We start from the raw sequence: 121,896 nt of genomic DNA on the forward strand, positions 1-121,896 counted from the left end.
ACCCATGCATCATAAAAGCAGGGGTTTAGTGTGAGATGAATAATCTCGCTCCAGCATGCCTCTCTTCTGCTGCTTCCCTTCACACCATAATCAGAAGGCAAGCCAGCTTAGTCAACCCTGTGCTACGGGCCAGGATAATAATTGCTGTATTAATTGGTGTTGTCCAGGCTAGACAGAATATAAGAGATCCCACTGGGGCTAAGAATTAATGTTTTTTCACCCTCTCTTTCTCTCTTCCTGCTCTACTTCCACCAGCACCTGCACACACACACTCACACACACACTCACACAATCTCTGCCTGTGTTTGCTGTATCATTAAGAAAGCAGCTCCTCCAATCGGAGCAGCAGGATGACATATCACAGAGTATTTTTAGGTAAAGCCTGGGCTGATTGTGTTCATTTAGCTGTTTTAATCTCTAAACCATGGAGGTATCATGTGTTTCTCTCTGTTCAGAGTGCATCATGGGGATGAAAGGTCATGCTCAGGGCTGATACAGAAGCTGAACTGAGAGGATCTGGCTTGATGAGAGTGTGAGAGTGCACGTCCAACACTTCACTTAAATGAATGAGTAAAAAGAGCACAGGTTTGTACAGTCAGTCATCGCTCCTCCGCTGCTCTTTGTTCTCCTAACCAGATGTCTGCTTCACGACTGCCCCTCTTAATATGAACCTGCTCCTCGTCCAAGCCCAGTGAGTCAGTCTGCGCCAGTGATTGCCAAAGAGGGGGGAAAGCGTTTTCTGAAGAAGCACAGAGGAGCTCGTGGCAGTTTTACACGGCCCTCTACCTGCAGGAAACAGATAATTACAGGCTGCATTATGTGCTGTAGTATCATGTCAGAGAGTACAGAGACTGCACAGACTGCACAGACTGCTGAATGTGCTGTTACGGCATGTGTTCCGATTGTAAAACGATGATTATACTCTATGATCCCTGTAATGACAGATATGGGGATTTTTTTTCTCTCAGCTGGTACTTAGCACATTTCTCAGTGTGGTGCTTTTAAACACATCTCATAGTTTGAGGAGGAGGGAGCCTAAATTTGGAGGCAGTTAAGAGGAAAATACTCTAATAGGAATCTCACTTTGTTATTTCAAATAAAAGGGCAGACGCACGCTAACTCACAGCTCTGTTAGGACTTTGATTTAGTGACCTCCCATGGTGCACTGCTCTGTCAGTGAGAATTAAAACCATGGAGGAGTTAACCCTCTCTCTTCTTGGAGCTGTGATGGTTATAAACACCAGTGTTGCCAGATCATGATAGAAACAAGCAACCAGCTCAAAAAACAAGACCCAAAAAGCCAAAAAGGTGACCTACTACATAGATAAACAAAAAACCTATTAGTAAAAGAATGAATATTTTCGTTTGTTTATGTTTGTAGTCAATTTATAGTAAACGCAGTTGACATAAAAAGTTTTAATAACTTTTTTTTTTTTTTAACTTTGATCCACAAAAAATACATATGCACTAATAACAGGAAAATTGGGAACAAACAGTCAACAAAAAAATTCAAGTAACATTTTTTTAACTTTTAAAAATAATTAATAAAATGGTTCAATTAAATACAGTAAACAAAAAAAATGATATTTACCTTTCTGTCACTGGCTCTAAGGCCAGGTTAAACTTTTCACACAAACATGATGTACTGAAATGAGACTCATGGAATCAACATGAGACAATGTGTGTGGCTTTTATACTTTTTACATGCTGTGCAGCGTCCATTACCAAACTGCAGGGGGGCAGTGTGTCACAAATCCACATCTACCACAGTACTAAATTAGAGTAGAGCAAGTTGTTTACACCATGTACAACTTGGCTGTTTTCCAAACCTCCTACTACACTAGCAGTAACTTCTATTTTGGCTGGTATTCAGTCTGTAGTAGCCAGTATGCAAAAACTTGCAAAATCTGCAGTATACTACTAAAAATCCCCAGATGTCCTACTGATCCAGAAAAATTCCTTAGTATGCAACAGACCAGTCTACCTGGTATACTGTTTCCCACAATGCACGGCGCTAACATTGTCTGTCTATGCGGGTGGTAGGTTTTGGTGAATTACTGCAATCTACTGTAATGAGTCAGCATTACAACTACAACACAACAACACTAACGTTAGACGGTCCGTGAGATAGAAGTGAAGTAATGAGAAAGAAGCACCCGTAAATCTTGTCACTTCAAGTCGTAAAAGAGGTGTTTACTTCGACAAATTCATTAAAGCCCATATAAAAGACTAATTATCGCTTTTTAACCATACATGGATTATATGGAAGTGGTTTTTCTGTCCGCTGTAAAAATAAAAATCCAGATTTATTTTCAGGCAATTATATAAATTTTGGTGTAAGATTAGAAATCAAGAATGATGATTCTGCTATGATATGATGAACAAAATAACTAAAGCCCGAGATCTGCCCATAGCTTGTTTTGTATATTCATATTAAAGGCAAAAAAACCCAACATCATCTGTAGCTCCGCCTTCTGAGACTGGAAACCAGAGTAGTACACTACAAATAGCCTCAACAGAACAGTCATACATACTACAAGAAAAAGCAGCAGGCAGTACACAGTGTCTACTACAGACTACATTCACATGCAGCGTTTGGAAAACACCCCCTGTTATTTTGGGAATTGTAGCCATATTGGTAGTGGCAACGGCTTCCCGTACAGCTATAGGGCAACCGTCAGTCAGGTGACCTGAGCTGTGCCTCTGATTGGGCAAGATCGCGATCTCAATATCCTCTGAACGGCTGAGTTAGAAAAAAATTCACCCCTTGCACAGTGTGTGCTGATAGTAAACTTAGTGGCTCAGACAGGAGACGTTTTTTTGAACCAGGCTGTAAATTTGTGAATTTCTGCGTTGAAAACATCTTTTTTTGGCTTGGTGTGAATGTGACTCCTGGTAATTCTGGAGCCAGCCTCAAGTGGACACTGGAGAAACAGCAGATTTTAGCACTTGAGCATTGTCTCATATTCTTAGACCGGAGGTTGCCGCTTGGTTGAATCCTATAAACGCCAATATTTTTTGTACTTCAGACGCTAGGCGCTCCTGTTTGTCTGCACGTCTCCTTGCGGAAGTTAAAATTTTGGGAGGTGCATGACAAGGGAATTTTTCACTTGAAAATGACCATGTTAAGAGGCAAGGCTGCCAAAATGATGTCATTCTTCTGCATGAAGCTGCGTGGACCCTACTCAAGGGTCAAGCACAAACCAAGCTTTAGTCATTGATGTGCATGTGAGTGTGGGTGTGGACGGTAACCAGGAAACAGGTGTGTGGACAGGTCTATCTATGGCCGTGCTGCATTTGTATTTCTTGTTGTGAAGAGCTGGGAGAGAATCAGACGGGAGGCAGCAAAGCAAGCTCAAATAAGAAACTGCACTTTAGAAACAAACATCAAAAACCTGCAACTGACAATTTGCAAGCAACTTTACAGAAAAATAAAGCCCAAGGTTGCTTATAATAGGTAGACTTGGCAACTCTGATGCAGTTGTACTATAAGTGCTGCTGAAATCAAGCAGCTTGGTTACCAGACTTCATGTTACGTCCAGACTGTTGCCTAAACATCCACTCTGCTGTCCTCCAACAAGTGGATTTGCTGTGTGCTTTATTTGCAGCCACAGCTTTAATAAGCCCCAACCAAATGAAAAAACAACTCCTCTGTAACGACATGTTGAGGGAATTGGCAGAGGTGTAGCTGAGCTCGACAAACAGGGGAGGGCATTAGCAGCACGTAGAGGCACTACTTTGTTAACAGTCCTGACAGGGTTATTTGACCATCTGCTTTAATTACAGGTACCAACACACTCACCGGCTAATGCCTAAGTGTCACCCGTGTGAAGGTGCAAATTAGTTTCCACTCAGGAACCTGCAGTAGGTGTGCCACAAATCAAACTAACGACTTCACGGCTGACCTCGGGCTGAAGCACAATCAGCTAAAGAGCTGGTGAAAATATTACGTTCCAGTCTTGTGATTCTCTCCGTTGACCATAAATAAAAGAAAAACTGATCTTCTTCTAACTTCTTTGAACTCTACTTTCATCCAGAGGCTCATACTGTGAGAATAGATGTTGCATGAGATCTTCTTTACATGCGTCCACATGTAGGACAGAGTGCTGCCACCATGGTTGCTGTTTAATAGGCAAAGGTTTATGAAGCCTGCAGGGCAAAATCCAACAGCTGCACTCACAACATGCCGTGTTTTGCACCACACAGGCAGTTCGCCCAAAGGAAGCCTCGCATTTGATTCAGTTTGGACCACTTTCTCATGTCGTTTGGTCAGATTGCAAAGTTAGACTCCAGTCGGAGTTGTAATTTCAGCCCCCCTCCTCCTCCTCTGCCGCCTCTTCAACATCTGTAGCAGGCCAGCGCCTGGAAGAGGGCACGACTCCAGGGAAACCTACAGTATTACTTTTCACTTTTCACCCGCTCTCACCTCTGACTCATGGGTGTTACCGGAGCAAACTATCAACTAATCAGCTTTCCACACATATCTGCCCAATGTCGACAGTTTGCCTGTAAGTCTGCGCTCGTATGAATCTGCGGGGAAAGAAGGGAAGCATGTGGCACTTAAATCAGGCTGTCATTAGTCGAAGAACAGATTGTCTTTTCTTCCACTGCCCCTGTCTCTCAGATAAACAGGCCTGAGTGCTGACACATGATCCCTTCCACTAACACGGCCCATCCTGACCAACTGTTGGGAGGAATTGTAATCAGGCAGTCGGTCACATGCGAGACACACTACACCACACACAAGGTGCAAACTTTCTGGTTTGACTGGAGGGGATAACACAGCGCTATAAGCGTTGATCTTTGATGTGATTTAATGTGAATCTGCTGAGACTGTCAGTAAAACATCCCAACAAAGAGGTAAAGTAGACGTTTGGATTAAAACAACATGTTCTGTATTCTCCACACGGCTGTAAGATGTGATTGTTAATCTTCTGAGGAAGGCTGACGGAACAAAAAATCAAAAAGGAGTGGCTCTCATTCCTGGGTAAGCTTCCTAATGGTGTGTTTTCATCCAAGCTAAACGGCTGTCTTTGTGATCTCTTCCTGCAGGAGCCTGGTGTTCTGTCAGCCCCAACCCAGGCAGTAACTGTCATTAATTAGTCTGATAAATTACGTCCAAAACAATGATGTGTTTAAATGGTCCAATTTGGCTCAAATCTGAAATGAGATATTACATCAAAAGACAGCAGTTTCTCTCTTTGAGCCCATTTAAAGAGGCATACTGCCTTCCTGAAAGCGTTTTAAAGGTTACGATTTCCCGAGATGATAAAGCAGTACCTTTTAATGAAATTCTAATTAGTAATTTCATGGACTTTGTTACCAAGCATATCTGATTAGTGCACATTTTCACAGCCCACTTTAATTAAGCACACTAACAGTACAGTTTCAAACATTCACCACTTGAAGATGGAGCTCAGCACAATCATACAACTTACTTTGTAAACAGAAATGTCGCATTTTCCTTTTTTAAATTAGATTACATTTGAATAATACATTTCTGTCTGTGTGTTTAGTCACTTCAGTGGAAGTGCTTTGAAAACATAGAAAATCTGGTCATGATAAGGTTCTCATTATGTATTCTGCTCACCACGATTTTCAGTTATTATTTACTGTGACAACAAAACGAGATGACTGCAGCTTTTTCTGTTATTCTCTGGAACTTTCCATCTAAGCTTAACATTAACCTTATACAAATGGATGCATTTACTTTCCCCAAATCAGTACTGCTAAAGACATCACCTTACATTTATCAGTTTGGTTAAATATATGGACTAAATGGACATTACAGATCAGTGCTGCAGCTTGTATCTGATTATATTAATCATAATAACATAATGTTTTCGCACTGGATGCAAAAAAAAAAAAAAAAAAAAAAGAAGCTTTATTTGCACATGAACCAGAATCTTTTGTTTGTTGTTTCACATAAATAAGTTGCTCTGTTCTTGCGCAAGTGTATGAGTACCCACAGGCGCTTAGCTAGCTATGCTAACTTGCTGATTCAACCAATTACTACATTAGCTAAAACAACCAGCTAATAAAATGTAAGTTAACAGAAAAAGAAAAAAGGAGAAAGTGGGGCCCAGCAGTGATGTGTGGTAAGGTTCATGGCTGGTGAGGCTCTGATGTTAGATTTACATATTCATGAACCAAACAGAGTGGCTTATTTGCCATTGGATTAGCAGCCTGACAATAAAAACTGGGAAAAATCCATATCATCATTCTTTTCACACACGAGTAGCGTACATATTTGGTCATAAGGAGCATTACATTTCCAGCAGCTTGGACAAGAAATATTTTCCACCCCAGTTTCTTACTTATTCAACACTTATCAAATTGCTAAATGTGCAAAGAGTGCTACTTTTGGACCTGATGTTTGAAGCAGACATTCAAGCTCAGGTCATGGCAAATGATATCTTCTATGTATTGCAGCTGTGCACTTGATTTTGGAATTGCAGCTAGTAACATATAAAGACGGTGTAAACTTACTTGCTCATTTACTTTCCATTTCAGTGAGACTGTCTTCCTTAGCTTGCACTTATTACACTGCTGTTTTATTGGATCAGTCCAGTTTGGTTTGTGTCGGCATTTTGTGGCGTTTCCACTGACTTATCCCGGGACAGATCCCCAAATAACCGAGATGAGCCGTCACACTTTTTGGGACCCTTTCGTATGGGTGCCAGACTAAACCAATCTGAACTCGAAAGGTGGAGCAACAACACTGCAGACTGTTGATTTGTCGAAAGAATCGCCACTTACCGTGCAATAGCAGCTGCATTTCTCCTGGTGGCACACAGTCTTCTCTGAAACAAAGCTTGATTGCACTTTGTATCAAAGAGCTACCTGTCAATCACAGAGAGGACGAAATGCTGGATGTCTTCCATCTTTGCTCTTTGTTTACTGTGTCACATTTTTCTACTTCATTGGATTTATTAGTGGGGTACACTGTGTTGCGCTGCTACGGCGTCACACCACATGCAGCTGTCGGCATCCAGCTTATTGTTGCCTTCCACAAGGGGGCACAGTCTGCTGTAGAAATGTGAACAAGACCAAGCTTAACCAAGCCAACACTTTCCAAACCATACTGATCTGAACCGGACTCCTTGGTGGAAACACGGCTAAAATATGTAGCAAAAAAATATTAAATACATTCATCAGACTATGGAAACTCAGTATGTTCATTAAAAGTGTCTAAAAAAAACTATATTGGAGACGTAAAGAGAGACAGAAACTGGCGTGTGTCAATAATGAGCCTCAAACTAGTTTGTGAGGTTTTGTGCAATCTGAGGTGAGGTAAGGCTGCTGCACTTTGTGTCTTCCCATCTGTTTGAACAAGGAATATGCAAATTCAGCATATTGAAATTATGGACATTTTTGGAAAGAAAAAGGAAATAAATTTAAAGCACGGAGCAGAAAACTATTATATATATATATATATATATATATATATATATATATATATATATACAAATACAAATATACAAACTGTTATATATATACAAATTTCTTTGCATCCAGTTAGTGTCCAATGTCGACCGTTAGTGTCCTCGAGGTGACTTACCTAATCTGATAGAGTCACTGACGTTTGTTTTCAGTAAGCTAACTCTGTTATGTAACTGTTGCTTTAATACACTGTGAACGTCAGCCAAACTGCAGAGTAGCTCAATGCTAACACCACATTTTTCAGTTCTCAGGAACAAGCAAATTAAGAGAGAAACAAATCACCATGCAGCTTGTGCCATTTATAGTATCCTTAGAAATCTTGTTTGGTCATGTGTTTAATTATATGTTTAATAACTGTGTATATATTTCACCAGCGAGAGTAATTTTATTAAAGTTTGTTAAATTGAAGTTGCACTAATACACATTGTACTGTATTTATACACAAAAAATGCTACTGCTAACATGCTAACACATCCCAAACAGAGGGTTTGACAAGTCCCACCTCTGACCAAGAAAGTAGCCAATCATAGCGTAGGACTCTGGGGTGGCATCTGGAATGGCCAATCAAATTTCAGCAGGGCATTTCCACCCCTGGCCACCCAGCTGAGCACACCCCTGGGTTAGATGTCTCCTTCCCCAGTCAGACCCCATCCATCATCCCTGGAGTGCAGCTGAATGCGCAGGATGTTGACCAAGAACTCAACAATTACATAATCTGATTTCACTTCCATTTAGATTGATCTCCACTCTGAGATCTAATCCAGGCTTTAAAAAAAGAACTCTGACCCTGAGTGTCACCTGGACCGCTCATGGTATTAGACGCTCATCAGAGCATTGTGGGAGTCTTCCCCTCACAGCGGAGTGCTTTTGACACAGCCTTCAGCCTGGCCCCCAGCACAGGGCCCCAGCAGGCCCTCTCAGGTCCCTAACCACACAAGTGTTTCCACGGTGGCGAAACTGTTTCAGTCTGACTGACATCCCACTGTTGGTGAACACAGTTATAAAAGTGCACGAGGCGTGACAGACCACCTTGGCCCTACCTCCTTACCCCATCTCTGCTCTTAAACATGGAGTCCACCCTGTCAAGTCACATGCCAGAGCCGTAATTTAGACTAATAATTACCAGACATCACCACAATGAAACATCAGTGTCTGAACTTCTTTGGACCAAACTGAATTTTAATACATTTGGAAAAGGTTGGCCGGAGGCAGGAACCCCTCACACTGGGAAAGTCAGTGCACATGTGGAAGCACTTTGGGAAGTGATAAATGATTTGAAATCCACAGCGTCCCCGAAAATGGAAATTAGGGCGAACAGGTGTTAAATGGGAACCACTGGTCCATTTTAAAAAAGGGGGAAAGAAAACGTCCCGGGTCGTTGGGGCCAGATGTGATGGGGCAGCCGGGGATGGGGAGGGCACCGCTGAGTGGCCGTGGCCCGGGGTGTGTGCTTTGTGAAGGCACCCTGTGTGTGACCCCCCTTCATGAAATAACAGATCACTTGTGTCAGCTGCTCTGGAGGGAAAGCTCCACGTACACAGGGCCTCTCTGCTGGGCATGAAATAGAAGAATCATCAGGATTTGTTCATCAAACTTATCTCATGGTAGATACGTTACTTGTGATAATGCATCTAAAGTTATTTTGAGCCGTGATCTTCTGTGACTTCAGCTTCCACCTCCTCAACACCTCTCGCTCTGTTGCTAATGTGTACTGTGCCATCTTTAACATGGATAATTGCTGTAAATGAGAGTTTATTCTCAGCAGGTCAGGAAATGGCCAAGTTTAACAGTCCTCGAGCCAGGAAGAGTAATTTTCCCTCTGCTTTTCCTTCTCCTCTGACCGGGGTTTGTATCCAAGGAAGCAAAGCACAAATGATCATGTCTTCATTCATGTGATTTCAGGAGGTCTGCTCACCTCAGGGGGACATTTCAGATGTGATCATTACATTACACTGTGAGAGAATCACTCATGCTTTCTTTAGTGTGAGACAAAAAACAGCAGCAAACTGTTACTTGTAATATGCAGTTTAAAAAAAAGGATCATTACCTGTTTTTTATTCTTTTAATTTAAAGCTTCAATTAAAAATGGAAAACTCCTGGTCTAAAAAATATGAAGCTCACGCAGAAGTGCTAAAAACTGCAGTTCTTCAAGTGTCCACTTGAGGCTTACTGCAGAAATACCTGAAACACACACACACCAAGATTGAAAAAGCTACAGCAAAGCTGGTTTAAAAAAACAAAAACAAAAACATGTTTAGGGTCTGAGTAGCTCATGATGAGTGAGTTGTCTCATGACTTCACTGAGGGTATAGCTAACTTACTGTTGACTGTTGAGAGGCTAAAAGCCCACCTCTTTGCCACATACAAACTCAAACAACCCAGCTTGAGTTCAGTATTTCCAATAAGACTAGTGCAGACGGGGTTCAAAACTCTGTATCGGTATCAAAGTAGACGGGACTGCCTGAGCAGGGACAGACACTGAGCAGCCTGCACAGTCCTACAATCCTGCTGAGCGGAGGTTTACTTACCACAGTTCAAAAATGAAACCAGCACACTAAGTGTCCTTTAACAAGTGAGAGTGAAACAAGTGAGTGATGTCACAGAAACTTTGTCCCTTTATTATACAAAATCCAGGCACATCCTAGCTAACATGCACAGTCAAAAAACCCAGTAAGATAATTGCACAAGCATAACAATTATTTTAAAAATGCCAGTTAAAAAATGTACAAGTTTCATGTTGGTGTCTCTTTTTGTATCTGAAAAAAAAAAAAAAAAAATGTATGAATTTTGGGAGACAGACGCTGGTGTTATGGTTTAAAGAGTGATCCATTTAACTTGGTGCTTTCAGCCTGTTACAACAGACACCTTCAGTTGGACTAAAAGTCGCCAATAAATGGGATCATTCATAAACACCAGTGGTTTTAATATTAGAAATTTTACTTATGAAGTGGAAATTTCTCTTAAACAAATAGACAAATTAACTCAACAATAGTGAAAAAAGGATTTAACAGCAAAATAAGGAACTGGTTTGTTTTTAAATGAGACCTCCATATAATACAATCATGTTGTTGTTCATGTTGTCATGGGGCTCAATGGGACTCTACCATAAACATAAGACTGACCGCAGAGTGTCAATTATAGAGGTTTACTTCTCCAATGACCTGGAAAATAGGATTAATAACATGTTAAGACAATAACTTTACACCCTGATTGTGACGTCACAAGAGCATGAGCCCTATTAAGTCCTCTGATGGATAAATTATGAACGCCTGTTTCAAGATTGTTTTTCCTAATGAGTTTAAATTTTCCTTTGGATATAAAAAAAATGTTTTCATTTTTGTTTTTTATTTCAAATGTTTTTTTTTTTTTTTTTTTTCAAATATTAGATTTTTTCATAGATTTACAGACATGTCCACTCCAGGACACGTTGTCCACTTCAGACACCGTTATGCATCAGAGATCTAAAAAATAAATAGATAAATAGAATTAAAAAAAAAAAACTGAAAAAAAGGAAAATATGGGATCTGAGTGCCTTTTGTTTGTTAATTGTTTTAGATTTAATTTGAGCACAAAATCAGACATGGATCATTCTAGGTTTTTATAGTTTTAGATATTATAACTGACAATACAAGTGTATTTCCCTGTTCTTTGTTCTTGTCATCATATTGAAAACTGAATGAACCAATGGTACACAGATTTTAGAGGATCCTAATGCAAGTCCAACTAAAGACACTCACTTCTTTCCTCCTACATGCAGATCTTCAAGTCTTCATACTTTCTCTTCATAACTGTGCCACTTTCTTTTTCACTCCCTCCTGTCAGTCTCACCTTCTCTACTGTTTTCATCCAAACTTTCTCAGACTCGGCTGAAACTCTCAGATTGTTTTGTCCCAGCTGTCAAAACACGAGGAGTCAACATTGGTGAAGTTTGCAGTCTCCAGCAATGTCTTTCCTTTGGTCTCCATCATTTGGACCGTCAAAGATTCCTAAATTTCTCGTCCTGCAGACGGACGGCTGTTGAGACACTGTGGCACTCTGCCCAGATGGAGCCTAATCCTATCTTTACATCAGCATAAATTAACCATCTCTTAAAGCCAGCTGCACTAACCAGTGCTGCAGCGCTGCATTGTTTTGCCATGACACCACTGTATGGGAGTTTAATTGGCTATTCCATTAATAACACGGGCAAGCTTATTTAGTAGAACCTGTCGTCTTTAAACCACAGGAACAAAGAGTAGGAGGGTGGAAATCAATCTCAGCTTTGTGCCTGAGCTACTGACCCGTTCATGCTTTGAAGATTGCTGCTTTAAAAAAAGCATCTAAGAAGTTATTTAACTACAAACAGAGCCTACCTTTCCCATTCCAGCTGCATAATCAGGCATAATAAGTGACTGCAAAGGTCCACTTAATGTATTTCTAACACTGGAGACCTGCTAATCCTGTCAGGGGGAATAAAATGGAGGGGGGAACCGTGCAGAAGCCCAGCCATGGAGCTGAGCATTTAACTCCATAACCATGCAGGCAAATGCCTGGGCGCCTTTCACACAAAAAGAGAAAGAGAGGGAGAATAAGCCCAGCTTCATATTTCAACCCAAAGTGGGGATCCATTTTTCCGCTTTAGTGGTCATCGAGGAACAGTGGGAATAACAACAACAGCAGCCGCGGCAGTAACAGCCTGTCTCACCGGGCTGAGTCCTCATAAACCTGTGCCATTATCACTCTCTTTATGGGCCTTTAAATAGAGAGCCAGATCAGCCATGTGTGCTCCCCGAGGTGAACATCAGCCCTTGCTCCTTTCCTTTTTGATATTTTTTTGGCTGTTTTTAGTTAGTCAGCCTTTGGATTTAGCTTCCTGTCAGTTTTTCTTTAACGCTTTTTTAACGACATTGTGCACAGTTACACTACATTTTTATATTTGTGTTGTGCATGAGCAAACTCTTATCTTTCATTTTTTCATTTGCTCTGTCTTCAGATTTATGACATTTAAGGGAAAAGCCCATTTGAGATCATTATGCTTTCAGCCAATAGAATCTGACTTAACGCGAGGGAAACACTGGGGAGCCTGTCACCGTGAATGTGCTGTGAATAATGGAAAATTTCTAAAGGGTTGAATACAAACACGAGTCCCAAATCAACAAACACTCAGAGACTTATCAGATGTGGTGTTTTCCCCAGCTCTGTTTGTCATAACACCTTTTATGGAAGTCTTTGAAATTCAGGGGCCCCCATCAACAGTTCAAGCATATAATCACATCTCCGTAATGAGGTAATAATTAAGCAAGGGGCATCTATTGGCCCGCTAAACAGCCTCATAAACAATTGACAGGAGATTTGTGAATTTTGACTCCCTGACACCATTAAACAAATCAATATTGAGTTTTGCAGACATGCTCTCCGGCTGGCTCTCTCTGGTCTTTGCCAATCAGCTCTGTGGAATACTAATGAGGGAATTAACTGCCTCATATTCCGCATGTGTCCCATCAAACAGATCCTTATCGAGGGAGTCTCATTTGCATGGAGGAAGGCTCTGCTTTGTAGGTAAAGATTTCACAATATGTCACTCATTATGCCAGCCCACCCCAACCAAACTCAGTCTCTTTTTCCACCACTCATCCCTTTTTTTTCCTTTTTTCTTCTCAGACTCTTAAATACCCCCGAGAGCACCGCCACACACACAAAAACTCACACAGGAGCACGCACACATACAAGCACAAGCACATCCAGTCTTGGCATTTTGAAACTCCTGCAGAGACTTAATGATGTAACATAATAAACAGAATAATAGGTTTGAAGTGGCGTGTTTCTTCTCACTGTTTCTGCTGAAGTTTTCTCCCCCCGTCGCCTATTGTGCTCTTCTTTGAAATGACTGGCTGTTTGTTGTCGTTGTCGCTTGCCGTTGCGCCTCTTTCGAGTGCCACACTAATCTTACTTGATGTATATTGCGCTCAGAGTGCTTAATGATGTTTGCTGTTCAAATTGCATGCTAAATCGTCCAAACCTGCTTTCCCGTTGAGTTTTACACCGTCTATTATAACGTCACATGCTCCTGCCAGCTTTTGTTCCATTTGGAAGCAGACACCTGTGTTTAAAACAAGTCTGCAGAGAGATTCTGGGAACCAGAGAATAATGTTTTGTTTGGCTTTCTTAATGAGAATTAAAGGAGATTTTGACCACTGGTAGCACGATGGAGCAATGTTTTAATGAGCAGGTCTTTATTTTATTGGTGTGTTTGGGAGGATGTGTGCACGAGTGATCCAAGATCTTAAGATCTTCCAGTTGTTGGTGCTGCAGCTATGAACACGCCAAAATGTTCAGTGATGCAGATCACCGCAAAGCAAACCAAGATCAGGGAGGCAAATAAGGAACATTTGGAAATATTCTTAAATCAACTTGGCAAAGAGTACGGTCATTCAGGGAAACAACCTGTCGGTTAATTTAGACATTAAGTAAACAATCTGTTTATATTATTGAGTTTAATACCACAATATATGATTTGTTTCCAATTAAAGACAAAGAAACTGTGCAGACTTATGGTAGTTCATAACCTCAGACTGTATTACATGAGGATGTAGTATCTGTGATGTCATCCATTTGTTTCTGATACAGAGTTTTGAGAACTGTCGTTAATGGGGCCATATTCAAAAAGCTCAACTCAACCCAGCTTTAGGCTGAGGTGAGGAAGCCAGCCTTTTGCCTCTTTACAGACAGAGTAACCACCCATCAGTCAAGTAAGTCATGTCCTAATAGGAAACTTTAAAAATAGAGATTTATTAAAAGCATTTTCCCTTCTGTGTCTGTGCAGTTTGTGCTGAAAGAGAAATGAGATATCCAAACCCAAACTCACTTTGTGACCCAGGCTCTAAACATGTATATTTCTGCTTTTTTGAATTGGTGCATGTGTGGTTTCTGGTGTTTCTGCAGTCAGCCTCAAGTGGACACCCAAAGAACTGCACATATGTAGCACTTTCACAAAGGTTTTTTTTTTATTTTTTTTATTTATTTATTTTTATTTATTTTTTTATTTTTTTTAAACAGACCAGTGTTTTGTCACTTGTTCTAAATATTTTTTTGTTTGATTGTTTTGTTAGTGTTACTGTTCTGAATTGATTATCTATTGTTTATTGTAAAAAGGGTCTGGGATATCTTTTAAGCAAAGCCAGTCTTATAAACCATGTTTCATTAGTTCCCTACTTTCTGTAGGATACAGGGTGATTACTGAGGTGAGTCTAGATTTTTTTTTCGTCTTTCTTTTTCTTCTTCTTTGTGTTTTTTTTTCCATAGGGTCACAGACAGTGGAAGGGGGGCACACTGAATTGACCTTTTTCCTTTTCAGATGTCACCTAAAGATCATAACAAAATCTGTGGGCTAAGGTATGATTAAGATAGCTATTTACATTACTTTGCAGTCTTCAACACTAGATTGGAGATAAATTAGCAAAAAACCCTTGGGGTGGCCAACCAGAGTAGCCAATGCCACCTCACAGCTGGAGAGTTTGGGAGCAGAACAGGTAGCAGCGGCATACACCATCAGGTTGGCTAATTTTCTCTTGACCAGTTAAATCAAATTTCTTGCTCTTACAGCCTGATTAAAACTCACCCATAGAAAATAAAGTTTCTTTTAACCTCCTTAAAACTGTTTGACAATAACATTATTATTGCATGGCTGTTGTAGAATTGCGTTGTCTTATTCTGGATTAGCTTGCATGTACTTAATGTAAGCACCGTTGAATCACTTACAGAGACTGTAGGGGTCATGAATTAACTGCAAAAAGTCACAACAAAGTAACTTTTTTTTTCTTATATCTAGTAAATTAGCCTATTAAAATAAATATGATCAGCTTACAGTTCTATAAAAAAAAATCTTTTTTAATCTAGTACAAGCCAAAAATAAAGACTGAGTGCTTTAACATGCAAAAAAAAAAAAAAAAAAATTAGCCAGCGGGGAGAACTTAGAGAATTTTTTATTTTTTCTTACTCCATTGGCAGATTTTTTTAAAACTCATATTAAGCAAATTATGCCTTATTTTTGTATTGTAGTATTTAAAAAAAGACGTTCTAAGACCTCTAAGGTGAACTTGGCTTATATTACGTCTAATAAGACACTTCCATGAAAAATAAGACAAAGTATTCACTGAGTTTGAGGTTTTACAGTATCTGTCTCTGTTTTGTTTTGGGGGTCATGGACTGAAAATGAAACCACAGGTTACAGAAAACTATCAAGAAGCGAGGCGACTCCAAGTAAGTATGCAAATCTGTCTGTGAAATGATCAAATGTGAGACAGAGAAAGACATTTGTTCCAGAGTTTCCACACAACATTACATTCTCCAAGTTGAGGTCTCACCAGGTGAGCCCAGGAAGACAGAGCACCTCATTGAATCTATTCTGGGTGTGCTCTGTGCACGGCTCACCCGAGGAGGATGAGTGACAGGAGATGGCCTGTTGTCTTTGTGCTGTGTGTGTGGCCAAGGGGCGGTGAGTTAATGCAGGAGATTGACTCTTAATTGCAGTGGGGAACGCTCATCTTTTCTCATTAATGAGATGGAGCCAGAGCCTGGAGATTTTCTGCTCACACAAATACTGTCCCCCACCCGGCAGGTTAAGTGCTGTTTAGAATATTGCCTTCCTTGCATATGATTTTTTTTTCCTTTTCCTGAGCACTATGTCTCAGATTGTGAACACAAACAGGAGATGAGATGAGTGTGAAAGCAGGGCTGAGTGTGTGTGTGTGAGTGTGTTTGCTGAGGGGGAGTCTCTGAAGTGAGGCAGTCACATCTGTGCTACACGTCCAGAGGAGGCAGGGCTCAGTCCGAGGGGCTGGTGAAACCTCTTCATAGGGACTAACAAGGCAGATGAGAAGGCCATTTATGGGATCATGTTTCGTTTGCATTTTGTTCAGCCTCCAGATCAAAAAGCAATCTTAATTTTAGGGCTGCACTTATAGAAAGTGAGTGTTTCCTGATGGGTACAGATGTTGTGGGTAAAGCAGAACAGAGGCAGCAGGGGAGAGGAGTGGAGCGGTGCTGCAGGTCTGTCCGTCTGCCTGTCTGTGTGTCTCGAGGTGGGGGTTAACCTCCGCCTAAAGAACGACCCCTGGCTCCCTATGATGCATAACCGTGAGGGATTAGAGAGCACAAAGCAGCAGACTGTTTGGTTGAGCACTAAAATGTGCTCCTCTGGGGCTCATTGAAAAATGATTGCCGATTAAGTGTTTGAAGTCTGCCAAAGACGAGTGTGCGTTTTCAGTGGGATGACGATGAAACTCTATCTTTCCTGCTTATGCAGGCAATTTTCCCTCTCTTTTTCCTCTAACTGTGCCATGATGTGTGTTCTCTTGTCGCGTCTGGAGTTGGGGTTGCCAAACTCATTTCACCTCTTGGACCCCAGCTTGACTGGAAGCCAGACAACCAAAAGTGATAAGAGTGAATTAAGCTGTTACTCTCCAGCGGGAATGGTATTATACCACTGCAGAGCCGCGTTGATTTCCTTTTGAGAACAACAGGTGAGCTTGTTGAAAAAACCTCAGAGTCTGTGTTAAAAGCAGGTAAAGCCGCTCTTTAGAGATATGTTCCCATAAAGGGAGGATAAGGCTCGATATCTAAATATACACATGATAAATATCCTCGTGACACATGGAGGACGCTGCAGCAGTAATTAGACAAGTCTTTTATAGGGCGTCTGTTTCAGGAGGAGTTAGGATGATTTCATGTTTAAACTGTGTTTTTCCAACATGAGTTACAGCTTTCTCTTTTGTTCTCTAAAAGCAGCAAATTGAAGCATTAAGACACACCGACACAGAACATGAAGGATAGCTTGAAGTCCGCAGCGATGCCGTGGTCAGCTCAAACCGCCTCAGAGGCTTGGATCTGTGCCTCATTTGATTAATTGAAACCCTAAGAAGACTAATACTCTGAAGTGAAGTGGGGGGAAATAATATGTGCAAGAGACAATGTCGAGAGTGATGACAAACATAGCTTAGTGTTTCCCTGGTTGCACCTTAATTCCCCGCGATGTCAGCTTTGAAACTGCAGCACTCCTCGATATATTATCATGTTACACTCATTTGTTTTCATTATTGCATCAAAGGGGATCTGGTCATGCAAGAGCCATTTTCTGCTGTACAGAGGGCTCGAGAACAAATGTGACTCTGGAGTCACTTTGGGGTTAGACAAACAGAGAGGAATCTGCAGTTTAATAAAGGGTTAGACTCACATTCTTATGTTACTACCTAAAGAGAGCACAAGCCACTGGACTTCAGGGTGAAAACGTGCCTGGTTTTGACTTCATGTTGTACGGTTTGAGTGTTTGGTGCTGTTTTCACACTCTTACCTGCTGAAAGAAAAAAACAGCGCTCAGCTTAAAGCAGCGTGTTGTCCCTGGTGTGTTGATAAACTGTGGCACTGTTTAGTTAAAATGCTGTAAAAGGAGCTGAGCTGGGTATGTTAAGTAGCCTCACAGAGAGGCTGGAGGTCGCAGGGTGAGGGGAGACGCTGGCCTTGGCGGACAGGTGGAGGTAAGCTGAGAGCCGTACCACCCAAGGGGAGGATGAACTTGAGACGTGTCCCTCACCGTCCTGTGAAGGTGGAGGTCAGCAGACAGCCAAGATGCCCCCGTCAGGAGGGAAGGAGCGGACTCTTCTTCCCTCAGATGAAATGAAGCCACCGGCGGGCCAGGTCAGTCACAATTAGGACTCATAAAATATAATCAAACGCTGGGCTGCGGTGCTCTGGTGGTCAGAGGAGAACACAGAACATCTTTGTCCTGCCGGGGCTTTAACTCAAGCGTGAAACAGACACACCTTGTTCCAACCACTGATTTCTTTCCTCTCAGAGAAGACTTTGAAAACAATCAGCTTTAAGTAAGTGCAGACTTGTGCTTAAAAAGCAAGAACTGATTGACCATAGTGGAGTACGCGTCTTACATACTTCAGGTGACACAACCTCCGCGCAGGCCGGTTTCGACAATGAGCTTTCGTTTTAATCTTCCCGAGGCATCGAAATGTAACGATAACGCTCTGTAAGGTTGTTTGTTTTCCATCAGCAGCTCTGTCTAAGGCAGATTCATTGTTTGTTTTATAAATCTGGTAATTGAGGCAGCTGCAAATGTGTATTTCTGTTGTCTGAAGCCTGGGGCCAGGATTAACAGCATTTAGCATTGTAGGGTGTACCCTGCCCCCTGCAAACAGAGCAGATACTCTCGGAGAGGAGTCAGGGTAATGAGAACAGAGGAATAGGATGATGGAAGTTTATGTAATTCAAAAATGAGTCATTTATTTATTTGTTTGATATCTTTTTGAAAATTCATCCAGAACAGCTGGCTGAAAATTTCTATTTGCGCTTTCCTACAACAGTGTTCACCCTCTGTAATATTCCTCGCTCTGCACGGCTCACCTGACATAAATCACACTTTCTCAAGTGAAACAATTACAGCTCCGCCCAAATATGGCTTTTAGTTTTGACACCGTCGTGACGTACAACGCCCAGAGGTATTTGGAACGGCTATTGCTTTTTGACACTCATTACCTCGACATTACAAGAGCACGTCAACCATGAACATATTTCCCATTGCTGCGGTGAAACTTTAACAAAGAGTTACATTATAGCCCAGGAATCCTTCGACGCTCACTAGGCCTTATTTGCCCTAGGCTGCACCCATGGGTGACATCTCAACTCCCTGGCTTATTACATCTGCCTGTCAAAGCTGGCTCTTGCGCAATAAGAGACATGATTGGAGCTGTCAGAGGGAACGACCCGCTGTTCAAAGTTTGCGAGAGGAAGTTTTTGAAAGCAGATCAAGGTGAGGATCTAGATCGAGCAGGTGATAAGTCATTTTGACTGAGTGATCATTAAACTCATCCTGACGTGTTAATATCTGCGCTGATAAGATCTGCAACAAATTATAGCCCATGAAAAGGTTGACTTTACAGGTTCACTGATGTGCATTTAGGAAGATTTGGCCTGGAGATAACAAACCTCGACAACGCCTTCGCCCAAACCTGAAGTTTACAAAGGACAATAATTCATATTCATCCGCCTCAGTTTGATGCTGGACAGGAACAAAGTACATATACATCACTTGATGCTCTTCTTTTTTGCTTCTGCGTTTGTGTTATTCAAACTCTACTCTATGTTGTATCAACATTTTATATAAAAATAGCTACCACGACCATCTCCACCATTCTCCACCTGAGTATCTGCGACCTCATCTTCAGCTCATGTTTGAAGTCTCTGAAACAAAGAATGACTCAAAAAGCTCGCTCTGCATAAACATCATCTCAGCATAAATTCACCATCCAACCTGAGAAAGCAGGTCGAGCTCGGCAGCTTTAGGTTTGTTTCACCATAAACGAACATTTAAAGAAGCCGTCTGTGCTTGGAGGAACTTAGCTCACACTTTTATCCAATGGTTCAGTTGTTCCTGTTATTTTTGAAGCTTCAAATCTGGAAATTTGCAGCATGTAAACACATGTTTGACAGCAGCATCAACCATACCAATGCTTTGTGAAGATACAACATTGCTCATAGATTTTTTATAAGATAGTTTAGAAAATACTGACGCACTTTTAAAAGAAAAAACTGCACTACTTAGAGTTAAGTTTAATAACCCCACTGAGTTACTTTCACTTTTACTGACGTAATATCTAAGAAAAAGAATCTAAAGTTTAAAACAGGGGTTCCAAAATGTTCAGAGAGTTTGATCTGTTTTTCCACATTTCTTTCTCATGTAGTCTGACTTTCTGTCTTTTTCATATGTTTTGTCTGGTTTTGGATTGTTCTATTAGTTTATTACACGTCAGGGGTCACTGGTCTCCAGCTCCACTACTTTGGGGGTCACTGCGAGAAAAGTTTGGGATCCCAGCCTTAAGATAAGATAAGACATTTAATTGATCTTCCATTGGGGGAAAAGCTTTTATTTTGGCAGGAGACAAAAGCCACGTTTCCACCAAGCAGACCAGTTCAGTTCAGTACGGCTCACATTTTGTGGCGTTTCCACTGCAGACCGTTGATTGGTCGAAAGAATTGTCACTTGCAGCGGCTGTATTTCTCCTGTCGGCACACAGACTTCTCTGAAACAAAGCTTGATTGCACTTTGTATCAAAGAGCTACATGCTAATCACAGAGAGCACGAAATGTTGCATGGCGTTTCTCTTCTTCGTTGAATTTGTGTGACGGCGTCACGCTATTATTTAACAGCTGCGGCTTTTGGCATCTGGCTTACAAGCTGCCTAACACGAGAGGGCACAGTTTGCTGTGGGAATGCAAATGGGATCAGGCTTAACTGTACCAAACCATGCCAAACCGTACTGAATCGAACCAGACTGCTTGTTGGAAAAGGGGCTAAAAAAATGAGGTCTGACTTCCAAAATTTAACGAGATTAGAACAGAATTTTATTGAAGGGTAATATTAAGTAATACAGAGTGTAATATAGAATATAGTAAGTATGTGTGTACACCATGCAAAATGTCCTAAATAATTCATATGTAAGAGTTGAAAAGGATAAAAATCTACATAAAATAAAAAAAAATAAACTAAAATAAAATTGCATTTTATTGCTAATAAATTTCACCAGGTTGATAAACAAACAGTTTGTACAATAACATCATGAAAGCTATGAATACAAGAAGGTTAGAGGAGGTACAGTAGTTTATTACTTACTGGATGCAAGTAATAAAGTTGGGTATTTTAAAATAAAAGATAAAAGGCAAATTAAACATCATGATTCATGAGTTTATTTTTCTTCCTCTTCATGTTGTCAGGTACAGACTTGAATATTTCAGACTCCTGATTCCTGATTGTGAAGTAACATCTGGCCAGTGTGACTTGTCAGAAAACTTTAATTAATCCTCACTTTCAGCTGTAGTCTGTGGAAAAATACACTTTGAATCAAAGAAAAAAAAAACTTAAAACAAGTTTGAAGTAACTCTGCAACCTTCTTGAATCTATAACACTTTGCATAAACAGAAATCTAAGCAAGTTCTTGTGGTGAATTTCTGGTACATAACTGTAATGTTAGACTTAATACGAGCCTCATTCACTCAAAAAGTCCAGAAAATTGTCTTATTTCAGGACACTAAAGGACAAAAATGACCCTGAATTGCTTGTAAAGGGTAAAAATGTGCAGCTCTAAAGGCTTTAAGTGTGTCCTCTGATTTATGATTCACAGGTAACTGTATTCTTTATCTCACTTTAACAAATATGAAGACTTATTTACTCTAGTACGAGCACACACAGAGACAGGTTACATAGTGAATCTGCAGCAGAGGAGCCTGTGTGCTGGAGGAAAAGTGTATTTCTCTCTCATACATTCCTCCACCATAGCTTTGTCATAAGTTATTTTCTGCTCCACTGCAAACCCTAATTGATCGAGCTCAATCTTAGCTTTACATTACATGGGCAGATGACATCATTTGATACCAATATTTCCTCAGCGCTCTCACAAGGTGAGGTTGTTTTCCTTCCTTTAAGGCAACGCGCTGTCTAGACAAAGGTGTATGTACACAAAAATCAGGCGTAGAAATGTTTAGACAATCATTATTTTAATTTAAAAATTTGAAGCTTGACTTCCCTCGCTGTAAAGGTGCCAGACACTGTTGGATGGCTCGTGTTGTGCTAAGGCCTCCAGTGCTTTTGGCTCTTTCAGGCTCACTTGCTTCAGGAGGCTTAGCGGAGAGTGACGAGACAATAGTGTTATTTATTAGATAGCTGAAGATCTGGCTCTGCTGTCAATCCGGGCTTGTCTCAAAGGTTAAACTCCACACCTCTTTATTGTTTCAGTCAGAGGGCGATGATGGAAGTCATTCTGCCTCTTCTCATCTGTGTCTGTCATTTCTGACTGTCAGCATTCTGCTTTAATAACTCCCTATAATCCCCCTCCGTGTAGACACATGACATTTGAATAAACGATGGGGATAGTTTCTGGAAGGAAAATATTGTAGTTGAGTGAAAAGTAAGAGATATCCTGTTTATCTTTTCTTCTTTGGGTTTATCTGCTGTGATGTTATCCAGGTCTTCTTTTAAAGTTAAAATATGGTGCCAGTGCATTAAAGATGCTGTAAGGATGATCTGTTTTAATTGCACTCCCTCGCCACCTTCTGGCCCGGGGTCTCACACACTGTCGTGAATTTCTTTAAGTGAGGTGTGTGCTTGTTTTGGAATTTATTGAAGATCGGATCGAAGCAAATCTTCTTCGTTCAAGACAACTTTTTACTGGATAGAGCCATAGACTGTTTATAGAGTGGAAATTGTGGCTCCACCATTTACCATTGTACGGTTTTGACAGCCATTGAAACAGTTGTGCAGCCAGAGTCTGCGCAGTAGAGGTATTCTGGGAGAATCTGAGTGGAGCTGGGTGACAAAACTTTTTTTTTTTTTTTTCTTTCGAGAGTCTAATCACTTCTTGGCTCTACCCTCCGACATATTTTAAAGTCTCTAATAAAAATACACAAGAACAGCGGCTGTCAATCATCGTTAAACGTGACGTAAAACCTTGTTTTTAACCTTGTATAACAAACGAAAACAAAACTTTTCAGAAAAAAGAGGACTTGAATTCAAGACAGCCAAATGGTATCTTCAAATCACCACAACAATTGGATGTGAGATACATTTCTACGAGGTGTACTAATTTTTTCAAAGTTTGACCACAGCCCATACTGCAGCCAGCCACCAGGGGGAGCAGTTTCTGTGGTGACCTCACTTCGAGCCAAGTAAGATGACGTCCATTTTTTTTATAGTCTATGGATTCAGCACGGCAAGGTAAGGTATTTATCAGTAGTTATGTTGCGCTACAGTTTGAAACGTGACAACAAGCAAACATTGTAGCAGCCGGCTATATGTTAGCCCGGTGCTACAACGTATCTGTAGGCTAACGTGACGACAAGTTAACACTGTCAGTTTATTTGTAGTTTAGTAGCTGTTTATATTTAGCACAGCTGACAGCTCAGTGCTCTGAGACGTGTCTGTAATGTGTAACGTTAGTGAATCCTGGTTATGTCCTGCCAGTCATCTACCAAGCAGAGCTAACGTAACCTCACTCTTCATTTTATTGATAGACTCAAGTTTGAACAGACCACTGCAGAATAACTGCTGACTGTGGGTTGGAATAATTATAGCACAAACAGTTTAGCTCCTGTGTTAGCCTCTAGCTCGTGCTCTATCACTCTCCTGTTTATCTTTCTTCTGCTCTTCTGTCCTTTTTCTGTCTGACAGTTGGGCTCCAGTGTCCACCATCACTACAAAATTAATCACAGAAATTGAAAATTCAGCAGAGGAAAAAAAAAAAACAGATCTTTGTGTTTCATCTCTTCTCACTTCTAAACTTCATCAGGTGTTGTCATAGAGACCTAGACGTGCCGTAAATCAATCCAGTCCTGGTCAACCTGAAGTGGATGCTAAGAAGTAGCAATTTGAAATAACCTGTAACCTGTAATACTGGCACAAATAATCTCATTTTAAAGTGTGACTTACAATCAGGCATATGTCTAGAAGGGAAACTTTTTCAAGATTGCTTTCAAACTCCTCACAGCTCCTTTAAACAAGCAACATGTTGCCGTTTGGTCTGTTTCACATCTCACCTTTCTGTCTCAGTAATGAGGGGAAATGATGAGACAATGTAATGTCTTCATGACGCTTTAATAAGCCGTTTGTTTTTCCATCAGCATGAGTTTTTTTTACCCCCGCACACCTTCGTCTTTCATTTTAACGAGACTCTTAAGATGCTCTCGAACATCAGTCACTGCAGGCTTTATTGGCATTCATTTCTTCAGGGTAGTACAGCAGCCTCCCAGAGGGGCTGCTAAATCAACCCTAAGACCTGAGACTAGTGCTTTAACCCCTTGACTACCTCTCCCCAGCTCCTCCCCCCTCTCAAAGCTTGTCCTTTAGACATTTACTAATAAACAACAGGTCAGCACCTGCAGTGGCAGGTGATTTATTTGACCCCAAACAGCCGTGACGAGCACGCAGTGGGGAGTGCAGCAGGGTGGAGGTTAAGAGAGGCAGGAGGGGGGGATCCTCTGCTGAAAACCAGCTTCACAGCCCTGGAGGCCTGGAAGTCGACGCCCCCACTGTAAAGCACTTACTGCTCACTTCGTTCTGCTTCTCATCTGACTGTTTTCTTTATTTCCCCTGTAAAAGACTGCAGAATCATTCCCCTTTATCACCATGAGCTCATAAAAAGCCTGGAGGATAGAATAATCACTTGTATGGTGGGTGAGGGAGTGTTAAGGCATGTCCCCTGTGTGTGACATCACTAAGCCTGACCAAAATGTCCAACCAACTCCCAAATAATTCCTCCCAGTCTGCTACCTGCCAGGCCAGTCACACAGGGCCACCATGTCGTGGAGCAATGATAAAGGATTAAAGCATGTTTCCCTTGCATCTGTCCAATGGATTGAGCTGATCAGACAAGGTACAGTGCAGGATGTTGTCCAAGGACCTAACTAGAGCAGAATTATTGAGTAACAGGAAATTAAAAAATTCCTGCAATGCTGATCCACCACTCAAAGCAATTCTTTCGCAATCTGGCCTGCCCCCTCTCTGAACTCCAGCCATTGGGGGTTCATCTTTTTCTGTTGTCCCCTTCAAACCGTCTCCAAAGACAAAAGCAAACGCACATTACCTTTTGCTTTTTCACTCTGCGGTCTTTGTTTCACACATTAAAACGCCCAAACAGAGCATACTGGATGCTTCTATTTTTAGGAACCTGGAGGAGCTGCGCAGAGCCGTAAGACGTGTAATGACTGTGTTTGATGTGACTCTGGGTCGTCTGCTGCGTTCATTTGGAGCGCCTCCTGCCAGATTCAGATCATTCTTTTACTCTAAATACACTGTAAAAAGGGAATCTTCAATCAGTTGGAGTGATGTAATTTTTTAATCAATCCAACTCAATATTTTTAAGTTAAGGGTTTCCAATGTATTTTTGTGGATTATATCAATTTGAGATTCTGCATTGCTACAACTTAAAGACAAAAAGTAGTTAAATAAATTGCTAAAATTAATTGCTTTAATTGGTCACACCTAAATAAAGTTCTTTGAAATTAAATTAACAAGTTCAATTAACAGAACTTAGTAGGTCAAATAAACTAAATGTTTCAATTTTTCTCAAATCAACATTTTGTGTCAATCCAACATAAAGTTTGTCTGTGCTCCATGGCGTGGACCAGCTGGCTGTCTGTGCTCCATGGCAGTGAGGGCTCCAATTAAAATACTCTCTCAGTGATGGTAATTTAAATATGACTGAAGATAAAACCCAGTTTGTCATTTTTGATCATAATTTTAGCCCATCAACATATCTCATTTATTAACATTTACAGCATTAAACACGCTTAAAGGTACACGGTCCATGCCACAGGGCACAGACAGCAGGTCCATGCCATGTGGAGCACAGAAAGCTTGTGCACCTGGCAGGTTAACATCTTAATGTACAGCGGGGTCTAATATCCACTGCATTCCCTTCTCACTCACGGTTTGAAATAAGTAAAGTCAATAGGTTGTAAAGTAAACTTTACAAGTAGACATAAACTAAACTCGACCTAACACTATTAGTCATATTTACTCACCTTTTTAGTGCAAATTTTTTCCTAGATTCTTTTAAGTAAGCTCAACTCGTCACATTTTTACAGTGCAATAAAGTATAAAAACACCTCGTCAGATTTAACTTTGAGGTTTTGCAAATTATTGAGTTGAAACTTGAAACAACTGAAAACCTTAAGTTGGACTGATGCTAAATGTTGATTTGAGAACAATCAAATTTTAAAGTTCATTTGACTTGAATTGTGTTGATTGAACTTATTCACTTCATGTGAAATAACTTAATTTATTTAGGTGTTACCAATTGAAGCAATAATTTAAGTTGGTCCAACTGTTTTCTTTTTTCAGTGTACATGAAGTAAAGGCCAATGTGTCCCTCTCTGCCAAATTTATCCCTGTAATTACTCTGGAATTACACCATTATCATTATTAATTGTTATTTACGAGAATCTGAGTGTCTTCCAAGAGCTACAGGAAAAGGAGCCGCGCGTTGGACTAATCAGACCTTCATCTTACCTCAGTCTCTCTGCGTGTCAGCCAAACCACAATGTTTCATGTGACAGCGATCAGAGCGGAGTGAGACGAGGATAAAGCCTCTAAAGTATAACAAAAGTTATACATTAAGACACTGTGAGGGTTCATTTTAACCAAATATGACAGTTGTAGAGTTAATACAGCGTGAGATGACCTCAGAGTCTGACCGTGTGCTCCATGTGGGTGTTATTATGAATCATGTGAACACATTACACAACCGTAAGAGTCAGAGCGCTGTTAGTCTGTAAAACAGTGCAAAAGGTGTTAATGTAAAGTGAACAGAGGTATCAAACTATAACAGCATGTCCACATAAACCTGTCAGAGCCAGAAAACCTCACCTTTAACCTGCTCGTACTAAATTAACAAGCAGAGGAAATATTAAAGGTGCATTACTTTAGATTTGATCAGCATGTGGGAACACTTTGTGCAGCAGCGCTGATGTGGCCTAACTGGCTGCTCTCATTAGCATGATGGCCGAGATAGGAGCGCTAAGGGTGCAGGGTGATGAAGAACACTCAGCTCCATTTGTTTCAGACTTCAGCTCGCCTCAAAGCCACATGAGGATCTGGTGAATTCACTTCCTGCTCCACGTTTTGCCACTCCTCTGACAAACCGGTGCAGCTGGTGTCATGCACATCAGTCCTCTGTTACCTCATTTTAACCCCAAACAGAGCGGGGTCAGAGGGTGTCAGCAAGTAGTTCATTTGTTTTAACCATCCTGGAGCAGCAGGAGGGTGGGGTTTACTCTGCTTGAAGAGGGTCAGAAGATGAAACGCTGAGACAGGAATAGTCCACAATAAAGTCTGTGCTGCAGTAAATTTTAATTTCAAAGACTGCGTTTCTTCAAACACCACAACTGAGACGGTTTAGGGAGTGTGCATGTTGTTTTCTCAACTTCATTCCTTCTATTGTTTTCTGCTGTGGACAAGTTTAGAAATCTAGGAACAACTCTTAATGAAATGACACTCCTCTGTCTGTTTAAAGCAGTCCGTACAAAGAGCTCTAACAGGGTGCATCATTTCAAGAGTTTGGGGGCATTTAAAAAAGAAATGTTTAAAAAATCTGAAAAGGAGAACTTGTGCTCTCATTACAACATTAACCCTCTGAGTCAAGACTTTTTCCTTAAGATAATAACAATAAGACATTTTATTTGAATTATGCCTTTCAAATCACTCAAGGTTATTTTATAATAAAAAATAAGAACAAACATTAAGTGTTTTTATTTTCCTCAGGGCATGGGAAAAAATAAATGTTTAATTTTTCTCTTTTAATTATTTGATTTTTTTCAGAAAGTTACTGAGATAGTCACTCCATGCACCTGAGGATTCAAAATAAAGCATTAGAAATAAATCTAAAAACAAATTAAATTGTGTTATTAGGTAATTCCATGCAAAAAAGTTGTGAGTCTATTATGAGTCTCTGTAGGTCTTTAAGGATGCAGGACTGGTATTACCATGCTTTTTTCATGAAGTTGCAGACAAATTCACTGCAATGGACAATATGAACCTGAGCGTTCAACATAAAACAGTTTGAACTTCATGTAGAAATTAATCAAATTGTGTGTTTTTTGGTAATCCCATGAAGTATTCTTTCTTCCATGTTTTGCAAAACATTTTTACATGTTTTCACACTTTTTAACTTTGTGTTGGAAATATACTTGATGTTGCATGATGTCCACTATAGTGGACACATAGTTAACCGTAACCATGGACTGTTAAAAAAAAAAAAAAATGGACGTCCTCTTGCTCTGCTCAAAGTGAGGTCACCACAAAAACTACTCCCCTGGTGACTGGCTGCAGTATAGGTCAAAAAATCTGACTCTCCAGTCATTCCAGATGGGCTGTGGTCAAACTTTAAAAAATTAATACACCTCGGAGAAATGTTTCTCACGTCTGAGTGTTGTGGAGATTTGAAGATATCATTTGGCTGCCTTGTATTCAAGTCCTCTTTAAAAAAAAAAAAAAAAAAAAGTTTTGTTTTCATCAGTTATGAGAGGTCAAAAACAAGGTTTTATGTCATGTTTAACGATGATTGACAGCTGAAGTTCTTGTGTATTTTTTTTCAGGGATTGTAAAATATGTCTGAAGGTAGAGTCAAAAAGTTATAAGACTCGAGAAAGAAAAAAAATATTATTATTTTTGTCACCCGCCTCCACTCAGATTCTCCCAGAATCCCTCATCGTCTCTACTGCACAGACTCTGGCTGTACAACTGCTACAATGGCTGCGCCTGTGACGGGGTATTTTGGCTTCAAAACCGTTCAATGGTAAATGGCGGAGCCACGCTGTCCACTCTATAGTCTATAGATCGTAACTTACTGCTTATTTGACACAAACTGTTGAGTAATAATACAATAATACTATGACTTAGATGTTACTGTATTTCACCATATGTGGTGGTCGTCTTGGGGTGTGGTCACACTGTACCGTGCTGTACTCAAGCATGATTGGCCCCTCTGCAGTGCCATTCTCATGCTAGCTAGTATGGCTTGCAGTCACAATACTCCAAAACGAAACAGACTTAAGCAAGATTGCCTCTTGTACACATGACATCACGTCCTAATACGATACGCATCAAGCATGGCCCGCAAATTATTCTTATTAACATTTGTTTTAATTGATTGTGTTTTTATTTATTGTGTTCTTATTGATCTTGATTTTAAGCCTATACAGCACTTTGGCCTATAAATAAAGTTTGACTTGACTTGATCTACGTCATCAATAAGCGTCAGTTTACAAGAAGTGTGGTCTCATCATAGTCCGCACAATTGAAAACACAGAGAACTTTCGGCTTACGTTACGTTGTTCTGGTCAGACACAACCCTCTGACAGCCCTGCAATTGTTTAAAATGATTGTTGGGAGGAGCAGTCGCAGTGATTTTATGTCATGGGTTATACGTCACGTCCTTGTTGCATATGTGTGCATGAAGTGTACCGTACCAGAGCACATCTCTCCAAAGTTTCCCAAAGCCAAAGCAGTGTACCGTACTAGAGCATGGTACAGATGGCTAGCGTGACCATCTCCTTAAAGTCAGAGAAAGTTTACTTGCAGTTACACCGACTGACCACTGAATGAAGCTCAAAGGACGGGAGCAGCAGAGAGCATTATGCAGTTCAACCATATAGACTGCTGCATATAGGATGAAATTACTTAAAAACAGCTGTCCACTGCAGTCACCACGGTGAACAAGAGGATTCAAAAGATTCCGTTTCCTCATTGGTCGCTTGAACAAACTGAGGATCAGTTACACTTTCCCGGTGGCTTGACTTTAAGTCTGTTTCAAAAATCTTTATTGATATGTTGATAAAATGATTTCTGTATGTAATAAATTCCCAATCCTTTCAAACCCTTTATTTCTGATCAACATTTTAGCTCTGTTTCTGTTCCCAGGTCAGAAGGAAGTCAGATCAGCTGCCCACGAGTCAAACCTAAGACTAGTTTTGGAGCGCCCTACCAGTGACACCAAAATGACTTTGGTGGAGCGTCGTAGATATTTAAATCCTCATACAAAGTGTGCACAAGTGTGTTTGACTCTGTCACATTACATCAACCTCAACATAATTCTGTTTCATCCAAACAATCATCTGGATTAATTGTCAGAGAAAATCTCCTGTGCGGAAAGGCGACAGTGAACCCCTGCCCTGAAAGCTTGAGTTTCTCCGAGTGTATGTGTGTGTATGCGTGTGCGTGTGTGTATTCGAGCAGGAACACAGTTATTTTTCTCTCTGTCACAAATGTGAGGACTTGAGTGGAGTGTGAGTTGTGTTTGAAAGGTGGTAAACCTGCTGAGGCTCTTTAATTTTCTCCCTCTTCACCGGCATGAGGGATGGTTCAAAGGGTGACTCTCTGACAGGGCATGTGATCGCTCCTCCGTCCTTTATCTGCCTCCCCACATTAGCACGTAAATGAGGCTGCACTTTGGGTTTTGGGAGCTGAAGCGTGCTCAGTGTAAACAGGAGTTGTTCTGTTATCGTTATTGGACAGATTTCTGACATCCTAACACCTCAGTTTCATTAACATTCAAAGAGCTGGGATTTTGACACAGCTTCTGTTTATACAGATTTCTGAACACTTTGTAGTGGGGATTGTGTACAAAATACTGTCAACATAGAATCTCTACTGTTGGATGGAGTTACACACACATGTAATAGTAGCCAAAGCATTGTGGTCACACCGATGCCAAACATTCACGATGTTCCTTAGCTCTTCAGAGTGATCAGCAGGAAACGAAGGTCTAACCATCCGCTGTGCCATATTTCAATGTGGCTTGCCGATCGGTGTTGATGTGTATGCTGGAGTGTGTTCTCAGGCCTACAGTGGGGTGACTGCAGGGTCCTGAAACTCCATTGTGATTCAAGCAGAGCTTATCGCATGGGAGAGAACTGGCAGCCTCTTAAAAGGTATTATATGTGCTCTCGTTCCCCTTCCCTCTGTCTGACAGGAGCCCTTGGGATGAAAGGGAAAAGCAGTGGAAAAAGAGACATCGGTTCCCGACATGGGGAAGTCTTTGTTTCTTTTCTCTCCATCCCAAGTCTCTTCAGGAATCCTAATTTCCACCATTCACCTACCTATCGGCAGATAAAAGCTGGTTGAAGGGGGGGATTTCCTCAATTGAGACAGCTTGTAACCAGTCTGCATGAGGAGGGGGGGCGGCGGCAGCACAAAGCTGGAGTGAGGGGAGGAAGGTTGGAGCGCAGATTTTAAATCGCTTTGAATTTGAGCACAGTGGTGATCCAGTTATTCCAAAGGACGTTTTCACAGAGACCTGGAATCTGTGCTGGGGATCTCGTAACGGTGGAGTTTGGATCAGATGAGAGAAATCTCAGCAGATCCTTGTTTTAACAAAAGCAAAAAAAAAAGAAAGAGTTGTTTTCCATCATGTTATTTTCCTGAAACGTCTCGATACTTTGTGTAATAGCTGCTTCTTTTCAAAGGGGGGTGGTGCTTTTATGGTGATGTCCAAGTTCAGGGGCCTGCCAAGCTTGGCATCTGACGTCCTTAATGTGGCTGCTTGGCATTGGAGCCAGGGTGGGGAGAGCCCGTGCCGGTCTCAGGGGACAGGGAGGTGTTAACTTCTAATGGCTTTCTCTGCCACAGCCCTGACATCTGCAGGGCTCCCAGCAGAAGAGAGTGAGGCCTTTTTGAAAAATTAATGGAGCTGAATGCATCTCACAGCAAGGAGAGGGCTGGATTAATCAGCACATTAAGGGCTGGCTCCGGATTGGAAATAATTATTGGAGCTGACAAGGTGCAGAGGTGCCACTGCCAGCTCCTTTCAGGAATGCATTTTAAAAAGCAGTTTAAAAAGCCTTCAGATGTTGGCATTATCTTGCATGACCAAATTAGGAGCAAATGAGAAAAGTTTATCTAGCATTTTGGAGTATTGAAAGAGCTTAGGCTTTATGAATTATACAGTGTGTGTGTGCGTGTGCGTGTGTGAGAGAGTGTGTGTGTGCTTACATGTGTGCATAAAGGGTGCAGATGTTTTTTGTAAGAGGGGGGGAAGGGTTGTAGGCAATGAGCATTATGGGTAAATCCTTTTTCACAAAAACACACCATAGGTTTCAGATTAAAGAGGCTGTTTTTTTTTCAGACTGCACAAAACTTTAAGGGGGATTAATTTAAACGGGTGCTTGAAACTATCATACTGTTTGTGGAAATAAAAAGTGGATGTCTTAACAGCGTGAAAGAGCCAGACGGTAAACTGATTACTGTTGACCACCCATGAAACGCATGGAGACGGGGGAGAGGGCATGATTTAATAAGAGACGTGTTTTTCTGCCTTTCAGAAATAATCCTCTCTAATTTTTTTTTCCCTTTCCGTGGAAGTGATTGCGTTACAGTCGTCATTAATGCTCTCTGTGTTTCAGAAATCCTCTGCCAGACAGATAGCATCTGAGCAGGGTCAAGGTGATGCTAGCCAAGTCTGGAAAAATGTTCATGATTACGATTACTTTCAAATATTTACATTTGTAGAAAATTAAATTAAATTAATTTATTTATTCTCTTTTTTTGTTTGCTTTGTTTTTGTTTTTTGGCTTTGCTTTGTTTAAATTTATTTTATTTTATTCTATTTTTATTTTTTATTGAATTTTATTTTACTTTATTCGTTTATTTATTTATTTATTTATTTATTTATTTATTTATGTTGTTGTTGTTGTTTTGTGGGGAATTTGATAGTTGTCTATTTGAATATGAAATATAAAATACACACCTGATCAAAATTTAAAAACGAGTTGAAAAATTGCAAGAATTTACATTTTGCATTGTTGGATCTTGAAAAGGTTCAAAGAAGAGTTTCAAAATTCAAAAATAAATAAAAAGTAGTAAGGCAAAAAAAAAAAAATACAAGTGCAAAATGTGGATTCAGTGTCATTTTCTGCCAGGTATTCCCTGTGTCATGACCTCCTGATGATAAAGGCTAAAAATTCTTTCTCTCTTTGAACGTGGTCGGATCGTTGAGCTGCATCAGCAAAGCCTCTTACAACATGCCAAGACGGACATTTTGAATTTTTCTTCTAAGATCCTGGGGGTTATGGAACGAAAAAGTCAGTAAGAAAACTAAAAAAAATCCCAGAATGATCCTTGACCCAAACGAAGGCTGTTACTGGAGTGGACTGCAGCCCAGTAACCATCAGACCCCATCTGAGAGAGAAGAGCTTCAACGCCACAAAATGTTTACTTTTCAGAGCGTACCAAATGGGACACTGAAAGGTGAAGAAAGTTTGATTCTCTGAGGAGAAAAAACTGAACCTTGACCTCCTGATGGCTTCAACGTTACTGACATGACCAGGAGATCCCACTGGAGATGTTTTCACGGCGGCACAGTGGAGGGGGCGCCGTCATGATCTGGGGCTTTTTCCTTCAATGGACCAATGGAGCTTCAGGTTGGTCAGGGGCGTCAAACGGCGGCTGGCTCTGTGGAGATGTTGCAGGGGGCCTCCTTCATGACTGAGGGCCCTGGTCTGTGTGGGAATGACTGGGTTTTTCAACAGGACAATGCTGCAGGTCACAGACAGTGGATGATCCTCCATGAAGACAGCTTCACCACTTGAAGCAACGTTCACACAGCCTCCTGGAAACACTCACATCAAGCTGGTCAGTGCTTACTCAGTTTTTTTTTTTGTCTCTATCCTCTTTTTGTGTTTTTAAACTGTGCTTCAAACCAAGATCCAACAATGCAAAATGTAAACCCTTGGGATCCCTTTAAAGATCCAGACATTTAGCTCTGCAGTCACACCCTGTAATTACTTCACCTTTAATACATTTTCACATTTTAAACAATGTTTTAGCGCTCTCTAATCTCAGCATTCTTCCCTCCTAATCTGCATAAAATGAATATGGCCTCAGCCCTTTGAGCACACAGAATGTGACCAAATGGATTAACAGCCATAGTTTGTACATCTCCATGGAGGTAAGAAGACAACACCTTTGAAGAGAGGTGGTCCAACACTTCAAAAGAAATACGGTGAGGAAAGCGAAAAGGTCCCGCGACCGTTTGATCTGTAAAGCCTCCTGATCAGATCTGTAATTCACCTCTTATTCTCTTTAAAGCATCAACAACTGCTCCCCAGGTAAGAGCATCACTCAACAACACACTGAGAGGCAGGATAATCTTTACATCTGTGTTACACAACGGTGAGAAAGAGAAAACTTGAGGCCCAGGAGAAACTTGTGGAGACGATGACTTTATCTCTGATGCTGTTTCCTCTCCCCGTCCTCGGCCGTGTTACTCACAGCGTGACTAAAGTGGAACCTCACACAGAGGAGCTGCAGATGCAATCTGGATTATAACACACCGGACTCAAATTTGATTTAACTATTTCTATGTGAAATGATGTTTTAAAAAGGTTTTACTGAAAAGGCACGTAAATTGAAAAATATAAATAGGAAACAGATCCTCTTAATTACCTTGAAATTGGACTCGTATTTCATGGCGCAGATATGACAAATTGTCAAAGGTAAGACATTCCAGGTTTTTATCCCCGAGTTGAGCTGCTGATTGTCGACATGGCTTTAAACACATTGTGTTTTCACGTAGGGAAGCAGGGAAATTGTGTAGATGATTTCATCAAAGGTGTGAAAAATTATACAGTTAATTGTTTAACAAAAATAAATAAATCACTTCCAATGTAAATACTCTGCCCTGTAGCCTGTGGCTGCAAACCTTAAGCCTTTACACCTGTGAAATCCAGGTATTTACCACCTGTTAATGCTTACATTCTAAGATAAACTCTTCATTTCTTAAATCCATGTGTGTGTGATTGTGTTTCTGAGGCCTCACCTCAGCCAGGAGCCTCGGGGGCAGAGGCAGAGCTGTGGCTGTGTAACACAGAAACTACTGAAACTCCAGAGCGTCAGGCTCATGAAGGGCCTCAGAGCAGACGTTAGGATGCTTTCAGTGCAGCTACTCTCCTAAAATGAGTCAAATCAAACTGGTATTAGACTTTATCTGATTGTGCGGGGATGAATTACGCCTGGAGGAAATGACAAACTTCACAAAGAGGGCGTGATCAGGAAGACAAGTACAGCTTGTCATTACGACCCGTCCCACCTCGTATTTCCCCCCTCTGTCAGCAAAGCAAACCATCTCTGCCTCGCAGCCGTAGCCTCAGGCAAGGCATTCTGGGTAGTGTTTGAACACACCTGTCTCCTCTTTTCAAAGCTGTTTAGATCTAAGGAATATTTATGGATCCCTTTTGATATCCTTGTGTATTACACACATACAGGAGAAACACTCTTTGTGTCTTCTTCAGCTGGAGGATTCATTTGTGACACATTACAGAGCCGTGGGAGATCTGTTTGGACAAGAGCAACAGCTGTATGAGCAGAGAGCTTTATTTCCTGCTACCAGTAGGTTTCACCCCAGACTCACACATTGTTCTTTGTAAAGATGATAAAGTTACTCTTTACTGGACTTAAAAACACTGTGAGAAAAAGGTCAGAGCAGAAGAAAACTAAACAGGAGAGTGATGGAGCATGAGCTGAAGTGTTAAACTGTTTGTGATAATCACTGTAAACCCAGATAAGTTGAGTTAACCTGAAAAATACCTGTAAACCGGTTACCTTAAAAAAACTAAGTAATGAAATAAATCAATTTAACTCAACATCCTAAGTAGCTACTATTTTTATTGAAACTCACTCTACTGACTGTCTTTAATCAAATAAACCTGATGCTTATTTGTTACAAACTAAAATATTAACTTTATAAATATGTTGCATATCACTGTAAAATATAATAGGTTGACCTTACTCAAAACTGAAAGATGTGATATCAATAAATTTGTTTTATAAACTAAATAAATGTAATAATAAAAAATTGAAGCAGATCAGAACAACTAAATTAAATAACATTTAAAAGTACAGCTGGGACTCATATCCACAGCGTTCCCTCCTCACTCATGGTTACAAACGCCGTCACAACAAAAATCAGCTCTAATTTCATAACTTTCGTAACGTGAGTGAAGAGGGAAGACAGTAGATATGAGACCCTGCTGTACATTGAAATATTGTTCTTCAGGGGGCACAGGTTGTCTGAGCCCCACGGCACTGACTGGTGGTCTGTGCTCCATGGCACTGACTGGTGGTCTGTGCTCCATGGCACTGACTGGTGGTCTGTGCTCCATGGCACTGACTGGTGGTCTGTGCTCCATGGCACAGAGTCTTGTACCTATTGATTTTGCAGTGAGTGCCTAATGGTTAATACATTAATAAATGAAATGTTTGACAGGACTTTCATGCTGTTTAAGCCAATTTTGAAAATGTAAAAAGATTGATTTATCTATTTTTGGCGCAGACAGCCAGTCCACACCACAAAGAGCATAGACAGCTGATCAATGCCACAAGTAGCACAGACAGCTGGTCCATGTTGTGACGCACAGACAAGCAGTCTGTGTCATGTGGAGCACAGACAACCTGTATCACTAAAGCACGTCTTGAAGTACAGCAGGGTCTCATATCTACTGCATCCCCTCCTCACTCACGGTTACAAAACTCAGTCACAGTAACTAATGATTTTGAGTTGTTCTTACTTAAACAGTAACAAAAGTTAAATCTACTCAGAAATCATCAGTTTCAACACTGAAAACTCAGTCATTTTACAGCACAACATGGACAAAGACAGGCGATCAGTGCACTGGGGAGCCTGAGAACTCCTCAGTTTTTGGGCTTCAGTCGTCTGATAGTCCTGAAATGTGCTGGACTGAACACGCAACCAGTGTGAATAGACAGAGAGGAGTCCAACCAGAGACGCATCTGGCGTATTCCTGGCAAACTGTGAGTAACAACAGATAGTCTGCTCACCTCCTGGACACTAAACTACAAACTGAGTGAACAAAGTTTGATTGTTTTCACGTTTTAGACTGTGAATTGATACATCACCTTGTCGCTTTGCATCCTGGGAGAAATTATCTTGAACAAAGAAGAGTTATATTAGAAAGAAGATCTGCTCTCCAAAACAAATGCACGTGTTGGTAAGAGTCATGTCCTCACAACGGTGGATGATGGTGCTCATGGGAAACAGCGTCTTCTTTCCAGAAAAACAAACTCTGGCCACAGAGGGCACGATAATTAACGGCAAACAGATAGTCCTAACGAGCTTTTTTTTTTTTCAAAGCTTACATGTGTTTCCTTCATTAGATAATGCTTTCTCTATTTGATGTACAGCTTTTGTGTTTATGCATGAAAACTGTAATACAATAAAAAGCTATACGTCATGTCCTCACAACATCCTGCAATTAAACCTTCTCATTTCTACCAAGAGGTTGTACACGGGTTGAGAATGCTAGGCTGGCAGCAGGGTGCTGTGAGGGTGCTGATGGTACAGTACGCTGCTGGAGCAGAGCTGTGATAAAAGCCAGCTTCCACCAATTTAATGAAGGAGCAGGGGATGTGGCCCCCCACAGCAACTTATCACCACTTAATGGCACCACTAATCCCCGGAGAGACACAATTGGTCTGCCCTCCATGCGGCGAAATACCCCCGCAACACTTTCTTCCATGCAGCATGCCCAGTTACCTGCTCACAATCGCTCTGAAATGGTTCCTCTTTGAAAAATACTGACAGAAGGACGCAGGAGCCGGCTCTAACAGGTGATTCAGGGAGCGGTGCTTCTCTCTGACACTTCTTCTGATTCATAACTGAAGACCCGGCTTGCAGGTGTACAAAAAGCAGGAGGTGTTAAAATCTGCCCATTATTTTCTTTCACAGCCAGCCTCTGTTGTTTATGACTGCTGTTGGCCACATGCTGCTAAACTGCAGGGCAATGATCGCTCATACTCTCCGGGTTGTAGTGTTACAGGTTAAGACTGATCCATCACCTTTGGTCCTGTTCAGATGCTCCCGACATTCTTTAAAGCAATCTTAATTGGCCCTGAGCGTGAAATCGGATCTATAAGCTGCAGAGTGGAGAGTCTCTGACCTGTTAGCTCTGCCAGGAATTCTGTCCTACATTTTCCCCGCATCCCTTCAACAAGAGCCTCAAGCTGCTGCTGCTATCACCAGCAATGTGCATACAGGCCTCCTCCAGGTCTCTCATCAAACACCATGATTTGGCTTTGTTTATACGTAGCATGAGCAATTCTCCTGTCCATATTTGAACTGAGTCTCATCATAATAGCTCAGGGAAAGAACTCAAATTTCTGGTACTACTCATCAAACACGGCGTACACACATACACATTACTCTCAAACACTTACAGAGCCCGGGCCGGCTAATGGAAATTGATTTGCAAAGCATGAACTCCTAACCACACTCTACAGAAATATTCCACATATAGGTCCGGCGGTTTGGAGTAAAGGGAGCACTTGTATCAGGCGCTGTGACGCAACCAATAATGTTCTCAACTGGGAGCTGGAGAGGGGATACTTATTTTCCATGTCTGGATAATAATTTACAGATTTGCTGTCTCACAGAATACACTCATTTTCTGACTTCACTTGATACTTAAGTTTCAGGCGGACTCTGCAGCGGCGGAAACAGAATCATTATGATTCCTTCACGGCCATATGTTTTTGTTTACGAGCAGCTACCTCTGCCTGGGAATTCACCCCGTCGTGTTGGGACACAAAGGGCATTTTCCTCATAGTTCAGAGGATATGCCCAAACATGCACTGCTGCCCACCTGCCCAACACACACATACACACACATTACACACACTCACATACAGTATACCTCCCTCAGCCTTGGATCCAGATGTGCTGTGCTCCCGGCGTAGTCTGAGCTGCCAGCTGAGGGGAGAGCATTAGCCTGGCAGGGAGCAAAAAGGCCAGATGAAACAGACAGAGGAAGAGGATTAATGCTCCCCTCCCCTGTTTTTGAGAACCTGCCTCTGCAAACACTTGCCTCATAGGTTGCAACTAAGCCATAAAGAATTTACAAATTGGCTTGTTATTGACTTTTATGAAGTCTAAAAGCCATTAGATACACCGAAGTTTATCCTGCAGCCTCCCCACGAAGTGTGTCAGCACTGACTCAGACAGTTATAACTCATTTATGTCATTTAAAACCCCTGCTGTGATAAACTAATGTTTATTAAAAAGAAATTATAGTTTTCAGGGACTGTACGCTCCAGTGGTGTGTGAAGTGCTAAATAGGAGCTAAAGTGCCCTCTTAATGTCCGAATATGTGCTAATGCTCTTAGAAGTCAAAACATGCACTAAAGGGCCATCTTGGGAGCCCAAATGTCTGCTAAAGAGCCAACCTGGGAGTCAAAATGCACTCGGATTGCCCTGTTAGGTGTTAAAACAACATAAATGCCCAGGTCTAGACCTGTTAATGTTTTTGTAAAGTGTCTTGAGATAACGTTTTTTATGATTTGGCGCTATACAAACAAAGACTGATTGATTGAAAACCTGCACCGAAACACACTCTTGGGAGTCACAATGGTGCCAATGTGCTCTTTTAAAGTCTAAATGCATGCTTACCCTCTAGGGAGTCAAAACATGCACTAAGGTACTGTCTTGGGAAATGCTGACTCAGAGCTAAAACAACATAAATGCCCTCCTGGGAGCCAAAACACCCACTAAGGTGCACCTTCTGTGGGCCAAAATGCATTCTCTTGGGAGTTAAAACATAAACCAAAGTGTTATCTAGAGAACCAAAATGTGTGCTAAAGTCCCAACCTGGGAGTCAAAATGCACTCTGATTGCCCTGTTAGGAGTAAAAAAAAAACATAAATGCCCTCCTGGGAGCCAAAACACACGCTGAAGTGCACTCTTGGGAACCAAGATGGTGCTTAAGTGCCCTCTTGAAGCCTAAATGTGTGCTTACCCTCTTGGGAGTCAAAACATGTACTAAAGTACTGTCTTGGGAACAAAAATGCATGGTGATTAGGAGCCAAAATAACATAAATGCCCTCCTGGGAGCCAAAAAACATGCACTAAGGTGTATCCTCTGGGGGCCAAAATGTGTACAAAAACACTCTTATGGGAGCCTGAAGTCTCGCTGCTCAAGTGTCCTCTTGATGTCCAAATGTATGCTAACCTTCTTGGCAGTTAAAACATGCACCAAAGTGTTATCTAGGGAACCCAAATGTGTGCCAAAGTGCCTACCTGGGAGTCAGAATGCACTCTGATTGCCCTGTTAGGAGTTACAACAGCAGAAATGCCGTCCTGGGAGCACTAAAGTGCCAACTTGGGAACCAAAATGCAAGCTGACTACCCATTCAGGAGCCAAAACAACATAAATGCCCTCCTTGGAGCCAAAACACACACTGAAGTGCATCCTTGGGAGCCAAAATACGCGCTGAAGTGCCTACCTGGGAGCCAAAATGTGTACCAAAGCACCCTCTTGGGGGCAAAAACAGGTGCTTAAGTGCCTTCTTGGAATTCAGAAGCCACTAATCTGCTCCTTGGGTGGCGAAAACTAATGTGCTGTATGTACCTTTTTTTGTCTTTTTGCCCCTGCCCTGAATAAAAAGTCTGATTATAACTGGTACACACAAAAAATAAAACGTCAGATTTCAAAGCGAGTCTCTGCAAAGACTCCTTTCAGACCTAAAAGGTGACAGCAAAGGTGAAATATGTCTGAGGTGAATTTTTGTACCAGGTGTAAAACATTTTACTGTGTTTCTAACTCTCAACATGCAGAGCAGTGCACATGTCTGAGCGCACCTTCATGCACAGCAGCTCTGCAGACAGAAATATGTCCCCACAGAGATTTTGTTCTCACCCTGAAAATATGCAATTTGTTTGCATTTGTAAAAGAGTGCTGGTGAAAAGACAAATCAGTACCATCTTTTTCCTGTGGCGGTGGATGGATTCAACCAGCCACCAGTGAAAACAGAAAAGAAGCTCTCGCTGCTATTGCCCCCATCATCCCTGACAAATGGAGCCGTGATAGAAAGGCCTCTTTGAGTGAGTTGTAACTTTCGGCAGCCCCTCGCAGGTGTGGGTGATCTTTCATCCTCCCAGCCCTCCCCCCTCCTCCTCCTCCTCCTCCTCCTCCTCCACCTCGGTGTCCTATCTCTGGCCTCCATCAAAAGTGAACGTGCTGCCCCAGGTTCAGATTAACTCAGCTCTGACAGACCAAAGGCCTTCCCTCCACCTCCACTCACACACCTCCTACAACAGGGGAAATTAGGGCTAGTTTAGCAGATCTTACAGCACCACTAAACACCCCCTCAGATCACTCACTGATTGCCTGGCTCAGTCCATTGTGTCTCTCCCACCACCTCCACTCCCCTTGCTTATCTTTGCCTTTGGCCAAAAGCAGCTTCTCTGCTTTAAACCCACCTCCCTTTACTCTCACACACACTCACACAAACACACTCACACACAATCCTTGCTCCAGCTGTCCAGACAAACACATAACTAAGTTATAGTGAGCGGTGTCTCAGCAGGTCAGCTGATACGATCAGAGCAGACGGATGTTGTGTTTTCTTGGTTGTTCTCCAGGAAGGCTCAAAGTTGACGCTTCTTTTAACCACAGATTGACGCACGATTGGATGAAGAACCGGACTTCAAACTGAAACCAAACTCAGGTGTAGTCGATGCAATGGAAGTACAAGTTCTTCGTTTTGAAAAATGAACTCTATGATTCAAAAACGTTTCTTCTCGCAACGCTCGTTGCTCCTTAAACACCCTGGGTTAGGTGAGCCCTATCATTTGTCTCTCTTGTCAGTTTCCTGTTTTCCTGAGTAACTCCCCTGACCTGGCTGGCAGGCCCGTCTGCCCTGAAGAGCACTTTCCCTTTCCTCATTCTGCGTTGGGCCAGCAGGGAAGAAGGGAGGGAGTGTGTGTGTGTGTGTGTGTGTGTGTGTTTGTGTGTGTATGTGTGTGTGGAGGGGGATCTAACTTAATCTGACCCATTGCTCAGGTCAGTGAGCTGCTTACCGGGTCTATCCAAACATAGGGGCTTGTTTTGCTAAAGCTGTGGAAAGAAGAAGTACCCTCTTAAATCAATGCTTTACTCAGAGCTGTGCACATGCAAGGTTGTTATGCGTGAAACCACAGGAGGCAGAGCTGGCATACAACCAGCAGCGTGCTCCTCTCCTTCATACTCCCCTCGCCATGAAAGCAGAGGAAGAAAAAAAAAAAAGAAACTTCCCGCTGTACACAGCCAAAACTTTTTCGTACTGCTGCATTTTTTTAAAGAATAGCTTAAGTTTGTCCGGTAATTTCTATAGTGCATTCAAATGCAACAGCATTTCATTACGGCCTTCCACAGCCCGTGCTCTTCCTTTTGACAGAAGGGAATTGCGCTCTTAAATGCATCCAGCTGTGTGTACTTGTGTTCTCCTGACATATTTTCAGCGAAAGAAAAAAGCGTCCAGCCCTGATCTAATCATGATGCTGCAGAGACCACATCAGGCTGCACACATGCATGTTTGTTGTGCACAGATGGGAGAGGTTTGACTTCTTACTCCAGGTATCGTATGATCTAAGAAAGAATGCAGAAATAAGCCAGATTTATTGTTCCTGTTCGACCGATCGTTTGCGAAGGCGGAGAGGGGGAAATGTTCCTCCTCCAGGAGGCATTTAAAGCATCTTTTGATGAAGCTGTAAGACTTCTCGGGGCACTTAACAAGCCTGTCACAGACGAGACAAGATGCATTACACACTGCAGCGCTGGATTGTCACTTAGAGGGAACTTTATGAGCACCTGAAGGCACCTCTCTTAAAGCGTCTGCAGATTCAGCCATAACACCTGTTTGTATGTGCAGTATTATCACTAATGATTAAACGGAGCGCCAGAAACTTGAACCCGGGTTATAAAGGACTTCTGACAAACATGGCCACTGGTAAAAGGCTCGTGTTGTGACTGTAAACAAAGACTCTAATTCACCATAATGGTTCTGTGGGTCCAATGCTCTGGGAGATGCAATGGCCAGTCTCAGTAGCTTAATTATCTTTCTAATTTGTATTAGCACCGGCTATCCTCTCAGGGATAATTATGTATCTAGTGTTTGAGCGAGCTTAATGAGGTTCATTTAAGTCTTTACATGGAATAAGGGTTCAGTCACCTTAAAGAGGAAAAAAAAAAAGCTCCAAAGCTGCTGATTGCTGTGTTTTTCTCCTATATACATGATGACTGTAAAGTCTTGTAAATCCCAGTAGAGGGCAGAGGTTGAGTGAACTTAATCTCAGCGGTAACAGGCAGCAGAAGACACAGGAAGTTAGTTTGTGAGACTGGGTGAGGGGATGTTGAATTAATTGGGTGAAAGAAGCAATGTGGTAAAGAAAGATCAAAAATCAAAGAATATATTTTTAAAAAAGGAGAATAAAATGTTTGCTCTGCTTGTTACGAGTGACATTTCCAGGACGTCTCTGCCCACCAAGATAAGATTGATACGAGTCTGTGATAACATCTGAATTCCCAAAGATCTGTGATTGTGTTTTCACTTCATGCATTCCATACCCAGCACCAGCCGCACAAAAGACTACACACACCGCCTCTTGTGACTGAGTGTAATCCACAGCTAAAGAGCCCTTATTTATTTGCTGCACCCCTACTGCTTCTGCTTGCTCAATACTTTGCTGCAGGTGAGCAAGGTAAACCATCTTATCTGTGACTGGGGGGATTTATTAGTGCAAAAAAGATAATTGCTATTCATAGGCCACTGGGGGCTGATTTACAACCAGTAATATTTGGGATTCCTAGAGCCGTTTTTCAGCTTTTTTATCTCCAGCCCTGCCTGCAGCACAAGGAGGAGGGGGAAAGGTCAGGGCTGGACGATGAGGGCTGGGCCGGGCAAAGCTTCCACTCACAGCAATTTGTCTGAAGACTGATGTGAGAGGAAGTTACCAACAGGAAAAGGGCTCATCCATGTAGGTCTGCCTGACAAACACCTGCTCTGTTTTAAAAGAAAGTCCTCAGCTCAGGCCTGCCTTCAAAAACACCACCGAGAGAGGCATTTCTTAAATCTCTCAATTTGTTTTTCTTTGAGGACGTGATTATCCTCACAGAGGTCATGCCCCGGTTATGTCGACAGCCCCACCTGAGACTCAGGTAGCTCCTTCTCTTGTGTGGGTGCTCGGGGAAGAGTTTGTTGCAGGCGAAACAGGAAATGAAGAGTTTTAGGGCCTGTCTGTCCACGCTGATCCTCCAGCTGACCGGGAGGCAGCGGAGGCTTCGGCGAGAGCACTCAGATGTGAGGTCACGGGTTCAGAGCCCAGGTGTTGTGCCTCGCAGCGGGACACTTCCCAGTCTAAACAGTGTAAATGATTTTAGAGAATGTAGAGGTTAACTGAAGATCAAAGAGCTCCTCCTCTGAAGGGACGTGGCTGTCAGAGACGCTGCTTTGGTAGCACACTTGTTTTCTCCAGTCTGATCGGAAACTAGGGAATAATCACAGAAATACACGCTGTGAATTCATCCCCGAATCCAGTTCACTTCACATAAAGTCTGAACTGTTATCAAGTTTATTTTCAATTTGCTGCTGAATGAAAAGAGCGAATCGGTGATTTTACAGCTGCAGAATGAAAAAAAAAATCTCCAGCCACTTCCTTTTGATTCCTGTTTTATTGATTTAATTTCTCCTTCTTAAGGGATGTCACTTTGTCAGAAAATGTATTCACGGTGCATATGCGACTCTTAATGACGCTAATCTTTCTGCCAGAGCAGAAATCTCATGGAGGGATAATCTGAGATAAATATAGTTAATTGAGGCCAGGTGAACTTTCTTTATCAGCAGCACAGTCAACCAATCTGAAGTTAATGTGATAATTAGAATGGAGATGTCTTCACTTAGAACAGCGCCTGGTCCTATCCCACAGCTATTTTCCTCAAATTATATCTGATCTCACAACACATCACAAATCTATACGGTGGTGAGGACGTGAAGGCTGCAGCCTGTCTGAGAGATGAATGTAAACATGATAATAAGGGAAAGAGAAAGAGCTAATCTTTAATTTTATAAAAGAGCTTCAAACCAGATTCTCCCAGGATGAATCAGAACCAGCTTCACTCACTTCATTTCATTTCCTGGTGAAGCATGAAGGCTGTTCTCTATGGCCAAACACGCAGCCCGCTGCTCTGCCTCGCCACCACTAACACCCCTGAGAAAGCACGTCCTAATTACTCATTCAGCCTGACAGAATCTCCTTAATTACAAACTTCATTAGCCTGCAGGACTTTGTTTTTCTCTGAAAAAGGAGGGAGCAGGGGACCGCTCGGGCCAAGGTGCAGGGCAGGCGAGGGGTAGGGACTTTAGCACCTTATTCCTCGATGTATTCCTCTTTTTTTTTCCAACAGAGATGCTAAGACCTCAGTCAGAGATCTAATTAGATTCATGGTGAGAATCAGACACCTTTTAACTAGCCTCTGGAGTCCCTTTAAAAGGACAGCCAGATCCAGGGTAAGAGAGGAGCAGAGAATTAAACGGACCTGCTGCAGCCTTTCATGTGTGAAGTGGTCTGATTCGCCATGTCCTCACCTCCAAATACAAAATAACCTGCAGCACTTACACACCTTGCACCTATTATACCTCACTTATAAACACATTGTGCTGCCTGTGGGGGGGAGGGGGGACGACAAAGGCTGCAACAGGACCATGTGCAGTAGTTTGCAGTAATTGGTCTGAGATGGACGTGTATTACCATTACCATGTTTATATTTTCTGCACCCAGCGATGCACCTGTTTCTTCTCTTTCCTGTTGTACAGAATCAGTCATCTCATGTGATGCACGGACCCTCGCACATCACATGGTGTTGAATTCACCCATTATTTCTGCTGGGGAGCTGACATGCATTCAGACATGATGTGCTTGCTCAGTAGCTACACTATAAAAATGAAACTTGAAATTGTTGGACTGAAAATGTTTTTTTTTGTTTTTTTGTTTTTTTTTTGAGTAAACAAAACAAATGTTTTGTTGTGTTGTAAACTACTTCAAAGCAGTTATCTGAACTACTTATATTGAGTTTGTTGTGTAAAATTAGCCTCATTTCAGAACTTCAAATTATACATTTGAGGCTAAAACTAATATTTTGGGGTATGCATCTGCAAACACTGGGTTCTCTAACTGAAATCTCCAGGGGTCTTCATCTACATTCTACAGTTTTACAGTTTTATTTAGTGGCCGCTTTTGTCCAACCTGACGTACAACACAAGCAAGAATTCTGACAGAGGGGGAAAACCTTAGTCTGTGTGACAAAGTGCTACAAGTTATTTGGCTGCAGGTGCTGCCATTAGGTGCAAGAAGAATTTTATTTGCTTGCCTATTTTTTTCACTATGTAGAATAATGTGTCCATAGCTAACCACAATTTTCAATTTCCCACTAGTGCCACCATCCCCTGTGCTGTGTTCTTATCAATAAAATGGATGAGAATAAAATGAATTCACCATAGATATATATTCTATTTGTCTTAAAACTTTAACTTTATATTAGTTTGTGATTTGTGAGGTAGTGGGGTGGCTTTGGTTCAGGGGTAAAGTCAACGTCTCCCAGTGGAACGTACAGGGTTTGAACCCTGCACCTGCAGTCACATGACAAAGTTGATCAGTGCTGTGCAGATGAGTATGAAATGAGTAAAACTGATGGTCCCCCACCATGGCCATCTGTGTGGGTGAAAAAGATTGGAAGTGAAAAATAATTTTCTGAATGAAAAAAATCTTAAGTTCGTACGCTGACTTTTCAAAATTCCTAGTATGTAGAACTCAAAACTTTACGTTACATGAAATGCAAATAACACTGCAGAACACACTTTTTGTGGAGTTAGGTCTGACAGCTGTTTTTAACTAATTTTGGGGCGAGGAATCTAAAACTGATCTCAGTTTTTCTCTATCACGTCAAATTTTTTAACTATAGAATCCCTGTTGTCTTAAAAAATATGAAAATACTTTACTTAACAGATATGTGCTTATTTTATAAAAATCTTCAAATACTGACATTTAATGCATTATGAAAGAAACAGGGCTGACTGCAATGTTTATTTAACACTATTGTGTTTTTACAAAGGATATGGCTACTGGAGGAGCTGCAGGAGCAGTTAGCAATAAATTAGCAATAAAATGCTAAGATGGAATAGTTACAAGCTTTTGAAACTTAAAAAAAAACCAGCATAAAATGAAACAGAACTTATTACGATATGCCCATGTTTACAAGGTTAAGAGAAAAGCAGCACAAATCCTTTTCATTCCTGCTATGCTAGCTTTCTGTTTGCAGATATTGATCATACTGACCTGTTGGGAGCTGCACACACCTCTCACTGCACTGTCTCAACTGTGACTGCACAAACAAGTTACCATGTAGCTGTAGATGAGTCGGAACGTAATCAGCTGGTAAGTCTCACTACAGCTATTTAGAGGAAATTTGGTGATATGGAGAGTAAGCTATGGAGAAAAAAATGACAACAACTTTAGAATCAGCATTAAAAAAACTTACTCAAAATTTTTATCAAATCGTTCCCCAGTGTAATAAGTGACCTCAACAAAAAAAGTGAAATCTTAAGTTTGCACAACTTTTCTGTTTTTACAGTGTAGCGAGGGCACACTGGTTGGAGTCACTTCTCAGTTGTTGCTAATGCATAATGTAGCACGGCACAACCCCATGTTTGAGAGTCCCAAACTGTGGCTGCGTGGCCCATCTTCAAATGGGAGAGTAATTATTTCACCTTCAGCTCGTATAAACCCTGTGCAAGAAGTTACGCTTGTTATTAATTAGAAGGCAGCTGTTGGAAAGTCCACTCCAGGTCGTTAGACAATGTTTGCATCCCTCTCCTTCAATAGCTAAGCTCTGCAGTGTGGAGGAAAAACAACATGAGTGAATAAGAGTGAATGATTTGCAAGTATAATTTGCGTTGGTTCCTCTGTAAAGGTGTTCAGGTGTTCACTGGCCCGTAATAGATGTCACAACCTGAATTACTACGACCAATCATTTACACCACCTGTCAGGCTTCTTCTCCAACTCCACATTCAGGCTCGGAGCTTCAGTCTTCTGTCTGTGTGTGTGTGTATGTGTGTGTTTGGGTGTCAAACACATCCGCACACACTCTGTTCCCCCTCTGAATGCATTTTTAAAACACATGGCTGCACTTTTTTTCTGACATCTGCGACCAAAACTAAAAAAAAGAGGAGAAACAAACACTATCCCTCTCTCCAAGCCATACTCTGAATCCTTTATTACTTCCATATTTGTAGCTGTCATCTTCGCCCTCATGCCTCATGACACAAAACCATACGCTTTGTCAGGTGTTTGTGCTGAACGTACAAACACATACATTTACTGCCCCAAACCCAGGACATCCAATTTCTTGAGACAATGTTGATTTTGTCAAACAGCATTTTTTCCACCAGGAAGAGCTGAGAATGCAAAGATGCCCACAAACACACCCACATACACACACAACCCCCACAGAAAAATATGTTATTTGTGAATATTAGACATGTTAAAACCAACTTGGAGTGTCTGCAGTGTGAGGGGAGGAGGTTGTTATGACAGCACTGACCAAAGAATTTTCACGGCTTTGCATCGATGCCGCAAATAACTGGAGTGTCAAATAAAAAAAACTAATCAGAGTTGGCGTAAGAGTCGTGTCAGTGTTCACGAAAGCTGGGGGAAAAAGACCAGTGAGCATGAGAAATCTCTGCAGGAGGAACATCAGGGATATCTGCTGTGAATTACCCTGGATTATGCAGCAAAATAAGAAAATTATGAAGATACAGCATAGAGTGCAAGATTGATTAACTCATTCCAGATTTTGTGTTCATTGAAAAAATATTAAAGTAAGAAAGCAAAAGCGCGTAGGGGAGACCGGGGTCAGTTGTAACACTTGCATTTGCTCCAATCAGGAACAAGCTACCTGATTTACCCTTAACATGCAGAGTTTAGTCCTTAGTCCACATGTAAAGACATGTTGCCTGAATCAGACAGAGATAAAACTGTGAGGGAAAACATCATTTTGAGGTTAGAAAGTATTCTTTTTAGTGTAGTGTGGCTTATTTGCTTATTTTTTTGTGGACAGTCCCCTTTAATTCACTATACAGTAAAAGAGGCAGCTTTTGCTTATACTGCTAATTTCCAGCTGTAGTCCCTGGCCAGTGGCAAAATAGGCAGCCTAAAATGTAATAATTAAGTTTTAAAATAAAATTAACAACAAAAGAAAATGCACAGCATTTATGGCCTCAAACAATAGGAAAAGACATACAACTTCTCACTCAAAATTAGAACAGACACAAAGCAAGTCACACATCAAATGCAAGACTGAGGCAACAAAGTTCAGTTTATTTTTGTGATTACCCAGCATGCTTTGAAGCTGAACTCATTAAAAAAAAAATGGTGATTATGTTTCTGTTGAGCTATCTTCCTTTCGATTGTTTGTGTTAATGTTTTAGCTGTTAGCTGTAAGCCAAGCTAGCTCATCGCTAACATGCTCAGGGACAGCTGTAACAAACTTGCTCAGGGTAAAATGTAACATTAAGAAATTGTGTTTAGCGTATGACATGTCATCTGTGGGCCCATGAAGCTTACACTCCAGAAGCACTACCCCTTTAGTGCACAGTTCGACTTTTTGGCTAGTTTTATTTATATATATATATATATATATATATATATATATATATATATATATATATATATATATATATATATATGTATAAATATGCTTTTATCTGTTTTCTATTGTACATTTGTTTTAACCTGCACTTTTAACATTGTAATGTAAAGCGACTTTGAGTTTTTTAAAAGCGCTCTATAAATAAAATTTTATATATATATATATATAACTGAGCAGTTTTGAAAACCTTTATAATACGGTTTTTAGTTATTTTGCATTCTTTCAGTACAGAAAATTTTCAGCTACTTGTAGTGTTATGAAAATCCTTAAGGGGAAGAATACATTTAAATTTTTCTACACATTTTAAGGAAAAAAAAATGTTCATGTTGATTAGATAGAGGTCTGTGAAACTCGTATCGAATGTGATATGTTTGGTGTTATAGGGTGAAGTCCACAATACTCAGAGCCAGTACCACAGCATTTTTGTTGAAAAAATAAAAAAGCTTTCAATATCTCAAGTCATGGTCATAGTCCCTTTTCCATAATGTTGCATCTCACTCCGAGGTATGTTACAGCTGACCCTGCTCATGGGGCCAGTTGTAACATTTCACGCCTTGTTTTTTGGATTAAGCCGTGCATTTCCTGTTTGTTTTCCATAGTCATTTTCTAGGCTATTTATTAGCCGACACTTGAAGCTAGTTTGTTCAGCAGTTTGAGGACACTGGGTTAAAACAGCTCAAAGTTAGAGATAGAAATGTCAAAAATGTTACAGCTGTCCCCGGTCTCCCATACTGGTTTGTTTTTGAGCTTCATTTGTTTGCGTCCAACCTCAGAATCTGAAATCACTTTTGAAACGTGTCGCAGACTGAATTCACTCCCTTGCCTAAAGAGAATAATGAAAAACATTGCTCACTCCCAGCGCGCACAAGCCCTTGTCCAAAAAGCACACCACTAGTATTTAATGCTGCTTCACTTTCCAGACACTAAACACTCAGCTGCCATCAGACTGAGCCAACAGTAACTTGATATTTCATGTTACAGGGGGGGATGATTTTTCTCCCTCTCAGCTACCAAGAGGGGGAGACACAGCAGAGTTCAGGCGGGTGCACGGCAGGGACAGAATAACAGGTGCCCACAATTTCACCTGTCTATTCCACAGCCCACTCCCCAGCAGCTATATTACATTTCTGCTATAATTGTTGCCACATTTACAGCACTTTCACAGAGCTGAGACGTGCGGCAGAGAAGAGAGCTACGATGCCAGTTACACACTCATTGTGCAGGATGGTTTCCTGTCATGCAGTGGCACATAACATGCTCAGAAGAATAGGTTAGCCTGCATCCATATTATGGACGTAACAGAGCCAGAGAGGAGAGTTATGAAGCTGCAGCCAGCTGTACTCCTACAACCTGCATTCTTAGCCTGCAGCAGGTACGAGAGCCGGAGAGGAGCTTCTCAAATCTGTGCTGTTATTATCAGAAGTATCTGCTTTGTGCCACAAGCAGATGGACTATTATCAGTGATGATGTTGGGAGGGGACTCGCAGGTCAAGAGACACGGAATAGTTCAGCAGGCACATGTGATATATTTAGTGAGGCCATTGTTTGTTTTATTTAGGGAGCGAATTGAGGATTTTCCAAACTGCAGGGCCCCTGAGGTATTTTATCAGGTGTACAGTCCACCATATGTTACACATTAGTGCACTGAGGGGGATGCATGGTTGCAGATACAACCCATAAAATGTTTGGAGTTTGGAACGTCAGAGGACAGGGGGTCGACAATTGCTCTCTCTTCAGGGCTGCTGGACGTGTGGGAAACACTTACATGCAAATGAAACTGCACCAAATTGCCCCGATCATAAGAATAAACCTGAGGAATCCGAGCAGCAGAGAGCAGAGAGACCCTCAGAATATGAAAACTGGAGGATTCATCTGCAGGGACACAGCTGCTGAAAATAATATGAGGGGGAAAATAAGCAAATAAAGGTCCAGAGGCTTCCCAAACTGACAGGCCGAGGCCAGGCAGATGCCTGAGGTGTCTGCTGACAGCGCAGGGCATTATGGGACAGAGGCCAAGAGGAGGCCTGACAGGAAAGAAAAGGCGTTTGTTCAGGTGGAAAAAAGTGAAGTGTCTTTGAAACGTAGCTGTCAATAAATATTTAAGCATGAAACAGCCATTTGTCACTCGTAGGTCTGCGACATCACCGAGTGTCGTCTGTGTGTTGACCTCAGTGAGCACGGCCCGTGGAGCGCCACGCCCTGCGGAATGACACTCTGCGTGACTCCGTGCTGTGTGGCTGCCGGCCTGCTTCATGTATTACCGAGCAGGCCTTTAGTGCTTCAGTGTGTGTGTGTGTGTGTGTGTGTGTGTGTGTGTGTGTACACGCTGTAACCTTGCTGTGTATAAAAAAGAAAAGAGACGCAAATGTGACGAAACCAGGGAAAGAAAGAAAAAAAAAATTCTAAAAAAAAAAAAAAAAAGAGTTTTATCTTCATTCTGATTAAATTGTATTAGGAAAAAAATGTAAATAATATTTTTTGTCACACTTTGACACAAACTGCTTCTTCTAACTCAGCCCATGCTGCGTAAAACCAACGCGCGCTGAGAGGCTGTGCGTCAAACTTCAAAACGAGCCCTCACAGATTTAAAGAAAAAAAATAAAAATGTTTTCTTTCACATTTTTAAAAATGATGGCATGTTCGTGTGTAGTCCAGGCTCCTTTAGGGATTTCTGCGTCCGAACTCCTGGGCTAGTGCCAGCAGAAAGTTGTAGCTGCTAAGTCCGTGTCAATAAGTGCTGATTGCTCCCGGTGGCAAATTACAAACTGCTGCGTTTGGAAAACATAATCTTCAGAACACATCATGGCTGCGAACGCCCCTCCCCTCGTTATTAATAATCAAGAGAGAAACCAAATCCAGGGCTCCGATGTTTAATTTATCATTACGTAAGCTTTCTGAAGGGTGATTGTATGGTAATTGCTCATTAGTTTTGTATATTTGTCGCTGCACCTTATGTCAAGGCCAAGGAAATTGTGTAGGGTCCATTCTCTCGTTTCAGGGATCAGTTTCAGAAGCAATTTGTGAAACGGGACAGATCAAGTTAGTCCTGGCGTCGCGTTGTGGCAGGGCCGGCCCACAGGTGCCACCTCAAGAGCATTTTTTCTCCCTCTGATGAGGTGTTCTGAAATGAGACCAGAAAAGTCGTCCTGAGGTCCCTCGAAGAATGCATGTTGACAAACTATCCAAAGCCTTCCTTTGAGGGGCCACTTGTCCCAACTTAAGAGATTTCAGCTCGATCAATTATTGACCTTCAGCACTAAAGACGGAGCCTGTCCTCCGCCTGTTCCCTCCCTCTGCCACCCTGCACATTAGTGGTGTCAGCGGACGTAATTATACCTACTAATTGCAGATTAGAGGTTTTGGGTCAGTGGGGTCACTTGATAGGACCGACTACTCTTTTCAATGACGGATAATCATTTCACGTTGCAGACTAAATGTTTCATGCAGCGGGGCTGAGGTCCAAAATGTCCAATCCGACTCGCTCCTGAATATTGAAGGCAGAATCAAACAGTTCGGGAGCTGTGATGATTTATGGAGAGTTTGGCCCCACTGCGGAGCGGGGCAGCTTAAGTTTAGATAAGTGGGTCGCAAAAAGGTCCCCACAGCTGGTCCACAACGCACAGCACGAGCGCGTGGAAGAGGGGCGCGTGATGTGAGGGCCAACTTCACGTCACACTGTTTGAAGAACGTCCAAATTAATTATATTCCCATTTATGTGATCGCACAGTCACACTTTGGGCCTGATCGCTTTTTAATGAGCGCCAAAATCTGAAAAGAGAATTATGTGACCCAAAAAGAAAAAAATAACCCACATTTTAGGCATGAGCTGCAGTTTTCACTGACGACTTTAAGAGTGAATTTAGATTTCAAGACACCACCTGCGATTTGAAATGTTGAATCTAAATTTTAAAATGTTACAGGTGATGGCTGCCTTCACAACAATTAGTCTTTTGTGAGTTAACGTGATTTAAAAATGATGCGTCAGCCGGTTTGTCGCTCAACCTGTAAATCCTCCGGTCTCATCTTATTCCACTTTTTCCTCACTGAGCCAAGCGACCCGCATTTTTAAAAAGAGCTTTCCAGTTTTTTGTTTAGTCTTTACAATAATCAAATTGTACCAGGCTCTAATGAGAAGCCGGTCCTGTCTCCTGTGCGTCCATACAGGCGCACTGGGGTTGGAGGGGGGAGATGGAGAGGGGGGTGCGTCAAATTTGTTTGCGGCGGATCAAGGCTCGCCGCCTCCACTGCACTTCCTTTATCTTAATTCCAACTTGAAAAGATATAATTATCTAGTTTGAACAGGACTGCTATCAAATCCTTCTTTAGAGGCAGGGTAGGGAAAAGCTCGAGTGGATTGTGAAGCTCTGAGCCGCTCGGTGTTGCCCGAGATAGGAGTAATGAAGTTGTGGAGTCCGGAGATACAAAGGGCATTAACCTCATTAGCATGAAACCTTTTCTTCTAACTATTGTGGGACCCTTTCAGTCCTCTAATCCCCCCTATTTCAAAGCTGGGTTTGTAATAAAGCTTTTAGGGTTTTTTTTCCAAAGCTAATGGTATTCTCTAAAGATTTTTATTGCTGTTATAATCTGGACCGATTAAGAATTCCCTATATGCCATGCCCCCCAACCCAAACCACAAAACAGCTCTTTTTTTCCTTCATCAAATATTTAAACAAACAATGCACCTCACAGCCAAATACACCGAAATCGGGCTGATAATGTATTAGCATGAAAAAAAAAATCTCCAGTTAAAAAAAAAAATGTTTCTGGTTTGGAAAACGGAGCGTTCATTGTTTTTGTTGGTTTGTTTGCGCGTAAATAGGAACCGTCTCCTGCTGGAAATAGCATCTTTTGAGTTTAGCCTCCGGGCTCATAATGAAGCCTTGTAATGTTCCCGTTCAGTCCAAAGCAGCAGCTTGCAGCATGGTGGAGACTGCAAAACAAGATTTTAAACAAAGATCCCATTTTGCGGCGCATTGCAACCTTCTCTTATCGCGTCGTGAGGGGTAGTCAGATTGTACTAAATTATGTCCAACCGAGCCCCCTTGGATCCGTGGATTAAGAGATTAAAGTGGACCACTGGGCAATGCATCCCCTTTCCCCTCATATTACTCGCATGATAATTGCCTAAACTGATTTGCACTTTCACAAAAGCTTGGAGGGATTCTTTGTAGCTGGAGCGGAGCAGACGCCGCAGCCCCTCAAAAATAAAACTAATGCGCTCTTTATCAGACTGAGAAACAAACGCAGCAGTGGACAACAAATTACGGACTGCAGCATTCTCCTCATTCTCTCCCTGCCTCTCTTTAAATTAAAGCAGCACGCTGACGCCACATCAGCAAACCTCCCTGCACACTCATCCAAAGTGTTCTGCTTTATGGCACAAAGAGTAAAGCTCATTACGTTTAATCTATTTACTGCTCCGTATAATAAACAGCCTGAACTTTGACTAAGCGCAACATATTGATAAAACTTTATTGACAAAATATTGACAATTACATACTTCTTAGAAGTATATACTTTGTGTTAAAATTGTAGCAAACTTAACACAAACACAAAAATTATTTACATTCTGTAAAAGAGGGTTTAACAGAAACATTGATTTTTAGCATCTGTACATGGAATACGCTCAGTGCTTGAAGATTTCTTTTTCTCTGTCTCAGTTGTTGCATTTAGTCCGTCGTGGCAACTTTGACTGGAGGGTCGAGTCCTGACAGAAGGCTGCGTGGGGCCGCAGCGACACATTGGTAAAGCTTTAGGTTAAAGGAATGTCCTGATGCCTTCCCTTTCACTACTTCATTTGTGGTCTGATTCACTTTTAAGTGAGCCTTTTGAAATCGAATTTTTTTTCTTCTCTTTATGAAAAAAAAAAAAGAAACACTATAACGCAGCACCGCTACTTCATATGTTTTCACAATCACTTTGACACGAGAATCATTAAAGACTGCACACTTTGTAAAAAGGAAATAGCACGACATCTCTCAGTTTGAAAATAGAATTAAAAACAAAATGTTTCTTCTTTTCTCATTTGTTTGACAAAAGTGTCAAATTAAAACAAGTACCAGGAAAAAAATATCCCATGCATTTCAAGTTTTACAAAAGCTGTTTGGTGTTTTGGTTTCTTGGGTGAAAACTTTTCTTTCTTTCTTTCTTTCTTTCTTTCTTTCTTTCTTTCTTTCTTTCTTTCTTTCTTTCTTTTTTTGCTAAATAATCCTTCTGAAGTGCAAACGTCCAATATGAATTGGAGAGAAGGGGGTGGTGGTGTGGGGAGCTTGTAGAGGTGGATGTTGGTGGGGATCAGGTAGGTGCACTGACACCGTGTCAGTGAATTTGTCCTGGGTCGTGTGGACTGACAGACCCTCTTGGTGACAGCAGAGCCACCAGTCGGGGTACTCTCACCCTCAGCTGCCGATCTCCAGAGATCTGAATTTGTGACATTTGCCTTTTTACCCTCTCACTGTCTCTGTGACCTCCTTTATCCAAGTCCTCTCTCACTCAGACGCATATTGTCTTTTTTTTTTTAATCGTCCGATGTGACATCAATTTCCTCTGGACTCGTCTGTTTCGTCGCCATTCTCCACCGATTTATGTGATGAGATCCCTTCTTCTTCTGCTGAGAGTCGGAACCCTCCTCCTCCAACTTCTGACGCTTGAATTTCGTCCTTCGGTTCTGAAACCACACTTTTACCTGAGGAGGGAAATAAGGGGGGAAAATTGGATCAGTGTCACCAGATGATCCGCGATTGGCCAGCGCGTAAAGAGCGAGCACAAAAGGGGCGCATTGTTTGGGACAAAATACGGGGCAGGCAGCAGTGCAGTGGAGATAAAAAGTTAAACTGTGACCCACAGCTGGTGTTCACGGAGCAAACGAAGAGATAAATGAACAGAAAGTAATTTTATTATCAGGAAGTAATTTCCTGTAATTAAAAAAATATTTAATTATCGCTTTTAATTACCGGAAGACAGTTGAATAATAAACAAACACACAAACACTTTAAAGTTATATTTGCCCACAATTTAAAATTCAAGCAGTGCACTGAGCTTTTATGAAAATTAAATTTATTTTAAGGATTTGTCAACATTTACTGTATTTGCAGCTTTTGACGCTTCATCTACATTATATTTTAAAATTGAGTATTTTTAAAACACGGGTGCAAAATAATATGATAAAGTCACATCCACGCTGCGTAAATCACATTTATTTTTTTTACCCACTCCTACAAATGGAGTCGGCGGTGTTAAACGCTCCCGTGGGGAGAGAGCAACATTTAAATCGATAAACTGTCTGTTCCTGCTTTGTCACTCCGCAGCCCGTCTAGTGCTTAAATGGCAACTGAGGTGCATTTAATAAGCCTTCAGTGGGTTAATTGAAGTACGTGATGGTTCATTTCTCCCTTCACTTCCTCCAAAGGCCCCGCTGTCCAAAGAGGCGCAGTGGACAAAAGGCAGCCGCTGATGGGCTCAAACTGCGTTTTAAATATGGCAGGGGGGGAATTCAGTGAACCCGCCTCGCTCTTTGTATCGTCTGTCCCATAAAATGGTTAACTGGTTAATTTCCCCCTCCATTTTAAAAAGCAACATCCTCCCTCTTAAACAAAGTAATTCAACCCCTCCTAAAAGCGAGGTGAGCTGTGCACAATGACAGTGGAAGGGATCCAACAGAAAGCCTCTGTCTGACACTGACAACACGCATTTCTTGTGCATAGTGAGTAGAAACATGTCGATGTCTGATTATCTCAAATAACTTTCTCATGAATATCCTCCCTCCTCTGAGATCCGTTTCATTTATAACGGTTCAATTTCACAGGCGCTATTTTTACGCGCGGTGCAAGATTCAGGAAAATGCAGAAAAAAAATAAAAATATATTTCAAGAACTCTACATCATCAGCAACAGATTTTTTAAATAATTAAAATAAAAGCTTAAAACGCAAGCAGGCCTGCTCTCATAGCAGAGTGATGAATCCACACACGGGGAAGCAGTGAACACACTCCACAGGAAAGCAGCGCACGGAGCAGGCAAAGAGACAGCATGTGAAGGGAAATGAAGTTAAAAAATATTCCTCGTGTCTTACCTGAGTTTCTGTGAGGCTAAGGCTGTGCGCGAGCTGTTTCCTCTCTGCTCCCACTACGTAATGGTTTTTCTCAAACGCGTGTTCGAGCCGCAGGAGTTGCGAGGGTGAAAAAGCTGTCCTGATTCTTTTGGGCTTTCTGGCAAGCGCGTTGTGCAAAAGGAAGCTCTCCGGACTCGTTTCATTACCTGGAAACCAAGCAGAAAACGAGAATCCGTCATGACCCTTTGAATGTTTTGAAGTGAACACTGTCAGGACAAGCAGCAGGCCTGCGCACAAGCTGCTGAAAGCAACAGCAGTCAGTTGGCGGTGGCTGTAAATATTACATGATGATAATGTCTGAAGAGAGGCTGGATGGATGTGTTTTATCTTAAATGTATATTTTAAATGTTTGTTTGTGTGTCGCTGGTGAGACCACCGCGTGAAGAGGAATACAACAACAACAACACAAAGCTGCAGCTTTAATCCTGGCCTAATTTAATTAGCAGGAAAAAAAAGCCCATTGTAAAAAAAAATATCACAAGTCAAATTAAAGCAGCGTCAAAACATCCCAACAACAGTCGACAATATAAATAAAATCAACTTTGATGGATCGAGTAAATATTCTTTTCTCTTTAATTACGTAAATGAACCTAAACTGTAAGTCCCTGGAAAGCAAAGGAAACAAATATCTCATTTAACGAAATACTGCTCCCAGCATCCCGCAGGCCAAGTAAACTATAAATAAATTAAAATCGTGTCAAACAGATTCCAGACAATTGCAGAAAATCAGCTTAAGGCGAGTTAAATAACAATTTCTGCTCTTAGATTTTTTTTTTTAACTGGAAACAAAAATCTTTTTGGTCAAACTAGGACAGATTTCCACAATTTTCTGCAAAGCAATGAGATGGCCTTTACTGCTCTTTTTTTTTCCTTACACATACGTGGTGCAAAACTTGCGAACAAATCGCTAATATGTCACATTTTCTGTCTTTCAGCCGCTCACGGACGCACAAACCACAGACTGATGCAGACACCACTGGGGCATTATTTTGAGATTATTTCTCTGAGCAGAATAAGATGACCACATGGTTACATGAGCGAAAAAATAGATTTAGAATTATTGTTTGATTGTGGAAAATAAGTCCAGCCCCAGATTATTTCGTTTCCCCCGCAGCCTGCTCTCTGTGCAGATATACAGGAGCATTTTACAGCCGCTCCGAGCCGCTCGGCACGTGTCGTGCGTAAAAGTGAGCCAAACAAAGCACATCGAAAACTTACCTTGAAATCTGTGTCCCAAGTACCTATATCTGTGTAATAACCAGGGGTAGAAAGTTGATGGGTCTCTTTGCTGGCTGGCAAAAAGGGGGTGCGGACTGTGCGAGGACGAAAGCGGGTGAGCGGCCAGAGCGTGCGGCGGGGCCACCGGATGCACCGGGACGGCGGAGTTCTGCGGATGAGAGACCGCCTCGGCAAATACCAAGTCCGGGTTAGAGTAGACGCCCCTGCCGCCAGAGTGAAAGCCGTTGAGAAATGGGTTCATCTGGCCGGAGTTTGCATAGCTGAGAGCCGCTGGCCTGATGGGCTCCTCGGAGCGGGACGCCGGTACAGGATTATCCTTCGCCACTAAAGACTCTATAGTAAAACACCTCTTGGGTGTAGGTTGAAACATGGTCTGAATGTCCAGATTCCCCAGTTTAAGTCGAAGTTGTCGTCTGCTCTCTCGCTAAAAAATACTCCACGGGCAGGAAAAGGGGGAAAGTTTGTGTGCAGTAAATAAGTTTAGGAAAGGCGGCTGTGTCGAGAAAGCCAAAATAAAAAGTGCTCGGCTACTCCAGACTAATCCATGGATGTGATCGTTTTCCTCGCCGGGTTCGTGCAGGAAGATTTGTTAGTTCATGAGCCTAATTAGCGCTGCAGTCCCATAAACAGCTTCCTCTGAAGGCTGTAATGGCATGGTGATTGGTCGCTGCCGCTGCTGCTCGCCTTAAGGTGGAGAAGGGGAAGACGCTTAAAAAGTACGTCAATGGGAAGCAGGGGCGCGGAGAGGCGGACTCGAACGAGCAACACGGAACGGATTCGTCCAAAAGGAGCCCCCGCACGCACACTTACGCGCACATGTCTTGGGGACATTTAACACACTCATCAGAACCAGTAGAAACACCCAAGGTAGCCCGACAGGTTCAAACTGTGTTTTTACCACTGTGTGTGTGTGTGTGTGTGTGTGTGTGTGTGTGTGTGTGTGTGTGTGTGTGTGTGTGTGTGTGTGTGTGTGTGTGTGTGTGTGTGTGTGATGTCGGTAAACCTTCCAAGTGATTACTATGAATCATTCACAACAGTGTTGCGCACACATCACATCAGCTCTGTTAAAGCGGGCCTATATTTCATTTCTGTGTGCGACGAACATTAGCAGGAGTTGAATCGGCTGTCAGTCCGCATCCATACACATCCTCTCTGTTCACATTTCTACAGAAACTGGTCTTTTTTTTTTTCGTTCACCCTCTATTTTAAGGAAACATGATTTAATTCAGGAACAATCTGACTTTCTACAGGATGAGACATTTCCTCTGGGAGACAAAAACACGCGTTTATTTACTGCGTAACGAGCATTTTTAACACCTCAGACACCTTCCCACTGATGATTGCTGTTTTCAGTGTTTTTCTGAGTTAAATGCTGGTAAATGTTTGTCTGGGTGCTTTGACTGTGGGCTGTCACCTCTGTGTGTGAATCAGTGACTGAGGGCGCAGAGCTCATGGCCGAGCACCGGGGCCTTCAAGAAGAAGTGAACCACACCGAGAGCGCGCCACGAGCCGGATCAGGCCCGGATACAGACCTGGTTGTGTTTAATATAATCTGAACGGGAGATGCTGGGCCTAGTTTTTGGTGCTGAAGGTGTAATGGAAATGTTGGTGCAAAATTATAAAGTCAGTAAATATAGATTAGATAATAATTATAGTAATATCAGTAACATAAAAAACAATATCGAATAGTAATAATAATAAATTATTATTATTATTATTATTATTATTATTATTATTATTATTATTATTATTATTATTATTATTACGGAGGGCATTGTTGTAAGTTTACTTGCCCACCTGGGCTCTTTATTTATTTTTTTTCTTTTTTATGTGGTAGCCTACCAGTCTCAGCAGATTAAAACACAAACTGCATTAAGTTGTAACAAATAGCAGCACAGCGTGTAAAAATGGCTTCAACAACCAAACACTAATGCCGTATCCAGAACTCACTGTCATAAAAAAAGACGCAGAGGATGCTTTGGGAGAAATGTCTGACATAAAGTCGTTTAAGCTAAACTGAGGTAAAGATTATGATTTCCAACCATCCTCCCATCAAACATCAATATGTATTTCTGTAACCGTTACACACATTGTAATCATAGTATTTATTGTGTTGTTATTCACAGTGGTTCAAAGGTTCAGGTTATCCAGATTCAGTGTTGTTTGTTACGGATGAAGCACAGCCTGGTTCAGCCTCTTTTATTCCAACAGCATGTTGTTGTTTCTTACCTACAAACTGAAGCCACCGCAGCCCGCATGTTTATAAATTCAAGTTGTACAATTTGAAGCAACACACCTCACATGCTTCCATACGCCGTAGCCTGTCTGTGTCCTCCACGGTGCGCCAGCGACCTCTAGCGGTGAGAAGAAGGAAGTGTGATAAATGATCCTAAAACAGGTGTTGAGGTGAAGAAGGAGCAGAGAGCCAACATAACTGGGAATTTCTCAGTTTTCTTAAGAGCTTTGAGCTGGAAGCGTCTCTACTGGAATATATGATTATAATTCAAGAAGCACAGGTACGTGAATGTCTTATTTATAAGGAGTTAACGTGTCACTCTCACACTTCACACATTTACACATCAATTTTCTTGATTTATTTTAAATTCTGCTTCACTTTCATACACACAAACTGTTGCTGTGCAGTTGTTAAAATATGGATCAGAACACAGTTCTGTCTTTCAGGACTCAGGTCTGTCTCTCATAACCTCATGAAGGAATGGACTTCACTGTCTGCAAATACTCTTAATAAAACATGAAAGACAAAATGAGCCAATGGGATAGAGAGCAAACATCTTTATTAATAACGGCTTTATCTGAACACAGCTGCAGCAAGATGGAATCACTTCCTTTATATCAAGCCAGACCAATTGGATACTCTAGGCATGCGTGTGAAAATGAAGAAGAATCTGAGCGTTAGATGAGAAACCAAAACATTAATAATTCCAGGTTGAGTTACGTATCAGAGCTGTATCAGAACATCTAAGCCACGGTTAAGTATTTCAATGAGGCATTTGGTGATATATGGAGTTTGCATTGAAAGTTGGAGCAGCTAAATCATTTTACTTCAAAATGTGATGTAGTTACACTCATTACCACAAGGGGGCAGTCATGTTTACACTATTGGATTTTGCAGGAGGCCTAAGTGCAGATTCTCTGATGTTTAAGGAGTCGAAGTCAAATAAAAGTGAAAGAAAAAACCCTCAGGGAATCTAACATCTACAGATATTAATTCAAAAGGAGTCAGGGAAGAGCGTCAGAAGCGTGTAACCAGAAACTCATCGCGGTGGATTACCAGCTGGTTGGATTCTTTTGTCTCCCACCACCATCCATCATTAACCTGTTGACTTGGATGCACGGGCTGTTGCTCAGCGACGGACTGTGGTCCAGCCGTCATCATCTGTCTCGTTCTTGGTGCGGCGAGGGTTTTCTTTGTCGGAGCGCCATCCCTTTTCTCCGTCAGCATCACGATCATCACGACGATCTCGATCCCGCTCCCTCTCCTTTTCCCTGGGTCGCTCCCTTGGCTCCTCTCGCTTATCATCACCTCCACGACGCCATGAACCACCTGTATGGAAGAAAGATGGTTATTATGAAATGTTCAGACAGGAAGGCTCAAATACGAAAAACCAAAAGACAGGATGTATGTAGACAAATAAAGCAGGGGCTCCACTAGCTGACCTCAACTCTCTGATTAAACTAATCCCTGTTTTTCAAAATAAAAGTTGGCCCATAAAGAAAAATTGTTTTCAGTTATTTTATGGATCTGTCGGTATAACTTACATCTGTAACAGTGATAACACCAGCAATCTGTCCCTCAAGCAGGTTTACTTAATGCACTTTTAACCAACATGCATCTCCTCTTAAACAAAGTGACCGGCTAAACGACGCAGTCCACAAACTCAATGACGAGTCTGTTGAGCAGGATTGTACTACCTGTATTACCAACGTATTTGGTATCTGCTGTATTTTTTATCCCCTCCAACATCTCCTCATCATTCTTTCCTTTAATAGTTGCTGTATGATCAGCGGTGACCTGTATAAGCTTGAATCTAACTTAATGCGCTCAAAATCGCTGTGCAACAGAAAATGTAGTGGGACTGAAAACAGACGATCACACAGACCACGCTGCCGTCATGTGTTTTGGAGGAGTACTGCAGAGTGCACTGGACGCATGGATGCAAAAACTGTGATTACCGTCATCATGCTGCTCTCTGGGTGGGCCTCGGTGTTCACGGTCATCCCTGCGCTCTCTTTCACGGCGCTCACCACGGCGGTCGTCACGGTCACGACGATCATCACGGTCGCGACGATCATCCCTGTCACGACGATCGTCACGGTCATGATCCTCTCTACGAGAGTCTCTCCAGGCCCCTGACTCCTCTCCACCTCCACCTCCACCTCCACCTCCTCCTCCTCCTCCTCCTCCTCCTCCTCCTCTCCTCCAGTTGGTCTCCTCTCTGCCGAGACAAAGAAGACACGAATGACATCACAACTCAAACTCACTGACAGGTTAATGACACGCTCTGCATTTCCTGTGAATGAAAAGATTTCTAAACTCGTGGCAGAGGTCTGTCAGGTCTCTTACCTCTGAGGGCGTCTAAAGCGGTCGCTTGGTCTCTCGTCTTCACCTTGGTCTCTGTCTTCGTTGGCGTCATCGCGGGGGGGTCCCCAGCTCTCCTCTCTCGCCTTCTCGCGCTCACGCCAACCACCTGCAACCGACACATAATCATGTCTTTCAGGTAGATTCTCCATGAGGGCTCAAAGCTTCAGTCTATTAAAACTTTGTTCATTATAAACTTCTTATTTCCAGTGCTCACATTTTTATCTTAAGTAACAAACTTAAATCCTCCTCACGCTTCCTGACTGACTCACCTGGTCGACTGAGAGGCTTCCAGGGTTTGAGGTCTTCCCCACGGCGTGGCCCATCGTCCATGCCTCTCCTTCCACCTCGATCATCATCTCCGCCTCTTCTGCCCCAGTCATCATCATCCCTACGCCTGGGGCCCCTGGAGTCATCCATGCCTCTACGGGGGCCTCTGTCATCATCAAAGCCTCTGCGTGGACCACGGTCATCATCAAATCCACGCCTGGGACCACGGTCATCATCAAACCCACGCCTGGGCCCACGGTCATCATCTCTGTCCCTTCTGGGCCCACGGTCATCATCGAAGCCTCTGCGTGGCCCACGGTCATCATCGAAGCCTCTGCGTGGACCACGGTCCTCGTCTCCACTGCGCCGTGGGCCTCGATCCTCATCAAAGCCGCGGCGGGGTCCGCGATCATCCCTGCGAGGACCGTCCCCTCCTCTTCTGAAGGGGACCTCTTTCTCCTCCCGGTCATCATCACGGCCCTCCACTCTCCAGTCCCTGTAGAAGAAGCCCAGCTGTCGTTAAAGTAACCTCTCAGTGATGAGTGGCGACAGAAACATGAAGGTTACCCTCTAACACACCTCTCAGGGACAGAACGGCGCCAGTCTGATTCACCTCCCTCTGTGCGTTTTCTCCATCCACCTTCCTCCTTTTCTCCACCCCAATCCTGCACGAGCACAATGATTGGTCAAAGCACACCGCATCGTCACACACCATGAGATCTGAATAAGAGACCTGTGATCAAACAGCTGATGTGTACCTTAGACTTCTCCTCAGGAGGACCTCGTCTCTCCTCCTCACGGCGTCGTTCTCGCTCCTCGATCTCCTGTTGACGAGCGCGCTGCTTGCGCTCCTGCTCCTCCAGCTTGCGCAGACGCTCCTGGTATTCCCTCTCTTCCTCCTCTCGTTGCTGTTGTTCCAGGAGTTCCCTCTCCTCCCGCTCTGCATGAATAACAGGAAGAACATGAAGTGTGTCAAAACTACATGAACTCTGAAGAGATATCCTGAGCAGTTTTTAGGATAGCTTAAGAAACAAAAGATTCATTTGGATGAAGTAAAGTTGGCTGCATTGCTCTCAGTCTCTACATGTTTTGTGTAGTTCCTTCCACAGCAGCGTTTCTGAAACCTTACTGTGGTTTAATAGGTGGCTTCACTGGTCGCTCTGACAACAAAGTGAGCACATCATGAGAACACTGACCTTTCTTGAGCTGCTCCTCGTGGATGCGCTGTGCCTCCTCCTCTTTCTGGCGGTAGAAAGCGTTACGCCTGTCCTCTTTGCGCTGCTTTTTCCTCTCTTCCATGCGCTTCTTCCTCTCCTCCACCAAGCGCTCCTGGAAAGCTTTCAGTTTTTCCTAAAAAAGACATCAGACTGCTTTGAAACCACTGCTCCTGTCACAGGACACAGCAAAGGGGCCATGTGGCATCTCAACTTCACCACCAGTAGAAGAACGCTCCGGCTCATTCACAGCCAGAAGCTGTTGTGTACTTTTAGCTGCTGTATGTCGGAGAACGTTTGAGGCCTGCACGACTTTCATCACTTTGCCACTTCCTGTTTGGTTCAGATCCAGGGCTGCGAGTTAGATGAAGCCATATTTTCGTCTTGGCTTTAACCATGACCAGTTTTAATGTAAGAACGATGATTTTATTTCAATATGTAGTGTGGTTTCATAATTACATGGTGGAGTTTGCTCTTCTGTTTAGTGGTGGGAGGAAAAGAGATGAGACGGAGAGAAGAAGATGGGAGTGATCTTGAATCTTACAGAAAGGTTTGAAGGTGAGGGACTGAAAATGTAAATGACAGAAAAACACAGGGCGGCGGTAACTTTGTACTGTCAAGCTGAATGCCAGCTGATGTTAAAAAAAAGAAAGACTTCTAATTTGGCTTCTCTTCAGAAGCAAGATCAGCCAGACAAATATGGCAGATTTAAAGGTGAAATGCTTCATTTTAAACATGGTCACCTCTATCTGCTGTTTCTTTGTCGCTACAGATCTTTGTTCAGCAATTTCCAGCAAAGCGTTAAAGTTTAGAGATGGTTCACCCTTAAAGTGATACTCCGGGATGGAACAAGTTGGGTCCTATTCACAAGGTTTAGGGCAGAAATTACCCCTACAGCAGTGTTTTTGTACAGCAGAAGCCCAGAGCGCTCGCACCAAACACCCCCTCCCTGCTTGTCAGCCAGTTTCCTCTACACTCAGATGGGGCCATATTTTACTTGACCAAAAACACAAATAAACGGACTCCCACAGAAGAAATCTGATATTGGTCTGCATTCACGCTTTATTTAGAGAATTTTCAGCGCGTTACTTTCACACAAAAACACCGCTAAACAAGGCTCTAGTTCTCATCGTGTCTCCTTGTCCTGGCAGACTACCTGCGTTTGTTTATATCTGGCACGCCGCGCGCGGACTGATACACTAAGCGGCGAGCGCCTCGTAGCCAGCTGTGGCTCTGCAGCGGAGATAGCGCCGTTTTACGACACGATGAGAACTAGAGCCTTATTTAGCGGTGTTTTTGCACTGAATATTCTCTAAATAAAGCGTGAATGCAGACCGATATCAGATTTTTTCGGTGGGAGTCCATTTATTTGTGTTCTTTGTCAAGTAAAATATGGCCCCGTCTGAGAGCAGAGGAAACCGGCAGAGGAAACAGGGAGGGGGTGTTTGGTGTTTGCGCTCTGGGCTTCTGCTGCACAAAAACACTGCTGTAGGGGTAATTTCTGCCCTAAACCTTGTGATAGGACCCAACTTGTTCCATCCCGGAGTATCACTTTAAGTGTCTCTGCTCCAGTAAATTATTTTACATCCTTCAACAGTATAATAATGTCTTAAGATACATCATTTGACAAGTTTGTCTGCAACAAAATTTCTCATCTTTTTTTTCCTAATAGATAAACTTGTGTTCATCGTGCAACACTCAAAAGTAATCATTTCATGTGAACATGACAAAAATACACTAAAGCATCTGCATCTTGGAGAAGCAGTACAGACAGGCAGTTTTTTAATGTTTTCATTTTGCTTTTGTGAGTCACGTAAAAATTATTTTCGGTGTTAGTAGCTCAACAACTAGGGGTGCACCGATCACAATTTTCTGGCTAACCACCGGTCTTTAAAATGCCTGTCCTGCCAATACCAATTTGGGCTAATACCAATTTTTTTTTTTTTTTTTTGGAAATGACAGCATATACCTTCAATGTTCCAATCTTATTTTATTGGAAATAATGGAAAAATACCTGTGAAACAATAAAATCTTTGTTTTTACTTAAACAACCAATAAAATGTCCTGAGTTTTAGGTCTCAAAGCAAAAAGCAACAATGGCTGCCTGTCAGACCTTCCAGAGGTGTATAATATCAGTTTTATATGTAAATATGGATCACTGATCCCCACAAAATTAAGGAAATCAGCTCTAATTGATCGGCCAACCAACCAACCAGTGAAAAATGTGTAAAATAAAACAGTAAAATAAAAAAAACTATTAGGTGTCATCTGTAAGTGTGCACATGGCTGTTTTAAGTCCAAATGTACAACCGTGCTGCAGAATTCAGACTGAGCAACATGATCTGACTCTGCAGATGTCTCTGTTGACTCACTGCTGCCCTCTAGTGTCCCTCTCCACACCTACACTTTGGATAAACTCGACAGTAGGGCTGGGATGATATGCTTTTCTCCCGATTCGATTTTGTTAGGATTTTTGGTGTGCCGATTCGATTTAAGACTTCAGACTGAGGAGTTTGATGGGACCCCCTTTAAAATGAGATGCTATTGCATGCTATGCTTAAGGGGCTATTGCTTAATAAAGTCAAATTCAAACTTAAATTTGAAACAAACAAAAAAAAAAACATTTATCCATATCTGGATATATCAATTTTCATTTTTTCCTCTCACCCTTACCTAACAAAGTTTGTTAAAACAATAAAACAAAAAAAACAAACCTGCTTTTTCAGTGCCAGTGCATCCCTGATCATCTTACCTCATAGATGAAGCTTCGGGCAGCGGTTATCTTGGACAAGAAGTTCTCTTTGTCCTCCATCATCCTGGACATGCGCTTCTTGTGCTCCAAAGCCTTCTCCCGTTCAACTTTCATGTTACTGATCTAAAGAGAAAAACAAAATCATTTTAGACACAAAGCTGCAGACGAATCCTCCTCATTTTAAGTGTGAAAGAAAACTCACCCTCTCCTCTTCTTGGAGCTCCCACAGTTCCATGTCCTTGACGCGCTGCTCTTCATAAGCCTTCTTGATGAGAGGGATCTCCTCCAAACGTTTGGCTCTCTCGAAGTAGTCGATCTGGACAGAAAAAGAAGTCAGTGTTCCATTCACATCTTGGGTTATAGACATGTAACTGTGTGTCTCTTGGTTACCTTCTTCTCCTGGTTCTTCAGACGCTCCTGAAGTTCTTTCTTCTCCTTCTCCAGTTGCTCCACTTGTTTAGCCATGATGAAGTCAGGGTCCAGCTCCTCAAGATCCTGTAAAAACACATTTTTAGCCTCCGTTTTTTACTTTAAATGAAACTAGTTACTATGGTGTGGCTGCATATACCTCGATATCAATATCCTTGAAGGCCTTGGCTCCAAGTTCAGTCTTTTTGATCTGCTCCAGCCGCTCACGCACAGTCTTCTTCTTGATCTGTTCGTGCTCCTGCATGATGCGTTCCTTCTCCCTTTCTTTGGCCTCCTGGCGCAGACGCTCCTCCTCGGCTTTGCGAACCTTCTGCATCTCAGCCTCACGCTGTTCCAGCTCTTCCTTCTCACGCTGGATGTTCAGGCTCTCCAGGCGCTCTTTGCGCTCTTCGATGGTCTGTCTACGAGCCAGGATGCGCTGGTGATCCTTGCGGGCGTTTTTCAGATAGGCAGCAATAGCCTGTTGGTTGTGCTCCTCGCGCTCTTGCTGCATAAGGACAAAACATTGAAACAGAGTTTTAGTAAAAAATGATTTCTGCTGACAGAGACGGATCATGATCAAGTTATACTTTATTTTAACACACTGATCAACTGCTGCGTGGTTTCTGTCCGTGGACAAATCTAGAACCAACCACTGACATTCCAGCATTTTTTAATACTTTACAGGAAAACAGTCTTTGTAGAAAAATAGGAATAGTTTGATTGCATGGGCAAAAATGCATTTCAGAAAACTTGCTGCCGCTCCTGGAGTAAACGTCATTCGCCAATAAAAACTTAATGATCAGTCACAGATATAAGAGCAGGAGAGCAACTCACCAGGATGGAGGCAGGCTTGATGACATAGATGGCTTTGGCCAGAGAAGCAGACATGGCTGTCAGCTGGTTCCTGATCTGCTCTGAGGGCATGTTCTGCAGGAACGGACCTACAGGAGCATCCTCTTTGGTCGAGTAGTTCAGGTCTGAGCCAAAGCTTAGAGTTCGAGAGCTGTGATCAATGCGGACCTGTGAAGGAAAGGTAAAATATGGCTAAGTCACTCCCTCTTCACATATATCCTCGACATGAAACTGTTACTTTAAGTATTCTTTATCCATCTAAGAGTATTTCTTTTCATCCTGATTGTACCTGCAGATCACAGTGGCGAGCAGCGTCCACAATAGAGCGCTCCAGCTGGAAGGCGTCCACAAAGGGAACCAGGGAGGCCAGACGGGTGAACTCAATGCTTTGATAGATCTGTGCGACCTGAAATTGAGGGCACAGACTCATGAGAGAGATATCAAACAGTCGGGTGGAGATGCTGGGTATTACAACATGTCAGGGGTTTAAATGAATCGAGTGAATTACCTGTTGAAGAAGCCTCAGGATTGTATTACTCTGCAGATGAGGGACATACTGCTGCAGATCAGCTTCCTTCTCTGCCTGGTCTCTGACCCAGTTCAGCACCTGAGAACAGAACAGGTGTGAGATCAGAGTCTTATCAGCCACAGTAAATTTTACTGGATGTTATCAAAACTTTAACCAAAGGCTAAGCAACATAGCTTAGAGGTTTGTTGTTATGAAGCAAGTTCCTGCTGGACTTACCTTGGTCACTCTTCCACTCAGCTTCAGAGGATGAAAGTCGACCTCCAGCCAGTTGTAGAGTTCTTTGACTTCTGGTACAACATACTGCAGCAAGTTGAACCTCACCTAAAATACACATGAAAGCAAGAATGAAAAAACATTGCTGCATAAATTAAATCATCACAGCTCAAAGGCATAACATAAAAACACAAAGTTAAGAGTCGTGTTGTACTGATGCACATGAAGTGTACCATGTCGTTGATGAGACTCTGCCTTGTTGGAGGAGACTGCAGGCCGAGGAGGGTGGCCAGCCTGCGATGCTTTTCTACAATGATGCCATCCATGTCCAGCAGCCGGGCGATGTCAGTGCGCTCGGGGGTGATGGGAATAGACAGGGTGGCCAGGAGGACTCTTGTGGACATCCTAAACACAGAGAGTGCAAAGGCTATTAAACATTCAGTTTGTAACACCAAGTCTTGGTTGATTTATCCCCAGATCATGAGTACAATACCTTTGCATCTCATCCTGGGTCAGATTCTTACGCATCTCCCTCGAGAGGTGATAGAGCCTGTGGAGGGTGCAGGCGTGGAAGAGAGCATTCCCAGATTTCCAGAACACAGTTGACACCTTGTTGTAGTAGTTGGCCATGAGCTGGGGTTTGGGTGGCTTCTTGGACAGAGCGAACAGGCCGTGGATGTCCTCAACAGCCTTGAAAGCTTCCTATAAAAGAAAATAATTCCTCATCAGTTAAGTCATGCTCAAGTGGGCTGTGCACTCCATAGTTTATCAAGCAAGAAAACATCCACAAGACACTATACAGAGGCTAGTTTTGCAAAATGAAATTCTCAAACAAATGGCTATTTTTTATTTAAATGTTAGTGTTAGAATATCATAACACGCATGACTTGTGTAGGGGTCTTTTTGGAGATTTGAGATGAACAGACCTGCCAGAGCTCCATGCTGATGGCACTGTCCAGCTGCACCAAGCGTGTCTCCAGGTGCATGGACTGACTCTCGGGGTTGTTCAGGTTGATGGCAGTGCTCTGGTTGTGGTGGCGCTGGATCTGACCCAGATGCATTCGCAGATTATCGCACAGCTTGCGGAATTCTGCCTTACGGGTGTACTGGAGACAGAACTTGAATGCTGGGAAGAAGCGGAAACATATATCAATTTGTTATGCTCAATTTTATCTTTTGGCACAGATTGAGTAAACTTTTACAACATGTTTACTTCCTAATAACAGATTAACAATAACCCATCCCCCAAAAACTGCACCTTCGCCTGTCACTGTGTTATTATTAATGACAAACCTCTATGAATCTGCAGAAGAACTGAGTGATGACAGAAACTTTCATGACATCTTCATTAATAGCAAACCAAGCCCAAATTAATACATACTTATGAATATCTGGTGTTTATACCTTGCTGGGCGATGTCATGGTACAGGCGCTCCACCTTGGAGTTATTACGAAGCAGGTCCAGGCACTGGCGATAAGACTCCCAAAGGAATTTTACCCAAGGAGTGAGTAACAGGCGGTCAGTACGATCCTGTGTGTCCTCCCCACTCACAGCACTCAGGAGCACACTGGAAATACAACAGGTATGACATAAACGACACATCCTCTGTGTCATCCTCACAACAGATCCTACTGAATCATTAAGACATGATCTTAGGCTGTGGTGAAAGCAATCCAACAAATCATGTTAAAGGATAAGTTCAGTTTAAACAGCTTTTACATTGTTTATAGAATGAAGTGGAACAAAATACTCACCCAGAAGGCTTTCCTGATCCAAGCAGTGCTTCGGGAGATATTTAGATCCAAAATCGTGCAGCGGACGTCTGTACAATGGGATCCATCAGGGCATAGACAGCACTGCTCCTAAAACTGCATTAATCGTCCAAAAGCTCGTATTTTTCACCAATATTCCATCATAGTCCGCTCCGGGTTAGTCCTCTCCTGCAGTCTGTGTCACTCTAGACAGCGCTGTGTGGCTGTACTGACCTCTGAACTCACAAAGACTTTGTTTACGTTTGTCCCATCAGTTCAGAGGTCATTACAGCCACACAGCGCCGTCTGGAGTGACACAGACTGCAGCAGAGGACTAACCCGGAGCGGACCATGATGGAATATTGGTGAAAAACACGAGTTTTTGAACGATTAATGCAGTTTTAGGAGCGGCGCTGTCTATGCCCTGATGGATCCCATGATACGGACGTCCGCTGCACGATTTTGGATCTAAATATCTCCCGAAGCACTGCTTGGATCAGGGAAGCCCTCTGGGTGAGTATTTTGTTCCACTTTATTCTATAAACAATGTAAAAGCTGTATAAACTGAACTTATCCTTTAAGATTAAACAAAATGTTGCAAAGACGAATATTTTCTGTGCCACATTTGTGGATCCTTACCTCTCAGGAGTCTGGATGTTGTCAAGATCCTCGATGTCCAGGACCATCTGCTGGGACTCCTCCTTGGCTGTCTCAGTCTTCTCCTCCGCCAGCTTAAGGTAAGCCCTGACCACATCCTCCAGAGATTTGATATTGACCTAACAGCAAAAGAAACCATGGCATTAGATGTTTAGTCCAACACAGTCTGGAGTCCACACTTGATCGCTCCGCGCCGGCATCACTGAATCCTTCTCACACACCTGCTGGCAGATGTTCTTGTACTGGTAGAGACCCTCTTTGGCCAGGTGGCTCTTGCGGAGATCCACGCAGAGCTCCAGATACTTGAGCATGATGGGCTCGTGGATCTTCTGCCATGTTCGATGTTTCTTGCTCTTGATAACATCGTACAAAACGTCCAAGGCTGGCTGTTTCTTGCCAACCTCGAGAAACTCTGCAAAACGACACGGAACAATGAATAAACGTAGATGCCGTGGCATGTAAAAATGAACCTATGACTTAAGTTTCATTCTTGCATCACACACAATATGTAACACCATTAGCTCAATGCTGAGGCCTGTGGAGTTCAGTGAAAGCCGCATAGCACCAGTCTCATATAAAGAGACTTTAAACCACTGCTAACGCATTGGATAGCAGTTGATATATGATAAGATAAACTCTTCAGGGGGTGTTAACAGCTGTCCGGCTTGGCAATGTGTTAAATGTGACACTCGGCATAAAATGAGAAAGGCCTGTTAAGCGGTGAGACAGCGATATGGTCCGCCCGCCACTGAAGCTAGCGGAGCTAACGTCAGCTAACATTAGCTGTTAGCATGAAGCGCTGACATTCGTAAACCGTTGGCTGTGTCTGTAACACACACTCACCGTTCGCTCGTTTCAGAGCATTCTCCGGTCTTTGAAAGTACGCCGGCATGGTGGTGGCGTTCCAGTGACACTCAAACTCGGCTGACTAGGGTGAATTTTTGAGAAATTTCACCAGTCCATCCACGCCACGCACACGCACCCACCAGCTGCAACGAAGCTAGCTGAGAAAGGAAGAACCTCGTGAGCGGCCTTGCAAGGGTTGCCAGGAGCACACGTCACGCGCCATCCCCCGATCACAATGTGCACCGCCGTCGCAAAATAATTTACTGTGAAAACATGGGAGAATAATGTCAATAAATGGTTGAAAACGAAAAATAAATCCATTCCGCATTTATGTTCGATAAACGATAGTTGTCGTATTAGACACAAAAATAAACAATTTATTGAAAGAGCCCCAAAATTGTATTTCCTTGTTAAACTTAATTTTTTAAAGCTTTTATTATTTACTTTTTATATGAAATTTTAATTGTGTATTTGTAATAAAGTTCCCAAAATATGACGTATCTGGGGTGATTTTTATGAAATAAGTGATGAACGAAAATACATAATTCTGTGTCTGTATCTTTATTCAAAGTTCTGTATGTGTCCAGAAATATCAAGTGACTGTCTTGTATTTGTTCTCAACCAACCTACAACCTAACTATAACTCCATTATAGGTCTTCATAGGCGTCCGTTTTTATCAGCCAAATATAAAATATTTCAATGTAGGAAACTGAGAGCTTGTGTTAATGTGGCCTGTTGGATACACTGATAACCGCGTCACACTTCAAAAGGGGATTTCAACAAACCTGGCAACTCGAGGTGAATTAGGTTCCCGTATGCGCTTCCATAACGGTGCGTTCAGGTACTCCCGGACTAAAAAGAGGTGAAGTAGGTTTGATCTCCAACTAGAATGTAAAAACAGGCAAACAGAATTTTGTTCTTACATTGGTCTCCATGGTTCCCCGCGTAAAGCCTGATAACTTAAAATGATGATTGTTAACAATTTATTGGCTTCTTACAAGTAGAGATCTACAAACATCAGTTTTACATAGCTTTTGCTCATGGTTAGGGAGCATCAAATGTGACAAGCCACAACGAATTAAATAATATCCATTATTACATCAACAGTGCAATCTAATTACCTTGTTATCGCAGCTAGTAACATGATTTATATGACTCTAAAATTGATTCACAGGATAGAAAAATACTTCTGGATATGCCATTTGTTTAAGGTTATGACTGCTATTTGTTAGAAGTAACATTTAACAGATTAAACAGGTTAATACTGTTAGATCAATACAGGCTTAATTTTATATGCTAGGCAGTTGCTGTTTTTAGTTCTGTATGTAGAATGAAAAAATGTGTAATGATCAGAGAAGATGATGTTACTGCTTTTGCTTTTTTTCATTTTCAAAGCAGACATATTGGGGTTTTTCTTTAAGATGTCCCAATTTACCCAAATCCACCCCATAGTAAGAGACATAATTAAAAAAAAAAAAGTTTTACGTCATGAAGATATATTTTTGTATCAACGTTTCAACGGCCTCAATCTAAAATCCGTGAACGTGAATGCATCACTGATGTTAACGTATCGCCAGCTCTGATTGGTTCCCTTGCCCTGTCTCCTCCCGCGAAATCGATCTATACCGGAAGAGGAACGAGATTTCGCCCAGTGAAGAAGGAAAGTCTGTTGACAGCAGAAATCCCACCCAGGCCAGCGGTATTAATAACATTAATCACTGATTTATTAACCCTGTCAGGCATCGCGTTCTGATTTCAGACGAAGAAGGAGCATTCAAGGTACTTTTTAGCGTCGTTAGTGTCCACAGAGGATGTCAGGTACTTTCTCCTCCCATATTTACTTGAGGTTGTGAACTCTTTCAGGTATGGAATATGGCAGCAACTGAACCTCACCTTATGCTGAGCGTTGGATTAATTGGTAAGATCTGTTTCCATCTGTTGTCTGTAGTTTTTCATGGGATGTTTGCACGCTAATGAGAATCACATGATCCCAGTGTGACCCAGAAGTGTCTCATCAGCAGGGCTTCTGTCTTTTATCGGTTTATTGGTTGGTGCATCCATTAACAAAAGCACCCATAGGTTAAGGATCTTGCCTAAACTGTTAATCATACAGACACTCCATCTGGTAGAGGTTCATGTCTGATGTGCATTGTACTTCTTTGCCACAGAGAAAGATGTGAATGGAGACACACTGTGGGTGTGGTGTTACCCCTCTGTGGGCTCAGACCTGAGACAAGTCCTGCTCAGGAAGTGCTGTCTCACACATGATGGCCGTGATTTCCACACCTTTGTGTTCGGTCAGTTCAGGCGGATCTGGTACTACATCACCACAGTGGAGGTACAAGAACCCACTGCACTGAGCAAGGTGAGGGCTCCACAGACTCCTGTTCTTTATGAGGAATACTGAGAGTGCAGCATGTCCATGTTTATAGTTTTTGCATTAATTTCGTTCCTTTCCCCACTTCAAGGTCACTCATTTTTCAGTAGTTGTTACAGCGAAAGACTTCAACCCTGAGAAGTATGCTGCTCTCAGTAGAGTCCTCTGCAGGTACACATCACAGATACAGACATACTGTGTGAGGGGCTCTCCTTTAAATATTGTTTATCTAAGTGGTTTGTGTTTGTTTTCCAGGATGTACATCAAAAATGGGAGTCCTGTGAAAATGATGGAGGCTTACGTCACTGTTCTTACCAAAGGCATCTGTCAGAGTGATGAAAACGGCTCATTTCTAATAAAGGACTATGATGTCCGGAAAGCGTATTTAGCCGGTTCAGTCAAAGGTGAGAGACCGGCTCAAATCTTCATGTTATATATAAGCCCTGTGTATATTTTAAAGTAAATAGTTGCATTATTTCCATCTTAAGTGTGATTTTTCATTGTTAGTATTAATTTGTTATTATGCAACAATTAGCTTTAATCTAAAATAATCCGCTGTTTGTGCTGACATTAAAATAAGATCAAACCCTGAAAAAAACAGGCCCTGCAGGAGGCTTGATGTAGAATTAAACGGGTTGTCCTGTATCTCAAAGCAGTTTTTCATAGGTCATGTAAGTGTTGTTATCCCAACATTTTGGATTTCCATTGAGAGCTGCAAAGCAACAGAGAGGATATACTTCACAGCTCTTTAAGGCAGATCTGAAACACATTTTGTGTGTATTTACTTTCATGTTCTGCTCTTCCTCAGATGTGGTGTCTCAGTTCGGTATGGAGACCATCATTCTTTATACTGCACTCATGCTGAAGAAGAGGATCGTAGTTCATCACCCTCGAATTGAAGCGTTGTTGGAGTTTACAAGGTGCTCTTTACATTCACAGGGAACCCAAAGTGATGCTTTATTTTCCCCCATTTATTCAGAAACTGAAAAATATGGTTTATAGAACTATTTTTACTCACTGCTTTACTTAAAGAGGGGGTAGTGTGTTATTCTAGGCTTCAAACTGTCCTGGTACCCCCTAGTAGCTTTACATGAAGCTAAAAAAAAACCTTTTGAATGAACACGCGGATATATTTAGGCCTCCCTCGTTTTGCCTGGTGCATTTTGGTCTTAATACTGAGATAAATAACCCTTCCTGTCTAATTATAAAACACCCAACTTTAAGGACTCACCACAGCCACACCCCCACACTTATGAAGAGATGCTAAGAGCTTTTCATCCTTTGAGTTGCTCCTAGCTGTAGAACTCATTTCAAGTGGACTGCACATTTCTCTTTGAAGATGAATCTTTTTGAAGGACGTCTGGAAACGGCCCAAATATGTGTTTGGGTCACATTTTCAAAAATATTCCACTCTTTGTTGACCTTTCAAAATGATGCCAGTAGACTATTTTTTCAGTCTCAGGAAACTGCATATGTGTGATAAATGTCATTTAAAGTTTTTTTTTTAATTCTTACTCAAATCTTTACTGAAGTGAGAAAGTGTCTTATAGAGGGGGTATTCTGCATTCCTATGAGTTAAACATGGATTAAAAGTAACAATGCTGGATTTTCAGCCTCAATGTGCATATTTTCAAACCTCTACATATTGGTATATATGTTGTACAAATCCCTGAATCTGTCGGTAAACTGTTCATAAAACTTGTTTTAAAAAAAGCACAAGATCTTCATTAGACTTGCTGAACTGATGAGGTCATCACATTTGGATCTCCTTGTGCATGACAGGTTGGAGGGGTGGGCCTCAAACACTAAGGTCTGCCCATGGCTTTGCCCTAGACAAGCCTCCAGAGGACTGACCAATCAGAGTGAAGTGGGGAGCCTTTAAGAGACAGGAGCTAGAACATAGTGTTTAAGACAGAGGCTCAAAATAAAGTTTTTCCAAAACACCAGCAAGAGAAAAATTGTGATTTTTTTAAAGCTGTAAATCATATAAAGCCACGATGAAGGTACCAGAGAGGTGGAACAAAGTCCAAAAAAAAGCACTATACCCCCTCTTTAAACTTCTTATTAAATTAATGTGTAGGCTAATATCATCTGTGAGTAACTCCCGTTTTGTTTCCCGTAGAGTCCTCCCCTGTTTGACATGGCACAGGAAAGACTGGTCCGTCCTGCACCCATATGTGCATCTGACTGATACTGAACTTGAGGATCTGAAGAAATGCCCTGGTGAGGCTGCCTTCTGCTTTATGCACTGTAATTAACAGTAATCCTCCACCATCTGCACTGTGATCTCGTGGTGGGGAGTGTAATATTTATTATTTATGCACCAACATGTTTGCGCTCCCTTCAGGATATGTAGCAGGATTTGTTGATCCAGAAGTGAGCAACAGAACGGACTTGTTTGATGTGTATGTGAACCTCCCTGATAGCGTCATCACGGTGTCCCAGAGCGCCAAAGGTGCAGTATGTTCAAAGAGAGAAGCGTATGTTTGATGCTGTTGAGGTTAGACCAGCACTGATGTTCATTATCCCGCCACAGAGGCCATGGCTATGGGGAAGCTACACAAGGACATCGGTCACCTCATCCTTCAGTCTGCAGAGGATGCTGAGAGGTCAGACAGTCAGGTCATTAAGGTAAGGAGGTCTGTACTCATCTCTTTACAGCCAACACTCCTCAGACTCCTGTAATGACATCCCATCTTTCATCCACAGGATATTTCTGTCAAGACTAAAGAGATCCTTGCCAATTTGGTGGCTCTGGCAGACGAATGTGGAGACTCAAAGATAACACTGGAGGGTTTAAAGCAGCGTCACTTCCCTCCTGCGACGGAGAACTTCCTCTTCCATTTGGCAGCGGCTGAGCAGCTCTTGCGGATCTAAACCGTGTTTGAGACAGAAACACTGCAGGAAGACATTCTTCCCTCAGTGTGGACTCAACTTTTGTGTCATTTAGGGAGGTTGTTGTTTTTTTAAACACTCAGGATGATCGTTAGTGTACAGAGGGTCCTTTCTCATAATAACCTTCATGTGATGTAGGGAAGTGTTGTTTACATCAGGCACTAACACACAACAAAACATACATCATACAAGAGCCAAGGTTCATTTATGGAGCCAGAGGATGTGTTTGGTAATACTTCATGTTTTGCAGATGATTCCCATGCAGTGACCAAAATTTATATTTCTATAGACTAAAACCAGATTTGTGAGTTTTAAAGGTTTTCAGTAGGAGCCAACAAAACCAAGTCGGAACAGAGAAAACACTGTATGAATGACAAACACAGTCAGTAATGGGTCATTCATGAGTTTTGCTGATAAAATGATAACACCTGTGCCATCCCGTAACATCAGCCGGTCCCCAGCTTAGACAGACACAAGTAAGCAGGTATATGCTAAATGGATACTATAAATAGATATTATAAATAGATTAATATAATATCAGGTTCCCCGGGCAGAAATATTTAGCGTAGTCCGACGACATTGTCATATCACTACTGCATGTTTGTAAAAAGTTATGGCTGTGCAACTAAGGTACGGTGGATTATAGTGGTCCACACTAACTTTTTAGAGTGAAACTGAAGTTATAACCAAATATGTCACTTAGGACTCCATATGAAAAGTATAAGAGAGTTTAAATTATGGATAACAGAAACAAATTTTATTTTTAAAGCAAAACTGCTGTAAAATATCTAAAATTTAACTAGTCTACTTAGCAATCCTAAAATACAAAATCATTATTACTATGATATTTATAGAGCAGTTCTCTGTCTGGACGTAGTTCTCTGGATTATTGATCACCACCAGTGTCTCAGACTCAGCGGTCTGTGTGCTCATTTCTGATTGTAGTGAGTTTTGGATTTATCGACACAAGCGCATGTGTTGATAAATGACAGCTTGTAAATGTTCATGGATAATGCATATATCAAAATCCAGTCTCATGAACACGCTGCATTTCCCTATGAAGACCTCTGTCCACTTACCCATGTCTTCCACCCACTCACTGATTTCACACACAGCTGGGCGTGGGTTAACGTCCACCAAAGTGATTTCTGTGAGCTAAAACTTGTGGCTTTTGTAGCTTGACAAACTTTTGTACTTTGCAGTACTTCTGTTGCTAAAACAGTGCACCCAGTTGTGACTGTTTACAGACAGGAAAGCCTTTATAAGAGAGTCAGTGGAAACTTAAGATATGTTTGATAACTTGGATGTTTTTAACATTTCTAACAATGTCTCTTAATTTTGTTAATAAGTGTTACGTTCAATTAATCTGCAAGCAAATGTTCTAATGAAGCTTCCTCAAAAGCTGTTTTATGAAAGGTGATCAGATCATCATCAGTCTCCACATGATGAAGATTTGGTGCTTCTTAATTTCCTTATTGTGTCTTGGAAAGATTTTTTTTTAATCAATGATGATGCATTGCTGTTTTAAAGTTTAGCACCTTTTCAACACATTAACAAAATATTTGTGTCTCAGTATTTCAGATAAGACACCAAGTGCAATACATAGAGATGCTTGTGTTTCTAAAAGGTCTAAATGTTTTTGTTTTTTTTGTAATTTACATGAGATTTCTTAAATACAAATATAACAACTATTCAAACACAACAAAATTAAAGAGCTGTTTTTACTCATTTTAATGTTCAGAAATGTCAAGAGAAGTGGAAGAGATGCTGCTTTCAGCCAAAACCACCTGTGACTATCTGTCTCTCATTGTGTAGGCCGGCTCTTCCCTCCTGTCTGATGAGACATGGACCCTATTAGAACTATTAAGGTGTGCTAGCACCAAGACACTGGCAGCAGATCCTTCAGGTCCTGGTAGTTGAGAGGTGGAGCCTCCATGGATCAGAGTTGGTTCATCCCACAGATGTTGGATTAGTTTGAGATCTGAGGACCTTTAGTTAAACCTGGTCTACTTTGGGGTTCAGTTTTTCAGAGTCCCCTGTGGTAGAACAACTGTCCATCCTCTGCTGCAGCCTTCAGCTCCTCTTCAACATGTTCCTTCTTTATCTGTGTAACAGAGGTTCAGATCAGCCGAGCTCATCACAGGAGGATCATGGGAGAAACAGGAGGGTGTTGTTAAACTTACCGTTCCCAGCTGTGGAAAGAGACTAAACGAAGTGGGAATCATCAGGCCAAAAACAATTGCAACAGTCATGTGACGGAGAGGAGCCACTAAAAGAGACGACTTCTGAAAAAATCTTGTTCTTAAAGAAGGAAAAATAAAACATTCAGTAATGGTGTTGCTTTGCTCAGAAAACCAGCTCTTCATTTTAAAGTGACTCACCTGTTTAAAAGCAAAACCAGGAGGTTAGGAACAGCTGCAGAGGTACCAAACAAAGCTGCTCTGGACAAAGCCGTCTCCTTCACAGCCTGAGTAAAAACAACAAACACTTAGCACTCAGACTTCCAGTGAGAGATGTTTTGTGCTTTTTCCCCCCTTACCTTTTGCCCTGCTGCTTTTGAGAGACCGACAGGATTTCCATTAGAATCAAACACCTTGATCCCAGTTTCTGTCTCCTCATTTCTGATGGTGAATACACTGAAAGCGCCCAGAGCAGCTGCAGAGTCACACAAAACGTCAGTTTAAAAAAAGACAAACATGTTATTGTCAACACACTTTCAAATCAACAGATAATTCTGAAGGGAAACCTTTGTAGACTCACAGATGTGATATAAAAATTACAGACATAGTAGCCTTCATATATCAGTGTTTCAGTTAGCTTACCTGAGAGTGGGATTGGTAGTATTGACCTGAAAAGTGTGAGGAGTGATGTACTTCTTATACCAAGTCGGTTTGTGAAAATTTGAGGAAGAGCCTGAAACAATGATGAAGAAAATTGGAAAAACAATCAAATGGCAGCTTTTTCTTAATCTTTATAAAAGGGGGTACCATTCATTCTCCGAATGCTAAACATAGATATGAAAAAAATGCTGGATGTTCATAGTAAACGTACAGATTTTTAAATCTTTATATATTCATGTGTTGTAGAAATCCCTAAATCTGTCAGTGAAAACACCAAAAAGCTCTAAAAATAGCACGAGATCTTCACAACACTTGCTGAAATGATTAGGTCATTATATAAGGATCTCCAAACTGGCTCATAACATCTCGGGGAGGTCTGCCCACAGCTCTGTCCCCTTACAGACCTCCAGAGAGCTGGCCAATCAGAACAAAGGGGGTCTGTGGAGCGAGGAGTCTTAAAGAGACAGCAGCTGAAACAAAGCTGTTTTCTAAAACACCAGTGACAGAGAAATGCAATTTTCTTTTATGTAAATTATGTAAAGCCCCTATGGTGGTACCAGAGAGACTTATGAGCCAAATAAGGTAAAACATCCCCTCTTTAAATATTTCTTTAAATCTTATACCAGTGTTGCTAACTTAGCACAGTTGGTTGCTCAGATTATACATACCCCTGCACATGTTGTATAGGAAACTGTTCCAGCGACTAACAGAAGCTGCTTCGGGGAAATCTTCTTACTCTGTTATTAGGAGACAGACACAGTTAAATAATGCAGAAAGGGGAGGCAGATGGATCATGAAGGAGTTAAAAAAAACAGAAACAGTTTTAGAAATCTCACCTTCTCTGCTGAAGAATTCCTGTTTGTGAAGTTAAACCCAGCAAAGTAAGTCTGCTTCATCAACTGAAATAATACATTTTTCATCATTCATTTCATTCATTCATTTCATTGCTTCTTACAGTGAAGTGAAGTTTTTTCAACTCAATGTCTGTGTTGCATTACCTGCCAATAAAGAGCTTGCTTGACACTGGTGTGTGGCAAAAAGCTGGCAACCACCTAAAAACAGATTCCTTTTAAGAAATTCATTTCACAACAATACCAAACAGCACCAAAGAGTCAATGGGTATTTATAAGTATATATTTTTTATTTTTATTTTTAATAATAATAATAATAATAATAATAATAATAATAATAATAATAATAGAAGTATTTTATTATCATTATTATTTAAAACTGACTCACCAGAGGTGTTGACATAAGCATTAATGCTAGAAAGAATGACAACACAGAGAGCATAAGCATGTGTTCAGAAAATAAATGTACTATTGACATCTGTCATGGCACAGAATACCATGTCTTATTTTCAATGGTCTGAGTTTAGATTATTTGAAGTGTGTTTCATGCTAGAATTTAATCTAAACCCATCTTTCTTCATGACATATGACCATTTAAAGTCATCTGGAATGAAAAGCTACCCAAAAATAATTTTCTTTTGTGCTTTTGACTGTTTTTAACACACGCTTTTACTGCATGATATAAATGAACAATGTCCAAGTTTACAAGTTTAATGTTGTTTTGTACCTGGAGGTCGGAACACTATTGGGAGGGCATCTCCAGAGTCAGCATGGACAGCAGACTGTAAACACAAACATTTAGCAACTTTTACCTTTCAATAAGAACAGACACCACAGCCTGGCAGTCATGACACATGGTTAATGATGAAGCAGGGAAATATGAGTCATTTCTGATCATTTCGTTCATGTTAGTTGTAGTGTTGTGTTTCTAGCAGTCTTACAAGTGAGAGGTTTGGTGCATTTCCACCCTAGAGGGGGAAACAGGTAAAAAGAGATTACTGTCTGTGGTTGGCTCAAAGAGCTCTGTGGCTAAACTGACTGAATGACCTGTTAATGATTGTTTGTAATCTCACCCCTTCTTTTGAAATTTCTCCATTTCCAAGAATATTGTGGGCCTTCTGTATTTCCTCCTGCGGACAGAATTATCAATCTGTTTAACACAGCATGTTTCATTTCTATCATCCTGTATGGGATACTGCATTGGCACTTACATCTGTAGAAAGCAGAGAGGATGGATCAAGAAGATCAAACCAAATCCTAAGTCGACTGAAAAAAGACTTTAAAGAGAAAAAAATATTGTCATTTACTAAATTCAGAGTCATGAGATAGTAATGTGCTGCCGTGCTGCATGTTTTGCATGCACTTTGCAGTTACCTGTCCCTGGTTTTTCCAGTATAACAGATTAGGATCCATTAGACCGACGGGCGTTAACGTCTCATAAATAACAATAAAACACAGACAACAAAGCTACAACATCACGTTTAAACAGACTGATGCATTAGTGCTTGTAAGGTCAAATCCCATTTACAATCTGTAAACTGCTTCCGCCTTCAACCATGTGTTCAGATGTGGGCGGGGCTATGGTGCATTCAAGGACACTAAAAATATCAGAGAAATTTGCTAAGTAAAGTAAGGGAAGTGTTCACAGTTGTCGGAAATATAGTTAATGATAGTTTAATGATCATAATCTTCACAGAAGAAAGCTGTGTGTTCGAGGTGTGCTTTTAAAAAAACACCTAAAATTATTTGTCCAATTATCTAAAATGCTTTCAAAGCAACAACATTAACATCTGGGCTCAGTGTAACTTTTGACTTGAAAGAAAGAAAGAAAGAAAGAAAGAAAGAAAGAAAGAAAGAAAGAAAGAAAGAAAGAAAGAAAGAAAGAAAGAAAGAAAGAATCGCTGTTAAATTTTTGCTTTCGTTATTCCGGCCTTTTATAAAATAGAAATGATTTTAGTACACCCTAAAGGATGTTTAAGTTTTTCTTTCTGTACTTTATGGCTTTTATATTTATGCAGTCCTGTACTATTATGTACTTGTGAATACTTAAACATTTATTTATAACTTAACTTATTAAAAAAAAAATCATTACCATAATCCCGTCTATGGGATTGGATTGGAGTTATCCTGTTTCCTACATTGGTTATAAAGCTTTGAAGTTCTCTTTTATAACAAGCCTTCAACGTCTGACTGAAGCGTGTCAATGGAATAATAAACTCTTCCTTATGACTACACGGTTTAATTTGAACAGACTTTATTTTTTATTATTTCGTAGAAAAATCAAAATATTATGAAAGTTTAAATATTGCGTATATTATTATTTTGTTGATGAACGTTGAGCACGTTGGTTGGTGACGTTATGACCTCCTCCTCCTCCTCCCACCCTCTTCTGACAGACGGTAATCCAAAATGGCAGCCACCATCGGAAGACTTCTCAGGACCTCTGTAAGTATAACTTCTTATTCAACAGCCTCAAACTCGAGCCCATAACCTTTCCGTCTTACATTTTCTGGATAACCAAATACTCGTTGAGATTTCTGGTGCAGTTGAACCGGTCTCCTCTGCTGTGGAGGGCTGGCATCTTCTGTGTCGCACATTGTAAAACAGGAGCTACTGACAGCGTGCTGACAAACCTCTGGTTCACGGCCTCTGTTCAGGACAACACTGTCAAAAAGATAAATTAAGAAATATACTATTTTATTGTTTTTGCCAAGTTAAGTATATGCTGATCTTCGAGCGTTTCACAAGTCGAAATAGGATAATTTCCGTTATTATTTACTGACAAACATAATCAATACAGGAGTCATGTGTTACATGTGTTGCACCCCGTTTGCACCTGTGCATTGTTCTTTTTACAACATGTCTGAGAGCCAAGGTCAAGGTATGTCTCTCTCCAAAGGCAAAGGAAAACAGCAGGCTTTTAGCTAGAATCCAATCCAATCCAAATATAGACAAAATATACAAGCGCATTTAATAGACTAGAATATAATGGAGTGGTTTATTTATTTCAGGAGTTTAATTCAAAAAGTGAAACTTGTATATTGTCAGTACACACAGAGTTAAATATTTTAAGCAATATTTTTAAATTGTGATTATGGCTTACAGTCAATGAAAACCCAAAGCCACAATCTCATAAAATTAAGATTTTTCATACAAGTGTTGTACATCTGAAAAGAAAAAAATGTTCATTTATTTGCAGTCAATTCTAGGTTGGGGCTTTTTTTGTATGGATTACTACATCACTGCAGTGTGACATGGAGATCAGCCTGTAGCTCTGCTGAAGTGTTATGTTATGGAAGCCCAGCAAGCATTGATTGCAGCCTTCAGCTTGTATGTGTTACTGGGTCTGGTGTCTCTCATCTTGCTCTTTACGTACCTCTTAGATTCTGTCTGGGGTTCAGGTCTGGAAAGTTTGTTGGTCAATCAAGCACAGTAATACCATGGTCTTTTGGTAATTTAGGTGTTCTGGGTAGATTCTGGACTTCAGAAAACACTTTGGACCAATAGCAGCAAATGACATGTCCCCCAAACCATCGGTTTCCACCGTCTGTGGAAACTTTACTCTGGACTTCAAGACACTTGGATTCTCAGCTCTCACCTCTATCTTCATGCTCTTTTGAATCAAACCATTAAAATGAATGAACTTTCCCAATATATTCAACTTTAGTTTGATGTATCTGCATATATGCAAACAGCATGCAAACAGAGAAAGAAATAAGTCTAGGTCTATAATGAAGAGAATCTGGAGAAACATCTGGAAATGTGGGACAAGGCTGAAAACAAAACCTGGATGCATGTGATCTTCAGGCCCTGCACATATATTTTAGTCATGTTTGGGGGGGATGAAATATGTTAGCTAAGCTTTAATAATTATGTTTGTGATCAGATAGAAATGATCTTTATTTTCTCTCTTTGTGTTTTTTTAGGCAGCAGCTGCAGCCCAAAGGTTTACACTCACAGCTGCCTGCCAACATGGAAAGCTCATCAGTCCTGCAGTTCAGAGGGCCTGCTTCTCTACAGGTATTTTCAAACACAGAGTTCAAAGAAATGAAAATACAGTCGGATAATATGATGGTATCAAAACACAGGTAATCTGCATAAATAACCTCTTGTTATGACTGATCTGTTTCAGACTCATCAAAATGGGCCGCTGCTGTCACTCAGCCTGCTCCAGATTTTAAGGCCACAGCAGTCCAAAACGGGGAGTTCAGGGACATGAGCCTTGCTGATTTCAAGGGGAAATACCTGGTCCTCTTCTTCTACCCCCTGGATTTGTGAGTATTTGTGATTCACTAAAAGTTTTGCAGTGAAACTCATGACCTGTGAAATAAACATCATATATTCATGGCATCTGTCATTTCACAGCACCTTCGTGTGTCCGACAGAAATCATCTCGTTCAGTGACAAAGCCAGCGAGTTCCACGATGTGAACTGTGAGGTGGTGGGAGTCTCTGTCGACTCTCACTTCACCCACCTGGCGTGGATCAACACTCCACGCAAGGTACTTTTTGTCTTTCCTCTTAATGTTTACATGCTGACATTAAGTGAACCATTTGTTAACATCTTCTTTTTACTTAAAGCTTTCTCTTTCTCCTGGCTGTGTTTCATTAATCTAAACTTAACTGAACTAAAAACTCAAAGAAACAGCTCTTGTGTCAGAGTTCATGTCATTAGAGATGTTTTCTGTTTTGTTAGACTGGAGGTTTGGGCCACATTCACATCCCCCTACTGTCCGACCTCACCAAGCAGATTTCCAGAGACTACGGAGTGCTGCTGGAGGGTCCAGGCATTGCTCTGAGGTTGGATGAACTTTGTTACCCAGTTTGTGTCTGCTTCTAGGTCTGTTTTTCTCATCTCTGCACAGTTTAAAAAATATTTTAACAATTTTGTGAAATAAAACTGAGAGGATTTGTAATTTACTGACAGTTATTGCTTTAACCTGCTTTGCTGCTGCTGTACTGATCGCAGAGCCATCACGACTCCTCTCAGAGACCTTTAGAAATTATTGGTAATTTTCCTGAAACAATGCTGCTGCAGAGCTGTTCAATACTTTGAAGGCTTTCAGTTAAATTCATTTTGCCACAAGGTCTGTGTGTAATATTGATTTTCCTCTTCTCAGACAGCATTAGCAGAACCTGCACATTTACACTCTGCCATCCACAGTGTTTGTGCTGAAACATTAAGATATAAAGCTGTCTGCAGGGTTTGTTTCTGCGTGGCTGATCACTCTTGTTGCCTGTACGACCGTTATTATCTGTCAGGAAAACCAAGCAGTTGACTGTTGCTCGTGTCTGTTATGTTATCTCCATCCTCCAGGGGCCTGTTCATCATTGATCCAAACGGTGTGGTGAAGCATATGAGTGTGAATGACCTGCCTGTGGGCCGCTGCGTGGAAGAGACTCTGCGTTTAGTAAAAGCGTTCCAGTTTGTAGAGACCCATGGTGAAGTGTGTCCAGCCAGCTGGACCCCCGAGTCCCCCACGGTGAGTTCCTTCAAACCTGAAGTAACTGTTCTTCTCCTTTACTAACGTCCCTTAGTTTTATATTAGTGTACACAAAATCTAAACAGTAAACTTGGGTTTTCTGGAGGACAGAGGCAGTTAAAAATTGATTCTTATTTTTCAGATCAAACCAACCCCAGAAGGTTCAAAGGAGTACTTTGAAAAAGTGAACTGAGAGGACAAAGTTCACACTGCTGAACGGTACACAGAGCTCAAAGTTAAAGTTGTATTTACTCGTCTGTAGCAGAATACACTAATAAATCTATTCTTTTTAGGAGACAGTTTTGTTTGGATTTATGTGCTGTTTGGTGTTCTGACTTTTTATTTAACAACATACATCAACTGTGTGGTAAACTGTCTGAATGTAGTAAAATACACTCACCTGCCACTTCATTAGGTACCCCTGTTTTTCTGCACATGAAAATATCTAATCAGCCTGTAGGAGCCATAATGCAGTGTATATGTGTCACGTGGTGTTTGTGGTTACTATGGTAACTATCGGAAGTTTGGATCACGGGACACAGGTGGTGAATGCCGGGTACATTTAGAGGCATGCTTACCTGCAGTCAGATGGAGAGAGGGGAGCGGGGTAGCCGTAATTTTTGTTGACCGCAATGTTTTGCCCTTTTTGGATTGTTTGCTACTGACTGTGCCTGGATTCATTCAGTGTGTGTGTGAGTGAGTGCAAATCACTGCTTCATTAAAGCCACCTAAACTGGATTCCGTGCCTCGGTGTGTCTCTGTGGGCAAGGCGGCAGCATGTCAGACAAAGACAGGACCCTTCACTTTCCTCTCAAGCGACAAAACAGGTTCAGGAGTTGCTACGCAGCCAATCACATGTCTGCGACTTAATGCATGGAGACATGGTGAAGACAACCTGCTGAAGTGCCACCTGAGCATGGTTTAAAGTCCACAGCCTACCTGAGTATTGTTGCTGACCATGTCCATCCCTTTATGAGCACAGTGTGCCCATCTTCTGATGGCTACTTCCAGCAGGATAATGCTCCATGTTATAAAGCTGGAATCATCTCAGACTGGTTTCTTCAACATGACAATGAGTTCCCTGAACTCAAATGACCTCCACAGTCCCCAGATCTCAATCTAGAAGAGCTCCATTGGGATTTAGTGGAACGGGAGATTCTCACTGTGGATGTTCAGTCCACAAATCAACTGAATCGATGACAAGGCAGTTTGGAAGATGAGCTTTAGAAATTAAAAGCGGCTATGAAGTGTTAAGTCTGGAAATCAAACACACACTTAATAACCCCTGTACATAAACATGTTTATTTTTCTTTTTACAGCAAGTTAATATGCAGTTTCAAAATGTCTAATCAGACATTGGTACACAAGATGAGGTGCCAAAATCAACTTCAGTGGGGGCAGAATTGGAAATTGGAAATGAAAAGGCATTGCCACTTCTTATACAAGTAGGGTACATACTGTATTTACACAAAATGAAAATAAGAAGCGTCTGAAACACTGCAGCACTGTGTGTGGTTATGAAAACATCTAGTTTTTAAGTGTACATAAACTTCACTTTGTACAGTATGTTTGCAGAAACAAAGCGATCGCCTCATTCCTTCTGACATTCACAAATGATGTTTCAGGTTAGGCAACAGAAAGAGTGTGAGGGTAATGGCTTTCCCAGGAAATGAAGAGCCTTTAAAGCTTTAAATAATAAATGAAATCAGAAGAACAGTGATCGTGAGCGGGCCATCAAAATGTACCGTCTACATTTTGAGCCAAGGGAAAAAAAAAAATCAACCTGACAGCGCTGACTGAAGTGGAGTTTGATGAGCACATTGTTTGGTGAAACTTCATGCAATTTCAGGCAAGATGTAACAGCGCCACCAGCCCCATCCCAAGCACCAAACAAAGACCAAAAAAAGCAACTTTTTTTTCAACTCGAATGAATCATTTAAAAAAAACACCCTGTAGTAAATCTGTACAACGAAAATACATTTGGGATCTACATCTAGAGTTACATTATTAAGGTTATATACACTCCCCCCAATCCATATATTATCTTTACAAGTAGACTTCATTCAAACCCAAACATTAAGAAAACCCAGACAAAACAAGGAAATGAGATCACATCAAACATCCATTTAAAAATCGTTTTCTTACTGTACCTCAACTGTGGATCGGGCCCTCTGCTCTGCTCTGTACAGTAAACTACAGCAGGACTCAAATCTGTCATCGACTGGATGGATTGCTACTGTAGAAGGGACTCAGAAGTAGTTGAAAAGGGGGGATGACTTAAGAGTGGAAAATGTTTCTTGTCATTTTGAGTCGGAACTAAATCAAAACTAACTGTGGAACGTCGTAACAACATTTCAGGTGACTTCAAGAATACAAAATAGAAATAAAGAGCAAACATGGGCACAAACCCAACTCTCCGATATTCTGACACAATAGAACAAAGGCTTTCAATACACTTAGGCCTCTTCACTGAAGAGAGCTACACTAATGCCATCAATACACATTATGTTCTCTGGTCTCAGGTGGGACTGGGTTGGAAAACAGAAGCCATGTCAGCCTTGAACACTTGCTTCAACAGTTTCTGAAAGCAACAGATAAAAACAGAACCTTGTGTTTATCTTTTTTTGTTTCTTTTTGCAGATTTGCTCTGGTTCACTTTAAGTTACGGCGTTGAGATTCATTCATAAAATGGAAAAACTACATTGTACAAAGTGAGATTCTCATAATCTCTTTGCAAGAAAGAAAAGTAATAAAGAATGATTTGTGCCCGCCGTCTCTCGGGATACGCCCAGGCAAAATCTTTTAATATCCCTGTGTTGTTTCGTTGCTGCTTCGTCAGTCAATTTTCACATTTGTGTAGATCTTCCTCACAAAGGCACTTGTTCCCATGTATCCGACGGCACCTGGAAAACAAACGTGTCCTGTGAGTGTTACTGAGATTATACAACAAGTCTAAGAATTATTCTGCTTTTACTCTCAGGATGAAGCATCACATGACAAAACAGGTCACTGTTACTGAAAGCAAAAACAATGAAAACATCTTGTCAGAATAACTCAGCGAGTGAAGACTGAGAAGTCTACAAACAGGTGTTTTAAAGGTGCATGGCGCCGTTCTGGCTTTGCACAGGACAGAGTGGAGGAAAAGGTTTGGTCTACAGCTGAAGATGAGAAGCTGCTTTAACTTGAAGCTGCATACCCAGTATGATGGGACAGATAAAAGAACTAGTTAACAGACGGATTAATTCCTGTGGAAGGTAAGAATGCGTAAACCGTATCCATCTACCTATCCATTTATGTCAGGAGTATGATTGATTCAAGATGCCTTCAAGTGATTTAGAGAAAACTTTGTAATAAGTAAATCTTACATGTCACCATTGTACGGTGGCTGGTGGGTGTCACATGATTTTCAAATTAAAAACGCTTTTGAAAAGAAAGTTTTAAGGGGTCAACTTAAGTGGTTTTCTAACAGATGGTTATCCCACAGACACAGAAAAGTTGTGAAAAGAAGTGAAACATTTCTTTTTAACTTCAGCTATGATAAAAATAGCTTGTATGGGTCTTATCTTGTAATATCCTTAGTACTTACTTCAGTTAGCCCATGACTTTAGCATAATAGCTTTATTTATGACTTGTGACTCTACTTCTGTTGTTTAGTGGCGTTTGTATAAATCTGCATTTCAGTAAGCCGAATGCAACAGAATTTTGTTCCACATGCACTGCTGTGTAGTTTGTGTGATGACAACAAAGAGAGGTGGAGTTGCATTTGTGTTTTTAGTTGGTGTGGTTGTCTTTTTTTCCTTTTGCAAAGCCTTCTTCATTTTAAGCTGTCTGATACCTACCAGCCACCGTACTATTAGAATGGCACTGAGACCTAAACAGCTTTACTTTTTTATTTATTTGTTCTCTATTCTACAATGTATGACTGTATTTAATGTATACTAATACATTTCTAGAGCTGCCAAATGTCCTTTTTTAATCTTATCTTTTATCTTGTTGTCTGTACATCTCACTCACCTCTAACCTCCCTCAGCCTGATATTCTATTCGGGGTTTATTGTGGGTCCTCTGCCATGTTTTTATCTGTCAAAGCACTTTGTAAACGATTTAAATTTAAAGGTGCTATATAAATAAAGTGTATTGTTATTAGAGATAGACCGATATGGATTTTTCCAGGCCGATACCGATACTGATTATTAGTAGTCAAGGAAGCCGATAACAGTTATTTGAAGCCGATATTCATTTGCAGTCAAAGTGCAAATATTGGTGTTAAAATTTTGAACAACACAAACTCCAACACTTAAATTCATACAAATACCTTTAAGCATTTGTTAATTAGACAGCTCCCAGGCTTAGCAGCATGTTTTATAAAGTTAAATTAAAACTTTAAAAAAATTATAGCTTAAGTTTTCTACGGTAAATAAAGTTTTCCAAAATTTCAATGTAACTGTAATAACTGCACTGCTGATTGGCTGTTTCCCAAGCCATGGCTCTGCTTGTAACCAATCAGATGGTACTGTTCAGGGGATTCAGTAGTGACTGCAGACAGTGGAGCAGCTACATCAGAGAAGCAACAACATGGTTTTAAGGTTGGTTTCTTCTCAGCCATCAGACTTTTAAAAAAGGCCAATGCCGATATGCCTCAAAATGCCAAATATCAGCCCCGATAATCAGCACGTCCAATAACTGGTCTATCCTTAATTGTTATTATGTTGGATGCTCTGCAGTTCAACATCACTCTTCTCAGTCTCTGGTTATATATCTATTCAATTTAATCTCACCCACAATCTGACTGATTTGGAGTCTCGTTTATAAATGTTGCATACACACAAAGCAAGGCCCAAAGGTGGTAAATCAACTTTCTTACTTTGTGATCTTTCAAACCAACCATCCTCCATGCACATTACAATCTAACACACACACAGTAATTTGGTGATTTTTAGTAAATTCATGGAAAAGAAGAACACACTCAGTGTTGCCAGATGGGAAATATAAAATTATCGTACCAGAGCCTCAAAATTATCGTATTTTGGGGGAAATTACCGTACACCCGACAAAATAATCAAAAAAACTTATAATGATCAAAATAACTGTCTTATTGTTGGGCGAAAGTCACAACTGATCACTCTGTTTAGTGTCCTACAGGCACTTTTGTGAGCATTCATCGCCCCGCCCCACATCATCAGTGTTTGATCAGCAGCTCTAGGCTCCGACTCAGCTGTGTTACATTCATGCACCCCCTCTTCAGAGAGAGACAGAGAGATATAGAAAGAGATAAATAGCCATCTGACTTCACTTAGAATAATTTATTTTAGACAGGAACATTAACTTTTTCTCAAAAGAGTAGTCTTCAAATTAACATCTTCTTCAAGATAACTTCATAACATTAATCTCTGGAGCCTCTTAAGGGTCACGATGAGAGAATTTTTGGGGTTGACCCCCTTGAAATATTTACGTATCAGCCCTCTGCTACGGCTCCAGCTCACCCTCATCCTCTCTTTCGGTCCTCATTTTTCTCTCAACTGACAAGAGACTTCCTGACTGTCTGAGCTCCTACGAGCATGATTGGCTGTCAATCGTTCTGCGACAAATGACACTCAAACTATGATTGGCTGGAAACGTCACATGAGATAAGATGCATTTAGGGTTTACAAATAACTCTGTCAGACTTGGGTAGATCTGTAACAACCACACGAAATTGTCAAATTTTCGTACATTTACCCTTTTTCGAATTATCAATCCTACAGAGGGCTAAATTATCATACAAATACGATAAGTATCGTACATCTGGCAACGCTGAACACACTTAGTTTCACTATAGAATTCAGAACATGGCTGATATATACTGTATGTCTGAAGTAAAATCAAACTGGACCTTTATAAAACATTGTAGATATTTAACACCTGCCCGTAACTGTTTCAGATTTGTTAACCGTCGTTTAGGATGGGGAATTTGGTGGAAGTGGAGTAATGGATATGTTTTCATGCCGTGTCATGGCAAATTTTACATCTCCATGTTTTGAGTTTCTTTGTGATTGTTCCTTCATCATCTCTAAGCTCAAAACTCATTGCTCAGTGTTTTTAAGTTACTTTCAGTAGAGGTGCACCAATCACAATTTTCTGACCTATCACGGATCTTTAAAAAGCCTGCCCTGCCATTACCAATTTAGGCTGATACAGGTTTTCATTTTTCATAACTGATAGCATACCTTCAATGTTCCAGTCTTATTTTACTGAAAATCACTGAACAATTCCTGTGAAATAATAAAATCTTTATGTTTTAACTTAAACAACCGATAAAGTGTCCTGAGTTTTAGGTCTCAGAGCAAAAAGCAACAATGGCTGGCTGTCAGACCTTCCCAGAGGTATATAAGATCAGTTTCATAGATAAGGATGGGCCGATCACCGATCCCCCAAAATTAAAGAAACTGGCACCAATCAATCAACTGACCAATTGATCAGTGCATGTCTAATTTTGAAGCTTTTATGCTTTTATTCAGAGAGGAAAGGAGCAGGAAACAGGGTGAGAGTGGGGACATGCAGGAAAGAGGTCCTTGGCTGGATTGGAACCCAGGCTCCCTGCTAGGGACTAGCCTCATGGGGCCATGACCTAAACTTCAAGGCTGTACCTGCTCCCTAAGAGCTTTTCAGCTTGGCTTGGAGCTCACCGAGATGATTTTTGCTACCTCGGTCTGAACAGCCATACACACGACTTTGACATCAATCTTTAGCGACACAGGTCACAGCTCTGTGCTTGTGGGATGGGACTGAGCAAGAGTCACAAACAAGAAAGAGCAGCAATGGAGCTAGTTCCTCCTCCTCCTCTAGAATTTACTCAGATTCACTGCAAAAGCATTTAAAACCTTACCATAGACCATGTTGACTTATACTTTAGTGGACACTATGTTAACTTTCTGTCAAACTCTCTGATCTTTTGCTGTCAGTCACTTGGAGACAAAAAATGTTGACACAGGAATCTGATATGGGCCACATTTACAAAGTAGCATGAACAAAATGTTTAGAAACATTAAATCTCTGCAGTGTGAATGAGGTCTCAGAGTCAAACATGAGTATAGTCCTTCAGCAATGGATAAAACCAGATTGGGACTCACCACACATGATTCCTAGGGCAGTGCTGAACACAGCCATGTAGCCAAAGTAGAAAGATGTCTGGAAGAGTCCGTACATCCTGGATCAAAGCAGAATTCATTGTATGAGAAATGGTAGAGATCTTTCTGACTGTGAGATACTTCTCTCTTTCAACAACAATGATGCATTGATGGAGTCATTCACTACTTACTTGGTTTTGAAGAAGTAGTAGTAAAAGGAGTACATGTACACATAGACAGCAGTGGATGCAGCGGAGAGGAAGCTTGTCCATTGCCTAAAAAGATGAAAGACAGTGAAGGATGGATGCTTCACTGCTGCAGCTTCACTCATTCACTTTCACTCATCACTACTGCAACTTAGACAGTCTGATAAAGGAAGAGGCTCAAGAAACGCACTCACCATCTGTAGTCCTCAGCATTAAGCAGGAAGTATGTGCACACGATGGTGACACACACGGTCACAATGCACAGGATCACCAGGACGAGCATCATGAAGCCGTAAACGTAGTAGATTTTATAGGCCCAAAAGGATGTGAAGATGAAGTACCTGAAAAATGAGGAATGAAAACATGTCACCTGCAGCAAAAATCAGCACAGACACACACTCACACACTCACACACACACACTCACGGCCCTCAGTGGACTTACATTTCAATGAAAATAGACCCAAATGGAAGGATTCCTCCGAGGCAGACAATGACAGCTGGCTCCATGAACCTGAGAGATCACAAGATAAGCGTATGAATACAAAGAGGCACCTCAAACCACACACACACACACACTCACACACAGTCACACACAGTCACACACAGTCACACAAAGGCAAGGATACATGACCTATTGTGTAATGAGAAGGAAACAGAAAAGTGAGACACAGGATGGAAATTCTAGCAAAGTATGACAGCGGCCTGAGGTCACTTCTGCCATTTCCTGTTGGCAGCCGGACACAGTGCTTGGCAGGAGGTTGGAAATGTTAATGCACTCTGTTTATTGCTTTACTATTTTTTGATACCCAAAAGACTTTGTGCAGACAGAAAAACGTTCTCTACATCAGACCTGATGCCAAACACTCAGTCACGGGCCTGACGATTTCTAGGATTGATTTTCATACGTGAGTTCACCTTTGTTGCTGCTCACTGCTCATTCTTTACACTCTGTTTCCAGATATACATCCTGTCACCACATCTTCCATCTGGTTGTTAATGACCCTGATCTTCTCTCATATAAGAGTACCAATAAAAGAGTACCATGAAAAGTCAGTATAAAATGTACTCTCCAAAGTATTTGCTCAACGTACACAATAACAGTTTGTTTTATTTTTTCTTTATGGTGTTGTGTGTATCAAAAAACTTGGAACTGTCTCAAACTCTTCGCCAATTTTGATTCCTAAAAACTTTCGATACTCAAAGACTAAAAATGACCCCAACAACGTCAGGCCCAGGCCGTACCATTTCTTCTCAGGGATTGGCCGAGGCACAGCGTTCACTCTGCAGGGGAAGTTTGGCTGGCCGGACAGATTCCTCCCCAGAATTGTCCCCACGAGGTTCAGCGGCAGGATGACAAAAAAGCAAATACAGCAGACGGCAACCTGCAGGACAAAAAAAAAAACAGTAAAATTTAACATTCAGCTTTGCTAAGCTGGGTATAGATGTAGTCAGCTTCACATCACTGTTGGGGGTTGGATGTCTTGCAGCCACAGTGTTCTACTCTGCTCTGTGCTTCTTTGTTTTGTTTTTTGCAAACAGCTGTTTTAAATGCAGAGTTCCTCATTTCTTTATTGTGCAGAAGGAAACACAGCAGCTCTTTATTATTGCATCTAATGGTTTGTTTTTTCCCCACAGTGTGAACAAAATGTGACATCTAATGGAACTTTATTTACATCGTATAATTGATTTTATTTGTCCTCTGATGTATCAATGTTTCTAATAAGAATATAACATTAATTGAGGCATTAAAATGACTTTGTAACAAGCTTTTTTTCTTCATTTCTCATAGCCTGTGTAAAGTTAGAAGTGCTAAAAGCAAATTATACTTTGTACTAGTGCTGAGACTAAAACTCATTAATTTTAACTAATTAATTACAGAAAAAAGGATACATTTTAACACAGTTCAGTGTTGCACTCCAGACAACACAGATTTCTCAGTGCACCAGTTTCTGGCGTACCAAACATAGCGATGCACAAGGTAACGCCTTCCTAGTGTGGAAAGCGCGCTAGTAACATCACGTTGATGTCAAATAATATTAAGGGAACGGATGAGACTGTGTCGTTATGCCCAGTGGATGGAAAATCTAAAGGCAGGGTCTGCAGGATTTTCCCCCAAAAGGATGATGTCAGCTTCTAAAGAAATTTTCCTGCTTAATCGTCTCCCATGGCCTCTATACATGTGTGTCAGTGTCTGTGTCAGCCCCAACCCCCTCCTCTACCTGTATGTTGATGTTTTGGTTGTTTCAGGGCGTTTCTGGGCGGGGAGTAAGCGTGGTTACCTCAGCCAATCACAGTGCACCCAGTGCGCAAGTGACTTGCGTGTTGATTAGCTATCCTGAGTGGCTGCGATAGTGGGTTCAGCACAGAGCAAAGGAAACACAACCAAAGTGAAACAAAACGCCAAACAGATAGAGCTTTTTCACTTGGAGAGCAACTCGGGACAAAGAGTGACGCAAGTTAGCTTTCTGCTAACCAGGTATGGGCCAAATACCAGTGATTAGCTTGTGCTAAAATGCCAAGTCAGGTGCACGGCTTTCGAGTCTCTCCAACGTACAAATGTGATGCTACAGGTGGTTACTGGGCTAGTGAGTGTGTTCACATAGCTTTAGTCAGAGGCAGTGGGTGTGTGCTGCTGCTGGCACTGAGCCAAGCAGGAGTAGCCCAGTTTGAATGTTGCGTTTACCAACAAGTAATGAAAATTCCTGCAGACCCTACCTTTAAGTAAAACAAAACTCTAATGGAAGTGTGGATAAGAGTATTATTGTTTGAAAATTATGCAACAAAGAGTCTGCAAACATTTGAGAAAATCTGGCCTTCACTATCACCTCAATGCCAGGGCAAGTCAGTGGATGAGCACACAGTGTCACCAACCCACATTCGAGTTTACAAAAAGTCCTTAGACGCTCAGATCAATTAGTCAAGCCTTGTGAATATTGCCTGCTCAGAATGCAGTAATGATCTTTTAGCTGAACTGTGCATTCAAAGAGTACAATTCTTTAAAAATAAAAATGATCAGGTCTTGAATTTCAGGGCGGGATTGAGCATCAACTGATGCTCGTGCCAACCAAAGCTAATGTGCTCGTGTTAAACTATCACCGTAGCTCCACTGTGTCACATCCCAGAGTTTTTTTTAACAGGTGGTTGGTTGTTTTAAGGTATTCAGTTGATTTTGAGGGGATGAACAGAGGACATGACTTCACTGTTGGTTTACAGGCTGATGCACTGAGAGTTGTCGGCTCCTTCTTAAACACACAGTGTTGATGGGTGCGTTTCATTTGTTCACTCAGTCCTTGCTTGTGGATTTGTGGTTTGTGGAATAGCTACAATGGAGGGATGTCCTTTTCCCCAGGAAAAGAGGTTCATTTCATTAATTTCAGAAATTAAATGAATGACTTTGTAAAGTTATGAGAAGACAAGCCTTAAGAAAAACATCCAGCTGTTCTTTTAATGTGAATCTTTCCTATAAAACTGTAAACAAAAACCTGTCCTGCCTGTGTGCTGTTAATCCTTAAGTGAAACTTTGAGCTTGTATATATGTCCATTCATTGATTTGGTGATCTACCATGATCCACTGGAATTGAAAAAATTTGCTGCTTGTGTCAAATATTGATGCATGATTAATAATGATTGATTATTTAATCATAGAATCTGTGTGCATGAAGACATAAGCATAAAAAAATGGAATGAGGCCTGTTTGAAAGCCCAAAAACAAACCATAAATACGCAACCTAAATTACTACAACATGAATGGTTAACAAGGGTTTATGTAACCTCTGAAAAACTCCATCATATGACAAGTCATATTCCTGATACATGTGTGAAGTGCCACGATATTAAAGGAACTCTTATTCATTGTCTGTGACAATATTCAAAGATACAAAAATTTTGGAATGATATATTAACTGTAGGTCTGAAGTATTTAAAGTGAAGATTCCTTTATGTGCCAAACTTTGTATATTTGAAATATATCCCAAGTAGGGCTGCAACTAACGATTATTTTTAGTGTTGACTAATCTATCTATTATTTTTTCGATTAGTCGATTAATCACAATTATTTTGAGTTTCAACCTGATTTGGCCTTTAAAATGTGCAGACCTTCATAATTCAACCTGTGTGTTGCATTTTCACTGCATTTACCCAGAGTTAGGTTCTCTCCTCTGATTGGTCAGCCCTGTGTCATGTTTGTTTGTTTGTTTGTCTTTATTTCATTCATGATGACATGAAAAAATATAAGCACAAGGCTATACAAAAAAATAAATAGGCTAAATCTCAAAATGAATGAAGCAGGTAACAGGGAAATTAAGTTGTTGTACGCAGTGTTGGACACACCGCTTATTAGTGACTTTGTTTTCTAATGTTTATTTGCTTATTGGGGCTTGCTTTGCTCTCTGTATGATCTTGTCTGACTCTCTCCCAGCTCTCCATAACAACTCGTTTAGTTTCGTTTCTCTACATGCGCTACTTCCACTTCGCTCATGCGCCCCTCCTCCTCCCCACTGAGTGTTACCGATGCAGTGTGAGCTTGAGAGTGATAAATGTCCTCTCTTTTCAAAAGTTAGGGGAGTTTTGACAGTAGTTTGTGGCTCAGATCCTGAAAAACTGTCTGTAACAGAGAGTGAAGGAGACTCTCTAAATCACGTTATCAGACGCTAAACTCCGGGAGCTGTCAGGCTGTCCAAGCCGGAGATGCAGAGCCTCCGTCAGCGCACAGCGCTCTCTGGAAGTGGAGATTTTTCCTCATCAATATTCCTCACGTATGAACTTGGTGATCTTTTCCCATAAAAGTATTCAATAACACAGCACCTCATGCTGTGAACTGAAGTTACAATTGAGTATTACCCCCTGGTATTTGATTTCACCATGTGACAATGACAATAAAAACAATAATACGACGCGTTGACTATTAAAATTTGCGTCGATTATTTTTTTTCGTCGACGTAGTCGATTATGTCGACTAATCGTTGCAGCCCTAATCCCAAGGACCTTGCATCTACAAAGAAACACATTAAAGTGTTGGACTTTGGACTATTGCATGCAAGGAGAGTTACTGCATTGAATTGGAAGAGCATGGAAGGTCCTTCAGTAAAACAATGGATAAAAGAACAGTCGGAATGCATCAGATTGGAGAGACTGACTAACCAAAGGAAAACTGGAGGAATTTGTACTTTTGTGGGAGCAATATATGTACAACATAGCATCTGGAAAGTAGGGATATGAAATTTAAATTATTAATGTTCTATTTTTCATTATTATTTTTACTGTTATAGTTTGGTCTTATCTTTCTGTACACATATGTATGTGAATAGATGTGTATGTATGCATATGGGTATATATGTGTATACTTGTATGTTCATAAGAATATATGTATTTATATGTTACTGAGGTACGTGTATATGTGTACATTCAAACGTATATATGTGAGTATGTGAATAAGTGTATATGCACATGTATTTGTGTTGTTTGGTGCAAATCTACTTAGTATGAATGTGTGTGTGTGTGTGTGTGTGTGTGTGTGTGTGTGTGTGTGTGTGTGTGTGTGTGTGTGTGTGTGTGTGTGTGTGTGTGTGTGTGTGTGTGTGTGTGTAGATGTTTATATTTTGATCAATGCTCTTTATAGTTAATACAATGTACAGTACTTGTTCACCTTTCATTATAAAACTTGAAAACTAATAAAAAATAAATAAATAAAGATAGAACCTGTAGTTGTAGTTAATTATGTGTATTTTTCTAATTGACTCCCTATGTTACTTTGTACATTCAACTAACAAATTTAGGTGAATGGAATTTCTTGGATGATTGACAAGTGGAGCCAGAAGAAAACAGGTTTTCATTTCTGTTGCATCACCTGATTGCAGTCAACTCGTGAATTCTTCTTGGTTAGTCCTGAAGACGCCAATATGTGCTAATCAACTCATAACATGTGTGCTGCGGCAACAACAGCAGTTTGTAATTAAGAAACTCTGGAGTTTCCTCAGACAGCATTCAGCAGAGTCTGAAAATGTTACACACTTTAGGCAGAAATATCACCAGCAGGTCTGAAAACAGCATCGAGAGTGAAGCAGCGTCGTGTGGAATGTGTTTTATAAGTTGAGATCTGTACGTTAAGTTCTTCAGTTCAGGCAAATCATAATTTATAGCCTCCTTGTATTCAGAGCAGGAGATGCAGTTATGAACAACTTTTTTCAGTATTTTAATCAGTTCAGTCCCTGATCGGCTCCATAACCCATGATATAACACTATATCACTTGGCCCACAGTGCAGCACAGCTTCATAAATGAACTCCAGCTGTTGATTGAGAGCATGTTTTCATAACTGTGGTCCGTTGTGTCAAACTCACCATGGTGCCAAAGGGGATGGCTCTGGAGGCGTGGTAGTAGATGGCGATAAAGTTGATAAAAAACGCAGTTCCACACACCATGGCGGGAATCATGAAGGCCCCGATGAACATCTGCTTAATCCATCTTCTGCCTGTTTCAGTCAGACAATTCAGGGAGCACGATGTTAATAAAACACACAAGCTTCTGGAAGGAAATAAGAGCAAACATTGTTTGTCAGTGGAAACACGAACACTTCTTTCTTTTTATTACCTCCTTGTTTTGCATACAAACTTCCTCCAAAGTAGCCGTTGACGGGAGAGGTTGCAGCATACACAAAGATGGCCGTGCTCAGCATGGATCCTCTCCTGGGGAGAAAAATGACACGATTGAAATCCTGTAAGATCCTCTACTGTCTTAGTGCTTGGGCTTTACTTGTATTTCATTTCTTTTCGTGTACTGTTTTCATATACTTGAGACATTTCATCCATCTCTCAGTTCAGAGCTGGATCCTTATCCCTTAAACATAATTGCATTCTCTGACTTTTTCTTCTACCTGTTTGTTCATTGAAATTTTCTTCTTTTGGTTTATAACAACTCTACAGTTAGTACTCTAAAGCTGCGTTTCCACCAAGCAGTCTGGGTCGGTTCAGTACGGTTTGGGACGGCTTGGGACAGTTAAGTCTCATCCCGTTTGCGTTTCCACAGCAAACTGTGCCCTCTCGTGTTGCTGTGGAAAGTAAGCCGGATGCCGGAAGCCGCAGCTGGTAAACAATAGCGCGACGCCGTAGCAGCTTATCCCGCTATTAAATCCAACAAAGAAGAAAACGCGACACAGTAAACAAAGGGCACGGATGGAAGACGTGCAGCATTTCGTCTTCTCTGTGATTTTCATGTAACTCTCTGTTACAAAGTGCAATCAAGCTTCGTTTCAGAGAAGTCTGTGTGCTGCCAGGAGAAATGCAGTCGCTGTCAGGGTAAGTGACGATTCTTTTGACCAATCAACAGTCTGCAGTGTGTGCTCCACCTCCCGAGAGCGGATCGGTTCAGTCTGGCACCCATACGAAAGGGTCCCAAAAAGTGGGACGGCTCGTCTCGGTTTTTGGGGATCCATCCCGGGATGAGTCAGTGGAAACGCCACTAAAAGCGCACCGTACCGAGACGAACCGACCCGGACTGCTCGGTGGAAACGCGGCTCAAAGTTCTTTCCCTTTCTCCCTCATTTCTGGTTTGTTGTGATGGTAAGAATAGAGGGTGTGCACGTGATGTCACAGCAAGCAAAAGCCACTGCGGTTACACCCATTGAGGGGCAGAAAAGGGGAGATGAGTAGCAGCGTTGGCATTAATACCGTCTAAACTTTAACACAATATCAACAAATGGGGAAGAGCTGTTGTGATTGGATGAACAGGTTTGAAAGGTAGTCAGAGCTGTGTTTTGACATGCTATGGAAGACCAAGAGATGAGAAACAGATGGATCACCGCAAATTACCGAAACAATCCCGGCAATGAAAGCTGGATTTGTGGTTCCCATCTTGTGTCAGTTAATGCTAATTTATGCTGTATTTCTGGGTAAAATCAGACCTTAAATTACAAAATCTTTTAATGTAAACATATTTCATTCAGCTATATTTTGTATAACTGAAACAATTTTGTCTTCACTTGTGTGATTATGAACGTTGTGCTCAACATGATTTGTAAACTAACTTAAACTGAGGCAACACAGTTTTCCAAAATATGGGGGTACCCTACCACAAGCAGTTGTAGCTGTGTGGTATCAAGTATCTGATATTAGCTTTACTAAAAAGCCAAAAGTACAAATAGGTTATAAATATATTCACTTGGGTCAATACACTGTATACTGTAAGTTGAATCATATAGAGGCTTTTGTAGCTTTCAGGCTTTGCGTTGTGCGTTTTCACAGCGTTTAAATCAGGTACACATAAATGTCAGGGTAGGATTTTTGGCCACATGTTGATGTTTGTTGTTCTTTGGCAGCTTTTAAAGATCATTATTGAGTCCAACTCTCCTTAATTTCATGTCATAGTCCACATTTTTCCCAGTCTTGATATGTTTACTGCCACACCCAGCAATGTTAAGTGAGACTTGTTTTGACTCAGTCTGACAGAGAGGGGGCGTGCCCCAGAGGGGAAGTGACATAAACGCATACCCTGTATGTTTTTGGTAACAAGTCAAATCGGGTAAAAGGCCAAAAAATAAAAAACAGGTCGAAATTAGACTTCTTTTGAATCCTAGGTTTCCCATTCTGCTTTACAACGCTGTTTCAGCTTAAGATCTTATTCTGTTTTAGGCATTTCATTAGTTCAAAGGATATCATAACTGATACACAGTTTCATCTGATTGTCCTCTCAACACATCTAGCTGATTCACTAAATTAAACTGGGACGTGCCATCTCATCCTAACTCCAGGAGTGACCCAGTGACTTACTCTGTGTACAGATCCTCCACCATAGCAACGATGATGACGATGAGCGACACAGAGAAAATCTGGCAGCCAGAGCCGATGAGCGAGGAGAAGATCAGAGGGTGGCTCGATGGCCGAAACACGTCACCATGTACCTGCTTCCACCCGTACTCATCTCCCAGGTCTCGGTCCTGATGGTGCAAAGTGACAAAGTGCAAATTAAGAGAAATTAAGAAGTCTCTGTGACAAGACTTGTGAGAAAACAGAGTGCTGCATGTTGTTAATCATTAGACACCTTTAAACGCCAAAGCTGAAGACTTACAAAGTTCTTCGGTCAGCAAACAAAACTGTGCTGTTGATAAAAGGTTAACTCACCATGTCATCCATTTCCTCCTCTTTACTGTATCTGGCATAATCCTTTCTTAGTGTCCTCATCAGAATCATGGACACCAGGCCCACCAGGAAAATGACCATCATGAAGGAGTTAAAGATGGAGAACCAATGAATCTAAAAAACAGGAAATAAAGTGAGTGGACTCAGCTAAATTTTCACAGAGGGTTAAAAAGTTCTGAGTCATAAACATGCTAACTTCTGAAAGATCCACGCTGCAGTCCTGGTACAATGGTAGGAGCAGTTTAAAGCCTATTTATCACAGCTATAGTTTAAAATGCAGCTTAACAAAGCTCCACTGTAACACCAGGTTTGTATTATTCAAATGAATCATACACAACAGTGTAATGTGGGTAAGGCATTGCAGCAGCGAAACAGGCACATCTTAAACAACACAAACTTCAGTACACACACAACACACACAGCAACTTTCCATCTCGTCAAATCTACCATTTACACTCACACACAGCTCAAAAGATTAAAACACCATGAAAAAAATCAGTGTTTTCCATCAGTTGGTGAAGACGGTAAAAATGAGATACACTCTGGACTCATTACAAGTTTACTAAACAGTCTGGAGTCTTTTCATATTTTTATAATTATGGCCTAAAAAAAAAATAAATTAATTAAACAACTTGTACCACAAAATTAGCACATTTTATCTAGAGTCTCTTAATTTACTTTAGCAGCATCCAACCACAATCATTGGGAGGGCTGTTGACAGCTTCCCAGAAGACAATCACATACACCCCCACAAGGAAGACAAGCTCGTCACTTAAATGCCTGGCTGTTCACAGAGTGCAGTAAAAGAATGCACCGATCTGGTCCTGGTTTTGTGTACCGGTCTGATACAGACTCCAAAAGTTAGATTGGATGTTGGTGTCAAAGAGACGATCATAGTAAAGTCCATGTTCAGTTCCATGCTCTCCTGTGTTTACAACAACCATGTGGGTGTGCTACCTCATCAATACTAGTAACATACTTATCAAATTACTTCCCCTGTGTTACCATCATGTAGGTTTCCTTAGAGGAGAGGATACAATAATCCTGCCTCGCCAAGCAGTGATGAAGAGATGCAAGTTACCGAGTTTCACAATCACATGAAACATAAGATGCTCTTAAAAACAGAAAGTGACAGAAAGTGAGGCACAAGCCTCTGACCCACAACGAGCAATACTGAACTGACCCTGTGCTGGAAGAAGGATGGGTCCAGGTACTTGTCAAATCTGTCTTCAAACTTCACATCCGATTTCTTCCACTTCACCTGTGGCAGAAGAAATAAGAGCGTAATCAACAAGTTAGCATATGCATATAATCTAATCCCTGTGTAATGACCAGATTCACTGACTTCCAGTCTGCATTGTTTAATAAAAAAGACCACTGAGTGGTAAAGTCATACTCACAGAATAAGACATTGCAATTTTTGTGTTTGGCACAAGCCGGACTTTTCCTTCACTGGTCAGGTTTACGTCAACAATTCTGTTTCCGTTGAAGCCAATCTCCAGTTTCTTGTATGTCCACAGATAATGATCCTCTCCGTTTTCATCTGCCTCACCAACGATGCCTTTAAAACAAAAAGACATGCATTAAAGTCAGGGACTTGTCCTAGGTGTAGAGGACAGGTTTGAACACTGAGCCTTTTTAGCAACCTATTAATCAAGGATGCAGAATTTAACATAGCTTGGTAAACTGTGATCATCCACTCAGTCTGGCTATCAAATGTTTGCAGGTGGCTAACCATTTATACAGCACAAACCAGCTGCAGATTTATTAACCTGGTCCCACGGTATATGTATTTAGCCAATCTAATGGTGGCGTGGTTCATGTATTACGACATATAATAAAGTGGAAATGGATACGCTGTATGATAGCTAAAAGAGCGAATGAGGAAGAGACTTTGATGATACAGTGGTTCGCGATCAACTACAGCCTGAGGAAACCAAACTTGTCTGATTTCAGTCTGAGCAATCACAGTCATCTGTCTAATAAGGGGTGAGTTTAACTGCTGAGGAGTCTATCACGGTGGGAGTGTTAGAAACCGTGAACCTTTTCAGAAATAAAGAAGTTCACATTAAGTACTTCAGGTTTCCTGGTGATTAATCCTGATGTGTCAAACATCTGTGTGTTATGTTGAGCAATAAGTGCCAACAAGTGTTGGCTGCTCTGCTCTCAGACATCAAAATGTAACTGAGGGGTAACAAACTAATGGGATTATGCAGATTAAGCAGTCATTACATGGATATATAAACCACAGATGACAGTAGCTATGAAGAATCTCATCATATCATTTCATTGTCTTAAGACATGATTTTGCACATTTGTTAAGGGCCACCAGTTAACCGGACATAAGGTCAAAGTCTGTATTTATTCATTGTGATTAAGGCTTAAGTACTTACTATACACTATGTAAAGCAGTCTAAGTAAATGCCAGGGCCACACCCACCGTGAGCAACATCAAATAAAACACACTGTTTGAGCAGCAATAGGAGTCACTTATTGTACAAACTGATTCCACGCAAGCAAGACAGAGCTAACAGCTCCCAAGCCTTGAAAGGGGGTCTGTGATGACAGGGACAGAAACCAGTATGTATATGCTTCATATACAGAACAGAGAATCTTAAGGTCAAGGCTCTTTTCTCAAACGACATGTTTGATTACAAAGAGACCGAATTATTTTTCTTACGGTGCGCTGCATATCAACTCATACAATATGTATGGTTTAATAAATATTCAGAAGAGTTATACCTGATTTACCGAGAGGGGCTTTCCAGCAACACAATACACTAAACACTACACAAAGCTCTCTGCCCTGGAAAACTGCAAAAACTGAAATCTTAGCAATTCTTTAAATTCATTTTTTTAGAAAACAACGTATTTGCAATACAAATTCAGAAGAATATCATTTCAAGATGGAAAAATCTGCCAATAGGGAAAGAAAATGTACTTGTCAAGTTTCTTTTAATAAGAATAATGATTGTATAATAAGAATAATATAAACAAAAAGATTTTTCTTATCCCATAGGTATATTTTTTTGCTCTCTCAAAGCAATTCAGGCCTTATTTTTGTCTTAAAATGAGACATTTTTCTGGACCTGTCAGGTAAACGACAACTCCTCTAATCCAAGTAGGACGTCAGGAACTACAAAACTACAAAGCTGATTTGGTTCTGGAAATGCTGATATGTAAAACATAGTGTCTTGTGTGAAGTAGCCCAAGAGGCTGTATCTTGGTCAGTCAATTTACCAGTGAACAACCAGGTGAGAAGACAGGCGCAAAAGAGAAACGCTAGTGAACCACAACCAAACTGTTTGAATCACACCACAAACTGACTTCCAGAGCTTCCCAATCTGTTCGACACATGATTCAGTGCACTGTTTCACTCCCAGCAGACTTGCCAAGGATGCACGGCCTGACCCACCCATGAGTAAGAACTGGTTCAACTTCTCAAATAACAAAATAAATACTGAAATACAAGATGTCACCGCAGACCTTTAATGAGTCAATAAGAAACTTAGAATTGAGGTTGAGCGGATGACAAAGAACATACTTAAGTAAAACAGCATCTCACAACACAGGCATGTAATTCATTGGTTACTGGCAATTTCATAAAGATCATGAAGGGGCTCTTACCCCAGATAGGCAGGTCATCTATGTACATTTGGTACCAGTAGTGATTCTTTATGGCGTAGACAAAAGCATCCCGTTTGGCTTTGTCCAAATCAATTTCACAGTATGTTGTCTGCATGACTTCATCTACAGGGATTGGAAGAATAACACAATATTTGATTAATTAGGAGAAAACAGACAAAGCACAAGCTTTTTCATAACTCTGAACAGGTGAACATCAGTGAAACTGAAGCATACCTCTGAACTTGATGTCCAGGCCGCTGAATTCAAGTTCCACCCCTTGTAGAGCCTCTCCGAGTGTTTCATGGTAATGACTGATGGTCTTCTTGGAACCAGCGCAGAAGGGCAAGGAGAAGTACTTGTATGTCTCCTGTCGGTTGTGGTAAGGCCCCACTGTGTTCATCCATAAAACTACCTCCTCTTTCTCTATGTACTGCAGAGAAAAAACAAGGACTCTTATTGTGAAGCCCGGAACTGCTGCACCAGTCTTGCTTGTCCTACTGGTTTTAAAGTATTGGTATTTGGCAGTATGTGTTACTCTACTAGAAGATGAAAGAAGGCTAGAAATAAATCAAATTAACCGTGTATTAAAGAGAGTTAATAAGCTCTACATATAGGAAACACTGAGTGTCAGAGTAGATAGCAGTTTTAAGGCTTTAACATCACATTTCTACTGACACTGATACTCCCATCCATAGCTACTTCTTTCAAACATCTGCAAACCACAGAAATGCAACGTTAACACCCCAATCATGTCAGTGTAACACTTCAAAAAAGATGATCTGTGTTTGTTTCCAGACGAGGAAGTTCACTTGTACGTTAAATAAAGAGTTGATAACGGAAACGGTTCTGTAAATGCAACAGCTTCCTAACAAAATACCGCAAAAGCATAACGTTATTGTTCACGTTATCAATTTTTATGCTGTATTCAAGGGGCTTTGGTCGGACAAAAGCAAAGATAAGGAAATACGGAGAGGCCTTGACGTTTAACCGGTGTTTCAGCACATAGAATCGTTGTATTTTGTTGCACTCGCAGCTACTTCTTACGAGGGGATACTGGTTGCAATGAACTACTTTCAGACTTTGAAGTTTTGCAAATTCATTATACAAGCAAAATGCTTTGAGTTGACCAACTGACAAATGTTAAATAGCTCAACTTCAGTGCACTTTCAACCGGTAGTCATGGGAATCTTATGGAGAGCAGTGTGGAAGACGTGCTAATAGGCTAGCAGAGAAAACGTTAGCCATAAGCACTTAGGCCGATAAGTGGTTATAAGTTATCTACCAATCTGAATGCAACATCAAGTTGATATCTTACAGAGAAAACATCCACATCACAGTAAATCACGTCACGCAGTTTGTCGTGTGTGTATTTCTGTTGTCTCGCTTGTTGCTAGATGTCTTAGCTAAAGCTACAGCTAGCCTGTTACACAGAGCACAAACGTCCATTATTTTCAATCGGCCTCTCAATGCTTCCTTACCGTGTGTTCATGTTCATCTGCGTCCACGCGTAATAAAGAGCCCACGATAACGAGAAAGGCCGCCGCTGCCACCTTCCACCTGGAAGATCCCATAATTTTCACAGAAAGTATGTAGAAAGATATGGGATGTCAGCTTTGTAGGGCTATCCCACCTTCTTCCTGGTTGTATGACAGAGGCAATTTTAGGGATGCTATCGTACGCATATGGCGTAAGCGTTTCACGAAGACTCAACGCATATTGAACCAATTGGCTGTTTGGGGTCACATGGGGTGTATCTTCCAATCGCTGACATCAGCGGTTGCTAAAACGATGAATAACAAAACTCCATCAGCGCATCGTCCGCAACCTTCAGCCACGTCACCCGACTGCAAACTGAAGCTTCAACTCATCTTTGGCAGAGCTGAACACAACATGATACCAGCGCTCCAAAACAAACGAGTCTATTAAGTGTCAGGGCCTCTGGTGGCCTTCAATTTGTTTAAAACACATTAAAATCCTAAGACCATTCCCGTTTGTAAAAATGTATTATTAGCCACCTTGTAACATTCTAAATAGTTATAACTTATAAACTATGCAACCGTCTAATTTAAATAGTAAATAGAAAAAAATACAAATATGAATGGTGTTGAACTGTAACAAATAAACAAGAAGTAATTACAATAAATAGTTCTGTTTTATAAATAAGGGTATTGGCATTTGGGACATGTTTCAGGTATTTTGGGACACTACATGCTATTATAATGAACTAGTACATCTATATAGGCTTTTACTACTATCAGCACCCATTCACAGAGATTCAGACTAAAATCAACTTTGAATACACACTGTGGAGATTTTTTATGACTCATGAACAAACTTAAATTGTATATTTTTTTCACTTCTATCATGTTGGACCTTACATTTTGTTCAAACTGGCCCTCTAAATTATTTATTTCACTGACTTTAAATGTGTTTTATTATTTAATGCAAAAAAACATGAAAGCTTGATCAAAATGGGGTTACATTGTTAAGTTTACAAGTGGTGGCAAGGCAACAATAACTGAATTTTAGAGCCAAAATATGTTTTGTATTTATTCCTTACTTTGTCTAGTCCATGGTTTAACTTTTGTTCATACTTAGGGAATTCCAAATTTTCTGTATTCTGCTTGTGATCCACTATAGCTTTATTAAAATGTGAAAACCAATGAAATTCCATGTTAAGGTCAAACCCATGTCCATGTCCTTACCACATAATGGGAATCTGTTCTTTATACCACCGTTATAGACCATCATACCATGGATTTAGTCTTTATAAGGGAAGAGGATCAACACATCACGGTGGTTGGAGACCTGATTAAAATGTGTGCTTGTCTCCGTCGATCAGCTTCAGACCCACATTGAGACAAAATCCATTAGACACTTGCACTGTGAAGGAAACCGAACTATCAAAGTCTGGTGGCTTTGGTCTTTTGGGTGGGGGCATCAAATACACCTGTTCTCCATGTAATAATATTTGGAGAAATCGCTGAATCTGTCTGTAAACTGCTCAAAATGGTCAGTTCTAAAAATAGCACAACACTTCTGTTTCTAGATGAAATTATGAAGCCAAAGCATGAAGATCTCCTAACTGGTTTATGACATGTTAGGGGACCCTAAACACTAAGGTCTGCCCAAAGTTCTGTCCCTGACAGGACTCCAGAGGATTGCTCAATCAAAGGGAAGGGGGTTAATGGAAAAGGGAGTCTTAAAGAGACAGCAGCTAAAACGAATCACTTAAGACAGAGGCTGAAATAAGAGTTTTCTAAAACACCAGTGAGAGAAAACACAGGATTTTCTAAGTTGGAAATCATGGAAAGCTACCACAGGGGGAACCAGAGGGACAGTGTAAAGCATAAAAAAGTAAAACAGCCCTACAGGATCCCGTTTTTACCAAATTCTGCTTTACCTTGATGACGACTTGTTTTTATATACTCTGAAAACTCAGTACTGTTTTTTTTAATCACTCAAACAATCCATCAGACTTCAGAGTACACATTAATCAAGGATCAGAAGAATGTAACTTATCCAGGTGATCTTGGAATAACTGTACAGCACACTGACAGTGATTGGTCATTGCATTCTTTTCTGTTTAAAATAAAAATAAACACTTCATTTCACAGAATAACCACCAAACACTAGAAGCTACTTCATAGTCATTGTTTTATTTGATCCATAAATCAAGACATTGGTGCATTACATACTAAAAAAAGGACCCAAACCAGTTTATTAATGCAAAGTAATAGAATTTGAAGAACTAAAACCAGGATTTTTTGCAATGATTTATTCAAATTCTGTAATTAATCATGACCAAAGGTAAATGTTGATTTGTGAATGGACTCTCCTGAAAGCCTCAAGACGTCTCTGTGTCTTGTGTGGGAATGAGTGTAGGGATAGCAAATGATAAGGGAACCATTCAAACACCTTTATGACTTCTCAGACTGCTTATCACACGGCAGTGAAAGCTTTAGGAGCGACTGAGTAATCAAGGAGTCAGATGGCAATAAAGAGAGCTCCAACGGTCCTGAGCCTGGAGATCAACCAGCCAAACAGCAGATCAGAGGAGGAGCACAGGTCCTGACAGAGCTGTTGCTTACTGTCACTAAGACTGAAGAGATCCTCAAGTCAAAAAGTCTTGGGTAAACCTGAGACACATATTGCAGACCCTGATCCCATTATCCCCAACTGGCCCCTCATTGGGCAGCAAGGCACTACCGATCCCAAAGGTTGTATACTGTGGGGTATCAGCAAACCACTTGAGGAACACTTCCATAAAGACCAATTTAAAGGTATTCAGGCCCCTCAGAAACAGCAGACTGAATCAGCAGACCTGATGGTGGGTGAGGTTTAATGGTCATCAATGATCTATTGACTTGAGCTATGTTGTGTTTTCAATCAGTTTAGAGTTCCTTCAGTGATGTATGAATGATTTCAGCTTCCCTGAACTCTTTGAGTCTTTCTCTTTTAATGGGAACAGGAATTAAAAATAGCTTGTTTTGGTTATCTGGTAATTTGTGAAAACTTTTCACTGTCATTTGATTCCAGCTACCGGTTGTACCAACAAGTTAACCCTGCCTTATGAGCACAACCAGCTTCACATTGCAGTAAATTACGGATCAAATTTGTTAGGTGACAAGAGACTGGGGTAGCTGTTAGAGGGAACATCTCCTTTCTCACAAGATTTGTGTCACTGGGCACTCGCAAATGGTGAAAGTTTGCTGAGAACGTAACATTACTCAGCTTGTCCCTGGGAGACCTGATAAACTGCGGTGAGATGAAGGAGACGCTTTATTGGCACTGTATAAATTTACAAACCCACACCTTTGTTTATGAGTTACTTGCGAGGAGGTGTCAAATATCAGAAGTACCAACTCCCTATACTCTTTTGATTCAATCTAAATTGCCTTTTAATCAACCCAGGGCATCAGCTCTCTGCAGTGGTTTGTATAAACCAATCAGCATCAAGTTTCACTAGTTTTCCCTGTGGCATTATTTCTGAATGCTTGCTGAAACCTTGACATCCTGATCTTACAGTAAAAAGATGAGCACATCAACCTGCACAACTTTGATGAAAAAAATAATCAGAAAATAAATGTAAATGATACATCTTTTCAATATATACATTAAAGACATTAGGTATGAATGAAGTGTATAATCAGGTGAAATCAGTGCTCTGCGTATTACTTTGGCAATCTTCTCCATCTCATCTGTCGAGCATTACAACGACTTCACAAAGTTCCTGCAGAGGAGACACGAAAAGATGCTGTTTGTGTTGTAGAAATAAAAAAAAAACATACAAAGATTTGCAGAATATATAAACTTAAGTTGAAATGTTTTCTCACCTTAAGATGTCAGGCATCTGGGGATCTCTGTATAAGCCGTTGTGTAAGTACCCGTGAGAACCGTCAAACTGCACCAGCTTGACTCGCTCTGCGCTTTGGGCATTAGCTGCCACCTCGTGCATCTGAGAAACACAGGAATGATCATTCACTAAACCCTCAATAAATTCTTAAAGACTTGAATTCTTCAATAAAACACTGTTAGAGCTGTGAGGAAAGTATTGTTTTAGATGATGTTGTATTTAAGAGGGAAGCTTTAAGAGGCTTTTATACCTGTTGAGCAATCTTAATGGGAACTATATGATCATCCTCTGAGTGAAGGATGAGAATCGGGCTCTTCAGTTTCTTCAAGCTGCAAAGTGACAAAAACACATCTACTTGTGGTTTCATCGTTTCAGTGTCTGATATTATGCATAATTTAATACTGGCCTGTTGTGCATAACCAGCATGTCAGCATTTCATTAAAACTTACTTCTCTTCAGTTGGAAAGACTAACTTGTTGTCTGCCCATGGCTCGGGGAAAAATAAACCCATACCTGGAAACTTCCAGTAATACTTTAATCAGAGGGGAGATACAGTATTATTTTATGTATGAAGCAGTAACGGCCGTGTAAAAATACACAAATATCACAAAAAGGTAAGTCACTGTAAATGAGTTTACCCAAGTAAAGGCATGTCCAGTTATCTGCTGTCGAGTGAGGCTGAACGCACCCTCAAGGATGATTCCATCAAGAGCTACACCTTAACAAACAAGAGGACAGGTGGGTCATGAATACTCCCTCTCATTCTTCAAAACAAATCACTGACACCAATACTTACCTCTTTCTATCAGTTTAGCAGCAGTGTTGGCAGTCACTCTGTGCAGAGAGACATGAACAACATCTTCAGTTTCTTTCATTTGTTTATGATCACAAACAACAATTGCTCAACAGGCAGATACACTGTCGCTGTGGCCAAACGTCCATCTGTCTGATACAAATGGATTTATTGGTAAAACTGTCAATAGCATAACTGTGTCAACTACTTGACCCTGATTGGTCAGTGCTGTAAAGCTGTAATGCTGCAATCTGTTTTTTTCCACAGAGATGTTTGATGTCAGTTTGTTTTCTGTGGTTAAAAATCAAAGACAGAAACCACAGAGGACGAGACACACTAATTGGAGGCTATGACAGCGGCATCTATGAAATTGAGGATGACTTGAAGTGAACACCTGACAGAACATGGCATGGGGAATGACAGTGTTTAGTGAATGGAAACAAAAATATCCCAGACTCTACTCAATCAACTGCAGAGCGGTTTCATGCAGTCCTGTTCACCCTGTTTTTCCTCTCATGGTGGAAATGTTCAGTTTAATATGAGTCATAACTGCTCATTCGTAGAGACTTTCAGGTAATTATTTCAGACTGAGGTACAGCTCAAGTGTGCATTAACAACCCACCTACAACCTATTTTCTCTCATTTAATTACTACTTGCTACGTGCTTTTTTCTAGGCTTTAAATTTTCTCTCTGGTACCTCTGTAGCAGCTTTACATTGTTAACAGCACAAAAAATCTCTGTTTTTCTCACACTGGTGTTTTGGAAAACCCTTATTTCAGCCTTTGTCTAAAACGCTTCATTTTAGCGACTGTCTCTTTAAGGCTCCCTGATCAAACTAACCTCCTTTCCTCTGATTGGCTGGTAGCAGACCTTGGTGTTTGAGGCCCCACCCATCCTATGTATCATAAACCAGTTAGGAGATCTTGATGTGATGATGTCATTACTTAAGCAAGTCTCGTAAAGATCTTGTGCTGTTTTTTTTTTTTTTTTTTTAAGAATGGACTGCTTTAAGTCGTTCAAAGACAGATTTAGGGATTTTTACACCATATGAGTATGTAGACGTTTGAAAATTTGCATAGATTTAGTTTGAACATCAAGCATTATTACTCTGCACTCATGTTTAAAGTGTGGAAAAGCAGGATACCCTCTCTTTAAACAAGTTCCAATCAAAACAAAAAAATGTAAGTAGCTACTGGTTAACTGATGGACATTTCAGGACACATTTTTTTCTGATTTGTCTCATGCTTTTACATGTTTTATGACAAAAACAGGCAAATGAAATGTCATTCTGTCTTACCATTATCCTTTAGCACATCTTGTGGTGTAGGAAACCAAACATTTTGGGAAGTAACATTTACAACAGCCAGGCTTTTAAAAATATAAGAATCTATCCAAGCAGATTCACTTATCTAATCCTTGGGTGTTATTTTAACTCTGATAGCGAATTAAAGGGGAATGCTTTCACATTTCTAAAACCATATCTATTTCAAAGGTGTTGATTTAACTCCACAAAGTGTAGAGCTATATAAACCCTGAAAAAGTGTTGAAATCAACTCTGTGGGTGTGAAATTGTCTCTAGGCTTTTTGTTGTGTAGTTAAAGCCAATACCATTTCTCCTACTGTTTTTAGTCTTTCTTCTTCTTTGTTTTCTTAAAGCTGTGTCTCACTGCGACATATGACAGTATTTAGTCAGGAGAGATCAGTCCTTGGTATCAGTATGCTTCTGTCATCTGCTTAACCGCTGTGATAGGACCCAGCCACTGTGGTGGATGGGTATTCAGGTCTGTTTTGGTGATCCTGGCCTGTTTTAAAGTTTTCACACAGCTGCTCTGCACATTTCTTGATGTGGATCGCTTTACGTCATCATATGAGCCATATGTTCACTGATATAGAAAGCTGCTCTTAGATATCAACAAAGCACATTAAGAGAAGCTGTCAATGAGGTGTATATTTTGTGAAATATTAATTCCAAAGTGCATCAAGAACAGCTACAACAGCTGTGTTTAAATCTAAGTAGGATCTATTCTTAGACCAGAAGTGTGTCTTCACTGACCCTGTGCCCAGAGAGTGTCCCCAGATGACCACCGGGCTCTTCCCGCTGCGTGCTTTGACCCAGTCGTACACATAGAGGGCATCATGGGTCAGACCTCCTTCAGTCGGCTCCCCTGTTGAATCTCCAAACCCTGCCAGAGTTTATCACGTCAACAGCTGTTCACCAACAGATCAGAGTGATTCTCTCCTCTGCCACTAGGTGGCAGCAACTGAACAGGGAATCCTGCACTACACCTGACCTTCTGATGAACTACTATCTTCTGATTGCCTTACAACAACTCATCAAGTACGCATGTATTATGCTACAGTAATCATATTGGTGCAAATGATATCAAATCAGTGTGAGAGGGTTATGCATTACAATAAATGAAAAGCACAGAGGCATAGGTTTGGAAAATGTGTTCAGAAGAGGAGTCATAAATCTTAATTTGTACCAACCTCTGTACTCAGGCACCAGCACGTGGTAATCCAGAGCACTCAATAGCTGTTGACACACAAGACCAATTTGTCATCAGAATGGCGGTGAAGACTTTCATACCTTTATTAGACCTCAAAAGATTGATACGCTCTTGTAGGTGATCACTCACTTTTGCCACTCCCACCCGATGAGGCGCTGCCCTGTGGAATGATTCAGGAACAACGTTAGTGTTTGCCAAACTAAAATGACAAACACGTCTCGCTGTGTGTCGTGTTTACTCTGCTTCTTCCGGATCAAACTAGAAAACAAATGCATAATTTATCATACCTGGTGCCTGTGTTACCATGAAGATAGACGAAAACTGGACTCCCATCGCCTAAACGCTTCTGGTACCACGCCAAGTCCTTCCCCTGTGCCTCTTTCCACAGACTGTCAGGGACTGTGTGCCTGACAAAGTCAAAACAGCACAGTCCTTTAGAAACACCTCTGATAATTAGATCATGAAACAGTCTTTTTATATCAATGCTACAAATAGAAAGAAGTTGAGTCTGTGCGCACCATACACCAAAGGAGATCCCTTCCTCTGATGTGAAGAATGTGTTGATGGTGTGATTCTGGGAGAAATCTGCAGGTCGGCTCAGGTCAATGAAGAAAGGCACCCTGACTGCAAACAGGAAGACATGAGAAGTGAGCACTTTGAGGATTTATGAGACTTCTTAAAGCAGGAAGCAAACTTTGACTTACTTCTGTAAACGTAAACAAAATGCTGGATTAATTCTGGGAGTTTCAGCATGAGAGGTCCCAGAATGAAGATAACAAAAAGGGCTAATACGCCTCTTTTCAACCACCTGGAGACAGACAGAGGGTGAGGATGTTAGATGGCTTCTCAGCAGCCATGGAAAGGGTTGTAGTTGACATTATTATAGATTATCAATATCATAAATCTCATCTCTGGAGCCAGATCCACACATCTAAAAATGAACAAACATAAAAACAAGACAAAGATGACTTTCCACCTTTCCTCTCTGATCTCTTCCCATGTGACTTCACAACTTAACTCATACGACGCAGGAATTTTAAGGAAATTAACTTTTCAAAATGCAAAATAACTTGTAGAGACTGTGAAGTTTGGTCAACGTTTTTTCTCCCATGAGTGGAGTTTGCATTTCACTTTGAGTGGGCTTCATCCTGAATGTCTCTGCGTGAGTTTGTATGACTCGATGCTTATCTGCTGAGCTTTACTTGTCGGTTATATAATATGTGCAGCCTGTTGCTACTCAACACTTACACTCAGTTTTCATACAGCGAGCCAATACAATCACTGTTTATGAGGTAAGTTACTTGGAAACCTGCAACTACTGATGCAGTGAGCAGGATTTTAAGCTTGCTATGGATTCCGTTGTATTTAGGTAAATTCTTTGTAATCTTAGCATAATCATTATCATAATTATAGGGTAAATATGAGCTTTGTAGGTTAGGGATTTCCAAACTTTTCAGCCCATGAACCCTAAAAATAGTAGTGCCAGACCCCTGCAGTGTGAATGTGCTGACAGGCCAATCCAAAACAGAAAGACACTAAATTTGGCTGGTCTACAGAAACTCAACTCCTATGTGTTGATATCTTTACAATCAACGTTTCACAACATCCCATTGGGTTTAAAGTGAGACAACCTCAAACTACTAAAAACTACAAAAAACTACTGCTTTGGTCTCCAGTAGAGACAGTCACTGCATGATTTGTTGATTAAAATGTGCTCAAAGGTGTACTGAACACTTGTGCGTCAGTGGAGGAAGGAGGAGGATGTAGGTGTGGATGACTACTGAGAGGTGCAAAAAGGACCAAAAATAAATAAAAAATCCCTCTTTAAGTGCCTCAATAGATATATGGGAATGCAGAGGTAGGCCCATTTGCATGTTCAGACCTACACATGTTCTGCCAGCAGAGCGTGCCCACAGCATTAAGCTAAATACATTAATGTAGGCGGGAGGAAGTGGAAATCAAACCATGCAGACGAGTCGTCCGTGGACTCTGTCTTTACATCCCAGAGGCGATAACAGCAGAGGTTCAGACTTTAGTCAATTAATGGACCATAAATCTGCCCCCCTCCATTAACACTCCTATCAACCAGAGGAGCTCCTTTAGCCAAAAAAGTGATTTCCCCCCAGTGCCAGAGGGAAACACAGGAGGTACATTTACAGCAGACATCAAACTGTCACCTGGCCACAGTTCACTCTTCACCATAAACATCCAAATCCATTCCTGAGGATGTCCAAAAGCTCTCAACAGAGCTCTGGGGGGACACAATACAGTCTTTGATTTGATTCAATACAGAGCAGGGTCGTCTGTGCAGCTGTATGTGGTGCTACACAACCAGGAATTTAATATGAAGACTGCATCTCAGAAACTCATCTCTTAGCAAGTGTTGATGTCTTATTTCAGGAAAAATTAAATAAAATGCCTCATTTGACTTGATATGAGCCACATTTACCTGACAAGTGAATGTGAAATTAACTTGTCAAGTTTTTTTTTTTTTTTAAATGAGAATAATGTCTTCACACAAGAAACCAAACAAATAGATTCTTCTTACCTCATTGGCAGATTTTTTGAAACTGTTAACAAGCAATTCAGTTGTCATCTTCGCCCTTCAATAACTTGAAATAAGACACTTGCCTGGTCTTGTCAGGTGAGTGTGACTCTTAAAAAGTCTAATAAGATTTTTTTACTCAATATAAGATGTAAACATTTCTTAGAGTTCAGCGTATGCAGTGTTTAAATTGTACTTAATAACCAGAAGTCCTAATATAAAGACAGAAACCTAAGCAAGTGCTGATGTCTTATTTTCACTCAGAATAATCTTTTGAGACTGACAAATCCAGAAAATGTCTTGTTTCAAGAAACTGAAATAAGACAAAAATGGTGCCTGAATTGCTCATAGGGAGTAAAAAAATTGCCTATGAGAAAAGAAAAAAATGACTGGTCAAGTTTTTTGAATTAGGGATAATATTTCAGTTGAAGAAACTTAACAAGTAAATATTTTGTACCTGATTGATTTTTCTCTTCACAAGCAAAATAGGAGATTACAACTGAGCACATTCAAGGAGGAAATAGGAAAAATCTCAATCTTTCTTTACAACAAGGTAAGCTTTAATCCCACTCCAGCCAGCGCAGTGCATCAAACTGTAAGCCTAAGTAAATGTTTATGTCTTATTTTTGGTTCTACAAGACTTATTATGATCCACACTCTCCTGACGACTCAAGAAATTCTTATTCAATGATTTAAAAAGACAAATGATCCCTTTTAATTTCTTGTAAAGAGAGAAAAAAAATAATATGTGCCATTGGGGTAAGAGAATCAATTTGACATTTTTTTCAAAATAAGAACAATGTCCTCATACAAGACTACTTAATCTTTATATAAAAGCAATTCAGGCGTAATTTTAGTCATTTAATATTTTGAAATAAGGCATTTTCTGAACTCATCAGGTGAATGTAGCTCATAGGACAGACAGATACAGATACAGATAAAGACTGATCCATGAACCCAGTGATGATGTTGGAGTGAAGCTGGACTTTCTGACAGAGGTGTCTGAGAGGAGGATGTTGTCAAAGTTGCATGTCATCTTGGACAATGTTTCCCAACCACTCCATGATGTGCTGGTGAGCCACAGGAGAACTTTCACTGAGAGACTGATTCCACCCAGGTGCACCACTGAGCGCCACAGGTAATCATTCAAAGTGTACAACTTCTCACTGAGTGTCTATTAGATTCACTCTGGACTCACTGTTTTTTCAGGGGACATATCATGCTTGTTTCTCCTTTTCACTATGCCAGACTAGGATGCCTTTAAAGCATTTCTGCCCTCAGTACAAGTCATTTAATTCCTTCATTGCCCCACAATAGCATTCTCAATATCCTCATTTTAGGCCATTCTGAAGATCTTGTTGAAACGCTCTGTTTGGAGAATGACCTCCAGTAACCTCGCAACGTCACAGCCCTTTGTGCTCTGATTGGTCAGTTCTATCAGAGGGGAGGAGGGGGTGGAGCCAGGGGGGCGGTTTTTGCAGCATGGCAGTATTTACAAAATCGCCACATTGAATGGAGCAGACTGAGCGAGTTTGCTGTTTGCCAAAACTTCACCGTAAGGCATTGATAGCACTAATAAAATGGCAGAGTGTAGGATACGTCCTTTTGTATTGGACCCCGAGTCAGACCCGGACAGTTCTGCAGCTCAGGAGGAAGAAAATCCACCTCGATACAGATCATCTCAGGACGCTTCAGTGTGTTGAGTCAAACCAGTACTGTAACATGTATAGTTTATACGTTTATACTCGGCTCTTGGTGGGTGTATCCCTCAGTGGCGGTTGTGTAACTAACTGACATCACAGAGGAGGAGCTGCTTTATCAGATTACTCCAATAAAAAGAAAGGATCCTCGTGCCAACTGGCAATGGCCTATTTTCAGAGGCATCAAATCTCGTTCTAGGATATCAGAAAAAATACAATATCTCATTTTTTGAAAATTCAGGGGGTAAAAGGTCTTGTTTTCAGATTTATTGTATTATATGTAAGTATATATTTATTTTTTAAACACTTTTTGAAGGAGGTTTCCCTTCGGGAATCAATAAAGTATTTCTGATTCTGATAAGAAAGCTTAGATTTCAGTTTTTACAGTGTAGAAATAAAATGATATTCGTGTGTTATCAGAATGTTAGAGCAAAAGTCTGATTTCAAAACATTTCCAGTACATCTTCCCTTAATTTCCGAACAGTGCATTACATTAACAAACGAGCGTCCTCACGAAGACAGTTTTTATTTGCAGGATCTATCTAGACTGTGGTTGAGCCCCCATGCTGTATTTTCTGCTGCTGGAGCGCACGCTATCTCGAACTTCCGGTTGTAAGGCAAACGTCAACTCAGCCTTCAGACTGACAGACTTTCCGCTACTATGCAAATAGACTTCCACCTTCCATGGTGGTTCTACCTATTAAAAAGTGTTTGTAACAGTTCAGATACATGTATATGTATATTTATTAGGAGTTGTAACAGTTCAGCTGAGTAACTCACGGTGTTTCTTCCTTCTTCTGGACTCTGGCAGCACTCTGTGCCTTTTTGCCTGTGGAGGACTTCTCATGTTTACCGGTCCGTTTTCTCATATTGTTAACCTCAGTGTAACTCAGTATTATCAAGGCACTTATGCAAACGTTGTTCCTGTCTGCAGTGGTCAAACTTGTCAAGTAGGAGTGACTTGCAAATCTAAGTTTGATCAAAGTGCAGCCAGAGTCCGAAGTAATTTCAACAATAGTTAAGGTAGAACTACAATACGTACTGTGCCGTGCATGACAAAGCCCCACATATTTATAGGACGCCACCTTAACACAGGGCAAATAGGTTACTGAGCTCTGAAATAGTATGTATTAACTTTGATTATCAAAAGAATGTCCGTTACCAGGTGTTAGTGCAATTTTTTTAAAGAATCAAATGTTGTATTACATTAGTTAGGATATGAATGAAAAAGAAATTAATGGGAGGCCCTAAATTAAGGTGCCGTGGGAGGTCAGGCAGAGGTCAGGCAAAGGTCAGGCAAAGGTCAAATACTGTTCTGTGGTCATTTCTTATTAAAATCATACACACATTGAGCAAAAGAAAGCTAAACAGACTGTGTTCCTCCCTCTGGTGAAGTTACAGAGATGTGAAGGATCAACGCCAAGAAGCACTGAGGCTGTTTGAGAGACTAACTGAAGAGCCGTGATTCCCAAAGTGAGGGTCTTAAAATGTCTTTCAAAATGAATAACTAAATAGATTAAAAATAAAATCA

At 41.2% G+C, this 121,896-nt stretch overlaps 7 protein-coding genes across 7 annotated transcripts; 2 read left to right on the forward strand and 5 right to left on the reverse strand.

Moving 5' to 3' along the window:
* Window positions 1-54,981: 54,981 nt before the first annotated feature.
* On the reverse strand, window positions 54,982-59,678 carry emx2 (empty spiracles homeobox 2). Its single transcript, XM_074675859.1, has 3 exons — window positions 58,829-59,678; window positions 57,572-57,756; window positions 54,982-56,186 (listed from the first exon to the last, which is right to left on the reverse strand). Exons 1-3 carry the CDS (start codon window positions 59,217-59,219, stop codon window positions 56,019-56,021), a joined length of 744 nt encoding a protein of 247 aa, XP_074531960.1. The 5' UTR covers window positions 59,220-59,678; the 3' UTR covers window positions 54,982-56,018.
* A 1,952-nt stretch (window positions 59,679-61,630) lies between these two features.
* On the reverse strand, window positions 61,631-73,161 carry eif3s10 (eukaryotic translation initiation factor 3, subunit 10 (theta)). The gene is made up of 22 exons (XM_074675749.1): window positions 72,943-73,161; window positions 72,321-72,511; window positions 72,082-72,218; window positions 71,095-71,258; window positions 70,617-70,816; window positions 70,184-70,392; window positions 69,924-70,095; window positions 69,694-69,798; window positions 69,457-69,555; window positions 69,238-69,354; window positions 68,931-69,116; window positions 68,254-68,601; window positions 68,076-68,180; window positions 67,888-68,001; window positions 67,686-67,808; window positions 64,916-65,069; window positions 64,478-64,659; window positions 64,299-64,384; window positions 63,722-64,215; window positions 63,435-63,558; window positions 63,044-63,306; window positions 61,631-62,414 (listed from the first exon to the last, which is right to left on the reverse strand). Exons 1-22 carry the CDS (start codon window positions 72,989-72,991, stop codon window positions 62,215-62,217), a joined length of 3,822 nt encoding a protein of 1,273 aa, XP_074531850.1. The 5' UTR covers window positions 72,992-73,161; the 3' UTR covers window positions 61,631-62,214.
* A 1,395-nt stretch (window positions 73,162-74,556) lies between these two features.
* Window positions 74,557-78,287, forward strand: dennd10 (DENN domain containing 10). The gene is made up of 10 exons (XM_074676217.1): window positions 74,557-74,725; window positions 74,810-74,864; window positions 75,115-75,311; window positions 75,415-75,494; window positions 75,579-75,727; window positions 76,132-76,243; window positions 77,446-77,546; window positions 77,671-77,778; window positions 77,860-77,954; window positions 78,033-78,287. Exons 2-10 carry the CDS (start codon window positions 74,819-74,821, stop codon window positions 78,198-78,200), a joined length of 1,056 nt encoding a protein of 351 aa, XP_074532318.1. The 5' UTR covers window positions 74,557-74,725; window positions 74,810-74,818; the 3' UTR covers window positions 78,201-78,287.
* Window positions 78,288-78,828: 541 nt separating this feature from the next.
* sfxn4 (sideroflexin 4) lies at window positions 78,829-83,485 on the reverse strand. The gene is made up of 14 exons (XM_074676218.1): window positions 83,284-83,485; window positions 83,121-83,186; window positions 82,983-83,039; window positions 82,851-82,877; window positions 82,637-82,691; window positions 82,298-82,323; window positions 82,057-82,110; window positions 81,895-81,957; window positions 81,727-81,795; window positions 81,041-81,131; window positions 80,758-80,873; window positions 80,600-80,685; window positions 80,402-80,519; window positions 78,829-80,322 (listed from the first exon to the last, which is right to left on the reverse strand). Exons 1-14 carry the CDS (start codon window positions 83,320-83,322, stop codon window positions 80,245-80,247), a joined length of 945 nt encoding a protein of 314 aa, XP_074532319.1. The 5' UTR covers window positions 83,323-83,485; the 3' UTR covers window positions 78,829-80,244.
* A 761-nt stretch (window positions 83,486-84,246) lies between these two features.
* Window positions 84,247-87,686, forward strand: prdx3 (peroxiredoxin 3). Its single transcript, XM_074676422.1, has 7 exons — window positions 84,247-84,354; window positions 85,836-85,929; window positions 86,042-86,183; window positions 86,275-86,410; window positions 86,605-86,708; window positions 87,226-87,391; window positions 87,534-87,686. The coding sequence occupies exons 1-7, from the start codon at window positions 84,319-84,321 to the stop codon at window positions 87,582-87,584; spliced, it is 729 nt and encodes a 242-aa protein (XP_074532523.1). The 5' UTR covers window positions 84,247-84,318; the 3' UTR covers window positions 87,585-87,686.
* Window positions 87,687-88,678: 992 nt separating this feature from the next.
* tm9sf3 (transmembrane 9 superfamily member 3) lies at window positions 88,679-109,148 on the reverse strand. The gene is made up of 15 exons (XM_074675899.1): window positions 108,939-109,148; window positions 107,695-107,890; window positions 107,461-107,583; window positions 105,234-105,394; window positions 105,017-105,094; window positions 103,816-103,947; window positions 103,465-103,631; window positions 101,291-101,385; window positions 101,041-101,171; window positions 95,946-96,085; window positions 95,146-95,214; window positions 94,897-95,043; window positions 94,688-94,771; window positions 94,500-94,576; window positions 88,679-90,294 (listed from the first exon to the last, which is right to left on the reverse strand). Exons 1-15 carry the CDS (start codon window positions 109,029-109,031, stop codon window positions 90,227-90,229), a joined length of 1,761 nt encoding a protein of 586 aa, XP_074532000.1. The 5' UTR covers window positions 109,032-109,148; the 3' UTR covers window positions 88,679-90,226.
* A 2,024-nt stretch (window positions 109,149-111,172) lies between these two features.
* On the reverse strand, window positions 111,173-121,326 carry LOC141795212 (lysophosphatidylserine lipase ABHD12). The gene is made up of 13 exons (XM_074676022.1): window positions 121,146-121,326; window positions 116,825-116,928; window positions 116,639-116,744; window positions 116,408-116,527; window positions 116,250-116,280; window positions 116,101-116,146; window positions 115,664-115,793; window positions 113,613-113,650; window positions 113,455-113,534; window positions 113,266-113,348; window positions 113,067-113,145; window positions 112,797-112,918; window positions 111,173-112,693 (listed from the first exon to the last, which is right to left on the reverse strand). Exons 1-13 carry the CDS (start codon window positions 121,232-121,234, stop codon window positions 112,672-112,674), a joined length of 1,050 nt encoding a protein of 349 aa, XP_074532123.1. The 5' UTR covers window positions 121,235-121,326; the 3' UTR covers window positions 111,173-112,671.
* Between the last annotated feature and the right edge of the window lie 570 nt (window positions 121,327-121,896).

Source organism: Halichoeres trimaculatus, unplaced genomic scaffold, assembly GCF_033239565.1.
Source record: "Halichoeres trimaculatus isolate MK-OKI-2021-1 unplaced genomic scaffold, fHalTri1.1 fHalTri1_scaffold_8, whole genome shotgun sequence".
NCBI lineage: Eukaryota > Metazoa > Chordata > Actinopteri > Labriformes > Labridae > Halichoeres > Halichoeres trimaculatus.

Excerpts from the sequence above, each read along its gene's own strand:
- emx2 (XM_074675859.1), bottom strand. The coding sequence starts at position 59,219 with ATGTTTCAACCTACACCCAAGAGGTGTTTTACTATAGAGTCTTTAGTG. Across the intron at positions 57,757-58,828 it reads CTTGGGACACAGATTTCAAG|GTAATGAAACGAGTCCGGAG; the intron begins GTAAGTTTTCGA and ends CTTGGTTTCCAG. Across the intron at positions 56,187-57,571 it reads TTAGCCTCACAGAAACTCAG|GTAAAAGTGTGGTTTCAGAA; the intron begins GTAAGACACGAG and ends TTCCCTCCTCAG.
- sfxn4 (XM_074676218.1), bottom strand. The coding sequence starts at position 83,322 with ATGGATCCTAATCTGTTATACTGGAAAAACCAGGGACAG. Across the intron at positions 82,878-82,982 it reads GAGAAATTTCAAAAGAAGGG|GGTGGAAATGCACCAAACCT; the intron begins GTGAGATTACAA and ends TTCCCCCTCTAG. Across the intron at positions 82,324-82,636 it reads AATAGTGTTCCGACCTCCAG|CATTAATGCTTATGTCAACA; the intron begins GTACAAAACAAC and ends CATTCTTTCTAG.
- eif3s10 (XM_074675749.1), bottom strand. The coding sequence starts at position 72,991 with ATGCCGGCGTACTTTCAAAGACCGGAGAATGCTCTGAAACGAGCGAAC. Across the intron at positions 69,799-69,923 it reads AGAGTCTCATCAACGACATG|GTGAGGTTCAACTTGCTGCA; the intron begins GTACACTTCATG and ends TGTGTATTTTAG. Across the intron at positions 68,181-68,253 it reads TCAAGGATATTGATATCGAG|GATCTTGAGGAGCTGGACCC; the intron begins GTATATGCAGCC and ends GTGTTTTTACAG.
- dennd10 (XM_074676217.1), top strand. The coding sequence starts at position 74,819 with ATGGCAGCAACTGAACCTCACCTTATGCTGAGCGTTGGATTAATTG. Across the intron at positions 75,728-76,131 it reads TTTAGCCGGTTCAGTCAAAG|ATGTGGTGTCTCAGTTCGGT; the intron begins GTGAGAGACCGG and ends GCTCTTCCTCAG. Across the intron at positions 77,779-77,859 it reads GGTGTCCCAGAGCGCCAAAG|AGGCCATGGCTATGGGGAAG; the intron begins GTGCAGTATGTT and ends ATCCCGCCACAG.
- LOC141795212 (XM_074676022.1), bottom strand. The coding sequence starts at position 121,234 with ATGAGAAAACGGACCGGTAAACATGAGAAGTCCTCCACAGGCAAAAAG. Across the intron at positions 113,535-113,612 it reads TGCTAAACTGATAGAAAGAG|GTGTAGCTCTTGATGGAATC; the intron begins GTAAGTATTGGT and ends TTGTTTGTTAAG. Across the intron at positions 113,146-113,265 it reads GTCTTTCCAACTGAAGAGAA|CTTGAAGAAACTGAAGAGCC; the intron begins GTAAGTTTTAAT and ends GTCACTTTGCAG.
- prdx3 (XM_074676422.1), top strand. The coding sequence starts at position 84,319 with ATGGCAGCCACCATCGGAAGACTTCTCAGGACCTCT. Across the intron at positions 84,355-85,835 it reads GAAGACTTCTCAGGACCTCT|GCAGCAGCTGCAGCCCAAAG; the intron begins GTAAGTATAACT and ends GTGTTTTTTTAG. Across the intron at positions 85,930-86,041 it reads GAGGGCCTGCTTCTCTACAG|ACTCATCAAAATGGGCCGCT; the intron begins GTATTTTCAAAC and ends GATCTGTTTCAG.
- tm9sf3 (XM_074675899.1), bottom strand. The coding sequence starts at position 109,031 with ATGGGATCTTCCAGGTGGAAGGTGGCAGCGGCGGCCTTTCTCGTTATC. Across the intron at positions 105,095-105,233 it reads AAATTGCAATGTCTTATTCT|GTGAAGTGGAAGAAATCGGA; the intron begins GTGAGTATGACT and ends CTTCTGCCACAG. Across the intron at positions 94,772-94,896 it reads AATGCTGAGGACTACAGATG|GCAATGGACAAGCTTCCTCT; the intron begins GTGAGTGCGTTT and ends TCATCTTTTTAG.